At 41.0% G+C, this 104,142-nt stretch overlaps 1 protein-coding gene across 1 annotated transcript; it reads left to right on the forward strand.

Moving 5' to 3' along the window:
- The first annotated feature begins 5,572 nt into the window (after nucleotides 1-5,572).
- Nucleotides 5,573-87,939, forward strand: AGBL4 (ATP/GTP binding protein-like 4). Its single transcript, XM_009587233.1, has 4 exons — nucleotides 5,573-5,598; nucleotides 16,423-16,534; nucleotides 71,775-71,927; nucleotides 87,736-87,939. The coding sequence occupies exons 1-4, from the start codon at nucleotides 5,573-5,575 to the stop codon at nucleotides 87,937-87,939; spliced, it is 495 nt and encodes a 164-aa protein (XP_009585528.1).
- Nucleotides 87,940-104,142: the final 16,203 nt, after the last annotated feature.

A 104,142-nucleotide genomic window follows, 5' to 3' on the forward strand; every position in this document is an offset into this window, starting at 1 on the left:
AACCTTAATGATTCTATGATTCTAACTGGGATTCTCTTCAGATAAATAAGGCTTATTGAGATATCTCAAATCCTTATACTGGTATCTTGGATCTTAAACATTCAAATGAAATTCTTGTGAGGATATGTGGTTTTTACACGTTACTTATGGCTGAAGGTCTGCCTGGACTTTCTGTGGGAATGATCTTGCTCAGAATAGTGATATTTCCTTTCCTGGCTGTAACCCAGAAGCATGGAAGGATGCATGCAGTTAAAATTAACCAAATATTTTGCTGCTTCTTCCAGGGAGGGAGGCAATTTATTTACTTTTTGCAGAGTCCTGATTTCTATTTATGACTATGTCAGACAAATCCAGAATGATCTTGGATGATTCACTCAATCTCCCTCTGTTTCTCGGTCTTCTTAGTTGCAAAGTGAGACTAATACTATGCACCTGCCTCACTGAAGCATTGGAGGATATTTCATTAATGTTTGTGAAATGCTCCAAGAACCTCAGTGAAAAGCAAACCATAGATGTCTGAATTTTAGGGGATTTGATTTCGCTCTTGAAGTACAAAGTCTTTGGTTCTGGAAACCAAGAAAACTCTGTAGAATTGTAATGTCTGAATGCAAAATCTCCATCCCTAATTACAGGTTATGTGAAATTGTTCATAGTTTGACCTGAGCTTCACTGTATTAATGTTGGATACCTAGAAATAAACCAAATAGTCATGTCATGCCGTGAAACAGCCTAATAAGGTATTGCATTCTTGTGACCTAAGGGCCATACAACACATCAGTATACCTGTAACTAAAGCGTGGATCCTTGAGAGGGTGGGGAAAACAGAGAGAGCAAGCTGCTGGGCGTGATTACAATAGCCAGAATGGTGAGGATGCCATGCATTTATGCTTTCTATCTGACTGGGATTTAATGCAGGATGAATTCCTCTTAAGATAATTTGGACTTTTCTAGATACATTTAAATTCTTTTTTTCTTTTCTTCCCCCTCTCCTACAGACAAATGTTTCTTCAGAATTTTATTATGTGTAGTGTGTTAGAACATGTTATTTTTGCCTCTGGCACTAACATATGGATTTTCTATTTGTGTGACAAACAAGATAGCAGTTTACTTAGGAATTTTTGTTCCACCTGTTGCTCAAGATCCCCAGCTTTAAATCTCACTCTTTAGTTGGAATTGTTTTCAGGCATCTACTGTGACACTTGATGTTACAAAAAATGTAAAAATTCACCATGAGCTGCATAATTTCAAGTGACTGTCCAGATATCAGATCTTTCTTTTCTGTGGATTTTTCTATCACCTTGCATTGTGCTAAACAATAATACTAATCCATTCAATCACCTTGAATATTTTGTTAATCTGTACTTACCCTGTGAGGCTATCTTCAGTATTTAGATAGGAAATGCAAGCTAAGACCAGGGAAATAGGAAGTGATTGTGATGTTCTTTTTCTTTTGAAGGAAGCATTTGATGTCATCTCTCTTAAATGCACATGCTTTCCGATTTGGTCTCATGTTATTGATAATCATGGACTATTTCTGTGCACTGCTTTTGTTTAGGAGCCATTACAAAACAATCTCATGAATCTTGCTTGCTTTGCTGTGTGGCAATGACATTAGCATGTTATTTTTGTATTTAACCTGCTTCGTTGGGATGTTTTGCTCAGAATGTTATGTGGTGGTTTATCCTATGGGGTTTATGGGTTTTACTATATTGTTATTTATCTCGGTTCATGTATCTTTCATTCCATTATTATCGTATGTTCAGAAAATAGATGGAATAAATGGAAAAAGGCACCTGTGTCCTTCATTTGAACAAAACATAGGTTTGCATGAGAAGTTAGTCAGAAACCATGTAGGAATATGGCCTAATTTTTGACAGGATGTTTTGAAAAAAAATTGTGTTATCTTCCTCCACTTGGATATTCATCTTCTCTCTCATAATTTCTAATCCTGTTGCCAAAACTGCTTTCTCAACTTTAAAGTCTTTCTGGAATTAAGTGGTTTCTGGATCTTGACAATGCAACATTTTGATGCATGTGTTTGTCACATCCTGATTAGATTGGTATAACTCCTGCTCTCTCAGGTCCCTCTCAAAACTCAATTCATAAACCAGAGTTTCATACAAGATGCTACCACTAGGGTGATGAAACAGAGAAATTCAATAATACCACACATAGGTTATCCATTTTCCAGAGACTGATGGGAGAGATTGGATTTTCAGAGCTCTTCTGGGCTGTTTTGTTTTGGTTTTTTCTTTGCTTCTGTTCTTGTCTTCCGGGCTTCAATAAATTTTATTTTAAAGTGGAGAAAGTAATTTTCATCTTCTCTTTTCCTGGCCAGGAAATTACTCTTTCCATGTGCTTCCATTACAGGTGAGCCACTTAATTTTGTAAGCCTCAAATTTGCTTACTTCCATCTTTCTCTTTCAAGCACATGCGTGGTCATGGTGTGACCCATTTCACTGCTGTCAAAGTTTGGTTTATTTTATTAATTCTGCCCTGTGATTTTCAGATAAGGATACCACAATGTTCTTGGCAGGCATTCAGGTCAAGCCAATGTAGAGGAATGGTTTGATTTTGAAGGTAGTGAATTGCTCTTTTCTCGACATGGCTTCAGTAATCCCATTTCATGAGCCTTACAAACAAGTTGTCTGGCATTTTTTTGTCAGGTGGCAAGAACAAGAGTCAGCTTCTGAAAGACTCGAAGGTGGGAGCACTAACCACCAAAATCAAAGAACTAAATCAGTACACCGTGGAAGCCACACCACTCAGATCTTAGTCTTAGCTTGAACAAACCAGGTGTCAAGACTGTTGAATAGTTTTCTGTCTTGCCTGCCAAATATTGAAGTACTTCTCAGGGCAGAGTACAGCTGAAGGGACTAATTCCGGAACCCCATCAGGAAGATGACATTGTGGGATGAGTTGGGAAAACAAGGACTGGCACTTTGCTTCATTATATCAGAAGCAGTGGTTTTAGAGGCTTAAGGGTGTAGTCTGATCTAGTGTTACAAGTTTTTGTCAGCGATGCTTTGAAACAGACTTACCACGGGAGGCACTGGAGGTGCTAAAGCAGTGAGCGACAATCAACGCAGTTAATCATTGCTTTACTACTCGGGGAAACAGCAAGCTAATGGGCAAATCAGCCTGGAAGATGAACTTTGTTTGTCCATTTACAGCTCAAATTAATGTCTACAAGAATCTGTAACAGAAGCAAGCCATCTCCCTAATCACTTCATGATCACTGCAAGATCACTGTACTGTCTGTCAACTAAAAGGTTTAGAAATGGGACCCCATCTCAGATGAGTATTTTGAGTTTTAGTTCCATGTCAGCTTGGATGTGGGCAGAGGATGAATTCATGAAAAATAAAGGAGGAGAAAATATAAAATTCAAATAGACTTTGCAGGCTCATAAAGAGACTTAGCTCAGTGTGAGTTCTTTAGAAGCTATTTCTGTGGCTTTCTCTAGAAAGTTATTAGACCGTTCTTATTTTTCCAAAATCTGTTCACCCATTTCGAATTTTAACTGAGATTTTCAAAGGTCATCTTTGTTAAGGAGAAAGCAACATTTGACAGAGCTGGCTTATTTTTGACAATCTTGGTGGGGGGGGGTAGCAGTGTATGAAGACAATTGTTGTTACAGCCCCAGTGAATGAATCGGGCAAGCTTCATCTTTGCTTCTAACTTTCCTAAGGCTTTAAACAGTTTTTGAAATATTCTTTTCGCTCCAGGCTCCCTGGTTCTCAGTCTCCCTGTGTGTCTAGAGGACACTGTCAATATCCCTCTCCCACCTCTATATTCCGAGGATGAATTGTTTCATGTTTGTTTATGCTAAGCCATAAAAGCTTGAAATTGAAATCTGTTTGCTCCTCCACTTCCCCCTCATATATGTTCTCATCCATTGTACATTTTTGCTCTAGGATTTTATCTCAAGGGTGCCGAACTGTGTGAGGCTGCAAATATGCATAAAGAAAAATAAGTCATTCCATGAGCTTGTGAAGTCTGCTGTCCCACAGCTGGGTTCTCTGGTGTCTACCGAGGTATGAGCAGTGATTGAAACTTTTCCTATATTTACACTTTCATAGAATTATAGGAAAAAGAGATTAATGTAGATCTCTGGAAGTCTTCAGTCCAAGTCCCTTCTCAAAGCAGGGCTAACTTCAGTGTTACGATGGTTACTTAAGGGTTTTTACAGTCACATTTGGAAAATCTCCATGGATAAAAAGGCATAATGTGGGAGGTTTTTTTTCCAGGTGGATTCTCTGTCACCTGATAAAGATTGACTTCATTATATAATCTTTTCAGTGGAGATGTTCACAGGAGCACCCTCTTTCTCTTCTGCCTAGCTGCCTATATTCATAGAATGTACAGGAACCGAAAATCTTTGAAGTTATTGTCAAATTTGATAGACATTCACCACTTGACCCAAAAGTTACTGAAATGTAACACAGGCATAGGCACAAACAGCATGACCTAATCAGCCTTGTTTCCTTTGACTAAAAGGAGACATGTCAAATGGTAAGTCTTCCCCCTCCAGTGCTATAGGACAGGATTTAGGATGTTATGTACTGTGACCTCTAAATTCTTTTCTGTTTTCAGCTGGACATGGTAGAGCTTAACCCTCTTAAAGTAACAGCCTTGTTACAGGTTGAAATGAGTGCAGCATTCTCCTGCATGGAGTCTGAATCCCAGGACAAGGAGGAAGTGATTTCTAGTGCCAGGCATATCTGCTGGAATGTCTTTCAAGCAAAAAGACAAAAACTCACCAAAAACTCCTCTCAAACTTCCATTTTTCTGACATCTGTACATTTCCAATTATCTGTGGGGACCGCTTCTCATGGCACTGCCATGTCACCGTACTTAATCTCTCATCCATTTAGAGGTGCACAGGGAGCCTGATGAAGAGAAGAGCTCAGGCCTGGCTGAATTTACAAAAGAGCTTTAAGTGCATCTCCCTCCCTAAGCCTGACCTTTTCCCCTTATGCACACATGCACACATACTTTTTGTATGTACATGTAAGCCTCTTTACCATTTTGTCCTTTTCTGTGAAATTGAGTAAAAATTGGCTAGTAGGTTTAAAAGTTAGATGGGGTACAGGTAGAGAAGGACAGACAAGCAAAACCACACTTTTGTGCATGATCAGTATGGTTATTCAAGTCTTTTTCTTAGGAAGGCAGACTGAAAAGTAGCACTTCTGTTGCTCTAGTGCAGATATGGTGAGGAAATGGAACTCTGACAGCAACCAGCATGGAAAAGCAAAAGGTATTGAGTGCTGCAACATGCACAAGCACGTGAGCATTTGTACTTTTTAACCATGAGACAACCTTGCACTGAATTTCCTTCCACTGTCGTGGCATCTTTCATTTCACGTGTAATGTGCTTAAGAGAACAGGTATAACATTCACCATCTCAACAGAGCATGACGTAGGCTGACTCTTGCACTTGTGGTGCTGACCGTGTCAGGTGTAAGAATTTCTCAGAGGTGCTACTGGAGTAAACATTATTTTCCCTATAAAACTTGGCTAAAGTAATATTGGGCTTGTGCTCTACCTATCCACTTTACTTTTTGAGCGACAATGGACAAGGTTGCCAGTGAACCAAGGTATGGTTGAGCTTTTTTGTTTCAATTTGCTTACATTATTTTAATGTACCTGTGTATCTTACTGCTTTAATATTCATTAGTAATTTCTGGCCATTGAAAATTGAAAGGAGGGTTCACTAGAAAAATAACGTAGACCATAATGCCAGAGAAATACAGTTAGGGTGTACTCTTGTCTTTGAAAATTATGGAGCTCTCGGCCTTCTATAGTTAAGTTCAAAAGTGAAGTATCTAAGGATGAGAAGAGATGTATAAAGCCAAGTCCAGTGGCATGTCATAATTTCACAGTGGATGATGTCTCAAAGGATTGCATAAGAAAATAAAATCAGTTCTGCATCCCAGGTTTAATTCAAGTAACTGGACTGACAAGAAATCTTTCATTCATGAATATTTAGGCAACACAGCTGCTTTTTTGATTAAGCAAGCTAGATGTATGGAGTGGGATAAGAAGGATGCTAAGATTAGCTTCCACCTGAACTCTTTCCTGGTCTGCCTGTATAACGGTTACCTGAAGATTTAGTTTGGCATGGTGTTTCATCCTCACCTCCTTTCTTCAACTGTTACGTGTCTTCAGTAATTGTTGCATTCTTCTATACATCACAGAAAAGGGTATGATAATAAAATTTTCTATTAACTAGTAGACAAAAATTGCTTTTCTGACCATTTTTACCCCCAAGTGCCTATTTTTGAGGGATAATAACAAAACCCAGAAAATGCTCTGAATCCCTGAAGGTTTAAATTTTTCAGATTTAACATTCTCATCAGGATTCTCAAACTAATCTTTCATTGTACCATTATTCATTGCAATGAGATGTTTCAGTGCTCCGGAATCAAAATGTGTAGTTTCAGCTTGGCTTGGTATCAAATCACATTCTGCTGGTGCATTGCAGTGATTGATAGAAGTTACAGTTTGAGTGCTTTACATTCCCATTCTTCTGCATCGGACAAGCATCCGTATCGGACAACTGACCCATATCTCATGTGATGGCATCAAATCCCCTCATACATTGTTTTGAGTTAGTACGAGGAGATGTCATGGAGTATGATGAGAAATATATCTTTGCCAGGTAGCTTGCCTTCTAGGGCATATAGCATGCTTAACTGATGGGATTGGTGGAAAATATAAAGCCTAAGTGATTTGAGGTAGAAATTGGTAATGGAACAGAGACCACCATGCTGTCAAATAGTTCCTCCTCCTCTGTGTTGTTTGGGCTGAGGCAATACCATGCAGTGAAGCTCAGGTGGTAAAACTCTGCCCCTTAAATTAACAAGTGATTGGAAAAGATCTGAGCCTGATTTAACTCCCTTTGAAAGCATCTGGGATTTTTGCTGATTGCAATCAGAGACAGATCAGGGCTTCATAGCTTGTCTGCCATCTTCTGAAATGTTATGTGACAGACAAGGCACTGGTATTATTTCTGCTATGAAATGTTTGTATTTTATCACAGCAGTGAATATGGGAATAACATTTGCATTGTGCTCAGGGTTTCTGGTGGACTTCCCAAAGATGAAATGGTCTGTTTTTTTGGTGTGGGTTGGTTTTTTTTTTTTGGGCCGGGGGGTGTTTTTTTTTTTTTTTTAAACTGACTTGGCCACATTGTCCCTTTGCTAATGCAGAGTAGTTGGCTGGCAGGTACTAAAACAATCTAATAGAATAAGGTTAATCTTCTCTTTTTAATTAGACAGCAATATGTAACACACCCAGTGGGCCAGATGACCTTGAAAATTAAAGTGGGAATAGAGACACATCTGTGAGGAAAATATCTTTAGTTACAGGGGGCTGCGGGTAGAAGAAACAAGAGGAAATGTTCGCTGATATAACAAAACAACCCCACACAATCTCCCTTCTCCACCCAAACCCTCAGAGAATTTCTCTCATAAAATGGACTGGGATATCTTATTGCTCTTACAGGCATTTCAGAAGTGTTTGTTAAGTGTGAAGTAGTGCAATCTTGTTGGAAGTGAACCTCACCAAAATTCAGGGTCTGTCGGAAAACATTTCTGCGATTCCATAAATCACCTAATCTCCATCTGTAGAGCCTAATATATCCCCATCACTGTAGCACCAAAGTACTTCATAATCCTTCATGTATTTCCTTTCAAAACACCATGGAGGGTTGATAATATAATTATTTTTACAAGAGAAGAACTGAGGCATTGCAATTTTTCCTTAGGTTGCATAAGAGGGCTTAGCAAGTCTCATGTTGTCACCCTAAGAGAATCACTGGGTCATTTTCCCCTCTCCTGTAATATTAAGAGACCTGGGGTTTTGTTCAGGACTTTCCATACAATTCTAAATTTTTCACTTAGTAGTGGTAAAGGGACTATGTATTGGAGTGCCCGGCTAATGGACATATCCCTGACTCAAACTTTTGATGAAAATTATGCATGCTAACTAATGAAGCAGGGGTAGGCTACTTGCAGGCAACGTGTATGGATTGAGTAACGCTGTGCAGAGACAATAAAAGAGGCCTTCTCTCCCACCAATCCAAAACAGATGGATACTTATGTATCCAAATAGTCATTTGCAAGCTGAATCAGTTACAGACATGGCAAGACTATGCAGGAATACAATCAATATTCTGGCTGTGTATGGGAGTGAGAAATACCTAAGCATGTTAGAGCCTGTTAGAAAACATAGTTATAAAAGGAAGCCAGCAATCGTGCTCTCCGGTGCTGGGCAGTTAAGCCTTGTTAGTTAGTATTCAGCCAGCAGTTTGCCAGTCCTGTGTTGCTTTTCTGTTTGCTGTCTCATCAGAATAGCGCATACCTTCTTGACAGTTTTGGTGTCAAGTCAAACACTCGCTTCAGGATATCAAAGAGGAAGAGGCCTTTTTGATGATGGAGATGGACTACTTCTGGCTGAGTTTTGGCATGACCTATTGAGAATGTGTGTGCAGCATCACTGCCTTTGCATAAGTAATGTTGTGAATGCAATAGTCTGGTAGTCTGTAATGTAGTGGAGTAACCATTTAATCCTATTCAGGAGAGTAAAGGCAATATCAGGTACAGTGCTAACTCTCACCACCACGTATTAGAGCAAGTTCTCAGACACAGCTGAATACAGCAGTATTGGGATCCAAAGGCAAACAAAATGGCTGAATTAAGGTATAACTGAAAACCACCCAAAACCCATTCATGATCCAGTAATAATCCAGGTTTTATACTAACCTCTGACTGTTCTAATTCCACAAACTTGGATGTTTCTAATATTCTATCTACTCACATTGCCATTTTGGGGTCAGATTTGGAGAAGCCTTGAGTACAGTCAGCTTCAGCCCAAATCAGAGTTAAGTTAGAATTCGAACATGTAACATGCTATCTAAATCTAAGTTCCCTTAAACAAAAATCCTGTCCTTGGCCTCTCAGACACGGTGGCCCGAATTAGCGGGTGTCTCTTATGTAAGTCACTTTTTGTCCCAATTGCTCTTTTATGAATTGGGGACAATGTGGTCCCTTCTTGTACCAGTGCTGTTGGGAAAATTAGTCCATCAGTGTTTATAAAGTAGTTGTCTCCTGCAGTGCTAAGCACTTTAGAAAAGCCATGAAGAACTGAATAGCTCTGTCCTCAGAGCAGGCTTTGAGTAGCACGCAGTAAGCAGGAGCCTAGGGCTGCATATTGAACAATAAGGAAAAGCCAAAATATTGAATAATCCGCTCATTAATGAACAGTGTTGATCCTGTGCACAGAATAAAGCAAGAGCCCTGTAGAAAAACACCCTGTGCTCCTGTAGTTAAAGGCTGTGTCATAATAATGACAGACACAGAGCTGAATGAAGGTTGTATGTATCTGTGCAGCTGTGGCATATCCAAACTTTCAAGAGTTCAACTTTGTGACATTAAGGTTGGCTCCTTTGACTGCAGGCTTTCTGTCTGTAATAGTAAGATAGTAAGAGCTGAACCATCTTTTGGGGGTGTTCTTATAATGCTGGTCTACAGGGAACATGACACTCCTTTCCTCTTGCCTGAAGGTGAGTAGGTTAAGCAAGACTGCCAGTTTCATCTGCCGAGAAGTATATGAAATATATGTTGTAATGTGGGGGAATGTCATTCTACAGCAGCTGGAGTATTCACTAATAATTGTGAGATGTGTTGTGCATTGGATTAGTTGCATAGTCTGAGGAGGGGCAGAAGTGGTAACAAAAGTATAATTTAAGATAAGCTGTGTCTCCAGAAATGCTTACCTGTGTATTAGCTGTTTTCTGTGAACCACTCTGACGAGTTTACTTTCACCCAACCTCCACCTCCAGGAATGTAGAATGACAAAGAAATACAAATAGTTTAAAGAACGTCTGCCTGTCTGAAGGGAAAGGTTTGTAAGGAGACAGGATTAAGGCATTGTGTGGAAGCATCAGGCAGACTGGGCAGGAGGGCCTAGAGGAGTTTGACCTGTTGACAGCACTCACAGAGGTGGGAGTCCAGTAAATTAGCACACGTGAAGTTAAAATTCTTGTTCTTGGTGGTTTTCAGCTTATGATCCATGAGTTGCAGGTGGCTTTTGGACTACATCAGGAAAGAAAGTTCATATACTGCATTATTCTCTATGTATGTGAAATTTCTGAAGGGTCAATGCCTGCAGTGGAAATTTTTTGGGATCCAAAAGTTGGAAAAAACCCACTGTCTGCTGTCTTCCTCTCATTAAGTCAATGATATGTTTGGTTTTGAAAAGGCCAAACAATGAATCAGGCTTTCAAATGGAAGAACTGTAGGTGTTCCCAGTAACTTGGTTAAAGCATCTGGGTGTGCAAGATTGATGTGCCAGTGTGACTCAGCGTGCAGCTGGGAGTGGGAGTCCTGAGAACACCTTCCAGGGGCAGGACAGACAAGACCTGCTCCTGCAGAGCATTCATTCGGAGAGATCCGCACATGGGGCAAGACATGCACTTCCCACGGGAGAACTTTGCTGAACTGTGACTTGCCTCCCTGGGGGTGCACTGGAAACCCTGTCCTTTGAAAAACTGAAAATTGGACTGGGCACCGTGCAGGAAAACATGTAGGGGGGATGAGTCCTATGCTAGCTGCAAGGATGAGCTACGCTAGTGATAGGATCTTACCGTCTTACATCCCAGGCACACTCACAGGGCGTGATTCTCCTAACTGCAGAATGGGTTTTTATTTCCAGCATACTGCTTCATGCCCAGGAATCCTTCTGGCACTACTGAGGACCTGAGGTGTGTAGGGAGAGTTAAATACTGGAATTGAGATATATCCTGAAGATCAGAGAAGGGAGTCTGCCTGTGTCAGGTGGGGATGCGTGTAGTCCTTGGTGCGTATGTCTGTAACGCCTATTACCAGCTCTGAGAAACGCATGTATTTATCAGAAGGAGAAAATATCCCTTTGTGTTTATTCTTATTTAACATTGTTTACACAGAAAATGGAGAAACACATCTTTAACCGTCATGTACTATTTAAAATTATGTCAGTACACCATGCAGTGCTCATTCTGTAAACGTCTACTCCACCATGTGGTCTCTGGGAGCTAATGCTGTTCTACTCTGTATGGCCACTTGTGTTCTGCCTGGAGCACACTGCAGTGGTTATGTTAAATAGCCTTTGTGAAGGTTTCAGGAGCTCTAAATTAAAAATGCAGAAAGCTAGGGAAGGGGAGAGAGAGTTGGGAGGGGGGATTGTCTGTAGCTGGAGTGTTAGGATGTCTTGCTACCTAATTGCCTTAGAACATGTGAGCTTGAATGAATCCTCTTTAATGAATAATACGCAAATGCATAAATCGCAAACCCCAAGCACCCAAACGATGAAATGCACACTAATGAAGACACTGACTTTGACGACAGCAGGTGTAGAGTTGATTTGTAAAATGTCGTGAATATAACAGGTTTAAAATGATATATTTATTAAAAGAAGCAAGTCTTCCATGTGTTCCCCTTGTATTCACTCTCTCATACTGCACACCTACTCTTCCTGCGTGATACTGCAGGCTGCAGTCTCACAGCAGTTTCTTGCTATAACTCTTGCTTCGAAGAAGTGCAACAATAGAGACCAATTACCCTCTGTCTCCACTCTTATTGCAATATGCCTGAGGGGGGAAAAAAGTGAGTGCACCCCCTCCCCCCACTACCTTTTCAATTTCAAATCCTAACCCTGTTGGTAATGCCATTTGTGGATTTGAACTCCCTGGCTTTGTGTGCAGTATTATCTGGAGATTCACCTGGTACTGATCCAATGAACCAACGCAACCTTACAAAGCTGAAGGGAAGAGTGTAGAGTTCTCTTTGTAATAAATCATATGCCATGAAAAAGGATTTCTTTAACTCCTTTCCTCCATTATTCTCCATATCTCACCTTGTGGAAATGGTTCTGTTAGTGAGAGACTTAGACTCACATGGTAGGAAAAACGAACAGGGGAGGGAGAACTGAAGTGAAAGGAAGGCAGAGTTCCTGGAGGTTTCTGTAACTTGGAGATTCCAGAAAGAAGAGGCACAACTTGAAAGAATAGGAAGCAGCCCTAAAAATAAACCCAGCATAGGCCTTGGTACTAAACCTTCCTCAGTTATAGAAAGGACAACTATGTTTTCATTAAAGCAGCTGCATAAGAAATCCTTAAAACCAGTGATGAGTTAAGCCCCCAGAGGCAAGGAGGTTCTGTCCAGATAGTTGCCCAGCAGGCTGAATGCTCATCTGAACATCTTTGGTTTTACTGACTTGAGCTGCTAACCTCTTGAGATCTGGCTGTCTCCCAAGTAGGGAGGGATGAATACTGCAAAATGTTTCAGTTTCCATTTCAATTTTGAAACTCATTTGCTTTGACTGAATTTGCACTGTTTATATAAATTTATAAACACTGTAATAAATTTATCTGGAAAACAGAAAACAGAAATTTTAGAAAAAGTCTGGAGAACATTTGTGAAACGCAAATTCTAATTCAACAAGTATAACCACAGAACCTGATTTAAATGTACTTTCAATGACAAAGCAGAAATGTAGTATGTGGTCTGTATATCTAGCAAACCCTAAGAAGCATGATCCAAAATTCAAACAATTGTTAACGGCTTACATATTTTTAATTACATACATGTCTTTTTTTGTGGTGGCAATGACAATGTGACCCACAACCCAGGTTTTCACAGTATGAATGAAGACCACAATCAGGTAATAGTAGCAGTTTGCTACTTTGCTTGCTGTAGAAAGCTCACCTACTTCTGATTATACTTTTTTCTAACCTATGAGAGTCTGTGGCAGCATGTCATTCTTATCTGGCTCCATGTCAATATTAGCTGCCACATTTATACGAGCATTCATGGGCATGACCATTAAACCCCATGGAATGGGGTATTCTCCAGTGCCCTTACTCTGGAAATGTTCACCTGCTCCAACCCTTACTAAATTTGAAGCTGCTTTTGTCTTCCCTTGCACCTCTTGAAGTCTGCAACGTCTTCTGTTTTGCTCTCCTCCATATCCCCTTTCAAAGATCATCCTTAAACAGTCCTTTGATATAATTTAGGGGTTTTTCCCCTTGTTAATTTTGTACTGAACATATTAGTTTATTTAGTGCACAAAATAAACCTAATCTGTATAGGGCAGATTTGGAGGCCCTTTCTAAATCTGGGAACATTTATAATCACATAAGGAAGCATACTGAATCCAATGACAACGCTTGCAGTCTGAGTAAGAGATCTGGTCTTAAATATTGAAAGATCCTGCGTTATATTGCTGTTTCCCATTGTAAAGCTGCCGTTTCCATTTCTAATTTGCCTGCCCAGTGCTTGAAGCAGCAGGTAAACAGTTAAGCAATGGAAGTAGCAAGCAATGTGTACTAGAAATGAGCCGGTTTAAGATTGGTAGGGGGAATTAAAAAGCAGTGCGAGATGCAATTTTTAAGCTATCCTGTTCAAGTTCTTGCATTGGAGGTATTAGCCACAAGGGAGATCACATCATCTGGGAGCAAGAGAATATAATGAATGCAGGATCTGTAATAGGCATGTGGGAGACTCTTACCGTATGTTTTGGTCATGTCCTGATATACGTGAGCTTTGGGAGACAGTTCTACATGTAATAGAGTCAATAATCAAATCTGAAGTACCAAGGAACACAACTTGATGTTTCCTTAGAGAGACCACAAGTTTGCAACAGATGAATAAAGAGAGAATGTGGTAGATACAAATTTGTCTTTAGGAAAAAAGGAAAGAAAAAAGACTTAAAAACGGGGGAAAAACCTACATTTTACACTGTTCCCAGACTGGAAAGAAATAGTAATGCCTACATCAGAAATTTAATTAATTGTTGTTACATTGATAAAGATGTGATATACCACATCAAAGACTAGCTAAATGATATTTGGAAATTAATTTGGGTTCCTATTAAATAGAGCTCAGAGGAGCTTCCCAAATGAATAACTTGTTTGTCAAGCATTGATTGCTTTTGTTTATAAAGTCTTCTCAAGTAAAGACAACTATTTGCAACTGTTCTTGTTGCTTGAAATGAACTATGAGATTCGTCACTACCCAGATATTCATGGCAAATTCAAATATTGAAAATCGCAATGCCTTAGTATCTTACAGAAATTAGATATTGCCTATTTCTGTTCCCTATAGGGACGACTTATATAAAGTTATCTAAAAAGCCCAAAACCCACATTTAATATTGACAATCCATGTTTGAATTTAAAGTTTGCTTTTGGTGCTCTGCAGCTTGGCCACTTCAATGAGCTTTGGAGATGAACATAATGGAATCAAAATATACTTGTTTTCTGTAAAGTTATTAGTTTTAAATATTCTTAAACCAAAATGTAAATGGGACACATTAACCATACAAGGGGATATGATTTCAGGTTCTGATCTCTTAAGAAAGTTATCCTGTAGAGTAAATGTGCTGTTTTCTTGGGAACTGTGCCAAGATACAGTAAGACTTATGATGATCACCACAGTTTCTGCGTTTGTTAAATGAAAAACTCATTCCTGAGTGATTCTGCTTTTATACTAGTTTTATCCCAGTGTTTTATCCCACCTAGGTCTCTGCAAGTACTTCTGATTTTATATTAATGTCTGTGAGTTCAAAAGAAAATAAGATTTAGTAGAACTGAGTAGAGAGAGTTTACATGAAGACAAAAAAAAAAGAGAGAGAGAAATCTTATATAATGTATTTGCTTTATAGTGGGATTGTGACAACTTTCAGAGTTGTCTGTGGAATTGTACCTGTTGGAGTGTCCAGAGAAGAAATCCATCTGTTCTCTAGACAAGCAGACAAGTGACCACCAAGACAAGGAGGTGGCTTTCTCCACCACAGCAAGCCATCTGGCTCGTCTGTACACCAAGTCAGCAGTGATGAAGTTGCAGAGCTGGCAGTCGGGTGTTTGAACTCTGACAGCTTGATGGTTGGGTTAAGGCCAAGGAGCAAGGCAGCTCCTGCCTGCTTAGCTTCCCATAAGAATTTTTACAGAAGAATGTCCCGTTAACTTTATATTTTTTGGTTCATAAGAAAATATTCATTCATCATTTTTAGAAATTAATTTAATCCTCTGGTTTCATCCCCTCACTTTTCTTAGCATTTCACCCCTCTGTCTTAGTTTTCATTTGAGTTTGATGTATGCAATCATTTGTTTCAGCTGTTAGAGAAGTGAGGCATTTTCCTTTCTTTTTGCCAATTAAACTTGTATTTTTTGGTCATCAGATTCTTAGAATTTTTGTCGAAGGATAGCGCTACTGGAGTAAATCTCTATTGTTTGCATAGGTGTGTTTAAAAGATTAAGGCTGAACAGACATTCGCATAATAGACCAGGGATCAATGAAAGCTCTTCTTCTCTCAAGAAGCTTTAATGCTTAGCAGTGAGGTTGATTTTTTTGTTCTTTTGTTTTAAATATAGAAGAAGTTGCATCTCTGCCTGGACTTTTATTATTTGTGTGGTCTTTCATAGAATTCCTGAACAAGATCTACCCAAGGTTCACTGGTCCCAAGCTCAGCTTGAGATGACAGAAGGCACTTTTCTCCCTGCTTATATCAGTGGCCACAGATTGTCTAAGTGATTTCTGCGGTAGGCAAGGGACATGATTTCCCCTTCTTATTTGTGCCACTTCCAGTTTTTAAATTTCTTCTATGTTCACTCTGCCAACAGCCCATTGAGTTTCAATAGGACTTCCCAATGAATGGGATATTATTCCCTGGGACTGGGAGCAGCAGAATCGAACTCAAGACAATCTACTGAGAGGGATATGAGTCAGAGCAGGAGGGAGAAGCCAAGGTGGCATACATGCTTCAACACCCACAAGATTTGATGGCCAACAAGCATTTTAACTTAGTGTCTTGTTTGGGTAACTTTTGTGTAGGCAATTGCAGGAGGGGAAGAGACTGAGGCCCTAGGTTGGTGGAACAGTTACATTCATGCTTTAAATCCTTTAAGCACATACTTAATGGCCATTGATTTCAATGCTTTAACAGCTTTGCTGAGTCAAGGCCTGACTGAGGGCAAAGTAAAGGCTTGGTGATGCAGTTTATGAATCATCCTCATAGCTATAGACCCCCAGCTAGAGCATTGAAAAGAAGGGAGCCTTGAAGGCCAAGCAGGCTCTTCCAGTGCCAGCGTGGCAAGCTGGCAAAAGGCAAAAGATAGACTGAGCATACGTGTTGTGGAGGGAAAGAAGGCTGAATGACCAAAGATGTTTCAGTTGGTACTCTGCTGTTCACGTTATTTCTAAAAGTGGCCATTGCTGCAGGCTTTCCTCATCCTCGGAGGAGCATTTGCTTTTGGTTTTTCCATGAGAATAATTTGTTTAAATACATAAGCTGCAGAATATAGCCCTAATTCTGCAGCTGAAGCCAGAAGAGGCTGCAACCCACATAAGTCCTTTGTGTGTGTTGTTTTTTTGTGTGTGCAGGTGCTCCCTGATGGGGTTTGATTTAAACCGGCACTGGGCAAATCCATCTCCTTGGGCTCATCCCACACTGTATGGAGTGAAACAGCTCATCATTGAGATGTACAACAATCCGGTGAGTGGGGAAAGGTGATGCCAGAACAGCCACTTGCTGAGGTACTGACTCTCTCCTGCTCTGGGGTTGTGCAAGATGCCAGTAATTCTGACGTGGCTTAATCCAGTGGCAAACCAAAATAAGAGAGAAGTAAGTAAAAACCACCCCCACTGCATGAGATCAGGGAACATTTGTGTCTTTTGTCACTGGAAGCATCAGAGTGGAAAGAGCAAGTGGAATGAAGTTCAGCTCAGATTAAATACGGAATAATTCTGAAAGCAGGGCCTAAATTCAGTCGAGCTGCTTTCGTGATGTCCTGAGCTGGATTCAAAACAGCAGGCCCCCCAAACTGAATTACTGAATGGCATTGATGTTTAATCCAGAGCTCCGGCAGGGGTTGCTATGTAGTGTGCAGAGCAGGAGGGGGATAATATTTGCAAATATTATATAAAAACACACACACGCTCTCTCATGCTCACTCAGAGAAGCAGAGGTGTTCTTGAAGGTGAAATTGTAGCTAATCAGAGGAGACGGATTGCAGAGAATATGGAGAAAAGGAGTGGGAGCGAGGCAGACAGCTATTGAATGTTTGACATCAAAGCGCAGAAGGATTATTGAACGTGGCACCGAAGAAAAACTGCTGAACGAAGATGGAGATGGGTAGGAAAAAATCACTACCAAAAAAATAAAAGGAGATTTTATAGATGATTATTTTTTCTGTATGGAATTCCTGGTATTTGTCCTTTCTTTTTACTTCCCATTACAGAGATGGCATTTTGATCTTTGATTCCCTTAAGTTTTGCTAATTTTTTTTTTTTTCTTTCTGTTAGTGTGAAAAGGGGCCTGGTTTGTCTTGCTAATAAAGAAAGAAGATTCTTACCCCTGGCTACATCATGTATAGGATAAAAGCTCCTTTAATTTAACTCCTGGTTCTCCCAGTACATCTTAATTGGACTTTTTATCTTCCAGCTAGTAGTAATACTTGTACAGAAGGGATTTTAGGCATAAGGAAGATAGGTTAATAGATAAGGTCCTTACATATGCAGTGGAATCCAATTCCATGGAAAATATTTTCTTAGGCTGCTAATTGTTTGGCACAGAATTTGTCTTTCTATTCTGTTTGTGCAGCACCTAGCATTGTGCCTGTGACCAAGGCTCCTAAGCCCTGCTGTATTAGAGTGATGATGATGGAAAGTAAAGAAAGGAGCTTTACATCCAGCCTGGTCTTTCCTCTCTTTCTTACCCCAAATAGCAAGACAATTTTCCTTCTAGATGATGGAGAGAACATGCAGGCTGCTTTGTCTGAGAAGAAAGTTTTTTTCCAAGAATAAAGAGGTCCTTAAACATTACAAGAAAGTTGGGTGTAGGGGAATGCTAGTAAAGCAACAAATCCTGGCACTATTAAAAGTCACTGTCAGTAAAATAAAGCTGTTCTTGGTGGGAGAAAAATTCTTTTCAGCTTTGTCCCATTTCTGGGAAGCTTTGAAAACCTGGTAGTTTCCAGCTGCCCTGTGTGTGAAGAATGAATTTATTTGCTGTGGTGGCTAAAATGAAAAATCAAAAGAAATGTTTGGTCAGAGTTGATCTGAAACGGAAATCTTTTTTTTCCTCCATCTCTCTGTTTCCCACCCCTCTACAGCGATCAACCTGAGATGAACCAGTTCCAGTCCATTTCCTTCTGAGGGACAGAAAAAGGAGCCTTTCAAACACAAATGCAACATTTCATTTTCAGGGTTATTTAATTTTCTTTTAAATACTATTTAGGAATCTTTTTATGGATTAAACTACCAGCAACAGCCACTTGCTGAGGTACTGACTCTCTCCTGCAACTTCAGAGTTTCATTTCTCAGTGAATTAGCTACTCACCAAAAGACCTTCTTGTCTGGTTTTATCATCCCCTAGTCAATACCAGTCTTTCTGACAGTTTTAGAGACCCTCAGCAATACAATGCAGTATAAGGGATTATTTTTTTCTTCAGGCAATACCAGATTCTTAGTCCCTCTGATCCAAGTAATATTTGTATGAACAGACCATATCCAAAGTGCTTGTACAAAAGGGGAAAACATGCCAGCTGCCTCAGAGAGAGGGCATGGGACTGTACGTCTGCCATCCTGTTTTAGCAGTGACTGGTTTTATTAAGTACTTAAGATAAAAATACCCACCCCTCCCCTCCTGACAGAGTGCCAGAATAAAAATCTGCTTTGAATCACTTCAGGCTGCTAAAGATTTTAAGTGCTGTCCAGGTGCAGACTGTAACTTTTAGATGAGTAACACATGATAGATGGTTGACTGCATGCATAGGTGAACCAGTTGCAGGGGGGCTGTTGTCAAACTGCGACAGATCAGGGATTATGCATTTGAACATGTCTGTTCTACCACCTTGTCCTCACCTGAAGTCTCCCCACTCTGGGGAATACGAAATGAAATAAAATGCAAATTAAGGTTCCCTGCAAAATAATGTAATATAAAATAACCTTAATCCCTCCCATTCTAGACAAGATCTGCTGTGAGGAGCTCCCCACAAGAGATTAGATTGTTTAAAGCAAAGGAAGTTCAGCTTCATGTTGCTATTGCAGAATGGCTCAGTGCAAGCCTTTTAGAGGTATTGATTCCCTTAAATCATTTAAGGAAAATTAGCTGCCATAAGAGCATAAAACCACATATTAAATATTGCTGTATAGGAGGATTTTTCTTCTGCTGCAGTATGGAAGATAAGCTGTTTCCTTTGAAAAAAATTTCATTCTGGAGCAGGGAGGATCACTGACACAGAAATAAGTGAAGTGGGTATGAGGTGCACACACAATGCTATAGCTACAGTGATTCCAGCACGGAGTGGTCCAAGAATAAGTGTTTACTGTAGCTAGTGTACAAAAATAAACCAAAGGCACCTGTGGTTCTCTGTTCTTCTGGGTTTTACAAAGTGTGCTTATTTTATCTTTAAAGTGTTTCAAATTCCATAATGACCATATCTTCTTTAGGAGGGAGTGGATGGGTCAAGAAATCAGAGAACGATAGGAAGCGTTTGATCTCCATGTCACTGATTTTGAAATAATCACTCCTGATCGTAAGTCACTGTCATTGTGTTGGCCTATGTGAAGTGAGGGGATATTCTCAGCTGTTTCTAGTGGTGTCAGTCTTGCAGATGAGACTGAAGTGACAGACTTGCTCTCCTAGATCATGTGTTTTTGGCTGAAGATATTTCTGTTCTTAGGTATCTTCCCACCTCTCCACCAGATGATACATGTAGATGGTTCCCCTGTCCATGCTGGAGCAGATTAGCGGCATTAGCTCAGAACATGAATGTATTGTTTAAACCAATGCAGCTGACTTTTGTCTGAAGCACATCAAAGGATGTTCATATGAGCTGTTCCAACAGCTGAACTGTGGGGCCAGGAAGTTCTGCTTGGGCATGATAAGCACTTCAGGTAGAGAGCTGGTTGGAGAACGAATGTCTAAGTAAGGAATCTAATAAAGCATATATAATATGCTAATAAAGCGCAGCTAGATTTAAACACGTGAACAGTCCGATTGAATTCAGCAGTGTTCTTTATGTGCTTACAGTTAAGCAGGTGTTTAAATGTTTTGGACTGGGGATCAAGTGCTCAGCACCAGCAAGCTGAGCATATGGATGGTCTACGGACACCAAACAGTCCTTATCTCTGGGATAACATGAAGCCTCAGAAACAGAGCAAGCAGTAGAACTGCTTGATTGTTGGACAGGTTTCATGTGGCCATCCAGCCTTTTCCTGACAAGCAAATGCTTTAAAGAGATTTAATGAGTGAACTTAGGTAGCGTGTTCAGTGTCAGCTCAGTCCCCTTGAGTATGTGCATTGTGATATGGTCTTTAATCATGTTATTCTCTCAGCTAGACCCCTGCCTCACTGAGTTCTCCAAATGGAAAACTTTCACATAATAAGCAGCTATTCAGCATTTTGTTTTAGCTTCAATGTTCATTGTGCAGCCCTGTCCTGTATTTACTGTGCGCTATTCAGATCCTGCTCTGAGGATGGAATTGTTAATCTCCTCGTGGGCTTTTTTGTTTTGCTCATTGCTATACTCTGGGAGAATTTCAGAAGCGTTAATTATTTTTTGGGGGACCCCTGTGAGAGACAAATATGTTATCCTTGTATGGATAGGAAACAGAGGCAGAGACAGTTACGATCAGAAGTACCTACTCATTTGAGATAAATAATTTAAGATGCTTGGGATCAGATTTGTTTCATGTCATTCACCAAGGCTTGATAAGTTCACCTTCCTTCTCCAAGGAAGATTGGGATAGACTATTTCTGTCATTTGGAGTTCTTAGGACCTAGAAGACAAGGAATAGGCAGTGACTGAGTGCTTAGGAAGAATCTGTTTCAAGTGATTTGCCCCCTTCAAATGAAAATGCAGAGATGGGATGCTCCCAGGCACTCCTATTGCAACACTGTATTTTGTCTTCTTGAAAGATCTTTCTTCTGTTCTGCCTGTTTTCCACCTCCTGTTGTCATTGAAGCTGGAGTCCTACATGCAAATGAATCCTATGTTAGACACTGTTCACCTTGTGCCATGAATGAGCTGAAGACCTAACCAAAAAGAAAAGAAAACAAAAAATCACCCACCTGGAGTACGCTCATTAATTATCATCTCCTTTGTCATGCACACATATACCAAAGTTTTAAATTATTTCTGCACAGGCAACTTTTCTGTTTCCATTCCTGACTTTGGAGTGCTTGATGTCGCAGCCTTTACATACTTTTAATACTATTCAGGGTGAAAGTTTTCATTGCTTCAAAGCAAAACATACAGCTGAAATGAAGCCCCAGCGTGCTGAAATCTGAGTCATCTGCTGGGCTGGAACCTTTAGATCCACCACACAGACATCTGCCACAAGAGCTGATGAATTAATTGATAGAGTATGGCAATCTGCTATTGCTGTGGACTGGCGTGAGGGAGAGAAAGAGATGCTTTGCCTGTGGGCTTTGTGGGTATCTGCTGACAACAGAATTAATAATAAGAAAAGATGAGTAAACATAATACTGCTGGCATGGGGGGTGGGTATTTAAGGCTGAATGACACCTTTTATGTTTTTGAGAATGTTTTTTAAGATCCCATGTGCAGGCTTAGACTTGAAAAAAAGCATATGCTTCCAATCTTCCTCTCTCTGAGAAGGCCTTGGTTTTGATCCAGGTAGGCTTGGGTGTGCAAGCAGTAAGACTACAGATGAATTAACATTTGTCTGATAAGTCAATGTAACTCTGGAGTTTTTGGCAGATGACCACATTCCCCTCCATAAAGAGAATATATCTACTTTCTTCCAAACCTACTGAACATACACTCTTCTGGTTCTCTGTTATCATCTATCTCTAGACCCTTCTTTAGAGGCAGATGGATATCCATCACTATGGTTGGCTCCCCTCAGTACATCATGCACCTTCATTACTGCAGGAAGACAGTAGAGATAGCTTGGCCTGGGGAAAAGGCCTGAGCTGATCTCCGAGTTCCAGCTTGTCGCTCGCTCTGCTGATAAACCCAGATACTGGAAAGCAGGTGAGGTTGAATGTTGAGTGGTGTGTGAAGCACACTAACATAGCCAGTTGAAGGGAAACACATTCTCTCCCTGACATTCTGTAACTTATTAGAGTGGACTGTATTACTCAGCTAAGCGGTTTCTCTAAGTTTTCCCATCACCATTGCCAAAGAGTATGGGCTCAGCCCTCCCCTGTGCTCACAGTCTTTCTTTTCACCTTCTGTTTCTCTCGTTCTGGTACTGAGCTTTGCTCATACCTGTCAGGAGATTACACATGTTCTTACCACTCCAGACCACTCCCCCCCTCTTTCAAAGATGAAATTCAGATGTTAATGCTTGACGTAGGCCCTTAGTCACTGCCCTTCTGCATGCTGCTCTGACTGACTGGTGTTGTCTTCAGACACTGTTTAGACTGGCGGCAGTCAATACTATTGTTCAACCTACTTCTTTTCTAGGCCTTCTAGTAGCAGCATCTAGAGCATACTATCAAGGACAGCAGTTGTGACTGTGCAGGAGCCATGTTCAAAGTATGGCGATGTGGGAGTGCTCCATGTGCTGCACATCCAACCCCCAACTTTCTTCATTATCCTGACCTTTTGTAGTGATGAAAATCAGGATTTTTTTTTTTCTAGTGGCCCTGGTTATAAAGGCAGTGCCATACTTTGAGGGAAGCATTCTTGTTCCATGGAAAACTAGGTCACAAAATGAAGACTTAGAAAACTGTAACTGGTATTTTACAGCTTGCAACTATCCTTAATGGCAGCATTGCTTTAGTGACCTCCCATCCTCTTCACTTTTGGCAGTGCTACATTCCTGACCAGACAACTCCACATTAAGAAAAATGCAGCTGGTCTCCGAGATGCATGTGCTTTGCTGGAGCGTGACATAAATTGTATTTTTGTCAGTCCTGCAAATTGTGTCAATCTTAGAGGCTCTACTTCCACTCATCTTGTGAAATGATGTTATTAGTATTATCATCAATGTGATACTGGATAGTTGACAAATAAAGTATAATAACAGATTTTGCAGATTTCACATCAAAATTGTACACTTAGGCTTCTTATACTATAAGCCCACAAGTAGTATTATCTAATCTAACATTTGAATGACAGCAATTGTTTTCTGTTCAAAAATTCTTTTCCCTCATGATCTCACCTGCTCCTGTTATAAATTGGAGCAGCAAAGTGGAATATATACTGGAAAATTATAAGCAGATTCTCATTCCAGCTGAAACCAGTTTGGATGTTAATAAACCTTTGGAAAGGCTGTGGGTTGGGGTTTAGTATTGCTCAGAAATCAATCAGAGCCAAACAAATCAGCTGAGGTCTGCATCATCTGGTATATGGAGTCACAACAGATTAACACAGGGTAATGAGATCTGTAGCATAACACGCTACCTGGCTCCATTTTGCTGTTAGCAGAGCTCTTAGACTTCCTCCCCCAGCTAAACAACACAGTAGTAATGAATAGTCATTGTTAACACAATATTGAATTTTAACAACCTACTAGGAAGTGATGTTCAGATAGTCCCTCGGATATCCTGGGTTGTCATTAGTACTTGATGGTTTTCACTCAGACATCAAAACAGCTATCATCAGGCATCATTTTTTGCCAATAATTCTCAACTTAATACAGTGCATGTTATTCTGAGTTCTTCTCAGTCAAAATGGCCAACATGCTGCCTCTTATTTCTCTCCTCCTGAAATTAGAAGAGGTATTACTTCTTATGTATATGTGTTCAATTATGATAACCCTGTGGCTGCTTTCTGTGGTAATGTTTGTGTTTGTGCCAGTTTGTTGACATTGTAGAAATGCCCTATGCCACTTCTATCTTGCAAGTCCCTATTGACTGAAGCATAACTTTTTAGTATTGCAAATATCATTCTTATTTCAGTTCTCTGTTGAACAAAACAGTAGTAAGGGCTATCCCCATTTAGTAATGTTTGTATCTAGAATAGGAACAGTTTCAGCTAAAATTCATTTTCCAAAGAAGAACGAAACATTTTAATCCCAGAGACTAAAGCCAAAATCTTATTTGTTTTAACACAATGGTCAGTTTTTGTTTGTACCTAAGCTGTTCTTCTCCATTATACTCAAACACCTGCTTGAAGCACTGTAGACAAATTAGTGTGGTTCACTATCATATATCTAGATAAGTACCCCTTTAGTTAACTCGTTCAGTTTCTCAAATGGATTAATATTTGCATCCTGTGACTGGGGTATCTGTGCAGTAGCATTTGCAGGTTGTTGCTCTAAACATCTAAATCAGTCACACGTTTGGTTTTTTTCCGTAGTTTGCCATTCTGAGAAATCTTTGTAGTGCTGTTTTTTGTTTGGGGCAGACATGTTAGTTATGACCTCCACTTTGCAGTGATCTACTGTATGCCTTACCTTTTCTTCCAGGTGTTTTATTGCTATTACATGGAACTTGCGTTGTTGCTTTCTTAGTTTTAGCTCAGCAGCTCTGTCTCTTTCCACAGCTCTTTGGGGCCTTTAGTCAAACTCCTCTCTTTTACCTTGGATCAAAATATTACCCATCAAAGCTTTAGTATCCTCTCCACTATCAAAACATGGTTGTATTTTCCTGGGACATGCCTAGGGGGCTGAACACAACTCAAATATCCCTCTGAGGAAATAGTGTCTCCTAAAATAGTTTTTTGAAGATGTACAGCCATGTTCTCTATTTTTCTAGGGGCATCTGCCAGCACCCTGCTGATGAATCAGAGCCATCTCTTCAAAGAATTTACCCCTTGTCAATGGAGGAAAATATTCCCTTTATATAATACATGTTTTTCTTGGTCTGAGTGTACAAGAGAGGTTCAGTATGGATTCTTTTCTCGCTCTCTTGCATTTTCTTTCTGCTTCTACTTTCTGTGATTCGTACAGCTGTGATGTTATCAAATTCCTCTTTTAGTATCTGCATTGGGGAGAGAGGCTTTTTTTTTTTTTTTAATTTTAAGTAGCATTAATCAGGGAGTAGCTGACATGTTCAGTGCTGTGTTGAGAGTTTCCCTGAGTCTGGGAGACATGTTTAAGCTCCTCCTCAGTAATTCTGGTTTCATGTTTCTCCTCCCCTTCTCTGTTTTTCAGTGAGACACAGGGTTTGATATATATTTTTTTTTTTACCCACTTACGAAGAATTCCCCCTTTGCTTCTGCTCCTCCCCCAAGTGCTTCTATAAACTGGGTCAGAGTCAAGGTCACTGACAAGTCTGCTTCAGTCAATGGTTGCATTTGAACTGATGAGCACTGAGGAGAATGAGCTCCTGAGTGATACAGCAGTCAATTCCAGCTGGCTCTTGCCAGAGCTTCTTAGAGATGGGGCTTCTCACAGGATGCAAGCGGAAATGCCTGGAATGAGCTGATCCATTTTATTTTTCCTACTTCAGACAGCATTGGGAACATGCCCTTTGTTCATGTAGCTCAATTTTCCGCCTGGGATTGCATTTGCCTTTTAAGACGCAGGGGCAAAGTCACTGCCAGGGCTTTTTTATTTAATACAAAAGAGCTCTTAGTATTCAAAAATGATTTACAGACAGCTGGCCAAGTGTTTGACCTAACTATGTCTGTTCATGCTATTCTACTCGTGCAAGATAGCTGTAATAGAGGCTTACCCAGCCAGTGGACAATTAGCCCAATGTATGCAATGAAGATGGGTAAAGTGAAATGCTGATTTTAAATGAGGATATTGACATAATAGCATCTCAATCAGTGAGCACTGGAATAGCAGTGTAAAATTGCTCACGAATAGCAGAGGAAACCAAGCCAGTGGAGGAGTGACATTATAGTTAAAAGAAAACTCAGAAGCAAAAAAGGGAAAAGAAAAAAAGCGGGGGGGGGGGCGCAGAATCGTATCAACAAGTACTGAACAATCTCACAATCTCTATATATTAAGATTTCATGCCAAAATGGGATGGTAACAGTAAGCATCTTTATAATGGCATCCTCAGACTTACCAAAGAAACAATGAAGACTCAAAGAGTGTAATGACGGGGACTGATTAAGTGTCATGATCAAATATGATGTAGAAACTGCATTCATACATTTTTAAAATGACGTCTTCTTGAAACAACAAATCAGAAAGCCCAAAAAAGAAGACTAGATTTTTTTTTATTTATCCCTGAGCAAGGATTAAGTATTGATTGAAGATGTAACTGTCAAAGAATCATTCTGTAATAATAAATATAAGCATGCTCAAATTTATCATTCCTCGTGGAGTACAAAAGCCAAAAACTCCTTAGATTGGCACACATTTCTGAAAGGGGTCCAACATAAAATGGAAAGAAAACTAAAAGCAGTAGCTTAAAAGGGCAAAACAGAACAAAACAACACTTTCAGGTGACATGGTAGCTATATAAAATCACCATTGTAGGAATGCATTTTTGCAGCTTTACCATTAGAGAGTAAGCGTATTACCCCTATTTGAAAAACTCTGCAACTTTATAAAAGGTCGCATGAGGAGTTAGCAAAGGGGATTATTAGACTGAAGAAGGCCATTAGCACTAAAAGGACACCCTTTGAAGTCTTGCCCAAATGAACTAGGGAAAAAACCCCAGTACACTCTGGCAAGTTAAATGCAAAACTATAATAATAGAGGACAAAAACAATTTTGAAGAATAACTTGCTAAAGGCATAAAAACTAATAATAAAAACTTTTTCAAACACATCAGAGGCAAGAAGCCTGCCTGAAGGTCTATAAGGTTGATAGATGATCAAGATGTAAAAGAAGTGCTCAAGGAAAATAAGGTCTTTGCAGAAAAGCTAAATGAATTATTTGCTTTGGTGTTCACCGTGAGGAGCCTAGAGGGAATTCCCAAATTAGAGCAGCTCTTTATAAGGGACAAGTTCGATAACATGAATAACAATGGTTTAATGGTACGTACCATTTTGGAAGAGGAATTTGTACCTCGTACATGTGTTAGCCTTTTTTGGATGAATTGACAAACATGAAGATAAAGGCAATCCACTACCTCTTGAATATTTTGAATTTCTGAAAAGCTTTGGCAAAGTTGCTAACCAAATGATTTTAAAGAAATTAAGAACCCAAGTTGTCATTGGATATGTCAACCAATCCTTCCTTAAGATTAAAGACAAATGAAGTTAAAAGTGAGTTTTCACATCGGGTGAAAGTTACATGTGCAGATTGCTTGGGATTATTCAAAATATTCATAAATTACTCAGAAAAAAGAATGAATGGATTTTTCCAATGGTATACAATTATTTGATGCAGTCAAAGCTGCACCACAGGAAGATCTTATGATACTGAGTGATAAAATGGCAGATCATAGAATCATTAAGGTTGGAAAAGATCTCTAAGATCATCAAGTCCAACCGTCAATCCAACACCACCATGCCCACTAAACCATGTCCCTAAGCGCCTCATCTACACGTCTTTTAAATACTTCCAGGGATGGGGACTCCCCCACTTCCCTGGGCAGCCTGTTCCAAGGCCTGACCCCTCTTTCAGTAAAGAAGTTTTTCCTAATGTCCAGTCTAAACCTCCCTTGGCGCAACTTGAGGCCATTTCCTCTCGTTCTATCGCTTGTTACTTGGGAGAAGAGACCAACCCCCGCCTCGCTACAACCTCCTTTCAGGTAGTTGTAGAGCGCGATGAGGTCTCCCCTCAGCCTCCTCTTCTCCAGGCTAAACAGCCCCAGTTCCCTCAGCCGCTCCTCATAAGACTTGTGCTCCAGGCCCTTCACCAGCTTCGTTGCCCTTCTCTGGACACGCTCCAGCACCTCAGTGTCCTTCTTGTAGTGAGGGGCCCAAAACTGAACACAGTATTCGAGGTGCGGCCTCACCAGGGCCGAGTACAGGGGCACGATCACCTCCCTACTCCTGCTGGCCACACTATTTCTGATACAGGCCAGGATGCCATTGGCCTTCTTGGCCACCTGGGCACACTGCCGGCTCATGTTCAGCCGGCTGTCAACCAGCACCCCCAGGTAAAGTCCAGATGAAGTCCAGCATCAATAAATGCAAAGATACTTGTGTGTCTTTGTGATGAGGAGGGAGGGAAGTCAAGTCAAAGAAGCAGACAATAAAAAGTCCAGTGCCACTTAGTAATACAATACCACTTGGGAAAGAAGCTCGTGAGATGCTTTCAAAATACCCTATCAATGATCAGCTGTGCTCACGAAGGCAAAGACCGTGTTGGATTCATCACCATGGTACTTCATATGTTTACCTGTAGGAAAAGTGTATGATTCTGACAACCTTATCTCAGAAATAACTGAGTAAGGATTTTCTAGAGAAGGGTAAAGAAGAAAGAAGACAAGAAGTTTGAAATTATTTGTGTATGACAGAAGTTTATACAGCATAAGCCCTTCAGCTTGGAAGAGATATTTGAGGAGGGATGAATGAGTTTAAAAAAAAAAAAGCCAAATATATGAAAGTTATCAGAAACAGAGAAACAAGAAGTAACCTGCCAAAGGTTATTAATGCTGTTCCTGGAGTTGGGAGATCTAGAAGATGCCAAAAATAGGGATGCTATTACTTGGGGAAGCATTGTTCATATTTGTGTTTTTGCTTGCATTGTTTTCTTAAACATCCTGTGCTGCCACATCCAAGGATCTCTGTATGGCCACTCTTACACAAGTTCCTGCATGGCAAAGAACACAGCTTCTGCTACTGCTCTCTGACTGTCTCTTGTACCATTCCCAGAATAAAGTAGAAGGGGGTGGCTGTACGATGGCTGGATTGGGACTATCCATTTTATGGACAAACAATAGTATTTGTTCTGCCTAAAAGAAAGCTCTGTTCCTCCCTTTGATTATCCTGTGTACCTCTGCATTGCTGTAATTATGGTGCTTGAGGCTACCTGAACCTTGGTGGAGGTAGTACATGGTGCTATATAGTATCACTAAATTGCCCAAAAAAGATGTGAAACTGTATTTTGAATGGGAAAAGGAAAGCCTACAAACTATATGATTTCCCTAGATAAAAGAGAATTATCTTCAGTGGAGGCCATTATATTGTCTTTGTGACAATACACAAAGGTATTGGCTAGGTCCCTTGATTTTTTGGCATATCTCATTCCAAAATAGTAATCCTAAATAATCCTGTAGATCGGATTCTCCACTACTTATTTTCATCTTACGCCTGTTTTACTGTGTCATCCAGAGCCTGGGCCTGGAAACAGGAATTCTGTGAGAAGAACACAGCAGCTGCCTAACAGCTTAAAGAAAGGTATAGTAACTAATGGATCCAATGGGGATATTTCAGGCAATAGGCTTTAGTTACAGAGTGGATGACTGGAGCTGAACGAATAATACTGTTGCTCTTTTGAAAAGTATAATAGATATCCTTTATAATTTCAAGTTTCCAGGATCTTTGCCTTTTTGAAAACTCATCCTATGAGAATTTTAATGAAGCAGAGCTGCTTCCAGAGCTGTTATTTTTCTTAAACCTGAAAACCTGCACTTTTAGACTCATAGGTATCAAAAATAGCTTAATGCTGGTAGCATTACTAGCTGGATTTTGCAGGCAGCAACCCTGCAGTTTTGCATATGTTTTCTTGATCTAGAGCCCAGTTTAAGCTGTTGAATGGGGTCTGTGTCTATAATGTTCCCTAAGTGCTATTATGCAAAGAGATTGCTTATTTGAATCATTAATCAGTCTCTGGATGGCTGCAAGTTCTTATATTTCATGGCTGGTTTTCATGATGTATGTGACCTATTCATAGTGTTGCTCAAGCTGCACTAGAACAAGACTTAATTCCTATTCTTGTTAAAGCTTTTCTGCTGACTACCTTCACTAGTATATATCCCAAACCCAGAGGACCACTATATGCAAAATTGCTGGAAAGGTTCCTCAGACAAGAAAACTATATTAGTAGCTTAACTCTTTCACGTCAGAGTTAACATGATAGATCATTGTTTTCTATATGGATGTATTCAGTCATCTTTTCAGAATCTGATTACTATATGTCTTGTGAAAAATCCAATTTAAATTAATGTATTAATTAGCAGAAGTTTAATTTTCTTCTTGTCAGGAGATACACTGTGATGTTGGAATTTTACAGCATCAAAGTTAGCAATAGTCCCCATCTTATAAGTATTTTGAAAGCTTCTACTTGCTGTCTTCTGCAGTGCTGACACCAGTGGATCAATAGGTTCTAAAAACCAGACAGGAATCACCATGATAATCTAGTCTGACTTACAAAGTGCTAAATATCATCCATCATGGTTTTCCTAAATGGGCATCAAAGTCTGAGCTTCCCCAACTTCTGGTGGCTTAGCTGTTAGAGAGAATGACTGATCTAAAAAAGCTTAGAGGGTTTATCTCACAAGAGCATCTGGAATATCAAATCTTTCTCCAAATATCTTCAAAACCCCATCCCTGTGCTGGTAAGGTTGTTAAGCCCATCTTTTTTTTTTTTTTTTTTTTAAACAAATTATTTTCTTTTTTCTTCAGTATATCTACCTTCTGGGAACTGACATATAGGAAACTGCAATGTGGAGCAGGATTACTGAGTTGGGTCACTTTGATGGCCTGGGTTGCAGAATCTGAACATCCTTCATGCGATAAGTCCACCTGAGTGTGCAGAAAGCCAGGGGTACTCCAACATGTGAGCTGCCCCCTTCATTTCTGTTGGGGTTGCTCATGTTCCAGGGTGACTCCTTTAGAGACAATGCTGATAATTATTTCACTATTCCTCAAAACATGGTAAGAAGAAGAGGAAGGATCACATTATGAGGACTGATAATCCTTGGTTCACGTAAATGTATGTCTCGGAGAAACAGAGGGTTGCCTGAGCATAAACAGCAAAATCTAAGTTAAGATGAACACACACCATGCAGCATTTGCAGCAGGGAGGAGAAGTGAACAATGCACTTAATATTGCAGAAAAGGGAGCTCTGCAAAATAGCTTGCATGCAAAGTTTGTAAAGCGAGTACAGCTTTGCTCCCTCCTTCATCATGGCATTTTGGTCTGGTTTACCCTTTTTATGTGTTGATAGAATTTGACGGGATTTTTTGGTGGTTTTGATGCTTTTGCTCAATTAATAACAATGCAGAAAATGAAATGCTACTAATGTTACCATTTTATTGTGTTAAATAAGTTGTTGCTTTAGATGTTTTTATTTATGGACTGTCCCCTAAAAGATCATTTTCTAACTGTAAGAATATCTTGCATTTAAGTTTGGATTTTCAAAAGCACCTTCTCAAATAGGATCCTGTCCTGTCTCATTATAACTTAAATCCAAAGTTCCAAAGTTAAATGCAAGTTAGGAATCAGTTTATGCCCTTCTGAAATGTAGTCATCTCTGGAAAAGACCCCATCAGCAGAGCGCTATTTGAAGGCTGTTTACTTAGGTGTACATCAAGAAAAATCTTCTTCTGTTCTGAGTTCAGCTAATCTATTGTTTTGTATTTTTTGAAAATAAACTGCCTTCGTCTTAGTATTGGTCTTCTGCTAGGGAATTTGTGGTGTTTTATGACTTCCCCAAAAAAGCGTACTCACTGTAGAATTAAATCTCAGCAGGAGTAGATTTAATCCTCCCTGATGACTTGTAATCTATGGAAACATTATTGCCTGTGCTTGGCTGGTGAGTCTGCCCTTCAGAAGTTGGATGTTCTCCTCCTGCTGCAGTTAACTCATGCAATAGAGACAGCTTTTTATTCTGTTTATGTCCCTTGATAATGGCTGTATTGATCTGCCCTGATGTAAGCAAAGGTTCACAGTTCACCAAATGTTGCTAAGGGTACCAGACTATTACTGCCACCAGCAGACGCATTCCATCATCCCTCAGCCTCGGTGTGTGAAAGCCAGAGCAGCGGGATGCCACATGTTGGTGACTCAGGAAAATGGTATGTGTCGGTATCTGGCATATGTCAGACTTGGATGCTTCTAAAATTAAAAAGAGTATGGTTTTTGTCATGTTTGTTTTGTCTGCCAAGCAATGCAGGAACATTTAAAGGTTAGCCTAATTTTCAGTTATTTGGAAATGAAAGGCACGATGACAATGCTGTGCAACAACACCTATGAATTTTGTTTTCAAAGGAGCTGAGCATTCCTTTCCTTTAAAAAAATATAAAAGTTGCTGAAACTGACTTGAGCCGGGAGTAAGAATGGTGAGGAAGGTGAGCTATTGCCCAGCCTGACAGTTCTAGGCAAATGACTTAATTATCTCCTTGCTTGCTCAGTTCAACAAGAAATTTTCACTAGAAAGCGAAAGCTAAGAGAAAAGGTTTTGAGCCTAAATTCTTACTTGCAGAAACTCAAAGTAGAGCTGTAGAAGTGAGAACTGCTGAATCTCCTAATACTGCTTGGGTGATTTGACTCTTTGTTTAGAAAACAATTGAAATCTGTTTACCTGATTTTCCTAGCAGAAAATCCCAGTTGTCCTTTGAAATAAGAATTATTCTAGCTCTGCAATGATGAATATGTCTCATCATGACAGAATAATTTGACAAGGTTTAGACCATTTTTAAAAGCAACAGGCCTGAGAGTATAGTTGGGAAGGGGTGGTGGTGAGAGAACAGGACTAGCTATTAGATTATTAGGCTGTTTTTTTCCCAGAGTGCAAGGTGGAAGAGCGATTAGCTGATTTAAAGGGCAAACTGTTTTCATTTTTTTCTTCTCCTTGAGAGCCGAAAAATGCTGATTGCTTGATCCCATCTCGTCCTGGTTCTAGTCTGTTAATTCCAAGGATCATTCTCCAAGTGGCACGGTTACTTTCTAACAAGATTAGAGGGAGAGAGGCAGTGAACTGCTCAGTTGCACTCTAGAGACCCTTGGAAAGTGTGATTTGGAGTGGGTTGGCTAGAGAGTAGTGCAAAGAGGCCTGTCCGACCTAGCGTATTATTGCAAGGATTTTACATCTGTCACAACAGTGGATTGTTCTCTGTAAAAACAAATATTTAGCAATTATTGGCTGTGTTAGTCAAATTGATATATACCACTGTTGTATAATAAGGTGGTATTCTGAACAGAGTGTTTGCAAACGACTTTGTTGATTTCTGCAGTATAGCAAAGGGCAATGAAAATTTATATCATTACAGACATTGTGATTTTATGTTATTAGTGAAAATAACTTCAAATGCAGTTCGCTAGATCTGTAACACAGAAATTCATCCAAGTGAAATATTATTTTAGCTTTCAGTCTTGTTCTGAGAGTGCCAGTAGTCTGAAGTCAGTGGAAGCTGTAACTGATTACTGTGGCTGCTTTTAGCCATTCAGATTGATTTATCATCTGAATCCATTAATATCTGTGCACTGAGCAGTAGAAAAAGCATATGTGTATGTGTCTATACATATATTACACCTGTAGTATGTTTTATGCATTGTTTTCCTGTTGATTATGTATTTTGCAAAGGTATTTATCTGCATCTCTTCCCTGTGGAGTTCAGAAGTCTGATTGGATCTAGTTACGCTACAGTTCAGGGAGAGACCGGAGCATTTGGAATAAAGCTTGGGAGCCATTTACCAGGCCGTTACAAAAACTATGGTCTGCACCGGGTACCCAGGCCCAAAATGCCAAGGAGAAGCTGCCATCTGGCTTTGCAGGCTGGCCAGCATCAAAACGGTCCATGCTAATTGGAGCACAGCCCCTCAGTTAGCTGTAGGGAGCCATCCTGCAAGAACTCAGAGACCGGCCGGATGACCTGATAGGAATTTTCCTTCTCTAACTTGTGTGACGGAGAGTTGGCTGGAGTGCGCTGCCAGCTGCCACCCTCTTTCAGGACCGTGTAGAGAGAATAAAGCTGAACTTTGTCTAACTGGCTCTGTACCCTGGCTAACTTTGTTAATAACAAAGTTGATGCCCTCTTGAACCACACTGGGACTTGATGAGGTATTTTAGGTTTTTTATCTTTTGGACTGGAATTGATAGAACAGACTGCAGACAGAACAGATTGAATTATCCCTCCCTAAGTACAGTTTTCACTTGGCCATTGTTTTCTTCAGCCTTGTAGAATAGTTGTAGTAATGCATATATGAAGATCAAAAAGTTTGCTTAGGGAATTGTTACATTTCACAAAGAGTGGGCAGAGTGATACTGATTTACCTTAGGGTATGCAAATGTTTAAAGGCATCCTGAAATCAGTACTCGCTTCCCTACGTACTCTGAAAACCCCTCAGATTAGTGCTTGGCAGCTGTTTAGACTGAGCGTGAGAGTTCTCCTCAACACCATGTCTTGAGTTTAACCAAGCCTCTATTCAGCCCTCAGCCCTGCATCTTGTCCACTTTCCCTCAGTCTTCAAGGCAGGGACTTGTCTGGAGGATCAGTTCCTAGCTCTGATCCAGGCGGCTTCAACTCTTTGGTCCCCAGATAGGGAGGCATGCACATGGGATCTTCCAATGCACGCTGTAGTCTCCCTGTTCCTGGAAATGGCCCTCTCATGCTTTCTGCCCCCAAATTCCTGGCCACAGAATGACTATGGAAGCAGTTAAACTTCCTAGGAGGGCTCCTAGGAGAAGTCTGCTTGAGGAACAATGTGCTCTGTAGGTGGCTTTTGTCATGGCCTGTAAGATGAGTTGTAAATGGTGAACAACAGATTGGGGGAAAAATTATTTTCAAAGCCAACTGTAAATATAGACTTGCTTATTTATGCATATGTATGCTTGGGTCAAATTTCTCTGATCTGGCTGTCTAGAAAGCATCTCTACATCCATACTGAAGCATTGAAAGACAAACAGCATGATTTCCATCAGTCCTGGGCACAGAAGGTACACTTGGTTTCTGAACATCTGAAAATTAGGCTACTTTGACTGTCACTCTCATAAACCAAATAGCTAGTTCTGGTATGCAAGCATGTGGATGCTGTTGCAGCTTTCTTTGAGCTTTATTACTTCAGTATCTGCAAACTCCGTTTATTTTAACTTTCGTCTGCTCATCTGAACTAATTATACTTTGTAGTCCATACTTTTACCACAGTGCTACTCAGTCCTTGTGCATTAAAATTAAAGGAGAGGAGGAGGAGAAGACACAATAATTCAGAGGGTAAAGTGACTTACGTTTAAAAACTAAGAATATGGAAAGGGCCAATTTGGTTGTAATAGTTTGACATCAGAAATTATATTTGCAAAAGGAGGATATTTTTAAGATCTTCTGCTTTTTTCTCCCCTCTCACAGTATCTTTAAAAATGCATCTAGTAATGGCCTTGAGGATTGTAGCTTTCAGAAACAATTCTCAGACAGGATATGTATGAAAAACCTTGCTGAAATTTTGCTGAAGGTGCAAAAGGACAAATAGTCAGCCAGACAAATGGAGACAGAAGGGCAGAGAGAGGATGTTAGCCTTCCCCTGAACTTCTTGTATTAGTAGGCATTTTAAAGTAATTTTGAATAACCTCATGGAATATGAGGGAAACAGCTTTACTGTACATTGGGCAATAACTGAGCAGGCTTGACATATTTTGCGAGGTGACACCCTTGGATGTAATAAAGTGGACGGATTGAATTTAGTAGCAAAATAAATAACACACAGGTTATTAAACTCCCTGTGTTATTCATGACCATATTGCATTCAGCAAAACTTTCCATTCTTAAATCTGCTGCAAGCTGCCTTGGAAAATCTAGTATGTCCCAGGGGAACAATGCAGGAGTCCAGGGAACGCCATAGCAGGCACATGGCCAGTTTGTTTTAGAGCATACAGAGCTTTGCTGATGCATTAAGGTGGTGTGCTAAGAGAAGAAAACCTTCTAAGAAACAGTTCATTAGACTTCTCAGGGGAGTTGCTGACTATTCTTACGGTATTATAGGAAGGGGGCGACCAACTTGTCTCCTTTGAAGACTTGTCCTCCTATCCAATGTCCAGCCAAATGAGGAATCTTGAGGCAAAAAACTCCACCTAGCTATTTTTAAAAGTGTGTCAGAAAGGAAAATTTTGCTTGAGGGACTGCCAGGTGCCAAATGGCCTTCAGGTATTCAGTCGCCTGGCAGTGGCACTTCACCGCTTGAAGGAATCTTGAGCTATGTGTGAGGTATAGATAAGAGTGCTTGGGAAGAAATGGCATTTATTCTGAATAAAGAAGCATCTGCAGCCTCCCTACTGGAATATAATCCTTGCAGTTCTGGGGTTATTTCAATCAATGTTAGAAGACCGCCTCTTATATCTGACCATCTTTCAAATGGATTGCCCACTGCAGTGGTACCACACCCACAACCAGCTGTGGAGCATGCTGCTATCCCCACCACAGCAAGATGATGCATTGATTTTCGTCTTAAGCTGCACCTATGGAGCCAAAGGAAAATTGAACAGGAAAGTGAGCCTAATTTGAGGGGGATGGGGAGAGAAGCAGTCAGGAATCAAATGAAGCATGTACCTTTGCTAGAAGTTATTGGGCAACAAGCATGTCATGGTTGGCTGAGTCCATGCAAGGAAAACTAATCACTGTTGTTACCAAACCTGCCTATTTTGTTATCTGGTCAAATTCTGTCCCCTTGTGACTTTATTTACAGTTCAAACATTATAGTTGACACGGTTGGGCAGAGAGACCATTACAGTTTCCTACTTTTTCCTTTCTAAGCAATTGACATTTTAAAAGTTAGGCCTTAAGTTTCATGTCCATCTCGCACTGGATCAGGCCCCAGGTTCACCCACCCAAGGTCAGTTTGTAAGCCCTGCCAGCAGGAAGAGGAAGGTGGAGGTGCTCTCATTTTCCCCCCTGTGGGGAGCATCATTTGGTAAAGGAAGGAGCTGATCCCTTTTGCTCTAGGTGGTTCACAAGCTTGAAAATGACTTTTTACTGGTGCAACAAATGTTTCACTTTGTGCCAGGAACTGGCCTGTCCCTTTGGACATTGAATGAGCAGATGCCTAATTAGCCTATTATTTACCATGGTTGAGATAGCTGAATTTTGATGAAAGAGCCTTTACTTTAATCCTTGATTCATGACACAGATGCTCATATCGTGAATTAGGCTGTTTAACCTTCTGCAAATACAGTTGCCCCATGCACCGTTTTATAAATATCCTGGCAACTGCTCTGTCTTCCTTCATTCTCTGTGAGGGGGAAGCTTGGGAGCTCCCAAATTGATCCTTAGTGCCGATAATGCGTGTATCAAATGCAAGCAGAAGACACTGAATGGCACTGGGGCACTGTGTGGCTTAGGCATACTGCTAGCTTTTAGGGGAAGGAAGAGGTCCCTTTGCTGGGGTGGAGGGGGCTGGCTCTGATTCCTGCCATGCACTGCCTGAGTCTGGAAAGCTGAGCTGGGGCATCCCAGAGAACAGGTCTCAGGAGATCCCTGTATTTTTTGGGCAGGAGTGCAGCTGTAAACCCAGGAGGACAGTTAGATGGAGATGGGATTGTTCCAGGCTTCCCTTCCACTGCTCCCAGTGTAGTTGTGTTAGACTCTATCACCTTTGCTTGTTCATTTTCTTCTCCGGAACAGGTGTTCGAGACTCTTGGAAGAGGGGCAGTGCTAGTCTGATCACTGTGGCTTTGAGGAAGCTGAATCCCCACATGGCAATAGCTCCAACCCATACTCTTTTTCTTCCTCTGGTCTCCACTCCTGGGCTGACCATACTTTGCTATCAGAAGGGCTAAAAAGAAAATGAGAAAATTCTGTGTCAGAGAAAAGTTCAGCTGTGGTGATGAGCAAGGCTGTGTGCTGATGGGCTGGGCTGCTCCGTGCAGCTTGCAGCAGCCCATTCCACAGTGGTCTCACAGCTGGAGGGCTCCTTAAAAACTAGCCAAATCTCTTTTAAGCAGGTGCCAAACTTCTGTAGAGAGCGCAGCAGAACAATTACCTGATGCATTATAAAGGCCTGAAACTTTCGAAGAATCCTCTTCCTCAGTAGTGACAGACTTTCCTAGATACGATCCTGAATTCAGGAGAGGATTGTCACAAATATCATTCGAATGGGCTAGGTGTCAGTAGGAAAGCAGACCCTTTTTAAAAGACCTTTTCAAATGCATTTTTTATCCACCCCTTCTCCCCCACCTCCCCAAGACACATTGGTTCTCATATGCTCCCTGCTTTATCAGTTGCCTACTGTACATCCAGTGGTTGGAGAAGTGAGGAGCCCAAAGAGACAGATCTGTAAAAAGAAGCTGGATAAACATCGATTGTGTTTTAAAATCTGAATAATTATTGGGTCTATACTGTTGGGAGGAGAAAGGAGTTAAAGATTTGCTCTCTGTTTGGTGTGATAAATGGCACATTCTATGTAATACCAATGATGGATGCAGCCTGAAAGGTCAGGGGAATTCCCAGCACAGGATCTGACCTTTATTTTACTCAGTTCTCCGCACCGAATTTAGAATAAATTCACCGGTTAGAAGGAATCTACCACTGGAGATTTTATCTTTGTGTTTTATTTTTGAATGAGCTCTTTCACTTTAAATTCTTCTCAGGGATTTTTTTTTTTTGCGGGGTTGGTTTTTTTTTTTTTTGGTTGGGGTTTATGGTTTTTGTGGTTTTTTAGTAGCAGGAGGAGGTGAAGAGAAGGGAACATTTCTTAAAAATATTTTTAAGATTTCAGAGGCCAAACAAAGAGAAGATGCTTTCTTTTTTTGAGCTTTGAGATTAGTCATGCTGCAGTCTGTTTTGGAAAAGTTTTGATATAATAGAGAACCCAATCTTGTGTTAATATGTATGGACTGATATAGCCTTCTCTATGCTGCAGAAATCCTTCCAACTGTAATAAATTGGAAACCCTTTATTCTGAGAAGAGCAATTATCAGAATACAACATATTTCTCCCCCTCCCTGTCACCTAACTTTGTGCTCTCTTCTAGATTTTTTTGACTTGCATAAGCCCCAAAGAGAAAAGGATTTATTCAGTGTTGACCAAAGTGTTTAGCAGTGTAAGTTAACAGGAATAAGTTAAGGGGAAAACTTCCCTTACTATGGGTTCTGTTAGACGGCTGGAGTAGTCTCCCAGTTAAAACAGAAAAAGGGACTCATTTTCTAAGTGATTGAAAACTGGCACAGAGAAATTCTTTGGATATTTGCTGTGTCAGGACCATGACCCACTATTTAGTAGTTCTGTGGAAATCACTAGAGGGTATTTGTAGTACATGATCCTAAATAAGACGATATGCACTGGTAGAGGATATGATATTGGAGCAACTTAGATACTTCTGGGGACACTGGTGGGCCTGTGCCTCCAAAGGTATCCACTGTGACCTGGATGAGTAATGTTATGTCAATATTTCTAATCAGGAAGCTGAATTACAGAGGAACTTGGAAACTGCACTGGATTTTCTGAAAATGGATATACAGCAGCAGTTGAAGTCACCAGGAGAGGACGGAAAGGTAGCATTAAGCTGAAAATGTTGCTTGCCCAGGAAAATGACTGTAATTGTGTACGTCAAATTAAGAGCAGCCCTTTCTCAGGCCAATAAGTGATGCAGTATGGCAACTAACTGTCTTCTGCCCTACATACTATTGCACAGTGCTGTCTGTGTTCATCACTTGCAGTTTCTGTGAAATCACAAAAATGTAAAAAAGATTTGTTGGACTATACAGTGAAGTCTTCTGGGAGACGTGAGGGTATTCTTGTGGGATGAGGTGTAATGTTATTGTGGCCACCATGGTTTCAGAATAGAAAAGTAAGGCTTTTAGGAGGAGAGGTAATAAATTTTCTTAGCCCAGCTGGTATTGTTGGACAAGGAGGACAAGTTTGTCATTGTTTTGTGATGCAGACACTCTGCCAGCAAGTTGCATCTTATGAATCACATCTGGTCCCTGCAGAGCCAGGCTGGATTTTCATCTGGGAAATACAGGTTCCTAAAATTCTATTTAAATTATGTGTATGCTGGCTTTATAACCAGGTGTTCATAAAAATTTGTTCAACAATATTGGTGGCTACTGAGTATAACTTTCATCTTTCCCACACAGTGTGGTGTTTGTGAAATAAGGATGGAGGGACCACTTTTCTTCTCTGAAAAAGTCCCATAGGCAGCAAAGGTGAGGAGCCCGTAACATCCATTGGACATTGTTGGCTATTGCCCTTAGATTGGTCCTGATTCACCTAAGGGAACTGTGGTTTCACTGCCTCAGTCTCATCCCAAGGAGTTTCTAATAATTCAAAGCCTCTGAACATACTAAACATACCCAGAAGAGCAACCCAGCCCTAGTGATAAGCCTGCCCTTACCAGTTTTGAACCAGTCATAATGAAGATCTTTCTTTTTTTGATTTAAAGTTCAGGATTCTGTAACTGGATGTTAAATCATTGCATACTTAGGAGAGCAGATCTTTCAGGAGAAACCTCCACCATAATCCTACTGAAAAGCAGGTATCTGAAAACCAGTGAGAATTACAAACCATCCCCTTCCCTTTTCTTTTGATTAATTTCCTACTTATGTTTCAAATTACTTCAAAAATACCTGCATTTCAAAGCTGAAATTCAGGAGAGTACTTGCAATACAGAAGCTTTTGTGTTTCCTGAATTTGAGCCTAAATTCAAGAGTGTTGCATAAATTGGAGGATTTTTTTTTTAATGTTCATTTGACTTGTTCAACAGTTGAAGTAGATTCCCATCTGACACTGCTGAAGATACCATCTTCAGTTTGTTCCATCTAACAGACACTGTTTGCAGAAGACGCTTGGTAGGCCTATTTCCAAAAAAACTATATTGAAAACATGATAGAAGAAACAATTTTTTAAAAAATCAAATGAATGGGTTCTACCTTTTGCATATAGCAATTCCTGAAAAGAATTAACTTTGACCAGTTAATCAGTACTAACATTTATTACTCAAAATGTTATCCCTTTTGATCTGACAGGCTTGTTTTGGATAATTTGTTAAAGATGACAAAAAGGCTCATATGCCTCCCATTCATTTTGACCTTTCTTACTATTAGGAAATTAATTTCAGAACTGAAACAAATGTATTAGAGTTGTCATTTAAAAAAAAAAAAAGATGAATACCTTGCCTTCAAGCTGTTTCTTCGTATTAATCCATCACAGTGTAACATGATCGCTTTTTGACACATAACATCTTACCAAGATACTTTCGACATTCACACCAGCTATTAAATACTGCACATAAATTCCAAGTGCTGGAAGTTATTGATAGAAAAGGGTGAATAATAAAAAGTATACATATGGGAAACACAAGGAAGGGAGAAAAGTTTTCTTTAGTGAAAAGGTTTATCAGGTCTGGAAATGTGGTTTTATGATTGTCAAGGGTAAAAACAAGCAAATACTCAGGTTCTCCCTTGATAATGTTTTATTTTGTAACTCACAAAGCAGGAATCAATAAATTCCAATCGGTAGCTTTCTTACTGAGGATTTTTAGGTTTTCTTTAAGTTTTGCTCAGTGGAAACAAGTTTTGATCCAGTCATATTTCAAAGCCTGGAATTGCATTTTCTTCTTGTTGTTGTTGTAGCAACGTTTGTTTTCCTCTATTTCATTTTAATATTTACTACTGTTTACCCATAATTCCCACCACATCCTCCCCCTAAATTGCCTGTAGCTCTTGGAAACGTGTCGGTAGATGCCTTACTGAATAACAGTCATGAGCGTTCCCTTTCAACATTTTCAGTTATATATCAAAGCAAGCATTTGAGCTATATGGGCAAATTAAATGATGCACTACTCCAAGACATAAAGAACTACACACTTGCTAAGCACTGGTGGCTGTCAAGCACAGTCGCTGGGTAATGTTGAATTGGAGTCACAGTTGTTAATGAGGGCTTAAGCCTGGCAGGGTTTGAAGTTCAGGTGGAATCTGAATAAACACTCAAACATTTGGATGCTTGTTCAGAAGAAATTTTATTTACTCTTACTCTTTGTATTGATATGTCTGTAAATCTGGGCTTCACAGCTTTGGAAAACTTCAGTAAGGGTCGTGACATAGGAAAGAATGAGAATCACACTAAGATATTGTTGAGATGCCTTTTTATCCAACACACCTAGCATGCGATGGGCTCTGGCTTTACAGAGTTATATTCATCATGTAACCATATTATTGAACCTTAGCAACCTCTTTGGTTTGGGAATACCACATTTCCAAGAAATCCACTTAATATGTGGATTTTAAATCTATGGTTCATGGGTAGACTAGAGCAGAAGGGTCACATCAGCTGCATTTTAAATACCATGTGGATAAATCAATCAAGTATTATCACATCAGAACACCAACACCTATTATTTTGCAAAGATGAGTTCAGCAAAATACCAGTTATGCACTGCGGACAGTTATGTTTATGCAGCTATCAGCAGCTGCTGCTTTCCATTTTCATAGCTTAAATGGAAGGCAGACTCCTGAAACTAAAGGACACATTTTGTTACTGTTGGTGCTGCTGTTTTCTTGTATCGTGAGATCAGAGTAAAGAAAATGCTGAGAATGATTTTTAGTGAGGGGGGGATATATAACCTCGATAAAAGGAAGGGAGTAGCTCAGGGGCGGAGCACCTGTTTGCTCTGGGATGTGACGGCATTAACAGGGAAGGGTGTGCTTGCCAGGCCATATGTTTCAGCTCCCGTGGTCACCAGCGTCTGCCTGTTCCCTCCCTCCACCCTGTTCCTAATAACTTGGCGTTGGACTTGAATCATGATGTTGTCTGTGGTCATGCAGATGACCTTGACTTCCAAATCCAGTATCGTGGGAGGAGCATATTAAGATGTATATGGTAAGGGAAGACTTACGTTAATTGTGTTATTCACTGGTTGCTGGCTGTTTGAAAATATGTCAAATAAGAGCAGTTATGCTAAGGTTAAGGGGAAAAATGGACCCTGTCCCACCCTTTCCCACTGTTTCAGACAGCGAACAAGAGACAATGATTTCCCTTGTACATCATTTGAGAAGCAAAGCTAACTTTTTAGAAATGAGAAAGAGCTTTGAAAAGAAGAAATAAAGCCGGAGAGTCCAAATAGATGTTTAGAAGGCTTTGTGCAGGGGAAAGACATGATGTCTGCTAGGAAGGAGGGAAGGAAAGACCATGTGCCGTAAAGAGCTGATCAGTTATCTGTCCATGTGAATCAGTCAAAGGCAAGTCTTGGGTATATGTAGACCACTGCAGCCAGGAAGCCTCTCCTGGCTGAGCATCTGTTTGCTGAGGACTGGGTTACCTCATAAATTTTATTTCTGGAATTTGAACTTATTTTGAAGTATGAAAAATAAGGGAGAGGAAATATCTGAATAAATGTATTAGTGACTGAAAACTAGGATTCTCCCCCCTTCCCTTTATATTCTTTGTGTTGTGCTCAGAGGAGTTGAAATTGTTTTTCTTTGAAGTTTTGTTTTGTTTTGCTTTAAAATATCCTTTCTGCATGTAAGCATGAGAAAAATGCAATCCAAATAAAGGGGAAATTTACAGACTCTAAGGACGGACTGAGAAGCTGAAAAAATGGTGGTGACAGCTGAAAGCACCATCTCAACCAAAAATATAGCATCACATACATAATACTAGAATACCTTGAAATTTTTTTTTTTTTTTAGTATCCTGAATATATTTACTAAATTGGCTAAGTGAAATAACTTAGATTTTAGAGATTTTCTGTCTCTCTCATCTCACCTCACTGAAATTATGTGTGAATATCTGTGCTCTGGCTAATATTTCAACAGAAACAGGGAATGGATATATTGTTGAAAAATTTTCTGGTGGTTTGTTGTGTATCTGTAAGACCAAATGCATTGAGCTCCGCGTACTTTCTGGAAGATAATGTCAGCGTGAGTTGTGGGTACTCATTGCTTTGTGAAACTAGACCCCATCTGATCTTCAATCACATCATCACAATCAGGGGGCACACTTGTGAAATGAAGATAATTGTGAGTCACCTGCACTGGCTTTCTGGTAGATTTGTCATTTCTGTAGCAACTTGGAAGACAGAGACAGGAACATCTGTTAGATTAGCCAGTCCACCCCCACAGCCAGCCAAGTTGTTTCTTACCCTACTGTGTTTTTAAGAAAAACACTTTGTTCTAACAGTTATTTTCTTTGCTGTTATGAAGAAACCCACTATCACGTTGAAGTTGCATTTACTCAAATATACAACCATCACAAAGGGACAATTCTGTGCAGCACATAGGATGCTTCGTACTACAACGTGAAAATGGCCATGTTAAAGAAACATTAGGAGAGTTCTCGTCCTAGGTTTTTTGTTCTTTGTAAAGCTTTTAGTTTTTATTAAAATGAATTCTCTGTGTGATATTTAGCTTAAACACAGTTTAAGGATTTATTTTGGTGGGGCATAAGAACAGAAAAATACATTCTTGCGCAAAGCACTCACTTCTAGACAAAAAGTTTACTTTTTTCCCCTGAAAAACTATGTGCTCTGTCGTAGTCCTTTTTTACCTGGAAAGGCTCAGGCAGTAACACTTCAGCCAGCTCCACTCTCTTCTTTTGGATGATATGGGCTGCTTGCACTTACTGCCTCTGTCAGAGACAGAATTCCAGTTGGTTCCAGTAAAAATGTGATGAATATCTTGTTTTCTGCTAGGCTTCCCCATGTGGGTAGGCAGAGATGCTTACATACTGTTGAACGCACCACTAAAATGTCATCTGGACTTGACTCCCCATCCGCTAGCTGGTGAGCCACTAATTCAGTGAGTCAGAATAACGAACTGATTGAGAAAAATGATTGATTTTGCAATGTGATCAGTGTGCTGCTGAGTTTCATGAAAAGCATGTGATCATTACAGCCAGGGGCTTGGTTTTATGGATCACTCTATGCTGTTTCTTGGGATCTCAGTTTTCTCCCATCATCACTGAGATACTAAGGGATATTCCATAGTTTCTTTTCAGAAATGTAAGAACATTAAGCCCAGCAAAACTAGCTATCCCTTTTCTCATGCCACAGATCCATAGTGGTAGAGAATAAGTGGGGGATTGAGTTGAAATGAATCTCTTTGTCATCAAATCTTCACAGGACATTCACAATTTTTGGAGGATTTTTGATTAAAGGAATGGAAAAGGATGACAGGTCTCGCGGAAGAGTTTGTATAAAACTGGTAGAAGAGGTCTGCAAATCAAACAAACCAATTGAGTCCAGTTCAGCTGATGGCCTGTGGCTGGATTTGGCTAGCAGGATCCTTCCATCTTCTCTGCTCTCATCCTCCTGGGAATAGGCAACACCCCAGCAGACAAATCCCATCGCTTGGACCTGTGCTTACAGTTAGGGTTTGCTGCATCCACAGAGATGGAAGAAGTGGGAGTAGTATAAGGACCACTGATATTCAAGGTAAGGAAAGACAGGTGGCCCAACCCCAGACATGCCTCTGAGAGGGGTTGGGACACCTCTCCCTCCCTACCTTGAATATCAGCAGTCCTTGTGCTCCTGGTGGCACTGCAGGCATGTAATGGGGGACAAGGAGCAGCTGCCGTGTTGATAAGGCTCTGAAATCTTCTCTCTTATGGGGGAAATGCCTGGGCTTTTCATTTATTTTTCTTATCATGGGCTTCTCGTCCAGCTGCACTCAAGGGGTAGGGGTATGTGTGTGTATGTTACTCCTTGAGGTTTCTTGGACAGGGCCTGTTATTCTCTCCCCGTTGCCTCCTTAAATCACTTCTGACTATCCTGGAGAGGAAAAGCCTGACTCAGCCCCAAAAATAAAATCCTTCCTGCCCCTTCCCCAACAGCACAAGCCTGGGGAGAGTTGAGGTGGGAGTCTAGACCCAAACTCCTTGCTCAGACCCTCGTCTTGCTCTATAGAAATAGGAGATATTATTTAATTATTTCCCCAGCTACACACATATCCTTTATACAGGTGGTTTCTGTACTTGCACTGAGCAGGCAGCAGCAATGTTCAGCCCCCCAAGCCACAGAAAATGCTAACTGTTCCTTTAAAACATCTGTACAGTGACTTTCCTTTTCCCTTGATCCTGCTTCTCGCTGCCATCTTCCTAACAAGGGAGTTGTTACCCAAAGACTTGTTATCCCTCTCTCTGCTGACGACTCGCCTGACAGCTCTGTCTGTATGTAAATTAACATTTTTTTTTGTTTTATTTTTTATCCAGAGGCATCTCGGTTTTGGCAGTCTCATCAAAAAAGCATATTCTGCTTTAAATTACCCCCAGTTCTCCAAAATGCCTCCCACACCACGCTTAAAAATCATTCCTTCTTCTTCTGATTGGGAATTTCAGCAACATTTAAGTCTTAAAATAAATGGCTTGTTTGTGGTTGAATGCTTCCCCCACGCGACACCTTTTGTTATTAATATCTGCACATCTGTTTGTTTAATTATTTGATCTCCTGCATGAAACCGAAAGTCGTAATTTTTTTAGAAGTTTGTGTGTGCTGATCAAAGAAAATCTTCTCACTTGGGGTCACAGCAGCTTTCATTCCTTTGCCTTTTGGGCAGCAGTCCAATGTCAGTCACTTATCATAAATAATCAGTTTCATCAGGTTACTGCGGAGATTCAGCCAATTGCAGACACGCAGAGGGTAAATCTGGCCTTAACTCCAGGCTGAAAGTGGCCTTTCAAAACTAATTTGGGGATTTACAAAACGACAGACAGGCTCTCCTTGTGTGCTGAGTTGCCTGCTCCTTGTTGTTGCTGGTTGGGTGTTTTTTTTTAATTGCCTAGTTAATATAATCTGACACACTTCTAATGGCCCGCTGGTGGGTTCAATAGGGTAGTCGTTTTCATCAGGTGCTGGTAATAGGGTAACAGAGCTTGGTTTAAAACCTGTTAAAGACGCAGCAATCTTTTTTAAAAACTCACTGTTAGCAGCTCTTCTGGAGCCTGTGCTAAAGGATATTAATATCAGGAGTTGCTTTGCTATAGAGGTTCAAGCTGAGTTCTGTGTGCTCTTGTGTACATTTGGTGAGAAGGAAACTGCCAGCTCTTGTGACAAATCCTGGAGTCAGGCTTTGGGATGCAGAATTTGCAGCTGAGTCTGGAGCAGAATAAACTGGGCCCCGGGAGAAAAACCCCACTGAGTGTCCGCAGAAACACCAAAGGGCTTCGTGTGGCAAGTCCAGGTCCCAGTCTGAGAGCAGGGACAGATCTGTTCCTGGCTATATCTCTTTGGGGAGAGGTTGTTCAGGGAAGAAAATCTCCATTTTAAGAGAGCATGCAGGAGGTGAGAGAGCCACTAGATAAGCCGCAGTCTGTATGTTTGGAAGGTCGGGTAGGAACTAACCAAGCATACTGTGTCCTTCTGAGCCTGAGCTGAGTATTGTGTCCTGTGCCATGACCATTTAAAGTATTGAAATGTTTGCTGTTTCTCCTGATAGAGTATGGTCTATTTAAACACTGCTGCAAAGAAATGACCGCCTTTAAATTCCCTGAATGCCTCAGCAGCCACTCTTGGCTCTATTTCTCCTTGAGGAGGAGCTTGTAATGATGGGGTGAAAAGTATAAAGTCCCAGTCAAAAGGAAGTTTTTTTTAGGCTACAGTTTCTTGCTGAAATATGTTGCTTCTTCCAAAACATTAGACAGACTGCTAGACCTGAGGAGGTTTCCCATTTGTGCATACTTTTAACTTCCTATTCTACATTTTGCCTTAATTCATATTGTGGTTTTGCTTAAGAAATTTAAGCATTTGTTGAAATTTCTTCTGCTTGACAGTCCTGTTTTGGAGTGAGAACCTGCAATAATTCTTCCTTGCCCCTTGCTGTGAACTTGCCTTCTCACGTACCTGAAGGGAGGCAAACATAGCTAGCTGTCAGCCCTTCTTTGCCTTTGCAAATAGGGATGGATCAAAGCTGTGCGTTAATTTAGTTTCAAAATGTGTACAGTTTGGATACAGGCTGGCACCTGAACTTTGAAGCACAAGCTCACTTCTAATTGCAAACCACTCCGGCTTTATTGAGGTGGTCAGTGTTATTTCACCAGAGCCTTTTGATTTTCATGGTTTCTTGGCACACATATTAGTAACTGAACTACCGCGTGTGCTCTCTGACCCATGCCATGCCTTTGTTACACAGTCTGTACTTTTTCTGCCTGAGGGTCTTTGATTGACATCATAAGCTAAGGGACCCATAGCATGAAGTAAGATGTGGAGTTTAGCCCTCTGTATTTTCATTGCAGATGGACCACACATACTGCACATGCAGTTTTATCCACATAACAACCTGTGGTGGGGGGCGCGAAAAAGAGAAAAAGTCAGGACTCTAGCTTCCAAATGGTTAAAGGAGAGAGGATATTTGAGCTGGTTGTTTCATAAGTTTTTCTGCGCCTGCCATGTCTAGTCACCCCCTGTCACGGCAACAGCCATGCTGCAAAGAGCACCAAAGCAATTGCAAAGGTGATATTTTCAATTTGCGAGGGGTCTGGGCTGTGGGGAACCCCTGAAGATGCTTGTGCACACAGTGAGCTGTGGGACTGCCCCATCTGTTCTGGGACAGTCAAGGTCCAAGGACAAAGATACCGATTTTCCTTGGTATTGAGAGTGCATTGCTTTCCTCTTCTGTTTTGTATTGTGGCTGAGATGGGAAAGCCTTGCTTGTGCCCTCGTATCACATTGCTATCCCTTTTATTTTCTTTGTGATCACCGCTGGAAATTTTGTCCGATTAGAAGAAACTTTTACCTCTATTAAGCCCCCGAATCTCCATCAAGCGTCTGATAGACTGGGCCCTAACGGCAGCCGCTTTACTTCTTTTCAGGCACCATCCATCAGGCTGACAGTGACTGCCGATGGGCCAGTCATATTGTCTATATTTCATACACAAACATCAGGCCTGCTGACAGCACTTTGCACACTCGGAAATTGCTTTTGCTGTGAGCTGAATTTCAACTAGAGCTTTTTTGCTGGCTCCATCTCTCAGTGTTTATGACCCTCAGGAGCAGAGGAACTGCTGTGAATAGATAATGCTGAAAGCACTCTTGTAGCACAGAAGGTTTCATGTCTGAAGTATTTAATGTTTACAGCAAATTTGGTGTTTGTTAATTTGCATTTTTATTCTTTCCTTAAAGAACTGTCACCTTATTCTTCTGCTTGTCCTTTGTACAGATGTGTGGCAATTTGTGCTGGGGGGACAGTGCTGATGGGGTGGGGGGAAAGAGGAGAGGAGGTGTTAAGGGGTGGGAAGAAGGCAGGGTAGAGTTACAAAATACTCCGTGGCTTAGGCAGCAATTCTGCGTAATGCTGCTTCGGAGCATGGGGAAGGAAAGGCTTCCAAGCAGTGTAGAGCTACCCCTTTGCTCTAAGTCAGAATAATTTTGATAGATAACCCATCGACAGCTTAAAAATCAAATTCAGTAGCATATAGGAAAAAGACTGTAACTAGAAAGAATCGTATCTGCTTGTCCTTTCCTCTTAGAGAGCAGACAAATTATTTTCATTACTGGAAAGGACAATTCCCTGCTAACAATACGCCCCTCCCAGCAGCTGAATTGTATTTCTTGTTGGTATAGAAATACTTCTGCTGGAGTGTAATTATTATGTTTGTACATATAGGTGGGTTTGCACTTGGATTGATACAAGGGACTGTGTGTTTGTGGGTAGGCCTGAGTCTTCATCTATACCGCTGTGCATGTTTTTACAGGAAGAAACGTGTTTGTGTTCACCTCTGTATTTATTTTCAGCTATCCTTGAGAAAGTGTGTGCCTGGGAATCACTCAGAAACTGAAGAGCGGATGAGGAGGAAATAAAGATGGCTGTTTAGAAAGTTGTGCAGCAGTTTCAGATGAACTATGAAGGTCACATAGATTAACCTACCCCTACCAAATGTTCCCCAGGCAATCAGAGTGCTCTGGCTGGCCAGGCGGTTTTATAAGGACTGTAAAGAATGTTCGGAGACATATCCCTGTAAAACCATCTCTTACCTGAAAGCTCAATGAGCCATCAAATTCAGGAAAAGAACAGCCATTTCTTGGGAAAATGTAATGTTAAGTGTCCCAAAATTAAACTCCAAGCCAGTATATTTTGATGTGCAGCTAGAGTAACCTATGTTCAAGTAACATTAAAGAGAAGTTGTCAGAGTAAAAATCCCTTGTTAACAGGAAAAAAAAAACCCTCAGACTTTTCCCCTGGTATCAGGAACAGCTTGTTATATGTGGTTGAAACAGAAAGATTTTTGAAGTGTTATTTATTCTTTCAGTTGTCCTAATGTTCCTTTGGCCATTTTTTCAGCTTGGAGAGAGCTGGAGACTTGACTAGTTGGTTTGTCTGCGTAAGTGCAGTAGATTTTATTGTCATGCTCTAGCTCAGTGATCTTCTGTTTGGGTTGCAAACTATAAAGGGTAACATTTAATCTCTGCATTCTTTTTTGCCAGGCCTGACTGACATTTGTGTTAGTGATTTTTGTTGGTTTTTTCCCCTACCCTTTTGCACTTTGATTTTTAAATGGAAACTGAACGTTGTGCCTATAACTTCCTGACAGGGTTAAAGAATGACACTTCTATTTCAAAAATAATTTGACTATATGAAAACTGTGGGGCAAAACTGATTTTCAAGAGACGGTATTTTATTGATGATATATTGTATGACCTTTTGCATCATTATTGTTGAGATATAGGAATAGAAGAAGTATTTCCTGCACAGATTTAACTTGAGGTACAAAACATTAAATACAAAGTAAGGGTGGTTTATTAAGTAAACAGCACCTTTTCAAATAACAGGTTATCTGGATGTTCCTGTTACAGTAACTCTCATGCTTCCATCCTGAAGCACAATGAAAGGGAGTTGTGTTTAGGTCTGCATAATCGCAGGTTCTTTGTAGTACAGCAGTTCCTGGGAGCTCCAGTTCTGATCAGCATCCCCTTGAATTTGTGCTACCATACACTATGAGAAAGTGAGGAGGTGATGATTTATGCAGATTAGACAGACTGGCATTCTGCAGTCCCTGTTATAGGAGTGAGAGCTGAGAGGAACTGAACGGCTTGTTCAAGGTCAAATGCAAAGCCCATGTCAGAACTGAGAAATCAATGCACATATCATTTCATGATATGGAGGCTTCCTGCCCCTTCCATTTCTGCTGGCTTGGGAATAGCGGAGGCAGGGCCTCCTGAAGCTAGCATTGTAGCAGGAGTATTATGAAACAACAGTCTTCAACGTGTGATAAATGAGCACAGCGACTTGGGAACCAACCACAGAAATCCACAAAATATCAGAGCACTGGGAGTTATGCTTCCAGGTAGCTGACACTGCATCCTTATCTCCAGTTGAGTGGAACAGAGCCAAAATTATGCATTCATATTGGAATACTTCTTTATATCTCTACCCCAAAAGTAAGGTTCACAGTGTAAAAGAGCAGAAAATAGCAAGGATGTGCAATAGTTTCCCCGAAAACCAGCTTCTTTTTATCTCCTTTGCCCACATTCATTAGTGGGAGAAGCTGGACTCAACTATGAAGAATTCCTGTCTCCCCTAAATTAAGTCATTATCCAGATGAAGTAGGAGAGAAAGAGATTAGTAGCCTCCCACCTCCATGTCATTTTTGCAGTTACAACCTCCACCTTTGCTCTACTTGAAAATAGGGTCTAACATAAAAAAGATTTCAGTTCAGTACCTGGAGCCTGTACCTACCAATTCAAAACCAGTAAGAGCAGCAGTCTAATGGACAGAAATTGACAGTGTTGGTTGACTTTTTCTAACATCCTGCATGACCTTGGGCAAGTTGTTTTACCTCTGGGCTTCAGTTTGCCAAGCTGCAATGTGACACCAATAACTTTAAGTTAATTGGTGAAGTGTTTTAAGACCTGCTAAAGATTAAAAGTGCCATAGGGAGCACAGGCATATTGAACAGCAGCCACAGTTATCTGTGATGCTTATTGAGACTTGTTCCGTTAGGAACATGGTGGTGGTGGCTGTAGCGCATAAAACAGTAGATTAATAGATTGGGAATCTGTCATGGGACCATCTCTACGATTTCACTACAGGAAATGTGATAGTGTTCCTGAGCTTTATCTAGCTGCAGTGTGAAGGAAGAGGAAGGATGCACAGCTATTATACAATGTAAGTTATGATGGACTTGACTAAGGAAGAGAAAGAATGCAACCACTTATCTCTTCTCTTTGATAAATCTGCACACAGCTGTTAGAATATAAACAGTTGTGAAGCAGTGAAATAAGTGCTTGATGATGGTTTTTATCAACTTCCAAACTCCTCATAGAGCAATAGGTGACTTTTGGGAGTCATAGGGACTTTCAGAAGCGACTATCTACCATACTAGGCAGCATGATAGTCTAAGGCAACAAAATATCCTCCAGATCCCCTTTGATGTAGAGGATACGTGGCAGATTCCACCTTGTCAGGGAATCTTACTAGGTATTGCTGGAAGGAAGTGACACAGTCAAGAAGCTACTCAACCTTTCTCTTTTCTCTCTTATCATGTTAGCCATTGGGAAGCAATTTTCTTTTGTTGTTTTGTGAGCCTTAGAGATGAGCTGATGATCATGGCCTTATTCTCTGAATAAGGAGAAAAGGTTTTAAGGGTTTTTTTCCCCCCTTGCGTGGTATTTGAAAACTATTTTCACAGGCCCTGTTTTGATACCACCAGTATCTCTAATATGTATCTGAAATACCAGGAAGTCCCACACAGGCTGTGTTCTGCTTCCAGGAACACTGGAACCTCATGTCTCCCTTTCTCTGCCCCCCGCCCCCCCCCGTATGTGTGCAGACAGTTAATCTTTAGAATTAAAAATAACATTTTAAATCTCCTGAGAAAATTCCAGTGATTCTTTCAGGTCACTCACTCCAACACTTCCATTTTAGTTCAATAATTTCTAATCAGCTGAGATCGCTTAGCAAATACACGTGGGAAACTTTTTTCCCCTGTAGTTAAAAAATAAGAATTTATTTCCGTGTCAAAGGGTAAGTAAATTTTTCCGCATTATTACTAATCTTTGTATTTTCTTTATGATTCTACAATAAATGACAATAAGTTTGTTATGGAAGGGAGATGTAAAAGGTATGTAATTCCCATGATTTGTTCCCCTGGAGCATTCCTGATTATTGACACATTCTGTCAGTTAAGATTTACATCATTGATTAGTGTGATTTAGAGTGTCATGGCTTCACATTCTTCCAGCCTTTCTAGCAAAGCAAGCAATTTAAAGTCGTTGCATGTAATACAAGATTTCAAAGCAGTAATTCAGCTGCAGTGTTATGTTTGATCCAGCGTTTACTGCCTACCTACTATAACAACTGGCAGTTTATAAACTTAGAGATTAAAATGATGAGAGCTTTAGAAACTCATATAACAATAATGAAGAAGTAGTGTGTGAATGCCTGTGATTTTCTTCTGCAGTTTTCCTCAGCATGCTCACGTATTTGGCAGGTATTGGGGATGTTCACAGATGTGTGCCCGATCCATGAAGTGCAGATCAGCTATCATATTCGATCAAGCCAGAGAGAGTTCAGAGTTGGAGGGTTGTTCACGTCTGTCTCCCAGATAATTTTATGCAATCTGAATATCTGTCTATCTGCAGTACATCTCTGCTCAAAGTGTGAAAGTGAACTGCATTTTTTATTTCCTCCAAGCCTCATAGTTATTTAGATTATCACTGGATCTTGCATTGTCTAGGGCTTAATATTGCCATAAATTATCACAGTCAGAAACAAGATACAAGTGGATGGACTTTAAGTCAGACTACGTCAAGCAATCCTTAAATTCCTAACTATGTCCTTGCTGTTCAGGAATTGGACTGGACCTCTCTGATTCTGCCCCTGGACTCAGATTTTCATAGCCCCAAATTTTCATAGTGGAAGTTGTTTAAAGGTTGTCTCAGCTGGAGCTATGTCTTGGCTTATCAGATATTACATTACTGCTGTTCCCAGAGAACTAAAATTTCCCCAAGTCCTTTCATGCAACCTATCTGTAACATACCTGTTGACATGAAAACAGAAGTTTAAAAAAATGTAATTCATAAGAAAAGTCTAATTATTTGTGACATTTCATCCATCATGTCCTAAGCTTCTCCAGAGGAAAGTAGTAACATTTCGTCTCCTTGACAGCAAACAACACACTGACGAACTGAAAAATGTTCTGCTATATTTCAAACTGCAGCATTTATGAGTAAAGAGCAAGTGCAAAATAAATAGCAAGAGTAAAGAGCAGGAACCCACATAAGTAGGGGGCAGAAGCTTGGAGAGCTTTCTAAAAGCTTTCTCTTGGGTTAAAAAACAAAACAATCCTTCAAAAATAGCCAGAACGTTTCAGGGTAAGCAATTTGTTGGATGAAAGCTATAGCAATACCACTCAGCCCAATCTGCATTGACTTTCCTAACCACTCCTGCGAGGAGATGCCTTGGGTGGACCTGGCAGCATAGTGCAGTTCATGGAGAGCTACAGGACCCAACTGAAGAAGCATTGGAAATAGGTTTTTAGGGTATCTCCCAAATCCCCATCCCCAAAACCTCAGGACTGCAAAAGGAGTGCTTATATCATCTAAAGGGAAGAGAAGCAGAGGAAGACTATGAAGCCTGCCCTCCTGATTTTTTCTTTTTGAAGATGATACCTGAGCACCTGAAGCATTGCTGTTAGTTCATATCAAAACTGACCTTGCTTCTGAACGCTCTCTCTGTGACAGGCCAAGTTAGGTAATTCCCCATACTGGCATTCTCTCTCTCTCTTGTTACTGCTAGGCTTCGATCAAGTTTTGGTGACCATCTGTTCATGGATCACCCACCTCTTTCTGCATGGCTCTTGTAGTCCTGCTTTTGGATCTAGATGCCTCTGCTCCAGAACCTGCAAGTGTCTCCCACTTCAGCAAAAAGAGAATCTCTGTTAGTAAACCAGATTCCTGCAGACATTCGGGTATTTAACTCCCGATTAAATTAATTTTAAATTGTTTTCCTGGGTACTCAGAGATCTCATGTCTGTGAAACATGCTGTTTCCATCCATTGATGGAGTGTGAAGGTCATCTGTGTTGGCATGCACATACAGCTCTTCAGCTGTTTTTCAGACCCTTATTGGTATCCTGTTGGCAGATCTCATGCTCTCCAAACTTCATCATTTAAACAAACATTTAAACAAACGTTTAAACAAAGAAAAGTGCAACATCCCAAAGTAGGGTATAAATCAAATCTTCCATCTGGGAAGTCTAATGAAGAATAATAATGAGTTGGAGAATTCTGAAGTCATTTGGATGTTCTTTCTTTTCTGATCTCTTGTTTTAGAAGAAATCCTTACATGCAGAAGCTATAGTACAGCATTTCTCTTTTTAACTCTGAAAGGCTGCGATTGTTCTTTGAGGAGGTTTATGCAGCCATTCCTAATCTTTCACAGGGTGGAGGCTCTTTCATTTCTATTCTTTTTCTTCTTTTTCCTTTTCTGTTATGCACACATACAAAAAACTCAGGAGTATATCATAAGCCAAGTTGTATTTTCTGTTTATTGCCACCAGGTTAATAACAGTAATGGTGCGAGGAGAAAATGAAGTGTTATGTAAAATCCTGCATTGCAGATTTTGGTGCTGATGCAAAGAGCTCAATAAAGTGTAACACTTTAATCATGGAGATAAAAATCACACAGCAGCTTCACAGTCTTCCAAGATGCAGAGCCTTAAGACAAAATAGAAGTGGGAGAGAAAGAGAAACTGACAATATTATTGAGTCTCAGAAAAGTTAGGGAAGAGAACAACCCACTTTCTTTTCTTGTGATGCTTTGATTCAGTCTTTGTATTCACAAGATAAACAACTGAAAATGTGTGTATATGAATTTCCTGGTATTAGAGAGAGCAAAATGCCACAGCCTTATACACAACTCAGTGACATTTACAGGAACCTGGAAACCTTTAAAAAACAAAGCAAATAACTCCCTCCCCATAAAAAACCAAAACAAACAAAACCCCAAGCAAAAAACTCACCACCAGAACCACCCCCTAGCATAGTATGATTATATGTATTGGTTTTTTTCAAGTAGGCAAGCAGCCCAGCACAGTTTTAGCTATGGTGGTCTTAAGTACAAATTCAGCATGCTAGCACAGAACAGGACTCGGTTTTGGATGGTGCTTATACTCTGCATCTCTTCACTGTTACTGAGCTTTGTGTCTCTGCTTCCCATCTGCAGTTTAAGATTATAGTCCTGTCACATGACTGTACGTACAGTTGTAGGTTGTTGGCTTGTGGGGTTATTTTGGGGGAGGAGGGGAGGAGGAGGAAGAGTTATGTGAAGATCTCTCCTGTACAGGGAAATTTGTGGATATAATGACATGGAACACTGTCCTAAAATGTTGGGACAGTGCTAAGGACTGTATATCTTTGAGCTGGACCTGTTGCTGTGAGACACCTGGCTGCAGTTGTGTGCCAAGTTTATTCTTCTTTGAAAAATGTTTCCAGCAAAGTCCCTTTCCCCACAACTTGGCTATTGAAAATAATATAAGGATATTATTTGTTGGAACAAAGACAAAAAATATGGAAATACCTAGTTCAGGGCCAAGAAGAGTGCCTCAGGTAACTGAGAAAAGTGTCAAGTAGCTTTGCTCCTAGTATCTGAAAACAGAGTAGCTGAATATATAGAGGGAATCTCTATGGCAGAGCCCAGTGACCATCCACCCACCCCGGAAGATGTTTCTTCACACCAGGGTGGTAGAGTGCCACCAGAGAAGCCATTCCAGAGAAGTTGCAATTTTAGCTGGTGCCTGGCCCTTTGGGGATCAGTTGCCATTACTTGGAGAGCACAGCAGCCTGCTGAGCCGAGTTGTCTAGTATTTGGGCAAGCAGAAGGAAGAGGGCAGTACCTTAGCTTTGTTGTGGAGTTTCCATTGGCCACATTCTGTCCCAATGCTTACATGTTTGCAGCCAGTTAGCACCGCCTGTTTCAATCTATTGCATAGTTATTCCCTTGGGTAAGATTCAAGGTTAATTCAAGGGTATGCTAAACCTTGCTGGGGCTTGAAGGTAACCCAGAAGGTTTAATGTTTCCACCAGCTGTGATAACAGTTGTGCCTAAGTTTGGGACTGCTGATTGAAAAACTCCTACAGAGACAGAATCAGTCATATGTATTAGTGGCTTTTGGTATCTGATAAACTCTGCCATCGCTGCTTACCCATGATATGCCCACCATAAAGAGTGCCTGATTATATGGCTGGCTTAATCCGTATAGCATGAAAGCTGACATTTTGTATTACTTTATATCCTCTTGTCCAGCTGAGTTCACTTGTGTGGAATAAACAGATGTCAGATTTGGACATTACGGGCATGGATGCCACAAGAAATGTGTGTAAATAAACCAACCCTTGTGTAGTATTGTTAGAACAGGTCATGGTAAGAGATGGCAAAGAAAAGGAATGTTTCACAGGACCCTGTAATATTTTCTTGGCAGATTTTCAGGAGAGCTGAGGGGTGAATCAAGCTGATAATCACTTTGGAAGCTAAAATCTTATCCTAAGGGTTATCTGAAGCAAAAACCTGTTTTTTTGCTGAGATATGTCTCTGTCCATGAACAGCATCTGTTTCCCCGTGGTGTGTTAAAACATTCATTACAGCAGCTGTAGTAATGACATAATGATCTCAACATTATCTTAGTGTTGTATTTCATATTTGGGGTAAAGGACCAGGTAGGCTTTAATTACCAGCATGTCTTGAAAGACAGCATATCTGGTAGCCTTGAGCTCATCCATAAAATTGAAGGGACAGCGGTTCTGGGAAACCTGCCACATCATGTCAACAGCCCTTGTTTGCTTTTGAAGATTGCAGGCAACTGGATGGATTTGAGGAGCTGCCTTTTTAAGGACAGAAACAAATAAAAACAAGGTGCTGCGGGTGTTAAGAAACAAAACCAATGTGCAGGCTGCGCTTTGCAGGGCAGGCCTTTGCCCAGATGCGGGGTTCATCTGGCGTCTCTGCTCGTATGCCTGGGTGTCCTCCCAATGGAAGCCAGGGAGCATGGCAGGAAACCACCCACCTTGGCTTCACATGCTAGGTCTGTGACTGGAGTGGGGCAGAGGCTTATAGACAGTACCACAAAGCACAGCTGGCCCACAAGGATGGACACAGCTGTAGAGATGTGAGTTTGGGAAAGGAGGCATTGACTATCTGTTTCTTGAGCAGACTCCTCAGACCCATCTTGAATACTACCAGACGGATAGTACTCAAGTCTCAGTGCTCCAGATGCAATCAGATGCTCCTGGTTATTTGAGGAGAAAGCTGAGAGGTTCTTCGTATGTTTTTATGGCTGTCCTGCTGGCTCAGTTAAAAAACTTTTTATCTCAGGATAAGGCTTAAATTCAGAATCAGTTGCTTAAGATACTCCTGTTCTCTTGTATTTTTCCTTTCCTTCGTCCCCACCCCTGCACACAGTAATTCTGCACGAATCATACAATTGATTCTTTGGGTGAGGAGACAATATATGAAAACTCAAGCAGCTGATTGGGCTGGAAAAAAGACAAACCTCCAAATATTTAGACTTTTTTTGCCTACCTGGATTGGTTCCCTAGATCATGACATGGACTCCCAGCAAACTGTGCCAGCTTACGGTGTCGCATGGTCCTGGCAACGAGTGGTGACCCATCTGTGGGGTAAGTGGGGAGGATGGAGTTTTTGAGGCTGTTCTTGTTGCCAGAAACATGCACGTGAAAACAAAGGGTGAGTATACAACAGGGCTGTGACACCTTCTGAATGAAAGGGCTGGCAGTGGGGGTGAATGCTTTGGAATTAATTAATGCAGGTAATGCTTTTAAGTTGGGAAGTGCTAGAAACACTAGCACTATTTATTGCAGAAACAATAGACTGTTGCTGTTTGTGAGGGTGACAAAAAGCAGAACTCGTCAAAGACAGAGGAACCAATATGATGATGGGTGAAGATTAGAATATACTTTCTGATAGTAATGCAGTGATTGGGATAGCTTCTAGTCCTGAGAGACTAGAAACACTGTCTGTTTGCAACTTTAAAAAGAGCAAGTCAGTGATTTCCTAGTGCTGGGTACATAGCGATAGCGCTCTTACCTCCCAGGCATTTAGATTTTGTGTGTGTGCCTTTTCCAAACATTTATTACTATTTCCTCTGCTTTTAAAATACAGCCAGACTATTTTTACTGGGGGTGGTTTGTTTTTTGTTTTTTTGTTGTTAGGGGTTTTTTTGTTTTGGTTTGGTTTTTTTTTTTGTATGGGTTTCTCTCAATATAACACATGAGAGACAGTTAAAAACAATCAACTTAAAACCCTACAAAGTGCTGACTGGATCTATGTTTAACCCTTGTTTTAAAAAATATGAGGTCACTTTTTGCCTGTGTCCTTTTAACACTATGGATCAGCTCTGTGTCAGACAAAGCCAGAGAGGGGCAATCCAGCCCAGAATTGAATGATCTGCTATGGCACATCATCTGTTACTCCTGGCGTGCTCCAGTGAGACAAAGTGGTTAAAAATGTTGCTACACCTTTGCATGGACTAGGGTGCATTCTCTGAGCACATTGCTTGCAAGTGTACTTGTTTGATAGACTCCGTGGTTAGAATCAGTACTCATTTTCCTTGCCAGGAAGAAAATAACACAAAGGAAAAAAAAGGGGAAGGTAATTAATGGCAAGCTTTAAGGGTCGTCACAGGATTTGCTTCTACTTCCATTCTTTTACAATGGCTTTAATACTGTGCAATTATGGACTTGTTCTAAGTCTTCTGATTTTCTCTTACAAGCAGACCACCTTATGTCTTAAACATCTGCAGTAGTTCCAGCAATGGAACCAGGGCTATTGTAGCACTGAAATCTCTAAAATTGCAGTGATTTTCAGTTGGATAGTGATCCACTGTACATCTGGAAATGTAGGTGTTGCCCTCAGGGAGCTGTATTTGGCATAATTTCCTCCTTGGGAACAGGACACAATGAGATCACAGCTTCTCCTGGTCTCAGCTGTTGAGCAAATCCCTGACAGGCCTACTAGCCAGTGCTCTTTTCCCCTTGATCAGCTGGGCTTTGGTCATTGCTGAGTTGAACATTGTTCACTAAATGAATAGCTCCCAGAATGTAAACTTCACCTGTTATCCTTCCATTTAGGAAAATTGAGAGTTTTTAGTCTTTTGTACTCTGCATTCAAGACATGAGAGGGAAAAAAACCTAAATGCCTCCATTTAAATGTAAATTTTCAGTTTTCACATCTGACAAAGTAGGGTGTTTGTTTTTATAAACAATATATATATAAATAAAAGCCATGGAATTGAAAGAATAAACCCCTCTCTTGTTGATATTGATATATTTTCCACATAGTAATCTTTAAAACTAATTTTGCTGTGAGAACAAGAACAGGAGATCGTTACGAGGAAATACTTTGGTCCTGGCTTGTGCAGCGAAAACATGCCATCTGCCTAATGTGTTTCATCTTGTGTCAGCCTAAGATGTGTTGTTTGGGTTTAACATGCCAGTCACTAGCCTAGAAAGAGTGCAGGCAGCAGCTCTGACACATATCCTGGCTAGGGCTCCAAATCCTTCCTGCTTTTCAGAGACTACACTCACTATGAAATAGGCCACAAGATTTTGGGCAGAAGGTACAGTTCTCGTCACCTACTGTGTCCTCGCTTTAGAGTCCGAGAGGCATTTGTGCAAGGAATTTAAGTGGTTTGGGATATATCATGTCACACTGTTAAGAAGCAAAAGCAAAGACCCAGCCTGAAAGTGGGTTATTTCAAAGAGGTCTGGCTGGTGGGTCTGAGGGGCTGGTGGTTGAGGTTGTGGTGGTGTCTCCCCTGTGGCAACCACACAGTACAAGCTTCAGCCTTCTCTGCTGTGTTAGGGAAGAGCTGGAGAAGCCATTTGGCATAGCATCACACAGAGACATGCACTTGAGTCCCAAAAGCAGAATAGTCATTCAGTGGAGCCCTCTTGGCTCTGAACTGGCAGGTCTCTACTGTCTGTCTGTCTGTCTGGAGGTGGCTCTGAACGAGCTCAGCGTCTGTCCCTGCTCCACTGTGCAGCGTGGACTTGGCTGCCTGCAGGGATGGGCGCGTTTTGGGGCTTAGTGCTGTGGTCAGGACCCATCAGTGGCCAGGTTTCAGAAATGGGCCCTTCTTCTTTATCAGATGTTTCCTCCTTCAGTCACAGAATTCTTGCCTGATAAATGGACGGTGCATGCCTCAGCTGGGTAAATGGAGCTGGTCATATTTTGTTACACTGTGTGTAATAAAGACTTTAGCTTATTTTTTTTTTTATTAAGAAAAGAAGGTGGCAGACAGCTTTAAATGTCTGCCTAAGGACAAAATGAACTGAGTTTTGTAGATAGCTGCTTTTTTTTCTTAATAAATAAATAAATGGAAAGATTTTTATGTTGATAATAAAAATAACTAATGCAGAGCTTTTTCTACTAGTGCCTGGAGACATGGACAGATGTGGGATTTTGAAGGGATAAAGAATTGAAATCTGTTGGTAGGTAGTTGCTATAAAAATGACTGTCCTTCCTGCCTCTTATTACAGACCAACATTCAACAAATGAAGAGTCTCTAAGAAAGCTTATGATGACGGGATCAGGTTCCAACCATCAGAGACAGCAGAAACCTCCTCCCTTCAGAGAAATCTAAAGTTAAAGGGAAGTGGTTGGGAAAACTGGGAGCTTCATTAGAGTATACTTCCCGACTTTCTCCGACTCACAGTGGGGTGTGTGGGAGTGTGGAGGGGAGGAAACTGCCAGGGAAATTATGAAGAAACAGAGCAAGTTCACCGAAAGTTTGGTTTGCCCATGAGTTGTCTCCTGAAGTTTTGTGCCATCACTTTCTGCCTCCAGAGAACTTTCACCACGCTGCTGTTGCATATAGTTGGTTTCTGTCTTGCTGTGTGGTCTGTTGTTGGAATAAGAGGGTAAACCTGGTTTTCCCACTTTTACCCTTCCGATTCTCTCCCCCATCCCACTGTGGTGGGAGGGAGCAATTATCTGTGTGGGGCTTAGCTGCCTACCGGGCTCAAACCACAATATTGCTTTGTAATGCAATCATATTGTAGGGCCAATCTCCTGAAGCAGTCAGTAACGTGTATCATAGACTTGGCTAGTCACTGTAGTGTTTGATGACTCAACCTGAAAACAGTATGTGGACCATCAGTGTTGATGCAGCATTTAGGAGAGCAAAGATCAAATGTTGATCTGATATATCTACAATTCAGAGCAAATTGCTTTGCTGTCCATTATAGACAGCTGTAACAGTTACAGAGAAGGATGCAAACAAGTTTAAAATATTTCTTTGTATTTAAAGATGCATTTTTATATGCACACACTTATAAAGGAGTAAATATACACACATAGAAGAAAAAACTGCCTAAATCTCTAAGTCAACATTGGCAGTGTGGGTCAGCTGCTGCTGTCTAGGGTGGGAAATATACCTTTGTTTAGTTATGCCCTGGTGAATTCTCTTGAGATTGTCACACTCTGATTATTTCTTATACCACTGTGCTAAATCTTGAGTGCCTGATGTTCTGCAAGACCTGAATATTCTTTCTGTAGGAAATAGTAAAAAACACCAGTGGTCCCCAATATGTGTTTGCAAGGGATACATTGTCTTTGAGATCTTGTGACTTTCTTATAGGCACAGTTAGCTGCCCTGCGGTTTGGTCTGACAGGCAGAACACAAGGTGATACTGCCTGCAGCAATATGTTTATTTATTGGCCGGTGTGGGTAGGGGAATATTGGAGGAAAAAAGTTTCAGATAAACTGATGCTGATAAGTGCCTTGCAAAAGGCATGATTGTTGTGCTTTCAGCTGTAAAAGCAGATCCTTCAAAAATGACCATTACATTTTAGCTTTTATAGCACTGTACAGATAATAAATACTGCTAGATGTAAAGCACAGAGAAAACATTCTGCAGTTTGGTGCAAAATGCTATGCTGATCTGTCTCTGAGTAAGTCAAATCCAAGAAAACCTATTCTTCCAGTTGGGGATGAATCTTGGGGTCAACAAGAGAATATCAGGGACAATTCTTTTTTTTATTTGTTAGCATGCTGTCCCTCCCCTCAGTAGCTATGTCTGATGTATAGTCCCTAATCTCTTTCAGTGTCCATGTGTTCTTGTTTATCGGCTTTATCTCTTACTTGGATGTGCTTGTTGCCTGCACTGAGTACAAGGAAGGAAAAGAAAGATGCAACTTGAAAAGGAACACAATAAGACTAATGACCATGGATAACTTCTGCTTGTGGCAAGGCTGGGCCAGGAAGATGAAGAGAAAGAGTTACTTTGCTTTTCAGCTGTCAGTCACTAGTAAAACATGCACAATGTCCATCCACAGCCACCTTCTCTTCCCAAGCAAGTAGATGGCCACATAACCCTTCAATGACACATTTCGTGTTGTTTCCTTCCATCTGACTGGGCAGGTTTGCAGCTTGCCTGCAGGTATGTTTATTTCTTTCTTACTCCACATGGGTCTATGTAAAATAAGAACAACTACTACAAGTCCTCTCATAGGTCCAACTCATCAGATTTTCTGGGTATGTTGTCAGTAGGCGGAAAAACACCCTCAGAGGCCTGTACGAGAAATTTTACATGTGTAAAATGAACCTTTATCTTTGATGTCCAGCTTGTAGTTATCATTGGTTTAGGGTTTCTTGAACTGAAAGCTTTATACAGAGCAGGACCTACCTTACAGTAATTTGTCTAACCTCTTTTTAAAGTAGGTAGTTTAAACTGTACAAATATGCATACTTTTCACCACCAATCAACACCTTAACTTTTTAGGAACTACAAAAGTCTCATTCTGCACCATAAATTAAGGTCTAACTGGAAAATAAGAACAGTGATGCTGCATCAAACCCAAGGTCTAATTGGCTCAGTATCCAATGACCTATTGCAGATGCTAAGGGATAGACTAAGAACAGGGCAAAGCTTTTGGCAATGTGTAATTTGGGGATTTTCTGATCAAGAAATTGTGTCCACTGCTTTGTGTGTAAAAACATCATGGAATCTCTTTCTTTGAATTTATCTAATTGACCTTTGAGTTCATCTGTGTTTTGGCCAAAATCTGGTGGCAGTGAGTTCTGCAGTATAAGTATAAGCTAATTTAAAAAGCACTTTATTTTGTTTGCCTTAGGTCTTCTCCCTGATGACTTTATATTCTGCCAGCTGCTACTTATTTAGTAAGAAATAGTGAATAATGCCATATATTATTTGAGAGACCAGAGAAACAGGTTGTTATAGAGTTTGATTTGACTACATGCAGTTTGTCCAACTGGAATAGTTCCTAGGAAATTAGGGGACGGGGAGTCATAGCCATTGTTTTTAAGTCTACCACTCTGCCTTTGTAATTGGAGGAGAGGCAGACAAAGACATTTCTTTGGGCCTTATTTATGTACTTGCAAAGTAAAGACTGTGTAGCTTGGTCAGAAGGTTCTGCAGAGGTATAATTAAAAGTTATTGGTAAAACACAGAACTATTAATACTGCTATGAAGTGAATAGTTGAACAGGAAGTCTTGAGGTTAATATAGCTTCAGGTGTATAAGCAGCAATTAATGATGCCTGAAGACATTAAATGACTTGTGTATGGTTACACAGCAAGCAAGTGGCTGTCTAAGGAACGGTACCAAGGAGTGCTAAACCCCTCAATACAGCTACTGGGAGCATTTCAGCTGAGCAAACTTTCAGAACCAGACCAGAGCCAAATTGAATTATCCCGTAAAAACATGGTCATTTACATATTTCTGTTTCGTAACCCATTTTTCTTGCTTTAATTATCAGAATAAGGAACAGTTACTGCCTCAGCTTCTGCCTCCCTTTCTGCCTCCCTTTCTGCCTCCCTTTCTGTCGCCCTTTCTGTCTCCCTTTCTGTCTTTCTTTTTTGTAGTAAGGTTCTTTCCCTCTCCCAAAAAGCTGTTGATTCTTTTGCCACAATTCTCTCCTCTCTTTTCTGAAAAGCCCTCTTTCTGTAGAGCCAATGCTGTTCAGTAGCAGACAAGTGAGGAAGTAAGGATTTACAGAACTTTTTCTGCGGGGCATATGGGGGGGACGTGCAAATGAGGTCTGAGACGGGCAGAGCCGAGTGAGACCAGCAAAGTTTAGGGTAAGGTAATGCCCCAAGACCCAGTTCAATCCCAATGCTTTATTCTAATTATTCAGGCAACTAAAGAATTCAGAACTTGCGAAGGTCAAAACCCATGTTGCTGAATGTATGTGCATGTTTGCTCCTATATGAGGGAGAGAGAAAGGATGAGACAGAACAATGACTGTCCTTGTTCAGACTCACCCTTCTAGTTTTGGCTTGAGGTCACGCCTCAAATCCAGAAGAGTGTATTTCCTGGTTCCTATTCATTTAGGGTAAAAATTATACAAGAATTGTTCATGCAGCTGACCCAAAAGTCTTGTCTAAACTTGATCTGGGTCTTAACATTGTCTCTTTGGCCCCTCTATAATTTAATATGCATTTGAACAGAAGTGGCTTCTTGATAGAGCCTTTCACCTCCAGGTCACCCTTTCAAATCCAATTCAGGCCTGTCGTGACCAAATGTTACTACCATCTGACGGCTCTTCTGTGTCTTGTGTGAATTGTTGGCTTCAGTCCAGTAGCTGGTGGACAGGTGCCTGAATTGCAAAAACTGCCAAAGCTGACACTAACTGGACGTCTCTGCAGAGGGGTCAAACAGTGAATCAGCCTGGCAGATGAATTAATACTTAGCTTGTACGCACTGTGATGCTTTATATCTTCAAAGTGCTTTACAACCGTCAGCTAATCCTCAGGAGGTGTTGTTATCTGCACAGGCAGGTGAGAGAAGCAAGCAGATAAAGAACCAGGATCAGAATATGCATGTTGCTGACCTCCCACTCTGAGGCCAAAACTATGAGTTTAGCTCCTTTCAGGGCTACTGATGGGCAGGAAAGCAGTGTTGATGGACGTGCTGTCCTTTCGCCGTATGTATCCATGGAACCAACAGAAGTCCTTTCGCCATCCTCTTTCAGGCACTAATGAGTCATGTCAGTTTATGCCTATCATTAAGAGGTATCATTATTTAGATTGAGAACTTGCCGTGTAACCAGATCGGTAAATAACTACTTTTGAATGGCAACTGGGTTGGAGTGGTTCATTCCGAAAGACAACAGCTCTTGGAATGTCATTGAAATAATCTGAAAAAAATGCATGAAGTGTTATGAAGAGTTGCTAGAAGGTCATGCAGAGTTAATGGTACATCAGTGTTTGCAAGCTGCTTCTGCAGGGACACGTAAAAGACATTGTGAGATTGTGTAAAGATGTCTAAAGAAATAAGGAGAAATTGGCTTTTGTGCTTCATATCAGTGAGAATAAGAGTGGTTCTAAACTGGCATTTTCCCTTCTCTGGAAGCAAGATGAGGAAACATTTTTTTTTAAGCTTTTTAACCTTTAGAAGGTTTTTAAAAATAGTAAACCACTTTTCTACTATTAGTTTCTTATGTAAATAATTGCTGTTGTTGCCATGGTGTTTACAAAGGTGAATGGAGCAGGTGATCCATGAGATGATGAATGAAAGGAAAAAGATGTTGTCCCTATGGTTACAAAGGGGTAGTGGTATACCTCTGAAATAGTGCTTCTAATAAGGTGTGGCTTACATCATCTGCAAAACTGGAGATGACACTGTAGGACTGACTTGTCAGAGGTTAAAAGAATGGCAGAGGAAAATGCTCTTGAAAGTATTTGACATCTTTTTTTTTTTTGGTGCGAGTTTGTGCTGGCCCTTTCGAATTTGGGGGAAAAAATATGGGGAGAAGGTAGGTGTAAGAAAAGTGATTTGGGTAAAATTCACCTTACCATGCATCCAAATCCAGGTATTTCAAGGGAAGCTTGCAAATGTAAACTATATCCAGATAATTTGAGTTCCAACTCATGTTCCCTTGTATAGTCAGAAGGAGACAAGTGGTGTGCATCCCTAAAGAGCGATTCAAGGCACTGGGCAGAGATTCCCTGGAGCTGAAAGGGCCAGGACTGGTGCTTTCTAGCTGAATGTAGACTGTTGAACATTTGATGCTGAATGGTCAATTTTAATTCATTTTGCTTATTAGCACATTGTGCTTGTGTTTTCTGGTTTTCACCTATTATGTAGGCGTTGCCAAAATAATTACGCGTGGGGTATGGTGTGTATGTCAAAATGAATATATTTGAGACCTATGCAGAATTTCCTTTTGAGAGATTCTGGACCTGAGGAAGCATCAAAGAGCCGGTCTTCTGGGAATTTCTGAATCTTTTCTGAACCAAAAAAGGCAAACTCCTTATGCTGTGCCAACTGTTGTAAGTCCATTTGCTTCAAACAGTGGCTTAGCAGTAAGAGTGCAAAGTCTGCCTGGAGGCTGTTATGTTCTCTACCACTAATGGCAAGCCATGGTTTTAGCAGCTTGTATAAAACATCTCAAGGAGTTTATCCCATCCCCTGTATGAAATATTGGAATGAAGAAGGCTTTTGGACGCTCTCTCTCTAAACCAATTGCTATGACCAAGAATTAATAAAATCCATATTGAAGTGACAGCTGGTGGACAGAGCTGGCTTCTTCCTGCATCACTTGTCTCTCGTGTCTCATGTTCTGGGCTCAATGCACATTTATCCTTTTATTATGGCATTTGTTGATTTATTTTTATTTATTTATTTATTAAATCTCTGTTTCCCTAAGAATCATAATTGCACTGTTCAAAATCTAACTTTGGTCATACGAGCACTAGCTATTAACATAATTCTTTCCTTTTGCTCTTTAATTAGTGACCTTCCAAAGGCATTCAGCTAATGGAATAAAAATGCAGACAAGTGAGAATATATTTTCTCAAAACTTTACATGGCATCATGAACCAGTTTCTAGTTTCTGTGCTACTTTGACTATTTCATATCTTGATGATGTATGTGAGCTCTTATTCTTTATCCATGATTTGTTTCATTTTTCCCCCTCCCTAATTTATATGTATATTTCTCAAGCTGCCAGAAACTTTAGACTGATTCAGGAGAACAGTGGAAAGTGTGTGTCACAAAGGCAGGGATTCAAATGAACCTTAGAGAGGAAATTTATTTGCTTATTTATTTATTCTGTTTTTATGTGGTAAGTGGCAAGAAGAGGCTAAGACCATTCTTTTCAAGGGAGAGAATGTTAACTGTTGTTTTCTAGGAAGTGGGTTCAATCAGTGTCTCTGTCAGTCTGTTTTGACACACGGAGAAAAGAAAGACCAAGTCTGCCTTTGTTTTCTCCAACTCTGTAAGCTGGGTCATCCAGGTAATTACAGCTTTACTTAAGAAAAAAAAATGCTTGTAAGCACAAAGACAAGACACTTGAGGGAATTAAATTGCATGATGATTTTTATAAGGCATCTGAATCATTTTGCATTCCACCTCTAAAGGAGAAAATGATGAGTTTAATATCATATTGTAGGATGTAACTTGTAAGTCTCTCAGAAGGCAGCTATGGCGTCCAGAGATGTTTGAGCCTGGTTATTAATTTCTTTCTGCTTAAAGGCTGAAGCAAACGTGACTATGAGACTTTGAGCCACCCGTAAATTTATTCCCATTCTTACTTGTAGATGCTACTGCATTACAAGCCATAACCAGCTTGGTTCTGCTGTGTGGATACTGACAGATACCCCTGTTGTTTAACAGCAGATAGGATTGGTTTATGTTTAAAGTGTGTTTGTATGTGCTTATGTAAATGCACACGTACATTTATTAACTTCATTCTCCCATTAAAATTCTCCCTATCTCAAAGAGAAACAATTTCAGAAGGTCAGCTCTCTGCTGATTTTTCTGAAATTCCCATCACTAGGTGACATTATATATTTAATAAAATGTTAATTCTGTGATCCTGCCTAAATTGCAGGAAATCAGTAATTATGTCAAAATCTTCCAGAGAACCTCAACTGAAATATGAAACTTTATTCCCTAGCTTAAATTTGTAGGGTGGCAGTGGGTGAAACAGTTCCTACACTTTAAGTACTTATGAATATGTATGACTCTAAAGAGAGAGAAAAAATACCATTATCGTTCAGGAACATATCTTCATTCTTTTGAGAAACTTGTCTGCAGACAAATTGTCTACTACTTGCTTTACTACTTGGGGCACCAGGTGGCAAACTTTGAATTTAACGTCCCTGTGACTGGGCTGTTATTGTCCATTTTAAGGCCACAATATCTTTGTGTCTGTGAATAAAGAGAATTTTTCCATTAGGAACTCATGTGTTATATTAACAGTGCACTGAATTATTTTGTTCTGTAATGGAGAATGCTCAAGATGTTTCCCTTTGATAAAATAATGAATGTGATGAGAAGAAAAGAAATGTGAAACACTGAAATACTGTTCTGCTCACATAGAGCAGTGTCTGGGAGTAGTACATCTAACTGGCAATTACTCTAGCGATGTTTAACAACTTACTGAATAAGATGGGCAATTGCAAATTTGGACTATACTTAGTGGGCAGGAATATGTGAAATAGAGTTCTCTGTATGTTCAGTAGGAGGGTAAGGAACAAAGACCAGAAAAAACAGTTGAATAGTTACTGTGGGCTGACTTAGGAAATAACTTTTGAAATAAGTTGTAATGAATGACTGGATAAATGTTTTTAAATACTTGTCTGGGCGATGAGCTATTGTTGAATGTCATGGTTTCCAAATAAGTGATCTAGAAGCTGAATCTTTAGGTGATACCTGTGAAGGACACTGTTCCCTCACAAATAACCATTGTAACCAGACTATTTGAAAATGGTTTTGATGATCAAGACAGATCTTCAAAGAAATTTCAGCACCCCAAAAGATTCTCTAAAATTCTCTGGAACACTTTTATCAGCAATTTTTTTAGCGAGAATCCTAGGAGAGTTTAGAAAATATTGTCTAGTGATACTGTATGAGACTGGATGGCTTGATCAATTGAATACTAAGCTGAGGCTCAGGTCACCCATGTTCTGCAGGTGAATTTCTTGCTGGATAGCTATGGAAAGTTATTGTAGTAATTTGTGCCTCTGGGTCCCTGTTTATAGACACCTTCTTTTGGAAACAATTTGATAACTATGGATGAATAAGTACAGTATGACACAGCACAAATCATAGCTTATGCCAGCACCTTTATTTGTGTTAAGACACAAATGATACTAGTTTATTGTTAGATATCTCACTGTGCTTCTCAATTACTTTATATTAGTAAATATGTCCCTGTAAAGAATTCTGTCTACTTGTTCTAAAATAAGTATGACTTAGGTCACTGACTTCTATGTGAAGGACATTCATGATTTACAAATACCCAGTTTAACTAGATTATCTCCTCATTTCATCATCAAATCACTGTTTTGAGATTCTACAACATGTTCTGTTTTATGGTGATATGCCAGTGTGCATCTGATCTCATCAAATTCTGTTTCTGATGGGGAAATTATCTTATGAAAAATAGTATTACTCAATCTTGGTTTTAATTTCTGTATGCTTGGAGAGAAAGAAAATCCTATGTGGTATTTCATCCTGTCAATGCTAATCTTTCTCCTCAGTGCTATACCTCCAAATAGCAGATGTGTGCTTTATTGCAGTGTTGGTCCTCTACAGCACAGCATAATGTTTTGGCAGGAGTAAACAATTTATTGTATTACAGTCAAGTACAATCAAACGTTCCTTTTCCTATGAAGCATGGTCAGATATTGATATTGCATTAGCTAGCATTTTAACATAGGAGAGGCTTAATAAGATACAGTATTACTCTCTCTAGGCTGTTTAATTAAACTAAACAGTCACTGTGTATTGTACATTGGTTTTCTGCCAAGGGAAAGTAAATCTGTATCATATTAGTTTCACATACCAAATGATGTTCTCCCCCCATCAGAGACTCTCTAGAAGAGCTGACACTGCTGTCACATGAACTGCGTAATACAAACTGCGTTTGTATTACATTGGACTGTCTTGTAGCTCAGTATTCTCCAGCAGCCTGAGCAAGCTTTGTGTGCAGATGAGACATGTGGCTGGAGAGCTACCTGTTGTACTTTACTGGCCAGGGTCCCTATTTGCCACCGAGGGGTACAGGGCTAAGCATCGTAATCCCTGTTTTGCTAACAGAGGTCTTCTCGATCCCCCTGTTGGGCTGGGGAGATCTGAACTGTAACCCTCTGGTCACCAGGAAGGTTCTTACTGGCCCCATGGTGGCCAGATGACGGGGTGGGCTTGTCACTGTCTAGTCCCAGAGCATCATTTGTTAAGGACCAGAAGTTGCAAAAGTTTGGGGAAACTCTGGGTAATCCAGTGGCATCTGCTCTGGTAGCACTTTTTAGTACCGGCATGTTGCCTTCTCACAGCTGTCGATGGCACTGTACATGGTGATCAAGGTGAACATTCACTCTTTGCCACTGATGGCAGGGGAAGTAGTATATATGATGTGGGGAAAAAGAGGTGTCCCTGGACTGGAGACTTGAGCAGTGTTCTCTTACAGAGCCTTCTAAAAGTGAATTGTCAATCCAGGAAGGGTATGGGGAGAGCAGGCACTTCTGTGTTAGGGTGTTTTCTTTTGAAGCAAGAGTTGATGCAGAATCACATGGGAAGCTACAAGCAGAGAAGCATTCAAGGCACTTGCTTTTGGGAGTTGTTCTGTTGAATTGCTACTACAAAGCAGAGTAAAACAAAAACATTTGCGGTATTTCTCCTTATAAACCGAAATAAACTGCACAGGAAATACTGAAGTCTTTTTTACACAATTTTGAGCCTGTCTTTCCTGGCAGAAGGGTACATCTGCATATTGCGATACAGAAGTGTGCAGAGATGGCAAAGCTATGCCCGAACAATCATGCTCTAGAACTAGAAAGTGCGTATTTTTATCAGTGGCACTAAGCCCTGTATCAATGCGAAGGATAATGCTTTGGCTCTATTTTGCACAGTGTCCTGTGCTGCATAAATGTTCCAGCCTTCTCAGAACAGGTAAAGAAATGTCTATCATGGTCCTGTGCTGCATCTCACATGAACCCGCAAAGAGGCGTGAATGGTTGGATGCATCAAAGCAATTGTCTTTAGCATGGCGCTCTGACGCTGGCACCATGGTTAGATTCAAGGATGGCAGTATTGGATTTATGGGAGGCTTCACCTACATAAGACAGTTATGATTTATCTCACACTGAATGTTTTTTTGTTGTTGTTATTTTCCCTCAACAGAAGATTAACCTGGAGTTCTATATTGACATCCATGCCCACTCCACCATGATGAATGGCTTCATGTATGGGAACATCTTTGAAGACGAGGAAAGATTTCAGCGACAGGCTGTTTTTCCCAAACTACTCTGTCAGAATGCCGAAGACTTCTCTTATGTAAGCAATGTTTCTCTATTAATTTTTTCCTAATTTATTTTTTAATGATAAATCTCTAGCTTAATTGGATGGTGTGAATTTTATTTTAACATGAATAGAAGGCTACCTAAAATTTTTGTCATTATTAGCTACCATCTTCCCTCTTATCTTATCCAAAATTGATAAGTGGTGATTTTATGTATTGTCATTAGACACATGAACAGAAGCAGGTTGTTCATCTTCCATATTATAACCTTTGGTTCTGAATTATTGGAACACTTAGTTTTTCTCAGATCTTTTGTCTTTTGATCAACTGGATCAGCTTTATTGTTTCATTGTTTATATTGTATTATATTGGCAAATATTTTTACTTGTACACTTTAAATAATAATATAATAGCAAATAGAAGTAAAAATTATAAACTTGAAATAAAAGGTTAGATGATTTTCTGTTGAAAGTTGTGACAAGGGCAATGTATGCTTTTGAAATTCTTTGATATTACTATGGAAAACTGTTCTGCAAGAAAATTTGCAATTGCTCAATACATGTGTTGTAACTTGGAAGAAAGTATGTGTGTAGGTATCTCTGGATATTGGAAATAAATGGTAAACTCCTATAAATTACTTGGAAAGGGGCATATGTTTTTAGAGCAGGTTTCAGATAAAGTAGAACAGATCCTTAGCACACATTGGTTGCAGTAGCTCTGCAGAAGTCAGTAGATTTAAGACTCTGGTCCAGTGTATTGCAACTTTGTGTCCAAGTATGACATCCTGGCCTTTTCCATAGCCTCTTCTATGCATCAGTTTTCCTTGAAAGCTATGCAAGCAGAACACACAACACCCAAGCCTGCCTGCAACTGCTTGTTTGCTTCTCCTGGCCCACCTTACGCACCTGTAGAGCTGTCACCTAAGCTACTTCTATACAGCTATCCCTTGCTCTGTTTGAATCTATGAACTCCAGGTTTGCTTAAGTGAACAATCAAAATTTCAAGTAAGAGGTGTTTGGTGTCCCATTTTGCTTTGACTAAGAAAAGGAATATTCAGAAACACATCTCAGCCAAGGCAGTGGGAACTTCCAGCCATGAGCTGTGTGGAGGGAAGGCAGTGGATGACATTTGGCAGCTATATAATGGGAACAGGCTTGATTAAAAATGACTTTGGAATCCTGCACCAAGCAGAGAAGAACAGAAGAACCTACTGTTTGGGCCCTGATTTTATGCCTGTTATGTTCTTAACCCTCTTTGTTACCCACCAGTCTCTGCTGTCCCCTTTTTACTTATACTTCATCCTCCTGGTACTGAGAGATAAACCTGGGTCTCCTCTCAAAGATGGGGACAGCTGGGGCATGGTGCCTGCCTCCTCTGCAGTGCCGGCCCAACCAGCTTGTGGCAGAGGTGGTGGGTGGAGGAGGGTAGGGACCCTGCGGCATTCCATGTGTTTAGCTCTAGAGAAACAACATCTACAAACAGATACAAAAGCAGACAAGTCTGCACAGCAACAGAAACTCTAACTGGAAAAAAGGCCATTTTCATCATGGCAAGAATGCTAGCCTAAAGCTTTCTCATCAAGATGCAGCAGAAAATTTTTTGCCTTGTGTTTGTGCATATTGAACTGTGGAATTTGAGTGCGAAGTCAGTCTAGAAATGGAGTTGTGCCACTCTTTTCTTGACACATCTGTTCCAGCAAAAGGAAGGAGGAATTGAAACCTCCTGATTCCTGTCCATTTCTCTATCCTATGGTAGTTTGTTCTATGCAAGAGTGGGAAAAAGTTTGGATCAGTCTCTGACTTTTCTAAGGCTAGGCAGAAGATATCCTTTCCTCTGTTTTTTCTATTCCCAGGAGGGGGCCCTTTTCTTCTTGGGATCAGCAGTGGCAGCTGGGTGGGTAATGCCTCGGAGGGTGTGTGGCTGCTATTGCTTCCTCTGTTGCCTCATAGTATTGTTTAACCATTGTCAGTATTGTTTAACCATTGTCTATATGTTTTGGGGGTTCGGGGGACTGCTGCAGTGTGAAGCTTTCTGCTGTCAACCACTGCAAGGGCTTCTCAGAAAACTGTCCAGAGTGCAGAAGACCGAATCCATACTAAATGAGGAGGGACAGCAGCTGCATCTGTTCCCAGCTGTTCGGGGCCTGGGGAAGAGGGAGTTGGGTTCAAGGAACAGCCTGTTCTTGTCTGAGAAGACCTCAGTGACTGAGTTTCTTATCTGCACCTGGTTGTTTCAAAACCACATTATAGATAAGGGGGCATTCACAGATCATAGCAATGAAAATTTGCAATTGATCGGAGTTTAGAAATTTTGTGCTCAAGTGTGGGATTTCTCTCTGTTACTGTGGGAGATTAAGTGTTCCCCTTAGCGCAAGCCTCAGCTGACAAAGGGAAAATCTTTGAGAAAATGATGTAGGAAATAGAAGTCTATAGCTAAATAAACAGCGCAATCTCTCCCCCTTGACTCTCAATCTCCTTTCTGTAGAAGCGGGCAATTGGATCTATATGTTGGCATCCAGAGCACCACAGTTTGACCTAGGTGCTGCTGGCACTCAGTACATTGGGCTTTCAACTACCATCCTACTGGTGTCTTGAGACCGGAAGCTTTTCCCCTGCCATCCACCAAGCCATTCTTCTCAGGGCAGCTGAGGGGATAGAAGTGTTGGAAAAGGAGACAGCCACAAAGTGTCCGACGTGTGTGAAGCAAGAGGAGTGAATATTACTGCTGTCTCCAAGTAGGAAAGTCTCTGTTCTCTTGTTTTCAGCTCCAGCCATGTGGGTGACTGGTTGGAAATACAGGGGTGAAGTTTGCTGCTCGAAAGGGAGGAAAGGAATCCAGAGCTTCCTGCATTTAAAAAGGGGAAAAAAAGTGTTGAAGATTAAAAATAGTGTATGTAAATATGCCCTATTGACTGCTCAAAGGGAAGGGGGGAAGTACATCGTTAACATTACCAGGCTGGTGTTTGAAAGTGTGGGAATGGACCACTGTTGTTACTAATTAATTTTCCAAAGCTTCAGGAGGTCTCATTTACATTGTATGCTGCTGCGGCCATTTGTTGGGATTATAATACTTCAACAGCAGCACTTCAAGTGAAAACTGGCGGCTGCATGAAGTGTTGTCCATAATTGACTAGCTCCATGTCTTCACACAGCACAGAGACAATGTTCCATTATGTTATCCATTGACAGTATCATTGAAAAGATTACTCTCCTTAAAGCATCTGTCAACCTTGATTGATTTACAAGGGACAAAGAACTGAAAAGGTTTGAAGTGCGGGTACAATTTTTGCCACCGTTTAGCATACATAATGGTTCTCCTTTGATGTCAAAAGCTCATCTTCTATTAATAATGCAGAGGGCTTTTGAATGCAGGCTACTTGTATGGAGTTCCACACTAATAACCTACTTGCTGTGAAATGGGATTCACTTTGGAGAAGCAGTCATTTGTCTGGGTTTTACATGTTCAGAATGAATCCCGACTCAAAGGGATTTCTTTCAGTGCTCTGCATGATTGCAGCTGAGCCCGGCACGGGTTAGGGAAAGCAGGCAAATCCTAGCCTGCTCCTCCAGCCGAGAATCTGGCAGAAATCACGCAGCCAGATGCAAAGGAGCATGAACAACAAGCCTAAGATGATGCGATCAAATGCCTTGTGCCGTTTTGTCTGGCAACCTTCTATTAATATACTTTAGAGTGCATTTCATGCCTGGACTGCTTTCTTCACCTGTCATTTCCAATAGGCCTTTTTATTTAAATGACAGCATCCAAGGGAGATTGGTGATTAGAGTAGGGGATGGATAGGGGATTTGTGCCTGCATGCCTGTTGTAGGACCAAAGGCAAGTCACCCAATGTCTCTGTACCCTGTCTGTTGAGCAGAACACTTAACCTCACAGTACTCTGGAAGGCTGACTGTGGTTTGCAGGTAAAAGTTGTGAAAGGGACCAGAAATTCTTCATTTGTACATGACTTCAGAAACAAAGGCCTGCCTTTGGCTTAGCTGTCAGCACATGAAGAGGAAAGCGGAAGAAGAGCTAGGAAGTTTTGCTCCCAAATAAATACATGAGACATTCTTGGGCAGCTGTCTGGGGAAAAAGGACAAATTCTGTAAGGAAAACGTTTTATATTTTCAAGGTTTAAGAAGGATATTTTTAAACATTGGGGAGTAAATATAATCTGTATGAAAGCTCTAACAGTGAGAGCTGACAAGCTCTTTTGAAAGGCTGACTCATTGGGTTTTAGGAGCAGCTGTTGACACCATGTACGAGTGCATTACACATCAGCCATGGCTAGGAGTTGTTGCAGTATTTGGAGGGGTGTTCTTCATTTGACCTTTCTTGTTCTGGAGAGTGGATTAGTCACAACGACCAGACACAAGCACTTGAGCATTTCCAGAACCTGTTAGTCTTAGGGGTGGCTAATTTTGACCTTTGTGACAGTATGAGAGGAGGCCATCTGTTCTCTCTGGTTCATTTAAAAGAAACCGCGGACATTCTTGGATGGCTTTATCACTTTGTAAAGATTGCTTTTCTTTGCAGTTAAAGGAAAAAGACTGGCCAGAGGTACTTGGCTTAATCTTGTTATTTTTTTTTTCTGAACTGGTGGTACTTGGGATACCTTTGAGTTCTCATTTCATTTTCTTGTATTCAACCTCCCAGCAGAGCACCTTCCTTAGAAATAGTGTTTGTTGTCCTTTGTGTGCTGTGGTTAGCCAAAGACCCTGATAAAAACTTGGGGTCCCGTTATGTTGGGCATTGGGTAACTACTGAGAAAGTCCACAACTCCAAGAGCTTCCAGTCATGCTGGGAAAAAGACAGAGAATGGGTGGGAAGTGACTTGCTTGAGGAAATTGGAGAATAAAACCCAGGTCTCCAAAGTGCCAGTCTGGTTTCTTTGTCAGCAGTTCCCTATGTTTTACACCATGCTGCGCACTCAACAGTGAAGTCTCTGAACAACAACCCACCCAATTTCCTTTATGGAAATATGTTGTTAACCCCTGTGCCATAACGCTGTGACCTAGAACATATTTTTGAGACTATCATTGTCTCAGCAATATGAGAAATCCAGATACGGAATGATTTGCCCTAGTACTTTTTGTTGTGGTTTTTTGTTTGTTTTGTTCGGGCTTTTTTAGCCTGGATATCTAAAATTGAGCAACCAAGGAGAAGATTTTAATCCATCTATATTTTCTACTGTTTTCCTTTTATCCACATACTCCAGGTCTGTTCTTATTTCCACAGCACCCCCCTCATCTATCCAAGCTTTCTTAGGGAAGATGTGTTCCTTCCAGCAAACCTCCTCCCATCTACCCATGGCAGCCTCGCTAAGGCTGTTATCACTTACCCTGGCTGGACATCTTCCTCTTAGTCTTGTGATCCCTATTACTAATCCCAGTGTGTTTTGGGCCTGTCTGAAGGAAGTGCTGGCACACGTGCCTTGAGGGAATAATAACAGCTCACGAACATTGAATGAGCAAATCCCAATAACCTGTTCCGAAGTAAAGAAGAACCAGTTTGTGTTGCATGTGTCTGGGCAGGGAAGGGGCAGCAGCAAGCAAGTTGCTCAGACCTAGAATTCATCCTGGAGTAAAATCCATACTCACTTGCACCACAGTCTCCTAAGTGCCTCTGCTGTTTTGGCAAAAAAGCCCCTAGTCCCAGAAAGGCAAAAGCTGTTGCATTCAGGTAGGTTTTGTTAACATCATGCAAGCTTAACAGATGTACTCAGAAATCTCTTAAAACCTGAGCACAACAAATGATCCTACCTTCTTTTTTGTTGTCTTGTACCAGGGCATTTCCAGGAAGACAAATACAGCTATTATATGCTTTAGCACCCCTCTGGGATGCATTTCTGCTCACTGCTTCTTGGACATGTTGCTCCATAAGTTCATTTATTTATTTATTTTTCCTGGAGGCTGGGTGAGGGGAGAGAGAAAACATGTTTCTGGTGGCACAGGGAACAGATTGTAAAGCCTGTGCTTCTAAGTATTATAGATTTTGGCCTCACGAGGACTGTGCCCTCTGGAGAGTCGTGGTTAAATGAAACTGCTCCATTACGTTGTGCTGAACCAGTCCACCCCTCTTTTTATACAGAGGGTTGAATCAATTTGTATTGCAAAGAAAAGGAAAAGGAGGGGGGGAAAAGTGTTTGAGTAAATGGATTTTCTTTCAGTACCTTCTTGTTGTATTGTTTGTGCATATAGGGGTTGACAGTCCCTTCTCCATCCCCACACAGGTAGAAATTTTGAATATCCACAGAAGAAACAAGTTTTCATAGCAATTTTATGGTGTATTTTCAAAGACCATCATTACTCTTACCTAATGTCAAGAAGCTGGGAGCAGGTGACAACCTCCCAGAATAGCACACATGAAAGGAGCTCCTTTACATTCGAGCTACCTCTCTTGCAGAGCGCTACAAATTTCACTCGGCTGGGACAAACTGGGCTGTGAAGGAGGGGTAGGAAGTTGGTTAAGTACTGGACACCAATCCCCCTCCCCGGATCTCTTTCTGGGTATTACCTCTTTAACTATGTGATATTTTAACATAGGTAGAATACAAGTCTGGTTCAGAGAACTGTTCCGGAGCAGTGAGAGAGCCCAGGAGGAGTTTGAGCAATGGGCTGTAGTGGGTTGCTCTGGGAGCAGTGTACAGCATGCTGCCCCTCCTTAGGAGGGGTTGTAATCTCCTGATTCAGACCTACAAGTGAACAGAACATCTCTTTGCCGCAGAGCAAACCACTTTTTCTGCAGACTATTCAAAGCACCTGTATGCATGATGGTTGTATTTCCCTTTCTGCTTCTCATTGTCCTAAGTTTCTGTCATTTGTATAAATGATTATGAAAGCACTCCCAGGAGACCGCACACACGCTCATAAAACTATTGTAAAGAGAAGTATTGCAGGCTATTGCTAGAGGCTATTTTATTGTATATTTTGAGGAAACGTCTCGTTTTCTACTGACAAATAGAGAAACTGAGAACTCCAGAGACACAAGTTATTTTCTAAACGGTGTGATTATTCTGTAGAGCTTAGACTAGGAAATGCCAGCTTTGGCATCTTTGGGGAAGGATTTGCTCTGAGAAGCAGAGGTTGCTATTAGTAAGAAACAGGGGGGAAAAAGCAGATCTTTTCTTCATTATTATCCTGAAGTATTTGCAGATCCCTTATTTGTGTATGTCACTGGTCACAGCTTGGGCTGGCTCTTTAAAGGGAGATAAGTTCCAGACTAATTCTCTGGTTTATGGGTGATGGGTTTGTGCATAGGTTAATGGTTGACTAGGTGACATTGTCACGTGTGGCTAAGTGCATTTCTGGTGACAGGGAGAAGTTGAGCTGAAGAAGGAGCTGAGAGGACCTGAGGAAGTATGTTTTGGGAGACAGTACACACTGTGTGTGTGTGTGTGTGTGTGCGCATGCGTGCGTGTGTGCCTTTGGGGTGGCAGAATCTAGTGGCAAGAGGAGCTCCAACTGAGGTTTGCTTAGAGGATGGGGTGAAATTTGCCTCCTTCTCTTGCCTTTTCTGAGTAGGTTGTGATGGGCTGCTCAACTCTGTAGGGGAGCCCTCGACTGATTTTGTGAAGGTCTCAGGTAAGGCCATCACCACCCTGCTTTGTTTGGCTGCAGGGTGTTGTTTAAGAAGTGCTCTCAGAAGAGCTGCTGTTTTGATTTGGATTCCAGTTGCATTAGCTGCCATGGTGAAGCCAGTGAACTCAATAAGCATCTTCAGTTTTGTAGCACTCGGGAAGGTGGGACCTGTGAGTACAACCAGTTTCAGTGCATGTGAGGATGAATTCCGAGGAATGTGAAACGCAGGCCAACTCCCTGCACGAGTGCTGCTGGTGCAAGGTGCAGAGACAGGCAGCAGGCTGAAGAGACCTCCATCAGTCCTGGAGCTGCACGGCAGAGCACTGTAGAGAGCAGAGCACAGATATTAATGAGCAGTAAAAAGAAAAGTGCAGCTATTGTAGTTCTCGCAGGTGAACAGTTGAAACCCTGCAGCATGAAACCCAGTTGCTTTTCCAACTACAGAGTTTCCAAAATGGGAGCTCATTTGGTAGTTTTGGTTTTGAGGCATAAACTGAGAGTTTATAAAGCTCCCTCCTTCCAACCCTCTACTAATGACCATGCAAATATGTGTTTTTATCAGTAAACTTAAGCAGGCATGACTGAAAGACACTTGGGAGGGATGGGGAAGGGGAAAGATCTGGTATTCCTTCACTACACATTAAAGGGATAATGAAGCCCCTCAGGGAGCAGATGTGTGTCTGGTGACAAAGTACCTTTAAACTGTTATTTCTCTGAGGAGAATTGCACTTTAAAGCCTGACAACGTGGTGCTAGGCAGGTTGTGTTCATGGTACTCCTACAATGTGATGCTGCCCTTAAGAAAGGGTGATTGCTGTCTGCTTGCCACTGAGCAGTAGGAAGAAGGCAAAAAGAGACAGGTAGTAGAATGGTGAAAATCTCTTAGGATTTGAGGCTATTTGGTCTTCAGGTTTCAGTTTCAGAATTTTCTCTCTCACATTCTTAGGACAGGTCAAACTGTTTCAGATCTCCTCCGCACGCCTTTTCTCAGATTTCGGCAAATCAAATTCTAGTTTAGAGAATATTCCCTCGTTAAACCCAGTTTGCTGCCCACCTTAGTGTTTCCTACCAGGCACAGAAGTTATGAAACAAAATACTGTCAACGGCAGAGCTGTCAGTGAGAGTGAGTGAGAGCCCTTTTCACAGGAGTATCAGTCCAATTTGTCTGTCCCTAAGGGATCTGGAAAATCTCCAAGTAATGGGAGATGATCTGAAATGATCCTGAACTTTTCCAAACCTCCTCCTCCCAAATTTCAGTAGTCACAAATGATTTTGAGGTTCCTGTGCATCACAAACATGGCAAAGCTGCAAGGTGAGATGAGTCAGGGAGTAATTTTGAGATATGTTCCCATTTCATCATGTCTCTGCTCCTAGAATCCTTCCTCTTTATCTGCTGCCTCCTTCAGATCAGCTTTCTGCTACCATCTGCCCATCTGCCTTTGGGATTTTTTTTTCTTTTTCTTTTCTTTCTTTCTTTCTTTTTTTTTTTTTTTTTTTAAATAATCACCTCTACATTTCAGATGCTGGCTGCAGCTTGTTTGTAAAATAAATTGGAAGAAGGCTGCCTGATAGTAGCCTCCCAAATGCCATGATTTCCAAGTCTCCAGACCCAGTTGGCATGGAGTTGATAGTCTATCACAAAAAACACTAACACATATGCTTTCCAGTCTATTAAGAGAGTTAATGGAGCTGGTGAGAGGTGGGTGTGAGGCGAGAGTTCAGTTGGCTTTTGAAGTGATAAGTTTCCTCAGTGCTTCCAGAGAAGTAAGGAGATAAGTTTTGCTTGTAAGGTATCTTGATGGGCTACCAGCTGCAAGAATGGCAAGGTCAAAGCAGTGACTGCTGGGCACACCATGGCAGTAATTAGGTCTATCCATATGAGACGAGTGAGCTGCCAGTTGCACCCCTCTTACAGCACCCTGTGTAGGGGCAAACAGAAGAGTCACAATTTGTAATATTGCTATTTATTATCTTCTGTAGCAAAGATTTCAAAGCCAGTGCATTTCTGTGCTCTCTAACTTCTGCAGACTTCAGTAAAGAGTGAGTGAGTTATAGCTGATACTGTAAAACTCTTCACCGAGATGGATTTGACATTGTCTGGGCTCCAGTCCATTTCCCAATGGCACGTCTATTCTTCCTTGATGACAAGTGTGTCATTCCTTTTTTCTAAAGCACTAACTACTAACTTTTTTATTATCACTTTTTTGCTACAGTGGGGCAGTGAGTTGAGGGCTCATAGAGGTCAGACCTGCTTTAGGAAAAAAGCTTGCTCTTCAACTGTGAGAGCAGCACCAGCAGATAACTGTGATGAGATTGTAATTGAGTCCTGATTACACTTGGCCATTGCTGGTGCCGATAGGTGCAGAACACGAAGGAATTTGTATGCATAATTCCAGTTTACCCCAGCAGATAAAGTGCTTATTGCTCAACTACAGAACAATCAAAATGTGGGCAGTTTTTCTGGTTTTGGGATTTGGGTTTTTTGGGGAATAGTTACCTCAGTTGTGACATACAGCTTATTTCCCAAATGGAAATGGCATAGGGTGATCCAGCATATTTTTAATTACATGTCGTAATATGAAACCATTCTCTAATTATGAATCCTCTTAGTGTTTATGTCTCCGCTCTTCGCCAGGGAGGATTTCTAACATGATTCTCTGACTCTTGTGAGCACACAGTTGAACATGCTACATTCTTTTGTAAAACACCTCCTGGACTTACATCATCTATCTATATCAGCAAATGGAAGATCTCTTTATTCTCAGTTTCATGCGGATATGCTGTGAGACCAAATGATCTTCTGGGAAACATTCATGTGCACACTAGAGCTCAAGTTTTTGAAGATATATGCAGTTTGCTACTTCCTTCCATGGGCACATAAACAATCAATTGTGTTGCAATAGATGTGAACAGCTGGTAAAATCTATCTGTTGGATTTCATGAACCCCCTAGACCTTGCTACATCAGAAACTCATCTTTCTCAATCTGTCAAAGCCTGTGACCAGATTTCTGACTGATTGATGATTTCTCTCCTAATTACTTTCTGAGTCATTTGTACCTTATAGTTTCCATTCTTGTCGGGTTGAAGAAACACCTTAGGATTGATCATAAGTGTTGTGCAATCTATACCCTGGTTCCTATGCTAGGAACCTGGCAAGGTCTGACTTGCACTGTGGTCATACCTTGGTCCTTTTTCTCCTTAATGTGTTAAGCAATTTCAGAAGACAACAAAGATTCTTTCCCCAAGAACTCCTATATGAGAAAGTACCCTTTTGTAGCCTGTGCCTTTGCCCTGCCATCAGTGAAAGGTAGAAATGAAGCTCCCATCCATCACTGATGAGGCACTAAGCCTGCCTGACATTTCAGCCCTTTTTGGCATCTCTTCTTCCACTGAACAGTGGACCCAGAATTACTGGGGTTTGCCTCCAATTTTTCCTTTTGTGCAACCTGAGGTTTTCTAATGCTGTAGCAAGACAAGTCCCCTGTGAAGCCACACGTACACTGAGGAGGAGGTCCCAGCAGTGGAAGTTCCCACCAAGCAGAACCACTCAGATTCCAAGTCCATCAGGATGGCAAAGGGTGGACTTGGGCAAATTCAGTCTCAGATGTGTGAGAAATGTGCTGTTCTCCCTCTTTGTCTTTTAGAACCCCTCTTTTGATAAGATTGATACAGGCATGCAGAGGCAATCAGTAAACTGCCTGCCCTTACTTTGTGAATATGGACTGCTCAGGGCATTCATTCCAGTAGTTGTTAGCATCTTGATGCAGCAGTGCTGAGAAACCAAGAGTATCCCTCAGCCACATGGGAGCTGACTAAGCTGTTGAGCTTGCAAGCTAGCTACCAGGGGGTTGAATTCACTGAGGAGAGACACTGTGTGGTAGAGAGTGTCCTTACCAGCCAAGAGACAAGACTGCCCTGGAGACAGGTATTCTGGCACATTGAGAGGTCTAACCAAGGGCCAAGATTTTTTTTTCTGCTTTGAGACCACTCCAGAAAGAATTTGCATGCAATTTTTTTTTCTTATTTCCTTCCACACATCTCTTTGTCTGCTGCAATCTCTGAATAAGGTTTAATTGGTTTACAAATTCCTTTGTGCTGCCTGGCTGTTCACTGTCATTCTCAGTATTCAGGAAAGCATGGGGAGGAGGAATGAAATCTGGGAGGAAGGCCTGGGGAAGCTGCCACTCATGCCTGAAACGTAGAGCCTCAAGGTCAGCACACTCTGAGGCTCCGAAGTGTGTGTGAAATCCAGGTGTACTTTTCTGGTCCGTTTCTTCCCACCAGAAAGTGGGGGAATCCTTCATCCTTCCTAGTCTGCTCTTTTAACACTGGATTCTTGTTGCTTGGCACCTCATAATCCTGTAGATAGCTATTTGTTCACTGAATTTTCTCACACAAGCTGGGAAGCAGAGTTCTTCTGTGAGCTTTAATGTATCTGTGTGTTTTAATAACAAATTACCGTTGATTTTATACAAATATCCCTATTTAAGAACTTCAAAGTCTTTGGTGTTTCCCCCCACCCTCCAGACTTTGTACTTCTTGCTGCTGCTGTTGTTGACACTCCCATGCGATTCAGCCTTGGAGAAATAAATACTTGTTTAGCTGTTCTCCTGCTGTGCCTGCTCAGTGCATTTGCTTAATGATGACTTCAGTTCAGCTTTGCAATGGTTTTAGGGCAATAGATTCTCCCAGAAAAACAAGGGACTCATTTGTGGACAACCTTACCTGTGTTCTTTCCCCCTTCTTGCCCCCCACCTCCCACCCCTTTTCCCCAGATCAGAGTTTGATTAAACAAATGTGCATGCAAAGGCTGTTTCTTTGCCGTGATAATACATGGCTTTTCATAGCCTTTGTTTCAGCGTTACCAGTTGCCAAGATCAGTTCTGGTGAGGAGTCACAGTTTTGTCTGTTTATTTCTTCGCTCCATTTATCTTGACTTGAAACAGTGAGTAGAAGGTTGGACTCAAGCAAGTACCTGCTGCTCTTTCTTGTCATTAGTTGAATTTTCTTGAATCTGTAATTTTCTTATTTTCGTCTAAAACATCAAATCACATTCTTTGCTCTAGAGCCAAGCTCAAGCCACTGTTTCAAAACCTGCATGTGTTCATATTTGAAGGGTTTATGTTATGTTTTCTCTATTTCAACCTTCTTAAGTCAAATCAGAGTTTTTACTTTTTACTTAAGACGTCAAGTTCATCTATGCCATCAGTTTTGTTCAAAATGAGGACAAAGTTAACCTCCAAAATCTGTATTTATGCACCTAAATGACGGTTCAGCTTTTCTTTATTCCTGGAAGTGCAGCACTACCTGGCAAAGAAATGAACAGGTGATTTTATTAATGCCATTGCCATTTCAAGTAATTTTGCACAGCTGAAACTGGAACTCTGCTAAATAAAAAAAAAAAAAAACAAAAAAAACCAAAAAAAACCAAACCCCACAAAATAGCATTATAAAAATTCAAACTCTGGAAAGTTCCAAATTTTGTTTTCTTTTTCTGGCCATTTACAAGACCATCTTTGAATTGTTTAAACTACTTATGTTTCACTTCTGGAATATGGCAAGTATAATTTTGCCAATAACTGGATCCAACTTCTGAGCTATTTTCTGCCAGAAAGCAAAAATCGCTTCAGTGAAGTAATACATCAGACTCTCTCTTCATCTATTTCCAGCTGATGAGGTTTCAGCTTATAGGAGAGATTGTTTTTTATTAGGCCCTGAGTACATGACCTGGCACTTGTGCAGCTGAGTTTCATCTGACTACTATCACTCCGGTCCTCGAAGTCATCCCACTGCTTTTTTTTGTATGATATTTAGAGCCTTGTCCATAATGATGATTCATTCCACAGTGTGTCATCAGCAAATTTTGTTGGCATGGTCCTCCTTTACCGTGCCAAGAACTGTGATGAAAATATTATGTAAGATTTATCTCAAGAATCATCTATGAAGAATTCAACTCATAACCTTCCTCTAGCCTGACTGAAATCATGGGAAATAGAGCTGAAAAGGACTTCAAGTCCAAACTGTATCCCAAAGACATGAACTATACTCAGCAGATACTTGTCCAATTTGTTCTTAAACATAGTTGATGAGATTCCATAACCTTCATAGATACTCCATATCAGTAACTGAGTCTCCTAATCACTGGAGTACTTTGGTCCCTAATGTCTGCCCTGAATCACTTCTCTGACATTTTTCTTGTTTTCACTGTGCCAAATACAGCCACAGAATTAGCTCATTCCCCTTGTGAGTGATGCTTCTGCTTACAAACCACAATACCATCTTCCGACACGTTTGTTGTCTTCTTCCTTTGAGCTGGCTCCATACACCCATACTCATCAGCTGATGCTTTTGTGCAGTAAAAGTTCCACCACAGGCATTCATTTGAACATGAAGCACTATCCACTGAAATCAATGTTTACTTGACTTACGAAGTAATCAGAGCATGATCATCTTCCTTGACGTTTCTGAATTTTAACCGAAGAAAGCTTCCCTCAGTTTCAGGTCTATTTCAGGGTCAGTAGTCTTCCGAAGGCTTCTTTTGCAGGAAGTCAGAGAACATTCCCTCTTGTAGACCTCCTTAAGTATTTCATTCCATATATGAAATTAACTGTTAACTTCCCCATCAGTCCTTACGAGCGCTTTACCTCCCTGTCCCATGGGTATTTAGAATATCCTCAAGGTTTCTGCCATGTAATTTGGAGGAAACTTTATGATATGTACATAGCAGAATACATTCTGTGTACAGTTTACCACAAAGCTAAATATTATGTTACCACAAAGACAGCAAGTTGCATTTGGAAACTCCTACATATAATGCTAATAAGAAACCCAATTCCATCTTATTCTAATTAACCGGAAAGCCTTCCTTTTTATAACATGAGAGAGACTTCAAAACATTCAGAATGTTAATAAACCCACAGGTATTTCCATTCTTTATATCTTCTGGTATACACTATTAATCAGGAATTGTTGCTCATTTCAGTAATAGTCTGATTTTCTTGGTCTAGAGAAGTTTAATATTTTGAACCATTGCATCTAATTTTTTAAATAATAAAGAAATCTTATTTTCCCTGTTTTTGATAAGAGATGGAGTTAATAAATACTAACATTGTGTTAGCAAGAACAGATACTAGCCTTAAGGTTTAATAGGAGGACCCTGGATAGCTCAAAGAATTCACCATGGGCACAATGACTGAATAGTAAGCTATGTTAAGGATCCTTTATGTTTCACTGGCAATGCAAAAGTCTTAAAGCAGGAGATATTAAGGCCTTGTATGCAACAGATCCAAGTTGGATCTACTACGAGCTTTTTCTTTTTTTTTTTTTTTTTTTTTTGTGGTGGTCACTAGCTTGTGCTGAGCCCAGATTGACTCAGTCTAATGGTTATGAGGCTTGTGAATAGAGTCTGATAACCAAAATGAAATCAAAATCCATTTTTCTGTCTAGTTGGTAGGAACAAGCTCTGAGACTTCAATCAACCTGAAGATGAGCTCCCCTTTAGTCTCCAGATGTCATGCCTTCAAAGGAGAGCTAAAATTCATTTATGGAAATACTTGGAGTCCTCCCTTCCACCCCTCAAATGAATAGTCATAAAGCTGTAGGGTTCTTAAAGCCAGATCTTCAGTAATAGCACAAAATACTGCCTTTCATACTGTGCTGCTAATGCTGTAAAATAGTGCAGTATATTTTTCCACTCAGAGAGCAACACCCAGTTAACATTTAAGTTAGTGAAGTGGAAATCTGTGTGACCTAATTTAAGAACCAGTCAAATGTCTTAGGTGAGAAAACTTCACTAAAACATAAATGCCACTGTATTTCTACTTTGCTTAAAAGAGTCCAGGGTAAGGGGTGGGGGAGAATGGTTATGATACAGGGGAACGCAGTAGAGAGAAGGAACCCAATATCCAAATAATAGTCCAGATTAACTTTTGAGAATGGAGGGTCTGGAAGGTTCACTTTCAACTCATACATATGACAGGTTGTCTTTGTGTTATCCAAAAGGGGAGGAGAAAAGCTGATGTTACTAGCGAACTGAGATTAATTTTGTGAAAGTCTGCAAGGCATTATTTATACTCTGTGTGCCAGAACTGTGTTTCCATTAATGGTCTCTCCAGGCCATGCTCGAAAAATAGTGCAGCCTCATATAGTGTAAATGAGTTTTGGCAATGTGAATTTAACTGTTTTCTATTTTAACAGACTCCTTCCCAACCCTTCCCTTGTTCCACTCATGAACTGTCTTCATGTCTTTGTGTTCTTCCTCCTGCAGTCCAGTACATCGTTCAACAGAGATGCTGTGAAAGCAGGGACAGGCCGGCGTTTTCTTGGTGGGCTTTTAAATGATACATCCTACTGCTACACTCTGGAAGTCTCATTCTACAGCTACATATTGGGTGGACCTAATTCTGCTGTCCCCTACACAGAAGAAGCATGTATCCTTTTGAAATCCTTCCTCCTCTTGCAGCACACGTGAACTGGGCACTTAAGGTAAATACTTCTATCTCAATAAGAGTTTTGCTGAGATAAGAACACACAAGTGGAAATGTGAGTCTGCTCCTGATGCTTTAATTTCCCTCATATTGATTCTCCATACTGTGGAAATTCAAGAAGAGAAAGGCATATTAGATCAAATAAGCCATTTCCCTCTTGTAGGAGATTGTCTCACACACTTATTATAGAAACGAGTCCTGGAGAGCCTGTGATCCATTCCCTTCCATAGTCTTCCATTTCTTTCTTCATTTCTCTCCTTATTCTCTCATTACCCCTGTGTTTGTATTATTGTTTTAATAGCAAGTTGAAAGTGCATCTTTGGTACTGAGTTAAAATACCTTCTCCGCCTTTGAACTGCAGCCAAAAGGCTCTAAAGGATCCATTAGGTTCTGCAGCTGCCTCAGGGCCACGTCTTTAATACCAGCTGACAAAGAAATGGAAAGCGAGCTCTGCAAACAAAACCGACAAAGTTGTTTGCATTTTTGAGTGCTCAAATAGAAGCAATGTCTCATTCCTCAAAAAACACATATTCATCTGGCTATCTCAACGTATCAGCAATTTGTAGAATTGTTCTGACTGGTCTTATGATCTGTTTTTATGTTTTTCTTTTTGTCACCATGCTCAATCAAATAACCAGTGCCCATACTTCAAGCTTGGGTGTGTTGTTTCATTTTGTCATTCTATCTTGGTAGCTTTTGAAATTTCCACACGTTTAGAAACACTGCAGAGGGAGAAAGATTAGCTGTGATTGCTTATTTACCTCTCCGCTGCATTTCAGAAGTTGGGGAAGGTTTACAGCTTTAGGGTAGCGAGGGGGAAATTTCATATGAGATGTAATTCTTCACCATCCATGCATATGTGCACACTGTGTGGGAATAAGAGTGAGAAACAGGGAGCAGGGAAAGTAATTTTTAAACATTTGGGGGTTTCTGGTTTGGCTTCTCCACTGAAAGTGAAATCAGGGGGAAGGAGAGGGATGAATATATTAAGGTGACTTATCAGACTTGAATATTTGGAATACAAGCTCTTTTTTACCCAGTAAGGTTAACTATTTCCAAGGAACAGCTTCTTGCAACATACACATATGTAGTATATCTTGCCACTGAGGAAAAAGTTGTCATTACTGTTTGGGTATTTATTTTCTTATGTTGGTATTTTGGCATTTTAAGAACATGTGCCTTAGTTTCACCTTTAATTTTCCTCCTTAGTACCCATTGTACTGACAACTGCTTATTTATCTTCCTTATTTATTAAGAACAGTTTTTGCAGTGAGGACTGGGAAGAGTCCCTATACAAATGAGATTATGATTCCCTTGAATATGTTCTTCTTCATGACTTGGTCATGCTGGCTTAGTTTCCTTTTCTATAAAGATTTTTGTTTTGTGCTTCACATTACAGAGGTTTCAGGTGTGGGGTCTAACATCTCCATCTATTTGCTTAGCTTGCCTTCTGCAGACAGAGCTGTGTCATTCTCAGTTCGTTCATTGTGACCATCAGCAGCTAGAGCACAAAAGACAGGCCCCAGAACACAGAGATTCGTCTTGGTGGTGATGTATGGAAAGCTCTAGCAGCAGCTTGATTTCTACAGTTACGGTTTCACCTAGTTGAGTGAAAAAGGAGGAGAAGGTACTTTTGACTGGCCTGGCAGACAACAAGCAGGGAAGGCTCTTTGCCCATGTAGTACGCTCCATTGGCATTTTGCCCTGGTAGGTTTTTTTATTTCCTTTTCAATGGAGGGATTCTATCAAGAGTGCTGCTTATGACAGCTCTTTCTCATGTGTGCAGTTTCCTAGTTAGAGAAAGAAATGGAGCTGCTTGAAGCAGCAGTCTCTAGGCTGGTCTGCTCTAACACAGGAGTGGCTGGGTTTATGCACATCCTATCCTGGCAGGGGAGAAGTTTCATATCACCGAAGTGCCTGTGACCAAAAGTAAAACAATCGCAGAACGTTCCAATTTAGCCTGAACAGCTCTTCCAAGCTATTTGCAAGTCAGTGATTAATTAACGCTCAGATTTTTTAATGGAGCTGAACCAAAGACACAGCCAGTCAGTTCATATTGGCCTCCAAGGACAGGCGTGCTTCTATTAACTATCTAGCTACATGCAGACAGCAAATCAAGCAAATAAATGAAGAAAACACAGTGAGCCCAAAAGCTGTGGAACTGATAGGGCAAGTATTCAGGAAATCTGCCTTCAAAGATGTATTTCTTAGGACTTTGTTCATCCCACTGTGATGTTATCGGGTTGTGGGGTTTTGTGTTGTGTTTTGTTTTGTTTTTAATAGAAACAGGATCAGGGAGGCTACAATTGTTCAAAGCTTCTAGTGTTGGATTAAGAAGTGCAGATTGAGACTCAGCCTCAGATTCAGAGAACCCATGGCCTTGAACAGAGACTACAAAGCAGATCACACCCCACATTCAGAAACTAGCCGTACTGGCTGTATGTAGAGACCAAAACAAAAGAGGATCTCCAGGTTCTACAAAAATATTAATTTAGCCTAATGTTGTTCCTGTTGACAGGTGAAAAAACTGAACAAACTCTGAATAGTCCGCACTGGTGGCATGTAATTCTACCTGTCGGCTTCTTTCCTTTACAACATTTGTGGCAAATAAGATACCCCCTTTCAGACCATTATATAAGTGGATTAGGTTTGTTGTTTTTTCTTTTTTTTTTTAAATCTTTTCGTGTTCCTCAAGGTTTACGTGCTAACTCTATGATCTATACAAACCTCTATGTGAGCCTGTAATAGATATATTTCTAGATATATTGGGTAAGATTATGCATTTTGTTCAGACTTGCCTGACTAAAACATACGTTCTAATTTTTGAGATAAATAGATACCTTACATGCATGAAAATGGGAGACAGACTTTCAGTCTGATAAGTGTTATTTGAATGCTGACATTGTTAGTGTGGACAGTAACTTTTTTCAATAAGAAAATTAAAAAAAAAGGAAGGGAAAGTATCATTAAAAGTGGAAATCTGTTCCAAATTACTCCAGTTAGTATGACTGAATGTATTCTCCTAAATGAAATACCTCAAAGATTCAGAATTTAGAGGATTATACCTGGTATGTTCCATAAAAACAAATTTGCTCCTGATGATGCACTGTTTAAATGAAATCCAGGAGTGAAGAATCTTTCATCAGTCTGTGCAGGGGATATATGTTTGGGACATATGTGGTGGGACAACAGCATGCTGCAGAGTGTTGAATTTCTGGCCTCTTCTAACATAGGGAGTTAACATGGTTGCATGAATGTCTCAGGCCTCAATTAGCATTATATCAGTATTACTCTCTCTATTGCTGGAGAGTCTCTTGTATTCTCATCCTGCAAACAAAGCACTGCATTAGGTATAACTTCCTGAACGTCCTGTTATATGTTCCTTCAGAGATGTGTGCCTGGTAGGTCTGTGTCTAACTGATACGTACTTGGTGTACAAGAAACATTAGGGATATGTTCTATAAGCCTGGCTCTGCAGAATACCCTACGATAACGTGTGCTGTAGATAACAGTAAATGGACTCTGTTTCAAAGGCATAATAAGAAGATTGTAGGCTTGTCGGTTAGTTGCCTGAAAGTGGTCAGAGAAATGTTTAAAACCCTTCTCACACACGCACACATTTGGTGGTAACTGATTAAAAAGGCAGTGCAGCAACAGTTTGCTCAGCACCAGGTAAAGAAGCTTTAAAATGAGCTGATATGCTTCCATTAAATACCATGTTTTACTAGGCATTTACAGGGCTTATGACACAAGGCATGTAAACTGCACTGTAACATTCACCATCAGCAGCTCAACTGCTGAGCTGTCTAGATACACACCAGCCTCATAGCTGGGCAGGGAACAAAGGATAAAAGAGGGGGAGGAAGGATGAATCCCCAGCTGTAGGACTCTGAGCGCTGCTCTGATAGCACACCCAGAATTGCTTTCCACTACAGCTGCTGATCAGCAGCCATCACAGCCTGTCCGGAGAGTGGCCAGTAAAGGAGTCTCACACCAACAGTTTTAAAATCTATTGGGTTCATTTTTTAGAGTGTTTGAACTGGATCCCTGCTGCACAGCAGGCAGCCCATAAGAAAGCATAAACGGTTTTACTCTTCCAAAGACTAGCCATGAGGTAGGAAGATAGGAATGATGGAGACTAGGCAAGAACTGTATGATTGTAGCCTGGTAGCTGTAGGGGAGAATAATCATCAAGATGGGTGGGCACCACAATTGTCAGTGTGTCCATGGCTTTTTTGTGTATTTTAATCTTAATTCTAAGCTTCCTGCAGGTGGGGAAGGCCCTCATCCAAACATGGGCCTTTAGTCATCTAAGCGTATGGCTTTACTCATTGAAATCACTTCTGAGTGGAACAGGAGACTGGAACCCTGGACTGAGGGTCTGGTGGAACAGTTCTCCTTTGTACGGCTTTTCTAAGCACATCATTTCACCTCTTTGATTTAATGTCCTCAATATAAAGAATTAATTTAATGAAACTTCTTTTGTAAACAAACAAACAAAGAAAAAAAACAAAACAAAACATTTTGGAAGCCATGGGTGAAGAGCACAGAAGAAAGAGCCATTACTAATATTATCCCAAGGTAGGTCTTTTCACATTACAAACAGCTGAGAAATTATCTCAATACTTTAAAACAGTATAGCTGAACCAACTTGCAAAGATATCACTTGGTATTTTCCATTTCACTGAATGTATTGAATTGGAAGCTTTGCATTCCTTAAACGGTGTAATTGCACTGCTGAAGTCTCTCTCCTGTTTACGGACATAAAAACCATGTATTTATGTGGCTACAGCCACAGAATGAAAGCTTGGATTGACTAGAGTCTCTTCAGGTGCCTAACAGGAGCTTGCATCTTGGACTCTTGGCACGGTTGGGACCACTGGGTTCACTCTTATTCTTAACTTCAAGCAGAATATCAGCCTGCTGCTTGACTGGGGACTTGAGAAGTTAAATCCCCTGGAGGAAAGAGTCATTTGCTTATATTCAGATTCCTTTTAAAGAGTACTTGGATCTCAGTAAATGCCTGTCCTGGGGAAAAAAAAATCTGTATGCAAACTACAATTCCAGTAAAAGCATCTATAACTTTTCGAGCTTCATGGACCTGCCAGTCCTCTAGGGCAAATGTACTTGGTTATTTTGGGCTTTTTTACATTTCTTTTTTTGGCAACTGCCTGTCCTCCTAGTTCTGATAGAGAAGATCCTCATGAGCCAGATTATGGCCCTTGCAGGTTCATTCCCGCCCAGTAAAGGCAACATTACTAGCAAAAGCCAATGAGGTATGAAAGGCTGTGCGGATAAAGCTGAGGGAGCTCTGCAGAGGTTATCCAGTGTGGCTTATGTTTGAACTTCAGTTAGAGCTTGTTGCCAAGATGATTTCAAAGTAAATCGGGCACATACTCAGGAAAAGACCTCCAGAGGTCTGCGTCTTCATCCTTCTTCTGTTAAGCTCCGAGAAACAGGCTCCTTTCTGTGTGTTGCAAAAGGTGGCATTAATCCTAATCCCGCAGATTTTCCTAAGAGTGACCTCCTTGCTCCAGTATTTGGTTATTTCTCAGTACCATGTTTTGGGCTGTCTTTGAGGAAAGAAAACAAAATCCTCTTTCAACTCCCCAGTCTGTGTGAAAGTGTCAAGGTTTACAGCCACAATTTCAAATGCGCTTAATATTACTGGAAGCATAGAGTTAAATTATAGAGTTGTAAAGTTACTTTATAGTGATAATGCTGTCAAACATCAATATCTCTGCCCCAGGGCACCATGGAAACTCAGTTAATGATATAAGAAGCTGATATTTTTCAGGGTTGCAGCTGTTGGCTCATACCCAGAAGGAATCTGTGTGTTTGTTCATATCGGGTATATACAGGGGGACCTGCTCAAAGAAAATTAAGAAACAGTGAAAGTCTGTTTAATGAAGTGCACTGGAATGAAAGTGCAAAGCGCTATATGGTGTGGCAGTATGCACGCCTCTTTCCCGCACAGAGTTCAATACAGTGGACAGTGCTGTAGAAAAATACTTATTTTACTGTAAAAGAGGGTTTTTGTGGGGGAGAATGTATATTTGTATGTAGATTTGTTTATCTAGTTGCCTGTAGCACTGACTGCATCAATCTATGCAGACACCGTCTGGAAGTATCGGTAAAGAAATGGAAATTAAGGCAAGTGACTACAGTCAACTTAGGAATATCTATAATTTTTGTAATGGATTTCTTAGCATCTGTATCCCAAAGTGCTTTGATAGCCTCAGATGAAAGATGCTATAAAAGTGCAAAGTGTTATTATAAAGGTGTTTTTTTCTTTTAAAGAATTTTTTTTTTTTTTGCTGAAATGTAGAATATCAGTCTTGGAAGGCATCTTCGAAGTATTTCCTGGGGATTTAACCATATGATTCCAGTTTCCTTTTGACTAGGAGCCAGGTATCAAATACCATGCATGTGAGTGGGGAAATGGTCTTGCAGTTAACTGCTGCAGTAAGGGCGGTCTTGAGTAACCGGTTCTTTTCTCTGTGTGCCCAAGTGCTTTGCATGCTGCCTGTTTGGTAAGTGTTCACATGGCTTTCTGTTGGGAAGGAGCGAGAGCAGGTCAGACTCACGGGCCTGTTTTAAGTAGAAGTGAAAAGGAGTTTGTAAGCTGAGGATCTAGTCTGGAGGGGAATGAAGCATTGGAGGTACTGAGAGCCTACCTGTCCTATCAGATTCTAAGCCACAATTTAGATTGAGCACCATGGTTTGCCCCAGAGTTGTGTTGTCCCGAGCACAGTAAAGGAGCACCCCATGAGGGCGTAGATTAATTTCCTTCCTCTTGTGTACACAGGTTTCTTTCCCAGGGATACTAAGGTACAGGGAAGAGAAGAGGTGGTTGTTGTGGGACCAGAATGTAAGCAGGGCACGTATCCAGACCCGTAGAAATGTTCTCAAGTCAGTTCTCTAGTCAGTTTTAGACATAAATGCAGGAGCTTGTCTTCTTTGAAGAGCAGAAAGACTTCAGTAGCTGTGAGCCTGGACTAGGGAATTTGCACAGGTTGACTTGAGAGCCGTCAATATTTACCACCTTATTCTGGAACAGGGACCACGTGGACAGTGGGAGCATAAGCGTCTTACAGTGATACGTGTGCCAATATCGTCCCTGCTTCCCGCCAGCTGTCTTCAACGCAGTGCTGGCAGAGAACGTGCTCTTTGGCCTAGGTAGCGCTGTATCCAATGACACGGGAAGACTGATCCTTATAAGCCAGCCAAGATGAGGAAGCCCAGCTCTAAAAATGATCTTATATCCAATGCAGCCTTTGGGGTTTGTGTTGAGACATTGCATGCAAACTGGTGCCAAACTGTCACTGAGGTTTTACTGATTGAAATCCTCATCCGTGCTTTCCATGCAAGCTATCAATGACTTATGGTTGCTATCAGGCCAGCTAAATCAGTGGCCTGCAAGCACAGAACTTTCTAATTCAAAATGGTTTTGATGGTGGTATAAAAAACCATACAATGTGCCAGTTAATAATACAAATTGCTACATTATTCTATTAGCATTTCTTTTACACACAGGAGAAAATAACTTAGACCAAGCACAAGTGATGCTTTCTTTCGCTGAATGGTTAGAAGGCGAAGTTGATTACGTGAGTGATTGCAGAGTTGTGGCTAATACAAACAAGGGGGGAAGCTCCCTCCAGGCACTGCTATCCCTCTTGGAACTGGTTTTCGAGGTCTTGAACGCCTCTCTTACGAATTGGCTTTTCTATAAACTTGTATTTTTCCTTTGTCTTATATGCAACTTAGACAAAACTAAGCATATGGAACTGATAGTGAGGCTCTTGGGTGCTCAGAACACCATACAAATGCTATTAGACCCGTAGTTAAAATAATTCTTTGGTAAATGTTAAATTCCTATTAGTAACACTTGCTAAACTTAAGTGCAAAGGAAAGGGCAAGGCTAATCTGAAAGGCAACGGAGAGCAGGGCTTAAAAGATATTAACAATTTGTTGGAAATGTCTGAGGGGAGTGGTTAATATGACTAAAGAGTAACGTCTGTGGGTTGAAGATTTAGGTTGGGAGAGGGCTTTAGCCAGTGCTGTGCTTTAGAGCCTTCCCAAATGTCAATGGGAATGAAGAGAAAAAAGCCATTCAGAACGAGGCATTTTTCAAAAAGCAATAAACAGAAAAATTGCAGTGTCTCTGTGATAGGTCTCTGCTTTTCTGCCAGCCTGTAGTGGTGTTTGTGTGTCTCCATGTTTGTCATCTTTTTCCTATTCTCTGTGTCTCTTCACTTCTGGCTGAGTCTTCTCCCCTGTGCCTGCCTGTCTTGTGTCTGTATCCTCACCATCTTGTTTGCAGTTTAGGTCATTACCCCTACCTCATGCCTTTCTGTCATCTCACCCGATTTTTTGCAGGTGATGTTTCATTAATCAGACGCACCCAGGCTCTGCTTTTTGTTCACTTTGTGCTGTCTTTCACCTAAACTATTCCTTTTTTCTTTTATATTTTGCCACCTAAACTCTCAGCAGGGCTTTCTGGTGATTAAAGGGAATTCCAGGGCGGAAGCAGAAATTACTTTTTACTACTACTTCTTTAGTCCCAAATACCAACATCCTGAAAGGGAATCAGAGATGGTTTTTAGGAAACTCAGCAAAGAAATGAGTGTCTTTCTGTCTGTGCGTCTGTCTTTCTCAGCTACTTGACCAATTGCAACTGAATCTGACAGTGATGAAGGTCTCAGAGATACTACGTTCCTACGAGATTCATGAAAAATAGCTGGCTGAATGAGTAGAAGACCAAAATTAATCTCTCCAGTAGGGACAGCTGCATCTCTATTGTTAGAAACCAGAGGAGGGCAGTAAGCATGAAAATCACAGGAAACAGATTCCACATCTCCTTCTCTTCCTGGCCCTGTCACTGGTGAGTAGAGACCTCGCTTCACTTTCCTTTTCTCTACAAACTTTTACCCCTAACATCTCTGCAAACCTTAACAAAGGATATCTCATGGCATCCTGAAAAGCAGATTGCATCTTCTCCATCAAGCCACTGTTGAACGAGGCCAGAAACCTGACAGGTACAGTTCACAGGTGAAAAGAATATCCATTCAAGCCAAGGCCAATACATGCCCACCCCAAGCCAGCAGCATTTCTTGTCACCTAGAAGTGAAACTTTGTCCAGGGTTCAGATCAACAAAGTCTGAACATGTATCAGGCAGAAACCGAAGACAATCTGCAGCTTTGATTTAGTGTTCAGAAACCTTTGTGTTTCAATAGAGCAGGATGGGTCTGATTCTCTCATGTCTCATCTCTTAACAGAAGAACAGCCAAATCAGCTCAGATCAAAATCAGTCCTCTGCAGCGTCCTGTCTCTGACAGAGGCCAAAAGCAGATACCTGAGAAGAATATAATAATAGAGTAAGCCTATAACAATACTTCCCCTGAATATTCTTCCAGCTTCCAGCAATTAGTGGTTTGGGGATCCCAGAGCCAGAGATGTTGATTATGTCTGTAGTAACACTCAGTGGATTTGTCTCCCATGAACCTGTATTCATTTTTAGCATCCACAGCATTCCTTGCTAGGGATTTCCACAGCTTAATAATATCTTGTTTGTTTTAAGCCTACCACCTGCAAGATTTATTTTGTGATTCCTAATTGTTACACTGGAAGCAGCATTGATCCCCATCTGCTTTCCCCAGAGCACTCGTATCAGCCTTCTTTTTTTCATGTTTGAAGTCTCCTAGCCTACCTAGTTATTCGCTGTCTGAGTATTTATCCTGTATACCATAAGTGGAAAAATATTACCAGATCAGAATCATTCCTTCATTTCTAGAGTTGGTATATCATCTTACACTTTCTTTCTAGGTACACACAACTGTATGAGTTGCCCACCAATGGAGAATCAACTCCAGTGACTCTAATGGCAGAGTCTGTATTTGCTGTGCATTATGATTTTTACTTGCACTCAGGATAAACCCTGCCCTGGTCACACAAGCAACAAGTATAAGCACCAAAATGAGAAATACGGCTTTCAGTTTCAGAGTACACACTGTAATCATCATGTGTTCAGCTCCTCATGCGCTTAACAGCCTGTGTGTGGTCTGCTGTACTCTTCTTTTCCCCAAAACTTAGGAAGGATTCAAAGCTTGTTAAAATAACTGAATTTCTGTTCAGCACAGTCTGGAGTTTTGGTCATCTGGCTAAGAGAGTCTAGGAACCAACTCCTGCTGGAGGAATACATGGTTTTTGAAAATTGCAACACCCCAAATACCTTGCTTTCTGTCATTATGGTTGGTATGCATGACTCTTCCTCAGCAAACCAACTTCTGAGTAACATGCTCCCACAGTCAGATTGAATTCATGATTCAGTCGGGCCAGTTATTTCTTTTTTGTAAAAGTAAGCAATCCTTATTAAACCAGCAAATATCATCTGGTGCCACAAAAGACCAAATGACAGGTGACAATCCATTCATCTTTTCTTCACTGGCTAGTCCCTCAAGAAATCCAATATGTAGGTTAACTACTCAAGATCTCTCATGTAGCAAAGAGGAATCTGCAGGACACTGTCATGTGTAGCAAAAGTTTACATTGGACTGGTTTCTGCAAACATTTGGCTGGAGCAGGGTTGGAGGACATGTGCAAAGTGAGATCTCTTTCCACCATATCAATACATGACAAATCTCAAGCTTCCTTTCAATAAATCATTAACAGGCTGTTCAAGTGGAACACAGCTGGTTTAATCAAGGTCGGGGATGGAAACGGCACGGAGGATCCAGTTGTCTTCCTGATGACTTTCTATAGCAAAGGCAGCTGGACTGCTAACACTCCTATGTGGTGGAGCCAGGAGTGCATGGTTCTGCCAGCCCAAGGGGAGAGAGTCTACAGTACTTCAGTCCCATTATTCCTGTTTTCAACCCTTTTCATCTTGGAGTTTCTGTGGATTTCTTCAAGGTCTGGTAAATGGCTAGTTCTGTTGGCAGAATACAGCTTCAGGCTCCTTGTCTCTTACTGTGTAACAGTAGTACCTCCTCTTGAGAAGATGCCCATGACTGCCTGTTAGCAGTCTCACAATCTCATATTCTTGCTGTGATACTGTGAAGATTTCAGACTGGGCTATTTCTGGGCCAACAGGGTTATCATCCTAGTGTCCCTTCTTCCTTACTTAATGATTCCTCTTGGCACCGCATCCCTCACATGTCTGCCAAGTAGAATTCATTGCATTGACTTTCTTTCCAAAGCCTGCCCAGAAGGACAGCTTTCCTTCAGCCAGGACACAGAAAGGGCCTGTGTCTCCAGAACCATCAATATTTTTCTTGAGATGATAAATGAACTGCCAATAAACCAAGGCAGCTGCCAGATCCATCTGAGAAACAGACCTTCAGACCCGATTTATCCGTGTTTGGTTTATTTATGTGTCTGGAAACTTTCGAGATGCAAACAGAGGACTAACCACTTTGAGGCAGCCACTGAGAATTAGATGGTATAGATAGATGCAGTGGGAGTATACGAACTGGTTCAGATACGTTAGCTATTACCCTGTGCTAGCCTACCCCAAACAAGAAAATGGCACAGAAAGAAAATCACAGGGAACACCACAGAAAAGAAACAAAACTTTCAAAGCCAGACTTAGATTCTCATACATGCTGTATCATTCAGTTTGTTTTTCTCCATGTCTTCTGGTCTTTCTTGACTATAATTCAGGTTTTGCGTAATCTCTGAAATTTGTGTTGTCAAGATTTTTCTAAGGAGATGAGACATGGCTGATCATGTTGTGCCTGGAGGGATGAGACTACTGTATGTGCTTCAATAAGTAAGGCTTGTAGGAAGACCAATCTGGTTTTGAACCAGCTGATACAGCTGGAAAAAGCAGACAGTCTTTGTGTTTAGGGTCCTTTTGCTGGGCAGCAGGCGTGTGTGCATGTGTTTCATACACATTCACCCCAAAAATTCTGAGCCCATTTGTTTGGTTCCAACCAGAGAGAGTTCTTGGAGGTACTAAGTTTGGGCAAGTTTTATGAAAATAGGCAGCTGAGCAAAGGAAAGAGACTCAATTAATGCCTCTGCTGGGGGAAAGGCTGGAGTGAGTTTAATTGTTATTACACACCAGAGGGTCTGTGTGGGGGAGCTGCTGTAAAATGCTCCAGCACAGGGAGAATTTCAGCTGGCACAAAATCCATATTGCTGGAGAAACCAGCGGTAGGGACTGGGTGTCAGTAGTTGAACTGTTGGTGGGACAATTACTTTCTATTTCAAAACAGGCCTGGCCTAACACAGAGCCCGTGTGACCCATGAGCACAAGCTCGAGGTCTTTGCTGATGGGGGGAAACTTGAGCAAGTCCAAGGCAGCAAAACCGGTGAGGATGAGCACTCACTGTCAGCTCTTAGGAGGAGAGTGGAGGCCCAGCAGCCTGGTGCCTCTTTGCACCTCCCTGCAGTTATTTCCCAGTCTAAGGTTGGGCTTAATGAAGCGATTTCCCCCTCCCCACCTTGTCTGCCTGCCTGCCTAGGTCAGCACCAGGCAGCACAGCTCACGCTTGCCTGTAGTTAAAGTGCCCTCTTCTGGCACGAAACGTTTCATTCCTCAATGGCAGTCATTGAAGAGAAGAGGATGTTTTTCTGATGGTTGCTGAAATCAAGAACAAAGCAGGTTTTCTCTTCCTTTGCTTCCTCTCTGTGTCCCGGGCTGTCTTGGCAGGCAATAGTGGTCAAAGAAGAAGGAGCCTCCCCGTTGCATCAGCCTGGCTAGGTCTTTCTGTGCGACAGTGCTATGATGAGATTTTGTTTGCATCTAAGGTCATTAAAGAAAGATGCTTTTATTCTCTTCTGTCTTTTTTTTCCCTGCCTTATCTTTAGCTGGTGTAAATCTGTAGCTATCTTGATTTACACCAGCTGAGATTGTGGTGGCCTTTTCCTGCTTATGTTTTCTGCTCTCTGTTGTATAAATCATCTCTTGGCTGTTCTTGACCTCTTGATGTCAATAGTTTTCACTGTGAATCCCAACGGGATCCAGATTTGACCTCTATTGATTAGCAGGGAATGCTTGGTGATCAAATGTGGGGAGAGGAGAACATGCAGCTGCTGTCAGAGAAGTTCCCATACTAAGCACTCAGTTGGAAAAGGAAAGTTTTGATATGCTTGTTAATATGAATTCAAGGTTAGCAGCACACAGCACAGCAACTGCATCTGTCTGCAGAGGGATTTAAAATCAGCCTTTAATAAGAAAAAGGAGTTTCCTGCACTGCTTTATCGCATCAGTTACCATCAGAGGCCTTTGCATGTGCTTTGGATTTTTCTCTATATTTAAGGAGCATTTCAAGCCATAATTGATTATAGCTGAATTTGTGTTACAAAGTAGGGAACAGCAGGTCAGGACATTTACACTACGAGACAAGACTGAGCCTGATTCCCATTTAGATCCTTTATAGCAGAAGGGTAGTGTTTTTCCCCCTGGTAACAAGCAGTGTCTCAGCTATTGAGTACAACGCTGTATTAATAATTCTGTACTTACTGCTTTCTGAATGCAAATCCCTTACACACAGGCTGGATTGGCATAAACCAGTTTAGGAAGCACATTTACAATTTGTACTGCCCTCCACTGGGTTTATGAGAAGTAAAAGGAGCTGGAGTCAGGATTGCCAGGTTTTGCAAAGTGCCGAGCTGGAAGTGAAAATCCAGCTTCTCCCTTCAAGGTGAAAAGGACATAGGAGATTCTGGTGGTTTTGGTCTGCCTGAGGATCTTCCTGCAGTGGTCCCTGCTCTGTTACATGCACTTTAAAACTGTCATATGCTGACATTGTTTTTTCCTGGTCACTTCACTATTAGTTAAACAAGGTCTAAGGACTGAAGTTCAGGAAATGTGGCTTCTAATCATGCGATTTTATTTAAACTCTGTACCTGTGTTTCATCTTGCATTCCTTCTCAGTCCTGGGTGCTTAGATGGTATTTAGGCAGAGATGGTCTGTCGCTGAGAATAAGTACAGCACCCTTGCAGTGTTACCACACCAAATCCAGGAGTGCAGGGACAGATAAGATCATGTGCCAAGAACTGAGATGAGACAAGGTGAGAGTTTCCAGGACAATACAAGTTGAGATATTAAAGTAGTTAATGTGAACAGACATCATTGAAGATAATAGACAATACTCAAAATTTACCTTATGCCTTTCAAAGTGATTATCCCAAATGTGATATAAGGATAAAGTGAACATAGTCATCTTCTAACATTTCACTTTAAGGCTGCTGCTCTGCATAGGAAAATATATATGTGTAAGTGCATGCATACATTAGATATGCATATATACCAGAACTTTTTTCTTTTTTTCTTAAGTACATTCTCAAGATTCATGAAGCAAATGAATTATGACAGAGAGAGAAACTTGCAGGCCTCTCTTTGTGTGGGCGAGCTCCAAGCCACCACCGCAGTGAACAAAGATGCCCCTCTATCAGTCCTCCGCAGACAGCCCTGGAACTGGAGCAGCCCGGAGTAATGGTGCTGAGAAGTTGGTACGATAACAAGGCAAAGCAAAGTATAGCCTAACAGGATGACAGCGCAAGGCAGCAAAAATAGGTGGCTTTTGTATGACTATAATAGCACCACCTGCTTTCAAAACGTTAGTCATCCCGTAAATGTGTCCATTCCAGCGAATATCCTTGAGGGAGCTGACACAGAAATCCATAGAAACGAGGCACTGAATCTGAGCAGAGAAAAGGGAGAAGAGCAAGGACTCGCCAGGCTGAAAGGAGCCTGCTGGCGGGGGAGAAGAGGAGCAGCCTGGAAATGTGTGCGTGCATGTGTGGGTGTGTATGGGGTAGCAGAGAAGTACGTATGCTTCTTGAAGGGAAGAATTTGTTTCCTTCTCATCAAACCTCAGCCCCTGCTGCTTTCTTTGATTTTTCTCTAGCAGGGCCAATCTAGGCACTCAGTGATGATAAATAACCCAGTGTTACAAGGTGACATGCACAGTGACACGATAATATGGAGAGAAAGAGAAGAACCCAAAGGGACAGATTTTCTGTGCAATTTATTTATTTCCCAAGTGTGCTCTGCAGTGCAGGCAGTTTGGGAACCCCGTCCCACTGGCTCCTGCTGCAGCCTAGTGGGGGGTCTTAGGGGAGCCTGACAAACCTCAAACCTTGCTAGCATAAACAGTCACCTCAAAAAGTTGTATTTTTCCTGGTGATCTTTGTTTGCAGTGACCTTGGTAGGATGTTTCAGTCCTGTTTTGCTTAAGGGCATTTTGGGACCTTGTGTTTGCTTGTGTTTGACCTGTAGTTAAGGGGTAGCTCTGCAATGTCAGGATACCTGCGTTCGCCTGAGAGCTCCGTCGACGATTCCTTGCCTGGCCTCGGCCGAGTCGCACAATCTTCCTCCCTGCGTTTCCCAATTAGCAGGCTTTCAGCTTTGCGGTCATAACGGGTTTTTTAACATTGCATTTGTGTGCAATTTCCTGGATTTTGTCAAAGCAAACTGAGAGCAGAAGTGTTGTGCTGATGCGCACAGTACATCAGCAGGGCTGAGCCTTCAGCTTCACTGTGCAGGATGCTGCTGCTTGGGCTAACAGAATAGCAAGTTGTCGTTCTCTGTTGGACCAACATAAGGAAAGAAAAAAGGTACATTTTGCTGGAGGGTTTCCTGGCCATTTACTGTCGACTAGGGACGTTAAGACTTGGTCATCTGAATTCTGTGTGTGGCTCTGTGAAGAGCTTGCAGACTCGGTGCTTGTCCTTTCCTCTCTCAGCCCTTTCTTGGATGAAAACGCAGGACAGGAGAAATGGCGTTGTCTAGACGATGACACAGGGCTAGGACACAGTCTAGTGAGATAAAAGGAGAATGGAACAGGCATACAGAGCAAAGTGATTTGCCTAAATCTGCACAACCAGATCTCCTGACTCCTTCACTCTCCCTCCTGTGGCTTCTCCTTAGGAGATGAAGTTGATTGATTGAAATTGCCCTTTTTACTGATTACCATTTTAATAATCTAACCAGTAATGTCAGAAATTCAGCATGAGGGGTGGTTTTTTGGTGCATTCTGTTTGTTACTTGCATTTCTCTCAGGTGGGCACCAAAATTGGACTAGTTGGGTTCTCTTTTTATTTACATTTGGATTTGTGTTCTTGTCATCCAGGTATAGCATAGTGTTACTGCTGCAGCTGCATTCTCACATGACAGGGGAATATTCTTATTACAAGGAAGTGAAAATTAAAAACAAAAACACCCTCCCCCCCCCC

This window comes from Fulmarus glacialis, unplaced genomic scaffold, assembly GCF_000690835.1.
Source record: "Fulmarus glacialis isolate BGI_N327 unplaced genomic scaffold, ASM69083v1 scaffold38421, whole genome shotgun sequence".
Classification (NCBI taxonomy): Eukaryota; Metazoa; Chordata; class Aves; order Procellariiformes; family Procellariidae; genus Fulmarus; species Fulmarus glacialis.

Excerpts from the sequence above, each read along its gene's own strand:
- AGBL4 (XM_009587233.1), top strand. The coding sequence starts at position 5,573 with ATGGACAAGGTTGCCAGTGAACCAAG. Across the intron at positions 16,535-71,774 it reads TTGAGATGTACAACAATCCG|AAGATTAACCTGGAGTTCTA; the intron begins GTGAGTGGGGAA and ends TTCCCTCAACAG. Across the intron at positions 71,928-87,735 it reads ATGCCGAAGACTTCTCTTAT|TCCAGTACATCGTTCAACAG; the intron begins GTAAGCAATGTT and ends TTCCTCCTGCAG.